The 142,606-nt window shown below is 54.8% G+C and overlaps 1 protein-coding gene across 1 annotated transcript; it reads right to left on the bottom strand.

Moving 5' to 3' along the window:
• Positions 1–16,455: 16,455 nt before the first annotated feature.
• Positions 16,456–67,261, bottom strand: TCERG1L (transcription elongation regulator 1 like). The gene is made up of 13 exons (XM_040072007.2): positions 67,007–67,261; positions 64,374–64,520; positions 63,003–63,183; positions 54,083–54,238; positions 38,845–38,970; positions 35,227–35,321; positions 34,019–34,107; positions 30,626–30,780; positions 26,467–26,536; positions 24,588–24,717; positions 20,700–20,789; positions 18,771–18,889; positions 16,456–17,347 (listed from the first exon to the last, which is right to left on the bottom strand). Exons 1-13 carry the CDS (start codon positions 67,259–67,261, stop codon positions 17,191–17,193), a joined length of 1,770 nt encoding a protein of 589 aa, XP_039927941.1. The 3' UTR covers positions 16,456–17,190.
• Between the last annotated feature and the right edge of the window lie 75,345 nt (positions 67,262–142,606).

Raw genomic sequence — 142,606 nt, forward strand, 5'->3', positions numbered from 1 at the left:
ACAGCCCTGGAGATGGATAACCCAAACCTCCCAGAGCCCAGCCCAGCCCCACAGCCCCGGAGATGCCCCAAATCCTCCCCAGAGCCCAGCCCGGCCCCACAGCCCTGGAGATGCCCCACAGCTCCCAGAGCCCAGCCCAGCCCCACAGCCCTGGAGATGCCCCACAGCTCCCAGAGCCCAGCCCGGCCCCACAGCCCTGGAGATGCCCCACAGCTCCCAGAGCCCAGCCCAGCCCCACAGCCCTGGAGATGCCCCACAGCTCCCAGAGCCCAGCCCGGCCCCACAGCCCTGGAGATGCCCCACAGCTCCCAGAGCCCAGCCCGGCCCCACAGCCCTGGAGATGCCCCACAGCTCCCAGAGCCCAGCCCGGCCCCACAGCCCTGGAGATGCCCCACAGCTCCCAGAGCCCAGCCCAGCCCCACAGCTCCCAGAGCCCAGCCCGGCCCCACAGCCCTGGAGATGCCCCACAGCTCCCAGAGCCCAGCCCGGCCCCACAGCCCTGGAGATGCCCCAAAGCTCTCTGAGCCCAGCCCGGCCCCACAGCCCTGGAGATGCCCCACAGCTCCCAGAGCCCAGCCCCACAGCCCTGGAGATGCCCCAAATGCTGCCCAGAGCCCAGCCCGGCCCCACAGCCCTGGAGATGCCCCAAATGCTGCCCAGAGCCCAGCCCCACAGCCCTGGAGATGGATAACCCAAAGCTCCCAGAGCCCAGCCCAGCCCCACAGCCCTGGAGATGGATGTCCCACAGCTCCCAGAGCCCAGCCCAGCCCCACAGCCCTGGAGATGCCCCACAGCTCCCAGAGCCCAGCCCGGCCCCACAGCCCTGGAGATGTCCCAAATGCTGCCCAGAGCCCAGCCCGGCCCCACAGCCCTGGAGATGCCCCACAGCTCCCGGAGCCCAGCCCCACAGCCCTGGAGATGCCCCACAGCTCCCAGAGCCCAGCCCCACAGCCCTGGAGATGCCCCACAGCTCCCGGAGCCCAGCCCCACAGCCCTGGAGATGCCCCACAGCTCCCAGAGCCCAGCCCCACAGCCCTGGAGATGCCCCACAGCTCCCAGAGCCCAGCCCGGCCCCACAGCCCTGGAGATGCCCCAAATGCTGCCCAGAGCCCAGCCCAGCCCCACAGCCCTGGAGATGCCCCACAGCTCCCAGAGCCCGGCCCCACAGCCCTGGAGATGCCCCACAGCTCCCAGAGCCCAGCCCTGGACAGCACACTGCAAACTGCTCCAGCTCTGCTGGGAGGTGGCTGGCATCGCAGCAGAGGCACCCCAGCACCCCAGGGCAGTTTGGGAAAAGCCCTCCGAGGTCACCCAGTCCAACCATCGCCCACGGCCAGCACCAAGCACGGCCCCCAGCGCCACGTCCACTCGTTCCCTGGGCACTTCCAGGGGGGCTCAGTGCCCCCTGAACTCTGAACCAAAGCCTGGCAATCCCATCCAGGAAAAATATTCCCTGGATTGCACAGGTTCCATTTAAAATATTCCCAGAATTGCACAGGTTGAATTTAAAATATTCCCTAGATTGAACAGGTTGAATTTAAAATATCCCCTGGATTGAACTGGCTCCATTTAAAATATTCCCTGGATTTAACAGGTTCCATTTAAAATATTCCCAGAATTGCACAGGTTGAATTTAAAATATCCCCTGGATTGAACTGGCTCCATTTAAAATATTCCCTGGATTGAACAGGTTCCATAAAAAATTTACCTGGACTGCACAGGTTCCATTTTAAATTCCCTGGATTGCACAAATTCCATTCACAATTGCACAGGTTCCACCAAAAATTTCTTGGATTGCACAGGTTCCGTTTCCAGTTTCCTGGGTTGCACAGGTTCCATTTAAAATATTCCCTGGATTGCACAGGTCCCATTTAAATATTCCCTGGATTGAACAGGTTGAATTTAAAATATTCCCTGGATTGAACAGGTTCCATTTAAAATACTCCCTGCATTGCACAGGTTCCATTTAAAATATTCCCTGAATTGCACGAGTTGAATTTAAAATATTCCCTGGATTGAACAGGTTCCATTTAAAATATTCCCTGAATTGCACGAGTTGAATTTAAAATATTCCCTGGATTGAACAGGTTCCATATAAAAATTTACCTGGACTGCACAGGTTCCATTTTAAATTCCCTGGATTGCACAAATTCCATTCACAATTGCACAGGTTCCACCAAAAATTTCTTGGATTGCACAGGTTCCATTTCCAGTTTCCTGGATTGCACAGGTTCCATTAAAAATTTCCCTGGATTGCACAGGTGGCATTCACAATTGCACAGGTTCCATTAAAAATTTCCCTGGATTGCACAGGTGGCATTCACAATTGCACAGGTTCCATTAAAAATTCCCTGAATCACACAGGCTCCATTTAAAATATTCCCTGGATTGCACAGGTTGCATTAACAATTTCCCTGGATTGCACAATTTCCATTCACAATTTCCGTGGAACAGTTAAGCAGCCAGGAATGTGGAGCTCTGGCGCCAGGAATTATCATATCCTCAATAAAAACTCAAAGATCTCCTCCTCCTCACTGAACCTGGGCATGCAGAGAGCCAAATCCTGATTTTTTGGAGGAGGGAGAATAGCTGGAATAACCTGAACATTTTAAACCCTTTTTTTCCTCTCCTAATAAAAGAAATACCATCACAGTATACAGATATATTTAAATTATATTTTTAAAAAAATTTAAATCCCACATTTAATTTAAGCAAACTGCTTTTCTTTGTTGCTGACTGCTCCGTATTTCCCGGCATAATTTTACCATATTTAACAATAATTATAAATCCCAGCAAAGGAGGAGCATTTGTTCATTGCAGAAGGATTCTCGTTACGTGGAGAGGAGAGATTCTGGCTCATTCCTCGGGGAAAGCTGGGTTTGGCTCATCCTTCTGAGCTGGAAAACTCAGCTTCCCAAAAAAATAAGATCAGAATCATGGAATCCTAGGGCTGGAAAAGACCAGCCGGACATGAGAGGTCCTCAGGGCTGTGGTGGTTTGATCCCGATTTCAATTAGGCTGGATCGGTTTTCGTTAGGAAGGAAATTGGCGCTGGACGGAGGGGATGGAACGGGGAGGGTGGGATTTCGTGAACAAAACCCAAATAATGCCATAGCAGGGATATTAATGAAGGATTTGGGACAGAATTGTTGTGTTAAATTCCTGCGCTGGCCCTGGTCCCCTCGGTGAATAAAAGCCTGGTGGTTGTTTTTCCTGAGCTGTCGGCACCTCGTTATTTAATGACTGCTGGAGCAGATCAAGTGAAAAGAGCTTTCTCTCACACTTATCTGTCACCATCAAGCTTTTATTTCCTTTGTCAGCTGTGATTTCGAAGTAGCAAGAGCTGTGGACACGATTTTTGATTTATTTATGGTTCAGAATTATTAGTTTTTTTATCAAAATGCAGCTGCTTTTCCAAAGCTATTCATTTCGTGGCTGCACCGCGGTATCTCGTATCTCACACACACAGAGAAAGGAAGGAGCTTCCTAATTACAAAAGCTGAGTGTGCTGTTCGGCGTCTCAGCTTTGATTAAAAGCCCTTTTTATCTCACAGGATCAGAGAATTCCAGAGTGGTTTGGGTGGGAAGGGATCCCAAATCCCACCCGGTGCCACCCCTGCCATGGCAGGGACACCTCCCACTGTCCCAGAGTGTGCAAACCCCAATGTCCAACCTGGCCTTGAATCCCAAATGGAAGAACCTAAAGAGATCCTTATGCAGGAGCAGCCTTTCCAGGGAAATGGCTGTTATCCCCAAGGCAATCCCAAAGTTATCCCCAAAGTCATCCCAAAAGGATTGCTGTGCCCACCGCGGGCTGGCAGCGGTGGCGGCGTGAGGGGACATCCACCAGTCACACACAGACAATCCAAGCGTCAGCGACGCCCCCCCAAAGGGACAGGGGTGGCACGGATCCCTTCCAACACCCTGGGAGAAATCCAGTCCTGCGCCTTTTGCGATTTCCTTTCGGAATTTCAGCGCACACAGGCGATGTCCGAGCTCAGCCGCCGCAGCCGGGCTCCAGCGGCACCCCCGGCGCAGGCAGCTCCGCTCCTGCTGCGCCCCTGGAGGGTCAGCTCCTGTGGGAACGGCTGAGGGAGCTGGGCAGGGGCTGAGCCGGGAGAAAAGGAGGCTCAGGGGAACCTTGTGTCCCTGCACAACCCCTGACAGGAGGATGTTGGGAAGGATGAAGCCAGAAAGCCCTATAAATATGATTGCTTGGATTCTGAGAATGTGAAACCTGTAAGTGAGATAGAATTGAGAGTAAGTTGTGATGTTTGAGATGTCCTAGCTGCTGGATGCCTGCGAAAACAACCCCCTGTGTATGATTCATCCCACACATGTAACCCCCCTGAAGTATCAGGTATCTGTGACCCCATTGGCACAAGGCTGTTACAGCCCACCTCGAGACCCCTTACCAGGGGCTGCAGAGTGGGCCTCCCTTCTGTTCCTTCTCTCCTCTTGTCTCTTTGTTCTCTTCTCCTTTGCTCCTCTCTCTTGCCTCTTGGAATTCCCTTATCTCTTTCTTCCCCCACCTTCCAAGGCCATGCCACAGCTGCGCCTGGCGGCTCCGAGCAAGGCCTCACGTCCCGTACAATAAACCTCTTCTTCTAAAGCCTAACTGCAGAGATCTCTCGTCTACATTCACCCACACCGTCCTGGAGTGCTCAGCAGTGAAGCAATTTCTACAGGAGGGGACAGCCAGGGGGGTCGGGCTCTGCTCCCAGGAACAGGGACAGGAGCAGAGGGAACGGCCCCAGCCTGGGCCAGGGGAGCTCAGGGGGGACAGCAGCAGGAATTTCCCCATGGAAAGGGAGCTCAGGGGGGACAGCAGCAGGAATTTCCCCATGGAAAGGGAGCTCAGGGGGGACAGCAGCAGGAATTTCCCCATGGAAAGGGAGCTCAGGGGGGACAGCAGCAGGAATTTCCCCGTGGAAAGGGAGCTCAGGGGGGACAGCAGCAGGAATTTCCCCATGGAAAGGGAGCTCAGGGGGGACAGCAGCAGGAATTTCCCCATGGAAAGGGAGCTCAGGGGGGACAGCAGCAGGAATTTCCCCATGGAAAGGGAGCTCAGGCACTGGCACTGCCCAGGGAGGTTTGGATCCCCGTCCCTGGAGGTGTCCCAGGAATCCCTGGAGGTGGCACTGAGGGCTCTGGGGACAGGGTGGGGATGGGCACAAGGGACTCCGTGGGCTGTTCAGGTCCAACCCTGCAGCTCCACAGCTCCTCGAGCACTCACCTGCTTCCCAAAGGAATGTCCAAACCCAGCTGGACACCGTCCCCACGCCAGGCTGAGCCCCCGTCCAGGAACACGAACAAAACTGAGCTGAAACCCCAAAAAAACGTTAACAGCTCTGCATTTTCCGCACAGAAGTGGTGGCAGAGTTGGGATCGCTGTCTCCACCTGGAAAAGCAAAGGGCTGAATAATGCATGGAGGAATTAAAGTTTTTGTCTTTGCAGCAGGGGACGGAGCTGCACTCCCTCATCCCTCCCTTCCCTCTCCATTATGTTCACACCCAGCCCCGCAGCAGCTCACGAACGCTGGACAAACGTGACAGTGAAATGCGTTGTAATTGAAGGACTGTTAATTACAGCTCAGCTCCCGTGCCACAGCTCCTGTGAGAGCAGCTGGGCAGAGCGGCTCTCCAAAGGCAGCCGCTCCTGCTCCATCCGGGCCGGAATTATCCCTGCCAGGAGCTGGGAGTCACCAATTCCCAGCGCTCAAACACTTCCAGACCGGGACCCTTCACCCTTTCAGGCATTATAAAGCTGTCCCTCCCTTAAAGCAGCAGGATTTGCCCTTTGGGTGGGCAGGAGCTGCGGATTGTGGTGGTTGTAACTCCCAACAATTACTGCAGGGAGCAGGGCACGGAAATCCCCGCCCCTGGATGGAGGGAGGAGCGGTGCATGAAACACTCCGCTGCCTTTTCCTGGTACTTTTTCCATCCAGCGCCTCAGCTTTTCCATGCCAGAGCCAATGCTCACTCCCTGCAGGTGAACCCCACTGGAAAACTGCTCCAGTGAATTTTCTCCGTCCATTTCCTCGTAAATACCTTTGTGAATCCTCCACAACCGTCCATCCACGCTCAGGAGCGGTTTCTTTCTTTCCCAGACCTGTAGCAGCTCAATTCTTAAGATCCCAACACTTCCACAACCTTATGGAAGCCAAACTCAAGCTGTTTAATTTTATAATAATTATAATAATTCTATCAGAAATAATTTAAATGTTTAAATTTGAAGCCTGCTGTCATTGGTCACAGGGAATTCATCCTGCTTTTGGGGATTGACACAGACATTTGTACTTCAGATACTTGCACCAGATATTTGTAATTTATATATTTGCACCAGATATTTGTGATTGATACATTTGCACCAGATATTTGTGCTTTTTTCAGTGGTTACCCATTAAAAAAAGAAAAAAAAAAAAAAAAAAAAAGGATGAAGAGTCATGGCTCTCAGCCTATCACCAAATTAATATAAGAATGGGTTGATGATGATATTAATCTCTATTAAATGCTGGAAATGCAGCTGGACTCCGAGTGCTCCAGGGCAGACACGGCTTCAGATCCCCCCACTCATCCCAGTTCAAACCTTTAGGAGAAAATGCGAAGGCTGGGATTAGATGGAGGAATCTGGAGAGAGCAGAGCTGGGGGAAATTCCCATCCCTGGGAGTGTCCAGGGCCAGGCTGGACGGGGCTTGGAGCGCCCTGGGGCAGTGGAAGGTGTCCTGGGGGGACTGGATGGGCTTTAAGGTGCTTCCCAACCCACACCATTCCAGGATTCCCGGAATTCTGAGGCCCGGTGAAGCACTCAGCACAAACCAAAAGCAATCTTTTCCCTCCCTCGTTTGGTCCCTCGTGTTGACGAACGCCCGTTTGCCAAGGAAAACATTGGACAGCTTTGTGCGGATCATAGCCAGAAATAAACAGAAATATCCCTTTTCCCTCGTTCCCAGAGGATTCCCAGGGTGTCACTCAGTCCAGATGGATGCTCCTTCGTTCTCCCAAACACAGATATTCCCTAATGATCATCAAACTAAATGAAATAAAAACGCCTCAGGTCCTCTTGACACCCGGGAGCGTTCCCCAAAGGGTTGGGATAAAGGAGGGTGAGGATTTCCTCCTGGATGTGAAGGGAAGCACAGAGGAGAAGGGAATAAAGGCAAAGACAAAACCATCTTTATGTGGGTGAGGAGCAAAATGTGCTCCAGGACCCCCCGGTGCCAAGACCTGACCTAAAATTCCGATTGTTCCCATTTCACCTCATCCCTGAGGGGTTTCCCAGGCACCTGATCCCAGAGGCACTCTCAGGACGTGGATTCGAAGTGCTGGGAATGTTGAATCCTCTGCTCTCAGTTTGTCTGAGCAGCCCTGAGGCAGAGGAGATGCTCCAGGACTTTGGGATTTGGCTCCTGGCAGAATCCTCAGGAGAGAACCGCTGGAAAAGCGACCTCCAATTAATTAACTCTCTGTCGGGGGAGACTGTCCTGAAAAAAACTGCCCTGCCCTGTCACCGAGACACACAGAGCAGTCACACGCAGACAAGAGATTTTCGCAGAGGTTCCTCTGATCCAGCTCCCAGCTGAAAGAGCTGAGAGAAGCAACCCCTTTGTTTATTCTTTTACTTTTATACATTTGTGGGTCCAGCAGAAGATTGGCTTTTTGGGGTTTCCACCCCTCAGCCTCAGTGGCCAGACCAATTGTCAGTTACAATTGTTTTCAGGTTAGAAATATGCAAACAAAGGACAGAGAATGAAAAACAAAGGATTTGTTTATATTACTTCTGTGGGAAAGGTAGAAAACTGCTCTAATATTCTGCAGTAACTAAAAGATCTGACTCCATTTATGAAAATCAAAAGGCTAATAAAAAACTCAGAAAAACCAGGGTAACACTACCCCGGACAAAATTCCTAATTTCAACACAAACCTCGTGGGAGTGGTCGGTAAATCACTGGTAAGCCGTCAGAATCTTTATTCTTGTCCCACACCCACTCCTGGCCGCCGTAAAAGCCGTTTAAACTGCGGTGACCCCCAACTCCGAGCGCCGGACTCGCGTTTGCTGCTGGGCAGTTGTGGGGTTTTCACCCCAGCAGTCCTTTCCTCGGGCGTTTCCCAGCGCTGCCCTGAGTTTCCAGGCACAGCGAATGGATTCCTGCGCTCGGCTCCTCCTCTGGATGAAGGCAGGACCGCGCCGGGAGCTCCGGCCGAGCTCCGGTCCGTGGAGAGCCCGCGGGCGGAGCAGCTCGCCCCGGGCTGGACTCCGCGGAAAAGCTCCTCCTTAAATCGGCCATTCCCTTTGATTTTGTCACCTCCTGGTCTTCCCTCTCCAGGGGAGAGCAGTGCGGAAATCCTGGGAAAATAGAAATATCCTGCCTTTTCCTTGAGCTGCCGTCCCGCTGCTCCCTGGGATGTGGGGTGCCTTGAAACGAGTAAAAACTCCCAAAGAAACAAATGCAACCCAAATTGTGCCCAAATAAACCCCAAATATAACCCAAATAAAACCCAAACACAACCCAAATTGTGCCCAAATAAACCCCAAATATAACCCAAATACAACCTAAATACATCCCAAATTGTGCACAAATAAAACCCAAATACAACCCAAACACAACCCAAATTGTGCCCAAATAAACCCCAAATAAAACCCAAACACAACCCAAATTGTGCACAAATAAACCCCAAATACAACCCAAATACATCCCAAATTGTGCCCAAATAAACCCCAAATATAACCCAAATAAAACCCAAATACAATCCAAATTGTGCACAAATAAACCCCAAATATAACCCAAATAAAACCCAAATACAACCCAAATTGTGCCCAAATAAACCCCAATATAACCCAAATACAACCTAAATACATCCCAAATTGTGCACAAATAAAACCCAAATACAATCCAAATTGTGCACAAATAAACCCCAAATACAACCCAAATACAATCCAAATTGTGCACAAATAAACCACAAATATAACCCAAATACATCCCAAATTGTGAGTAAAAACTCCCAAAGAAACAAATACAACCCAAATTGTGCACAAATAAACCCCAAATGTAACCCAAATACAACCCAAATACATCCCAAATTGTGCACAAATAAAACCCAAACACAACCCAAATTGTGCACAAATAAACCCCAAATATAACCCACATTGTGCCCAAATAAACCCTGAATATAACCCAAATAAAACCCAAATACATCCCAAATTGTGCCCAAATACAACCCAAATTGTACCAAATAAACCCCAAGTATAACACAAATATAACCCAAATTGTGCCCAAATAAACCCCAAATATAATCCAAATACAACCCAAACACAAACCAAATTGTGCACAAATAAACCCCAAATACAACCCAAATACAACCCAAATACATCCCAAATAAAACCCAAATAAAACCTGAATATAGCCCTAATACAATCCAAAATGTGTCTAAGTATAACCCAAATTTTACCCAAACCATGCCCAAACATAACTCAAATTGTGCCCAAATACAATCCAAATTGTGCCCAAATATAATCCAATTTGTATTCAAATATAACCCAAATTGTGCCAAAATATAACCCAAATTGTACCAAAAAAACCCCAAACTGTGCCCAAATATAACCCAAATTGTACCCAAATATAACCCAAATTGTGCCCAAATATAACCCAAATTGTACCAAATATAACCCAAATTGTGCCCAGATATAACCCAAATTGTACCAGATATAACCCAAATTGTACCCAAATATAACCCAAATTGTGCCCAAATATAACCCAAATTGTACCAAATATAACCCAAATTGTGCCCAGATATAACCCAAATTGTACCAGATATAACCCAAATTGTACCAGAGATAACCCAAATTGTACCAGATATAACCCAAACTGTACCCAGAGATAACCCAAATTGTACCAGATATACCCCAATTGTACCAGAGATAACCCAAATTGTGCCCAGATATAACCCAAATTGCACCCAATAAACCTCAAATTGTACCAGATATAACCCAAATTGTACCAAATAAACCTCAAATTGTACCAGATATAACCCAAATTGTACCAGATACACCCCAATTGTACCAGAGATAACCCAAATTGTGCCCAGATATAACCCAAATTGTACCAGAGATAACCCAAATTGTACCAATTGTGCCAGAGATAACCCAAATTGTACCCAGATATAACCCAAATTGTACCAAATATAACCCAAATTGTACCAGAGATAACCCAAATTGTACCAAATATAACCCAAATTTTGCCCAGAGATAACCCAAATTGTACCAGAGATAACCCAAATTGTACCCAATAAACCTCAAATTGTACCAGATATAACCCAAATTGTACCAAACATAACTCAAATTGTACCAGAGATAACCCAAATTGTACCAGATATAACCCAAATTGTACCAAATAAACCTCAAATTTTACCAGAGATAACCCAAATTGTACCAGATATACCCCAATTGTACCAAATAAACCTCAAATTGTACCAGATATAACCCAAATTGTACCAAATAAACCTCAAATTGTACCTGAGATAACCCAAATTGTGCCCAGATATAACCCAAATTGTACCAGATATAACCCAAATTGTACCAGAGATAACCCAAATTGTACCAGATATAACCCAAATTGTACCAGAGATAAGCCAAATTGTACCAGATAAAACCCAAATTGTGCCAGAGATAACCCAAATTGTACCAAATATAACCCAAATTGTACCAGATATAACCCAAATTGTACCAAATATAACCCAAATTGTACCAAATATAACCCAAATTGTACCAGATATAACCCAAATTGTACCAGAGATAACCCAAATTGTACCAGATATAACCCAAATTGTACCAGAGATAACCCAAATTGTACCAGATATAACCCAAATTGTACCAGAGATAACCCAAATCGTGCCCAAATATAACCCAAATTGTACCAAATATAACCCAAATTGTACCAGAGATAACCCAAATTGTGCCCAGATATAACCCAAATTGTACCAAATAAACCTCAAATTGTACCAGAGATAACCCAAATTGTACCAAATATAACCCAAATTGTGCCCAGATATAACCCAAATTGTACCAGAGATAACCCAAATTGTACCAGATATACCCCAATTGTACCAGAGATAACCCAAATTGTACCAGAGATAACCCAAATTGTACCAGATATAACCCAAATTGTATCAAACATAACTCAAATTGTACCAGATATAACCCAAATTGTACCAGAGATAACCCAAATTGTACCAGAGATAACCCAAATTGTGCCCAGATATAACCCAAATTGTACCAGATATAACCCAAATTGTACCAGATATAACCCAAATTGTCCCTCCATCCCTTGTCCCCAGCCCCTCTCCATCTTTCCCGTGGCTCCTTCAGGCCCTGCGGGGCCACAGTGGGGTCACCCCAAACTTCTCCTCTGCAGTGAACACCCCCAGCTCTCCCAGCAGAGCTGCTCCATCCTCCGATCCTTTGGTGCCTCCTCTGGATTCTCTCCAGCAGCTCCAGGTCCCTGCTGTGCTGGAAATCCCAGGGCTGGAGGCAGAATTCCAGGTGCTTCTCCAGCAGCTGTGCCAGCAGTGTTGGGAGGAGATGGCTCTGCGGAACAGCCAGGCAGGTTTGGAACAAAATCTGCCTTTTTTTAATCCCCCGAGCATAAATTATCAACTGTAACACATAATTGTGAGGCGGAGGGAAATGGTGGCGAGAGAGGCAGGAAAACAAAAGTTAAATGAGTTAAACTGCAGACACAAACAGGTTTTGAAAAAGATAAGTGTGAAGCAAATGAACCAAAACTGGCTTAAACACCGGGGAGAGTGGATAATCGAGTTCAGGAATTAGAGTGGAAAAAACAGGAGCCGCAGTTTCGAAGGACATCCACGGAGCAGAATACAAAGAGATCAGGAAAGTCGAGTCAAGGATGATCCCAGCCCGGCAGGATTTGTGCTCCGTGCTGGGCTCACACCGCAGCCAAGCCCCTGCGCCCACTGACCTCTTCTCCTGTGGCTGTGCTGCTGCGGTGCCTCCCTGCACTGGGATGGGTTTGGGATGAGCTGCGGGGTCACAGAGAGCCGCTGCGGGGTCAGGGCACAGCCCCACAGATGCTTTGGTGCTGTTGAGGAGCGTTCATCATCAGTTCATTGGTGCCTGGAGTTTGATCTTTGGTGTTATTTCATGTTCTGTGCTGCCCAGGTGCAGCTCTGAGCTCACACTCAGGGTCACTCAGAGCAGCGACACAAAACAAATCCTGCTCCTGCTGCACACCAAGGACAACTTTCAGCCCCAAAGCACAAACAGCGGTGGCTGGAGGGAGGGACAAGAAGGATGGGACCTCACAGCCTGGAGCTGGGATGGGACAATGAAACCCCAATGTGCAAATGGACCAGAACTGATCAAAGGGTGAGACCTCGTGACCAGTCAGACATTTTTGTGTCCATTTTGTGCCCACTTTGTGTCCATTTTGTGTCCATTTTGTGCCCATTCTGTGCCCATTTTGGGTCCATTTTGGGTGTGTCCCTGGCCAGGTTCTTGCCCTGCCCAAGGTGGATCCTAGACATTTTAATAAGTCTCTGCTCTACCCTCCAGCTGTGCCCACGCTCTGTTCCAGCTCAGCCTCACGGCATCAGTCCCAGCCCGGGGATGGGCGCTGCTCCCTCCACTCCCCGTGCAGTTCCCCCCTCTGGGAATCTCCCTCAGCTCTGCAGGAAGAAGATTCCCCCTGTGCTTGTAACATCTCAGCTACACTGGATATTTTAGGGAATACAGGAGCAGCTTTTGTTCCACAATAAAATCATAAAAACACACGGCTGCGATTTGTGAGATCTGTGCAGAAGATCCAGACACATCAACCTCCAGCTGACTGTGTCTGAATTATTAAATCAATATTTTATTCTTCTAGGAGGAAAAAAACATCACATCTGAGGGGGAAATTATTTTTAATACAAACAAAACACAGGCCTTGAAAGTCTCAGCCTACCGTGCCTATAATCACAGCCCCCTCAGATGGAGAAGGTCTTTATTAAAAATGCTCTTTAGAGTTAAATATATTCGTGTTTTGCAGTCAGTGCCTGTTCCAAGCAGAAGCTTTGCTGTGATTCCAGGGAAAGGCTTTTCTCTTCAAAGGAGAAAAATGAGAAATGTATTAAAAAAAAAAAAAAAAAAAAAAAAAAAAAAAAAAAGAGAGAGAGAGAGAGAAAAAACCCAGATATTTTGTTTCATGGGGTAGAGCCTGATCTAAGACCTGACTGGTTTGGGTTGGAGGGAGCTCAAATCCCACCCAGTGCCACCCCTGCCATGGCAGGGACACCTCCCACTGTCCCAGGCTGCTCCTTGGGCGCTGCCAGGGATCCAGGGGCAGCCACAGCTGCTCTGGGAATTTCGATGGTTAATCCCCAGCTGGTTCAAAACCAACGGTGGGCAAATTGATTCCAACAGGTAAATGTGGAAAAATTCTTTTGGGAAGATTTCAGTGAGTCCTTCCAGCTCAGAAACTTCCCAGAAGAGCTGGAGACTCCAGCGTCCTTGGAAAGCTGCCTGGAAGGTGCACCTCAAACAAGCAGGACAATTTACGAGGACAGGGTTTTTTTCTCTCTAAATAAATAACAAGCTGAGAAAGAAGAGTGTCCAGAGAATGTTCAGTAAATTGGGAAAGATTTCTTTGCCTTTTTCTATCAGACCTTTCATTTTTATCAGCAGCTAACTGAAATGATCAGCTGCGGAAGGCACTGGGGGGAAGGAGATGATCTTTAAGATCCCTCCCAAGCCAGACTGTTCAATGATTTACCTTGAAAATTATCCTCAGAGTTAGATGTTGGCAAATTATTCGCTTATATCAAAGAAGGAGAAGGAAGAGGGGTGGGGCTGTGCTCTGCAGTGAAGGTGAGAGGACGGGATCAGCTCTGCAAAAAAAATAGAACAAAAACGAAAGCCTTGATTCTCTCCCAAAGCCAAACCCTGGGTGCTGAGCACCGGGATAGGGCAATACAAGGGGTCGAAAAGCAGCTGTGGGCTCCTCCCTCCCTCACAGGAGAGGAGGAGAAAAAAGTTCAATTCAGAGCAATTTTGACAAAAGTGAAGCATCCAGTCAGGGCTGAACCCCATTCACTGTCTGAGAGGAACTGCTCACAAACTCCTGAAAGGCTCCAAGGTCTCTGCACAAAGGGGAAAAGAGTACTCCTTCCCTTTTCCAAGGAAAAACATAATTTCTGCATTCCCAGTTTCCCTTTCCAGCCTGGAGACTTTAAGCACAACAACTTCAAGACGAGCAAATGGAAGAAACCCAGGGAAAAGTGCCTGGAGCCAAGAGAGCGCCGAGAAAAGTGAATCCAGTGGGAAGAGCCAGGGGAGAGGCAACAGCTCCCAGAGTCACCTGCACTGCCAAGGAAAGGAGGTGCGTGGATATTCCATGGACACTTGGAGCATAAATCAGGTGAAATTGCTCACAGGAGCAAACGCAAACATCTCGCTGCGAATCCAGGAGAGCGAACCCGGGCCCTCCTGGGAACTTTGCCATCGTTTGTTTTCATTTCTCTGACTTCCCTTCATTTCTGCTCGGGATTAGCTCTCCCCGCAATGATCACAGCAACAGGGAAACCTGCTCCCAGGGCAGGGGGATGAAAGCAATATTTACCAAGGTAATGCCAAGTGAAGAAATCAAAACACTGAGAACTAATTTTAAAAAAAAAAAAAAAAAAAAAAAAAAACAGTCAAAAAGTACTTCAAAAAGAGAACCAAAATGCCTTTAACTCTTGCTCAACCACTGAGAAGTCTGTAGCCTTGCCTGGAGGCTGAAAAGCAGAGACCAAAACCATCCCAAACTCACCAAAACCTCCCCAAATCATCCTTTGCACATCTTCACGTTGCCCGCTTTGTGCGCAGTTTGTTCCCTAAGGATTTTGCATTCTGCCTAAATAAAGAAAAGCCACATAACAATATCACCTTTGATTTTTCCTGCTATTTGTCTTGGGTTCAGACCAATATAATCCAGCCAAGGCTGTCAGCGCACAAATTGCTCCTCACATTATCCCAGCAAAGACATTATTAGCATTTCCTTGGCACGGGAAGCCGAAATGAAAAAGCTCGAGCCCTTGGCAGCCCATTCCACCTTAATTTAGCTTTTAATTACAACTTCCCTAATTCCCAGTGTCTTGTCCTGGGGGAGGAAAACCCTGAACTCCATCTGGGTTCGTTCTCCTCCCCAGTGATCCAACCAACTCCAAATGAAGCTGCTCTCCATGTCCCGGCCTGGGTGTTTGGGGAGTGTCCAGGGCTGTCTCTGAATGCCCTCGGTTGAACTGAAAACCATTAAAAATTATTAAAAACCATGAAAAAGTCCTTGAAATGTTTTTCCACCTAGAAAATTGGAAAAAATAATAAAAAATGCAGCTTATCCAAAAGCCCCAGGGCACTTACCTGAGCAGGAGCACATCCAGGAGATCCATCAGAGATGTGGAACCATGGAGCACCTGATGGCAACCACAGAGCAGCTGGAGATTCCAGCGGGAGCAGGGAAAGCAGCCCCTGAATGTGGCCTGTGGCAGGGGGCAAGGCCTGGATCAGCCCTTTTCCTTGTCCCTCCCCACCCCCACGGCCAGGAATTCCTTCCCAATATCCCACTGACTCTGCCCTCTGGCACTGGAAGCCATTCCTCCTCGTTCTGGCACTCTGAGTTATTCCCAGCTCATTTTCCCAAGGCAGCAGAAAGTTCCTTTATCTCCTTGATTATCAAAATACCCAGCACACACCCAAATAAAAAATTACTGTGAGTTAGGGAAAGTATTCCCCTCGCTCCAAGCAAACAAAAATCCATGGATTTAAGGAGCAATAACTCAAAATTTAGGTCTCCTGAGGGAAAAAAAAATGACAATCAGAGCATCTTTGGAGCAGCACAAAGGCAGAGATGTCCTGAGGCTCCTCCAGCCACGATACCTTTGTAGCCAGAGCGACTCTTTTGTTCCCAAATTTCCGATGGATCCCGCTGGAATTTGCACACTAATCACGACTGGCAGGAGGTCCCTCTGGTTTTCCATCTCTCCAGTAAAAATCACCAGCCCTGTGTTGTTTTCCCCATTATTTCCTGGAGTCCCAGAGTATCCTGAGATGGAAGGGACCCACAAGGATCCAGTCCAACACCTGGCCCTGCACAGACCCCCAACAACCCCCATCCCATGGATCCCATCCCATCCCATCCCATCCCATCCCATCCCATCCCATCCCATCCCATCCCTGACAGCATTTTCCATTTGAGTTCTGGAAAACAAACAAACAAACAAAAACAAAAACAAAAAACCAAAACAAACAAAAAAACCCCCCACACAAAACAACAACAAAAAACAAAACAAAACACCAAAAAAAAGGGAAAAAAAAAACCAAAAAAAAACCTTGCAAAAGTTTCACCCCTGAAATCCCCCTGAAAACAGGCTTGAAATGCTTTTTAATTACAAAAGTTAAATATTTATTTATACAAATACGGTGAGAAAAATCTCATGCAGACTCTTCACACACAGGAACAGAACCCAAATCCGACTGGGATGGCTTCACCACAGAACTGGGGCTGGAAGGCTGAGGGGGACCCCGGCCACGGGGGCTTCTGGATCGGAGAGCTCTCCTATGGAACATGTGCCAAGATTTTCACACTCTTCACCAAGATTAACAATTAATAGCTGATTACTACTACTCAGAGGACTGGACAGAGACGGATGAGCGGCGGGAGCGGATCCTGCAGACCACCGGACCCCACGCGCTTGGTGGAAATGCAGAGTTGCCGAAAGATTGCTGGAGATAATTCCCCTAAAATGATGGAAATGCCTTGAGATCGCTCTGGATGGCATCTGCTTCTGCTTAATTATAAATCTGCATTGGAGTCATAACTTGTGTATATTACAAGTAATTTGCATAATTAAAACAATTAAGGGATCGACACATCATGGCAATTAGAAATGCATCAAACTCGGGATGTCGTACAAAAGAGAGCTTCAATATGAAACATTAATTCTTCGAGAACAAAATATCCTTCTTCCCATTCCTGCAGAACAGCCTTCCCAAATCCACTGGGCGCTCCACAAACTCCGCTCGGAGGCAGTTTTCCCTCGGGACCTCCCGCTCCCGGTGGTGCTGCTGGACCCCGAGCGTTTCGCCCTTCCTTGGAATCCCTTCCCGCGGCCACGGCCTGGGCGCCTGTCCTCCTTGCCAGGCTCAGCTGCTTTTATCTCATTTTCCGTAGCCTTATCCTGTTTTCTTTGTCCCTCTTTTTCAGAATAAGGATGAACTGGTTGAAAAAATGCTCCTGGTCCTTCTTCTTCTGGACGAGGCGGAAGCGCTGGTCTCGGCCGTACTTCTCTGCGAATTCCTTGAAGGTTGTCCTGTGGAAAACGAGACAAGGAGGAGCTGGGGCTGTGCCAAGACCACCTGGAGCCACGCCGCAAGCCAGGGGATCTGGGAATGTTAGACAGGAACGGGATGGAAATCTGGGATGAGGGAAGCCCCACCCTAGGGCTTTGGCCAGCTGGGGCAGCCTGCAATGAGCGAGGATTAACTCTGGGATTTGAAAGCGGATTGTTGGTAGGCAGGAGGCTGCTGAACCATTAGCACAACGTTCACCACCAGTGAGGAGGAGTTTTTATTTGAACTCCCGCACGTTTTGTATTTCCGAGGCGAGTGCTCTCCTGGCAGCGTTTTCTACCTTCATTGCCTTCCAGGCTGCACGCCCAGCTCCTTTCCCCAAGGTGACTCTTTGCTTTTTATTGGAAATGTTTGGGATTTATTTCTCTCATCGTGTGCCTAAATCAAGGCAGGGAAAGGAGCTTCCTCAGCTCCCAAAACGCTTCAGGGGTGAAACGCTCCTGGCCTCGGGGCCAGCACAGCTTTTCCCTTGGGGATTGGGAATATCAGTGCTGGAAGCAGAGTTTGGGTGGGACATCAGCCCAGAATATTCTTAGTTTTGTCGTAAAATGTTTCATGTAATTACAATTATTACAGCCCTACGTGCCGTTTGGATCCGTGTGCCCACACAGGTCGTGCTGAATAATTATCCGCATATTTTGTCAGAGAAAACAGTCATTTCTTTGTTCCAGCAATTTAACAATATTTATGACACAAGCCCCCTTATTTTCCTGTAATTTTCAAATGAGAAAGCACTGCCCTAAGCACTGCCACTGTGTGAGCCTGGATCCGTCACTTGGAAAACAAAGCGAAACATAAATTGTGCCTCGCACGCTGTATTTTAATTTAATCACAGAATTGTAGAGTCACAGAAGGGTTTGGGTCGGGAGAAACCTCACAGATCATCTTCCTCCAACCCCCTGCCACAGGCAGGGAGACATTCCATGAATTTAATGGTGTGGCATTAACAGGAACTTGGTGAAATTGAATTTCTCTTCCACCAAACGCCAAGACTAAATACGATTTCTGAGTAATTACACCTGCATGTGTAATACAGATGAGACTGAGCACTGAGGTACTGATTTTCCGTAAGTAATGCGTGTTCTATAATCACGGCATATAGAGGGATAGAAAATAGATGTGCAGTGCAAAGCATTGCACCTTCTGAGAGAAGGAGGGAGAGGGGAAGGGACAGAGAGAGGGAGAGATGGAGGGAGAGATGGAGGGAGAGATGGAATATTTCCTCTCCCAGGTATACAACAAGAAAACACGGGAAATATCATGGAAGAAATGTCATCCCAGCATTGGAACAGGATCTTCCACTGGCTGTGAAGAATCCTGGGCTGAAAACTCAGCCCAAATGACAAAGCCGAGCTTCCCAACCCTTCCTAAGGCAATGCCCACCTTGGGGATAACTTGGATTCCTCCAGAAGCTTCTTGAATTCTTCCTTGGCCAACAGCAACTTGTTCTTCTTCTCTTTGTACTCCTCCCTCACCCGGGTCTTGACAAACTGCTCGAAAATCTGGCCAAGGAAGGGACACAGGACCAGGAGTTATTGACAAAGCCTCTGGGGGATTTCTGCAGCCCCGGGGCCTGCAGTCCTCATCTGCCCTCCCCACGTGTCCAGGAGTTTTTATTCCATCACTTCCAAGGACTGGCCCTCTGTCCCGGCTGTAACTGGGCGTTTATTTAAAGAGAAGCGGTGTTTGTATTAATCCCAGAAGCCCAGACTGGTTTGGGTTGGAGGGACCTTAAAGCCCAGCCAGTCCCACCCCTGCCCTGGCCCACGGGCCCAGGCTGCTCCGAGGCTGAGAAAATGATTCCACGATTCCGAGGAATGTGTCTTGATTGACTCCTCAAGGTCCAGGTGCTGCCCTTGCCCGTGCCCTGAAATAAATCCCAAACTCCCTGCTCAGGCTCTTCAGCAGCACTTTCCATCCTGGCAGCTCCTCATACATTTTCATTCCTGTATTTCCTTATCATTGTGTTTCACTTTTTTTTCCTTAGGAAGGGAAGTATTGGAAAGGGAGTAAATGAAGATGTATGTGCCCAGTCCTCTGGTAAATACCTACAGGAAGCTCTCTGGAGAGCCAGGGCACAATATGGAATAAGTTCATTTTTCATCCTGTTTATTTAAAAAACGGACAATTCCATATTCAAGATTATTCCTTCTGCAGGGCGGCAAAAGTCTTCTGAGGGAGAGAAATAACCACGGAACAGCAGCGTTCACCTTCTCTGCAAGACCCCCGCACCTCTCCTGCAGACTTTGGGGCACCTGGTGAAAATTAGCACCCAAATTACGGAGGCAGCAGAACTCCACATGCCTGTGGAGCTCCCCAGGAAAAGCCAGCCCTGCAGAGAGCCCCCGGCCAGGCCCCAGTGCCCTGCCCAGTGGGGTCAGCCCCAGATCCTGCCAGACTCCTGGGAAACGTCCCAAAGAGTGAAAATCCAGCCGTGTCTCCACAGTACCCCAATAATCCAGGGTGGAATTACGGCCATTCCCCTCCCTGCAGCCAGGCTTGCCAGGCCCAGGAGCTGTTCCTGCATCCCAAGGGACGGGAGCCTGTCCCGGGGATCAACCCTTGTGGCACTTGCTCGTCCAAGGAGACAGCACTGGGAACCACAGGAGATCCAGAGCGGGAAGGGACCGACTCCCAGAGCCCCCAGACCCCTCCCTGTGCCCGGTGAGCATCACCCCCGGCGGGCTGAGCCACACCTGGGAGCCTCCACAGGGAAACCCTGATCCGCTGGAACCCTTTGTTCCCGCCAGGAACACTGCCCCGGGATCCTGGCTGATTTGGGAGGTGTCTGCAGCCGGGGCCGGCCTGGGGGCACAGGTCACCCCCCACACTCACAGGTGTCCCCGTGCTAGGAAAGAGTTTCAGCTTTATCCTTGAACTTACAAGGAAAAAGATCCAGAGATTTCGATGCTCTTCTTACCATGACTGGCCCAGTGCCAGCACAAAGGCAGCTGCTGGACCCTTGGAATTTAACTCAGGATCTGTAGCTGTTTTCTACGGGGCAGCAGCCAAAAACCCCTCCTGGATCATTGAATACTTCAGAGAGAGCAGGGAGATTCTCAGGATATTTTCAGGGTGTCTTAGGAGGTGTAAGGAACCTCCCTGCACTGTGCACGGCTTTTATTCTTTTGTTCTGTATAGTTTATTTTGGCTTTAATTCAAACCTTTTTGTTTTTCCAAACACCTCCGATCTCGCTGCCTGGCTGGTTTTTCATGAGCCATTTCTGAGAGGTTGCTGTTCAGCCCTCAGAGCGTGATCCACCTTCGTGGGGCCGATAACGCGCTGTCCTGAGGCAGAGAACACCGGCTCACCTGCTTCCTCTCGTCGGGGTTGAGCAGGAGGTAGCGCGGGTCAAACACGATCTTGTGCAGCTCCTTCTCCCACGTGGAGAACGCCGACACCTGCGGGCACAGCCTTTCGTGAGGATGGGAAGGAGGCGGTGTTCCCAGGAGTTGGGGGAGCTGAGGGACCCTGGGCAGGGTTCTTGGGGCGGCTGAAGGTGGGTTTGGGTCTCCGGCGGGGCTCTGGCGGCCACCACAGCAGCAGGAGTGAGGGGCTCCTCAGCGAGGCTCGGGGAGACGCTCGCTCCCCGCCCGTGGTGGAAGGGATCTGCAGCAGGCAGGAAATGCCAGTCTGTGGTGCTGCTCGTGCAGCAGCGGCACCAGTTCCCACGACAGGGACAATCCTAACTCCAGAGCTGGAATTGTGACCCCAGGCACACAGGGAAAGCTGGCAGGGAACACCCTGGAAGCACCACATTCCCACGGCCACTGGGATGGGAACGTCACGCCCTGCAGGGCTGCGTCCAGCCTCGTGGAGTCATGGAATTGATGCCTGGAGTTTTATCCTTAATGTATTTCATGTTCTGTGCTGCCCTGGTGCAGCTCTGAGCTCACACTCAGGGTCACTCAGAGCAGGGACACAAAACAAATCCTGCTCCTGCTGCACACCAAGGACAACTTTCAGCCCCAAAGCACAAACAGCGGTGGCTGGAGGGAGGAACGAGAAGGATGGGACCTCACAGCCTGGAGCTGGGATGGGACAATGAAACCCCAATGTGCAAATGGACCAGAACTGATCAAAGGGTGAGACCTCGTGACCATTTGTCCATTTTGTGACTATTTTGTGACCATTTTGTGATCATTCTCTGTCCATTTTGTGTCCATTTTGTGTCCATTTTGTGCCCACCTTGGGTGTACCCCTGGCCAGGCTCTTGTCCTGCCCAAGTTGTACCCTAAAGTCCTTTCAATAAATCTCTGCTTTATTCTCCAGCTCTGCCCAGTCTCTGTTCCAGCTCAGCCTTCCCAGGGCATCAGAATCATGGAGCACTTAGGGTTGAAAAGGATCTCAAAGACCTCCCAGATCCATCCCCTGCCTGGGCAGGGACAATTCCCACTACTTCAAAACCTTCTAAACATCCCGGGTAATTTGTTGGCTACAGAAAAATCTGAAGGAAATAAAATATTCTAATCACTCCAACTAATTACAATAGAGTGAATTCACTGAAAAAACACAAGGATGTGAAGTATAATTAAACAGTAATTAACACTCCAGCAGGAAAACTCTGATGAAGCAAAGTGGCTTTAAGTGGACTGATTTTCCTCTCAGAGTGGTTTGAGATTGGAAAATACAAAGCTCAGGCTGCCTTTAGGGATCTGAAGCCATTGGAAAATCCAAAGTTCCCCAAATGCCTTTGGGGATCTGAGGCCATTGGAAAATCCAAGGCTCAGGCTGTCTTTGGGGATCTGAGGCCATTGGAAAATCCAAGGCTCAGGCTGTCTTTGGGGATCTGAGGCCATTGGAAAATCCAAGGTTCAGGCTGCCTTTGGGGATCTGAGGCCATTGGAAAATCCAAGGCTCAGGCTGTCTTTGGGGATCTGAGGCCATTGGAAAATCCAAGACTCAGGCTGCCTTTGGGGATCTGAGGCCATTGGAAAATCCAAGGCTCAGGCTGTCTTTGGGGATCTGAGGCCATTGGAAAATCCAAGGCTCAGGCTGTCTTTGGGGATCTGAGGCCATTGGAAAATCCAAGGTTCAGGCTGCCTTTGGGGATCTGAGGCCATTGGAAAATCCAAGGCTCAGGCTGTCTTTGGGGATCTGAGGCCATTGGAAAATCCAAGGCTCAGGCTGTCTTTGGGGATCTGAGGCCATTGGAAAATCCAAGGCTCAGGCTGCCTTTGGGGATCTGAGGTCATGTCCCCCCAACATCCCCTTCCCACAGCCCAAGGTCCCCTCCCTGTTCCCCTGTGTCCTGAGCTCCAGGGTTTCCAGGAATCCTCTTTTCCCGGTGCCTTGGACATTCTCCTGGACATCAGCGTTGTTCCCAGCACAGAGCGCACTCTGAGCTCAAAGCTAATTAAGCTCAGGCTAACTCATCATGTAATCATTCAGCAATTACTACATCGCACATTTGGCACGCGTCACCTAAAATAACGTGGTATTCCTGATTTAATTCCAGTTACACTCACACACAAATCCCCCTCTCTCCCTGGGATTAAGAAAGGGAAACCCTGAGGAAAAAAAACATGCCGTGGGATCCTTTCAGAAGTCTTGGGAGCAGCCCAGCAGGGAGAGGGCTTTCCTGGAAATGCTGGCTTAGAGCGTGGATATTTTGATGCTGGGGGGGAGAGGGAGCCAGGAAGAACCTTACATTTTCCTCTTCCTCTCAGAATTCTGTGGAAACTCTGAAACTTCTAGAGGAATATCCAGGTTACACCCCAGACTTCAGAATAAAGAGTGGCAGTGTCTTGGAGCTCCCTCAAACCCCCTCTATTTTTAAAATGTTACAATAAATATTCTCCTGTTGACATCATTTCTGTAGGAAGCTGCAGAACTCCACTGGCAAACTCCGCCTGCTCCGAGCTCTTTGTGATTCCATCCGGCAGCTCCTTGAGGAGGAAAGGGCAGGGGATGGTCACTGAATAATCAGATTTAAATGGCATTAATGGCCTCCCTGTGCTTCAGCCATGCCAAGCAGCCGCTGCTGAGCTGGACAGTTCAAAAATGTTCAGGGTAAAAGCAAAGTAACCTCTTCTCTCCCCCTTTTTAAACTTTAGCAAATCCAAACTGTGAATATCCCAAAGTTCTTAATTTTAGGAGCATATCTTACACAGAAGCACCTGAGAATCCTGTTCCAGAACACCCCTAATCCTTCCAAATATTGACTTATTGCCCCCTGAGTTCCAATCTGCCAGCGAAGTCTTCACCCAGGGCTCGTTCGTGGCCCTTCTGCATTTCTGCAGCATAAATAACAAGCTGCATGAATAAAGCAGCTCTGGCATGGGGATAATTCACTGCTAAGCTGCTGAAGCTCTAATTATCCCCCTTTAAAGCCTGCTGATTACTGGGATAAATTTTACAGGCTTTAGTGCCTGACAACAGCCACCTTGGGCTGTATTTCCCGCAGGAATGACATTTCCTTTATGGGATACACGTGGCAGCGTGGGGGGAGACAGAAAATCTGCGCCCACTGCTCATTTCACACCTCCCTGTCCCCAGTGAGCCCAAACCCGGAGCACTCCCTGCTCCTGCAGCTCCAGCACAGCTGGAACCATCTCCAGAACATCCTTTTCCAGGGATCTGGACAAGCATTAATGGCTTTATGCTGGCAGAGGGCAGGGATGGATGGGAGATTGGGAATCAGGAATTGTTCCCTGGAGGGTGTTGAGGCCCTGGCACAGGGTGCCCAGAGCAGCTGTGGCTGCCCCTGGATCCCTGGCAGTGCCCAAGGCCAGGTTGGACACTGGGGCTGGAGCAGCCTGGGGCAGTGGGAGGTGTCCCTGCCATGGCAGGGGTGGCTCTGGGTGGGATTTGGGATCCCTCCCAACCCAAACCATTCCATGATTCCATGATTTTGGATGGCCAGTAAGTGAAATTGGCTCCGCAGCGCTGGAAGTTTTGGTGATGGACCCTCAGGAGCTCACCAGGACAGCTCCTGGGGTGTGAGTGCTGGCCGGGACGTGTCCTTTGCCCTTTGGGATTCCTGGAGCCCTGGGATGGCTGTGCCCACTGCCCCACATCCTGCTGAGGCACCGACCCTGCTGCAAGAGCCCCTGGATATCCCTGGCTGTGTCTCTGGGGATTTGTGTGGAGAGGGCTCCCAGCTCCCAGGGGGGCAGGGGGGAAATGCCACCATGGGTGTCCCCAGCCCCAGGGCTGCTCCAGGAGCGCGCTGTGCCCCGGGAAGGGCCCTTCCTTACCCCCCTCTCCAGCAGCATGTCCCTGAAGTGGGTGATCCTCTCCTCCAGGGGCGGCGAGATCGGGCTGGCAGAGCCTTCCTCCCGTCCCTGCTCCTCCTCAGCGCCGCCCGCAGCCTGGCACTCCTCTGTCCTTGACAGGGCGAGACAGACAGGGGTCAGCAATGCTGGGGGATTCAACCCTTTACATCCTTTTAATCCTCCCTGGGACGCGCCAGGACAACACGACAGGAGCGTGGACAATTCCATATTCAAGATTATTCCTTCTGCAGGGCGGCAAAAGGCTTCTGAGGGAGAGAAACAACCACGGAACAGCAGCGTTCGCCTTCTCTGCAAGACCCCCGCACCTCTCCTGCAGACTTTGGGGCACCTAGTGAAAATTAGCACCCAAATTACGGAGGCAGCAGAACTCCACATGCCTGTGGAGCTCCCCAGGAAAAGCCAGCCCTGCAGAGAGCCCCCGGCCAGGCCCCAGTGCCCTGCCCAGTGGGGTCAGCCCCAGATCCTGCCAGACTCCTGGGAAACGCCCCAAAGAGTGAAAATCCAGCCCTGTCTCCACAGTACCCCAGTAATTCAATTATTAATTAATTGGATCCTACCACAACTGGTAGAATGATGGTGGCCTGGTGTTGGAGTCCAGGGCATTCCTTTAGTTGCCCTGGAGGGTCGGGGACCTGGGCAGGGGGGTCTGGGACCCCAGCCCAGAGCCCAGAGGGACACTGGCTTTGATCTCAGTCCATGGGAAAGGCTTCTTGCACTGCAGGAAGCATTGCAGGCCACAAGAGTGTAAAAATAGTAGTTTGGTATATCACAGGGTGAAAAAACAGTATATTTAGGTTTATAGCATTGAAGTGAATGGGGGTAAGATGGAGAATTTGGGGCGTTGTCTCTTTCTTCTTCATTTCTCCTTCCCTCACTCCATTTCTGCAGTGACGTTGGCACAAAGTAGTTAGTGAGGATTGGGTCAGAGTAAAGATGACCTTTTTAGTATTAGTGATAGACATTGGTAAGAAATAGTAAATAAGAAATACGTAGCAATTAGTATAAAAGATAAGGACAGCCCAGTCCGGGAGGAGTCGTCAGAAGTCCAAGCCGTGGCAAACATCTGTTGGACACTGAGAAAATTGTAAGATAAGAAACAATAAACAAAACATGCAACCTTGAAAAATCTAAACCTGAAGACTCCGTCTCTTCCTTCCGTTTGGCACAGAGCTGTGCAGAGGGCCAGGACTCTAAAACCACCTGAATGCCGGGGAATTAAACCCGACAGCCTGGAGCCGCTGGGCGCTCACAGCTGGGGAGCTCCCCCAGAGCTGCAGCTGGGGCCAGACCTGGGGCTGTGAGCCAGGATGGTCACCTGGGGCCAGCAGAGGCATCTGGCACCCAAACTCGAGGTGCAGGGAGAGGGGGCCCTAAAGGGGTCTTTTATTCATGCCAAAAATCACAATATTCAGTTCAGCACACCTGTGACAATGCACCACAAACACGGACCTGGGAAGTGTGCACCCCTCAGACCCCCTTTTCCTGTCCTGGCTGCAGGAGAATGAGAGGCACACGTGGTGATGAAGGTCAGTACCAGCAGCGCCTGGGGCTGGTTCTGAGCCTGCAACCCCCAGAGCACGAGAATCTGCTGCACCTCAGTGAGGGGAAGCTTTTATCCAATGCCTTTGGAATAACCCTGGCATTCCATAAAGGAAGAGCTCCCCAGACAAAAATGGATTGGGAACAGGGGCTGCAGAGAATCCTGGCTCTGGTGAGGACTGGACACCTGGAGAATGGCTCCCGTCCTTCACCCACCCAGAACAAAAACTCATTTGAATTGCCCTTCTTTGTACCAGCCCTTCCCACCATGAAATACAGAGACGTAAACTCCAGGACTTACTTATTCCTCTTAGTTTTGATGCTCAGATCATCATTTTCATCCCCTGGACAAGAGCTAACACACTTGTCTGCTGAAAAGAAATGAGTTCTTATCAGATTTGAACGAGATGAATGGGAATACAAATTCCTCAGATTGGCTTCCTTTCCCTCATCTTTGCTGCTCAGGTATTTCCTGGCTTTCACCCCCCACAGAGGGTGTTAAAAATAACAAGTATTTTATAAAATCTGCGGAATTGCCTTCATCCAAGTGGAAGCAACAGCGGTAAAGTGGCCATTTCCAGTCAGCAAAATTCCTCATTTCTCATTCATGACGTGACTGCTTTAAATCTCATTATTGCTCCACCCGATCCTCCCTCCTCCCTTCCCTTCAAAATGCAACTAACGACATTCCTGCAAAACCACTTCCGTGCTGACAGCCTGAAGGACTCGCTGGGGTAACTCCCCCCAGAGCTTCCTCCTTCCCCACCTCTCCTGGGCTCAGCCCATCTCAGGGCGCTTTCCCAGGAATTCCAGCAGCACCTGGCAGGGCTGGGAGATCCAACACCCCCCACCCTGCTGAGGCTGCAGCGCCAGGCCACCCCCTGCCCTGCACACGGGTCCCTGAGGGACCCAGAGCTTGGGGTTTCAGCCACAGACAGAAACGGGGGGAACAAATCCTGAATTCTGGAACACTTTCCCTTCACCTCTGCAGCTCTCACCGAACCCCCAAAGGACACAGCACCAGCGGTCACATCCTGCACTGGAGGGTCCCCAGCACAGCACACGGGCTGGGAATGCTCATGTGCTCCCAGGGATGGGCTTCAGGCCCTTGTCTGGGTGCCAGAGGGTCCAAATCACCGGTGGGAATCCATCAGTCACATCATCCCTGCTTTCCAGCAGGAATTCTACCAGCGGTGTCCAGGGCCTGGACACTGGGGCTGGAGCAGCCTGGGACAGCGGGAGGTGTCCCTGCCATGGCAGGGGTGGGATTGGAGCTCCCTCCCACCCCAGCCGCTCCATGGTTTGATGACCCCATGATGTCCATTTTCTATCAATGAGCTGGGAAATCTTCCTCAGCCTGAGCAGCCAGAGAGACCCTGGGGCAGGGAAGGAGGAGATGGAAGCAGGGAAACGATGGCTCTTGGCCCCGGGAGGAGCTGTCCCTGCTGTCCGACCCCATGGATGGCCTGATGGGAACCCTCTGGGGAAGAGCCACTTCCATCTCCTGGAACAAGCACTTGGTGGAGGAGGAGTAATTGAGGAATGAGCCATTTTTCATTGATGCCCGAATTTAAAAAGCACTCTATCCTTCAGCAGAGCCAACCCAGAGCATCCCGTGGATAACTCTGCTTGACATCTTTTTTTTGTTTGTTTGTTTGTTTTATTTTGAGATGATTGATTTGAAAGTTCTAATTAAAACTCAGCAGCAGCCACTCATCTAAATAAGTGTGGGAAGCATTGTTGGGAACACTCAGCTGGTTTGTGTTATTTATTGACTGGAGATTACAAGCTAAGAGAAGAGGTAACAAATAATCCCCCTCACCTCGGAGCTAATCTACACTAATTACAAACTGCTCCGACACTGAGCAGCCACAAGGCCCAATTACAGCAGGGAAGATTAAGACTGTTTAACAACAACGAGAGTCACAGCCATAAAAAAAACAAACAAAACAGGAGAATGAATCAAATCTTTGTGGTAGAGAGAATAAATGAAAAGGATTGAAGATAGCAAAAAATAGATTTTTCAAGTGACACCTATCAGCCCTGACTTTAGACTCTTTTGTTAATTAATTACAGGGCAGGAACAATGATAGAGACCACGCACAATGACCCTGGGCTTGGTCTCTGGCCACCCCTTGGCAGGAATTCACTCAGCTTTCAATGCATTCTGCAATTAAAAGCTCCGTTTTCCTCCTGCAGAACGAATTTCAGCAGAGAGGCTTTGGAGGATCCGCAGCTAAAGTCCTTCAAATTATACAGGAATAAACACACAAGCACCTGCTGTGGAAATTCATGGAGGAAAATGTAATTACAGGCGGTGGTGATAAAGGGGGGCGCAGGCAGAGAGCCCTCCCCGGAGCTGCCTTTCTGCTGGCACAAAACTGATAATGCCTCACTTTCATCTCCCTGCAGGCACCGGGCTGTGGCTGCTTGGGGGTTTGCAGGGGTTAATTAGGGGTTTGCAGGGGTTAATTAGGGGTTTGCAGTGGTTATTTGGGGTTTGTGGGGGTTAATTAGGGGGTTTGTGGGTGTATTTTTGAGGGTTGCGGTGGTTACTTGGGGTTTGCAGTGGTTACTTGGGGGCTGCAGTTGTTAATTAGGGGTTTGCAGGGGTTAATTAAGCGGTTTGCAGTGGTTATTTTGGGTTTGTGGGGGTTACTTGGGGGTTTGCGGGTGTATTTTTGAGGGTTGTGGTGGTTATTTGGGGTTTGCAGTGGCTCATTGGAGTTTGTAGGGGTTATTTGGGGGCTTGCAGTGGTTAATTTGGGTTTTGCAGGGGTTACTTGCGGGTTGCAGTGGTTAATTTGGGGTTTGCAGTGGTTAATTTGGGGTTTGCAGTGGTTATTAGGGGTTTGCAGTGGTTAATTTGGGTTTTGCGGGGGTTATTAGGGGTTTGCAGTGGTTATTAGGGGTTTGCAGTGGTTATTAGGGGGTTGCAGTGGTTAATTTGGGGTTGCAGTGGTTATTAGGGGTTTGCAGTGGTTAATTTGGGGTTTTCAGTGGTTAATTTGGGGTTTGCAGTGGTTATTAGGGGTTTGCAGTGGTTAATTTGGGTTTTGCAGGGTTAATTTGGGGTCGCAGGGGCTCACTGGCAGCTGTCCCCGTGGATCAAAGGCCGTGCCCATCCCTGCTGGCCCGGGGGCACGGGGCAGGTCCTGCAGCAGCCTGGCAGTGCCAGCACCCCGAGCCAGCCATAAAACAGCTCCTGGAGCAATCCCAAAAGTGTCCCTTCCTTCCCCTGGGCTCTCCCCGCTCCCCACGGAGGAGCCAGCAGCAGCTGAGGGACGGTGGCTGCTCTTCCACGCCCAGAACCAGAGCGGTCAGGAGCTGCGAGCAGCCAAGGCCAGGAGCAGTTCCCGTGGCCGGTGTCCCCGGTAAGGGACAGCACTCCCTGTAAAGCCGCGGGAGCGCTGCCAGGGGACACAGCAGCTCCCAGGAGCAGGGAGCCTTTGCCCCGAACCTCTCAGTGCCCCTGGAGGGTCACTGCTGGGATCCCCCCTCCTTGGCTGGGTGATCATCAGCCGTGGAGTGCCGGGAGCAGCCCAGCGACGCAACAGCGCGCTCCCAACGCGCGCCTTGGCCTCGGGCAACCAAACAGCCTGTGCTTTGAAACGTGACTTTAAAGAGTTAAGATTTTAGCTAAGGGTTAGAAGCAATTCATATTGACCAAAATGTAAGTTAGATTAGTAAGTGGTAGGTTAATGATTATTAGATGCCCCAGCTAGAGCTAACTGTTCTATTATGAGCTTGTTTATAGAAAAAGTGGAGTAAGTGAACTGTCATAAGAACAGACTGAAACCACTAAGAACAATGGCCAGCACCTGGACTTGGTATCAATCAATCACGAAGCAGAGGACCTTGGACAGTGCCAGAGGGTCACAGAGACCTGATGAAGACTCTCCTGACTTCATCCTTTGAGACCACTGACCCAATTTGAGACCACCGACCCAATTCAGAGAAGAACTGCGCACACGTGAAGGACTGATAGCCTCATTTTAATACAGAGCGGGGATGGGAGGTGCTGGGGTTATGCGTATGTATTGTAGGTAAGGTCTTGGAAAATAAATAGAGAGCAAAGAGCCTTGTTCGGGGCGGCCACGCCTTTCGGAGATGACTCCCGTGCCGCCCATGGTGAACAAATACACCACTGTCTAACTTTAATTAGTTAGAGGGTCTTTGTCCGTGACTATATCGGTTTTCAATGACTCAGCTTCTGAGAGGGGTTTGTCCCTCTCCTGCGGGAAGCCACCTGCTCCTGCACTGCCAGGAAGGAGGAGGCTCAATCCCCCAGCTCAGCCCTCCAGTGACAACCGGGACTTTGCCACCAACGCCGAATTTTCCTCGGCCGCGGATCTCCCCGCTCTAACCCCGCGCCTCCAACCTCCCCCGGGCACACCCAGCTCCAGTTCCAGCGGCTGCCGGAGGTCAGGGAGAGGGGGACAAGGCCAGGCTTTGGTTACTTGCTGCGGCCTCCAGCTTGCGCTTGTGCGGGGGGTCCTCGAGCAGCCGCTTGATGTCCCCGCGGTGCCTCAGGTCCAGCGGCCGCTCCCACACTGACAGCTGCATGGTGGGGTTGAAGAAGAACACCCGGTCATCTCCGGTCCAGACTACACACCTGCTCCAAGCGACAAAGCAGCCTCAGAGCCTGGCCAGCCACCGGGCACTGCAGCCCCGAGGGACACCCGGGGACACCGAGGGACAGCGAGGGACACCCCGGGACACTGAGGGACACCTGACACCAAGGGACACCTGGGGACACCCTGGGACACCGAGGGACACCTGGGGACACCCTGGGACACTGAGGGACACCCCGGGGACACCAAGGGACACCTGACACCAAGGGACACCCGGGGACACTGAGGGACAGCGAGGGACACCTGGGGACACTGAGGGACACCAAGGGACACCCTGGGACACTGAGGGACACCCGGGGACACTGAGGGACAGCGAGGGACACCCGGGGACACCAAGGGACACCTGACACCAAGGGACACCTGGGGACACTGAGGGACACCCGGGGACACTGAGGGACAGCGAGGGACACCCGGGGACACCAAGGGACACCTGACACCAAGGGACACCTGGGGACACTGAGGGACAGCGAGGGACACCCCGGGGACACCGAGGGACACCTGACACCAAGGGACACCTGGGGACACCGAGGGACAGCGAGGGACACCTGGGGACACCCTGGGACACTGAGGGACACCCCGGGGACACCAAGGGACACCTGTCACCAAGGGACACTTGGGGACACTGAGGGACACCCTGGGACACTGAGGGACACCTTGGGGACACCACAGGGACACTGAGGGACACCTTGGGGACACCACGGGGACCCCAGCCCTGCCCTGCCCTGGACAGGGAACTCTGTCCTCCCCCCACACACGGCCTCACCTGCCGTGCTGGTGGGGAAAGGGGCAACCACAGCATCCCTGTGCCATCCCTACGGCATCCCTGTGCCATTCCTACGGCATCCCTGTGCCATCCCCAGGGCATCCCTGTGCCATCCCCAGGGCATCCCTGTGCCATCCCCATGGCATCCCTGTGCCATTCCCACAGCATCCCTGTGCCATCCCCATGGCATCCCTGTGCCATCCCTATGGCATCCCTGTGCCATCCCCAGGGCAATCCCAATGACATCCCTGTGCCATCCCCACGGCATCCCTGTGCCATTCCTACGGCATCCCTGTGCCATCCCCAGGGCAATCCCAATGACATCCCTGTGCCATTCCCAGGACAATCCCAATGATGTCCTTGGGCTATCCCATGGCATCCCTGTGCCATCCCCACGGCATCCCTGTGCCATCCCCAGGGCAATCCCAATGACATCCCTGTGCCATCCCCATGGCATTCCCAATGACATTCCTGTGCCATCCCCATGGCATTCCCAATGACATTCCTGTGCCATTCCCAGGACAATCCCAGTGATGTCCTTGGGCTATCCCCATGGCATCCCTGTGCCATTCCCACAGCATCCCTGTGCCATCCCCATGGCATTCCCAATGACATTCCTCTGCCATCCCCATGGCATCCCTCTGCCATCCCTGTGCCTTCCCCATATCATCCCAAATGCCATCCCAATGCCATCCCCGTGCCATCTCCGTGGCATCCCAAAGGCATCCCTTTGCCATCCCCGTGCCATCCCCATGCCATTCCAACAGTATCATCATGACATGCCCATGGCATCCTAGTGGCATTCCCAATGACATTCCCGTGCCGTCCCCACGGCTTCCCTGTGCCACCCCCCACCTCCTGCCAGGTGACTCCAGCCCAGCGCCCTGTCCCACGTCTTTGGGATGGAATTCGGGCTGTTTGGGATGTGCCACACGTGACCAAGCCCTGCAGCACCAGGCGCAGCCCCTGGGCTCGGCCAGGGAAAACATGCAGGGCAGCGGTTCTTGTCCTGACATTAGTTCGGAATCGGCCAAAATAATACGAAAATAACTACTGCACCATCCTTAACAGGCGTTCAAAAACCTGGAGATGTACGTCCCTAAATTTATATGTAAATAAAAAACCAGGATTTCCATCTCAGGCCGGCGCCTCCTGAATCCCAATGAGAGCTGAACCCTCTCTGACTGAGACACACACACACACACACACACAGGCTGCTGGGAGGAAAATGTTGCTCTCTGAAGCAAAAATACCTGGAAGGAACAAATCTTGTAATTACAAGCTCTGGTGCTTAATTGTTATTAAAAGCAGGGAGTAAAGCTGGGTTTAAAAGGGTCCAGTACAGGGATGGAAACAGGAAAAGCGCTCCCTCACTGCAGGGTGCTGCCATAAAATGACCCCACACGCCCTGTGTAGGACAGGTAAGGTCCCATAAAACCAGCTGTACAAACCCATGGAAGTTTGGGCATCCTGGATTCGGTGATGTGCAGATGATAAATGTCTTTAATAAACTTCCCAACTCATTACCTATGTAACTCTAGTTAATGCACAGTACACATACTGCAAATACTTCATGAATACTTCATGTTTCTTTTTGTGCACAGTGGTTTGGACCACAAACCACTGGATCTCTCACGTGAGAGGTTCCTGCTCTGAACTGGAATGACTTGGAAGAGTTATGGGACTGTGGGAAGCTCTGTTCTCCCAGAGGCCCCGACCCCTCCTGGAGAGCGCCAGGGCACGGGCAGGAACAGTCCCAAAGGAGGCTCCAGAAATACCACAGCTCCTCCAGAAGGAAGGGGAAAATGCGGGCATGAGGCTTGGCTGGCAGGGTTAGACGGGATCCTGGAGGTGTCCAAGGCCAGGCTGGACGGGGCTTGGAGCAAAGATCCCGTGGGTGTCAGCCCCTAGTACAAACTGATTGTTACAGGGGGAAAGGAGAGAAAAATCCTCCTGCCAGCCACTCAGGCCAGAAAGTGCAGAAAGGTTTCTCTATTTCAAACTGCCACAAGAGCTTGACCCAGCTGCTGTTGTCACCTGCCTGGGAACGTGCTCAGGGCACGAGGACCAGGAGCCGCAGGCGGTGTCAGACCCACCCAGAGCGGCTCTGCGAGGCGGGCAGAGCCGCCGGAGGAACCGGGACAGGCAGGAGGTGGCCCTGCAAAGCAGCACCATTTCCTGCACACGCTGCTTCTCCTCTCTGCCCGAGGCGGGCACCACGGGCGCTGAGACACGGCGAGGCAGAGCCCACCCTGCAGACCCCGGGGCTCTGCCTCTGCTCCTGGCTCCCTCCCACCTTCTCCATCAGGCCAGGACCGACGAGGAGAAGCTGTGCCAGGAGCTGCAGCAGGACCCAGCCGTGCTGCTGAGCCCCTGGCGGCGCTCCCCCCGTGTCCCAGCCCAGGAAGGCACTTGGGGAGGGGGTGGCACCGGGGAAGGGCTCCTCAGCTCCTCACCACGGGGATCCTGGCACTGGGGTGGACGCCACGGGCTTGTTCCCGCTGGAAGCGCTGTCAGCCTCGCTCATGAGCTTGAAGGAGTGATCCTGGAGAGAGAACGGAGTCAGCAAATAAAGCACAGAGCTGTTCCGGGTGTACAGACCCCCCCCCTGAGCCTGGAGGGGGTCACCCTGTGCCAGCATTCCAGGAGAGGCTTCATGGACAGCCAGCCCCCTCTGGAACAGCCCAGGTGAATGGGAATTATAACCACGGGAATTATAAAAATGCCTCCCCACCTAGAGCAGCGTAAATGAAAAAGCTGCCAACACATTCTGGCCACACCCCGTGCTCCCGTGGGAGAGTGGGATCAGGGATAAATCCACGTGTGGCACCAGCCAGGGGAGGAGGGAGCGTGGGAGCAGCGGGTGCTCCCCGGGCCCAGGGGGGCCCTGGGTCAGCTCTGCTCCTTGCAGCAGCTCCTCGGGGACTGCCCAGGGACATCCCCACTGCCAGAGCGACTGACTGTGCCCCAGCCGCTCCTCTGTCCCCGTCACACACCAGAAATGTTTGGAGCTGCTGCAGAGTCTGGAGGAGGCACCAAATGGTCCCAGGGCTGGAGCCCCTCTGGAGCCAGGCTGGGACACGTGGGGGTGCTCAGCTGGAGAGGAGAAGGATCCAGGATCCAGGGAGAGCTCAGAGCCCCTGGCAGGGCCCGAAGGGGCTCCAGGAGAGCTGGAGAGGGGCTGGGGACAAGGGCTGGAGGGACAGGACACAGGGAATGGCTCCCACTGCCAGGGGCAGGGCTGGATGGGAGATTGGGAATCAGGAATTGTTCCCTGAGGGTGTTGAGGCCCTGGCACAGGGTGCCCAGAGCAGCTGTGGCTGTGATCCCTGGCAGTGCCCAAGGCCAGGTTGGACATTGGGACACTGGGAGGTGTCCCTGCCAGGGCAGGGGTGGCACCGGGTGGGATTTGGGATCCTTTCCCACCCGAAGTGCTCTGGGATTCCACAGGGAGCAAACCAGCCCTGAGTGTCCCCCCAGTCCTCTGACAGCACCAGAGCTCCTGCACAGCTCCAAGATCAATTAAATCCGTGGCTCCATAAAATCCGGGGCAGGGAAGGATCCCGGGTGCCCAGCACGGCTCCTGCCAGCCCTGCCCCGGCCCTTGCCCTGGCTTTGTGTGCTCAGAGGTTCCGAGGGGCTCTGAGGGGGCTCCAGGACACACCTTGTCACTGCCACTGCCCGTGGGGACACTCTTCCTCTCCGTGTGCAGAATCAGCGTCGGGGGGCAGGAGGCTCTGCTCGATTCCTTGCCACGGTCTGTGAGGGGAAAGCAGCTCTTTTAATGCGAAGCCAACAAACTCACGACAAGCCAAAAGTGCTGGAGGAAACCCAAAGTGCTGCTCTGAGCCTCCTCCTGCCACCTCCTCCTTTATTCACTCCGGGTACAGAGCAGGCCCCCGTTTGACTCTGCTTCCCTCGCAATATCTCCGAATAATAAAACGTTAAATCCGTGGCATTTCGCTCACAGGATGGCTTCGTGGGGAGCAAAGGAAAGAAGATTTACAAATTCATTTCCACATTAAAGCAGCCAGGAGCAGGGAGCTGCTGACACACATCAAAAGGGGCTCTAAATTCATCTTCCTTCCCTGGATAACACCTGATAATTTGGGGATCAAAGCTTTCCCAGGCCCTTTGGTCCTCTGGACACAGGGAGGTCAGAGTGGGCAGTGCCCACCTGGATCTCCTGCAGCCTGGCTGCGGGAAGGGAAGGAGATCCCTGGCACCGAGGGGCGGCACAGGGCTGGCAGCAGTGCCCCAGGGAGAGCCGAGGGCACGGCAATGGCCACGGGTGGTGTCGGCGCTCTCAGGGTCACCGCTGGCTGCTGATGTGAGAAGCAGCCGCGTATTTCATCCGTGTACGGGCACAGGCACGTGGGCCTGAGAGACAGGAAAACATTCCCCGGCTCTGGGAGCGTTCATACAAATCCTGGGACGCGTTGGCTTGGAAGGGACACTAAAGCTCACCCGGTGCCACCCCTGCCGTGGCAGGGACACCTCCCACTGTGCCAGGCTGCTCCCGCCTGGCCTTGGGCAGCCACAGCTCCCTGGGTGACAAAGAGCAATCCCCGGGGAGAAGGTCAGGCAGGTTGTGTCTGGATTCCCCAGGAATTCCTGATGAACGCCTCCTTTTCCCCAGACGGGGCTGGGAAGGTGCCCACAGGTGCCCCAAGGGTGACGGGGGCGGCAGCCCCTCCCTGGCTGGGTGTGCCCAGGGCAGGTGAGGAAGCACCAGCTCCAGCCCACCAGGACGGGGATCCTCAGGGATGCAGGACAGGGATCCTCAGGGGTGCAGGACAGGGATCCTCAGGGATCCTCAGGATGGGGATCCTGAGGGGTGCAGGACAGGGATCCTCAGGGGTGCAGGACAGGGATCCTCAGGGATGCAGGACAGGGATCCTCAGGGGTGCAGGACAGGGATCCTCAGGGATCCTCAGGATGGGGATCCTCAGGGATGGAGGTCGGGGATCCTCAGGGGTGCAGGTCAGGGATCCTCAGGGATCCTCAGGGATGCAGGTCAGGGATCCTCAGGGATCCTCAGGACAGGGATCCTCAGGGATCCTCAGGGGTGCAGGACAGGGATCCTCAGGGATGCAGGACAGGGATCCTCAGGGATCCTCAGGATGGGGATCCTCAGGGATGCAGGACAGGGATCCTCAGGGGTGCAGGATGGGGAACCTCAGGGATGCAGGACAGGGAGCAGAGCCTGGCTGGAGGGACAGGCACACACCCAGCCCTGGCACGAGCACCCACAGCTCCCACAGCTCCCACAGCACCCACAGCTCCCACAGCTCCCACAGCACCCACAGCACCCACAGCACCCACAGCTCCCACAGCACCCACAGCTCCCACAGCACCCACAGCTCCCACAGCTCCCACAGCCCCTCACAGCACCCACAGCACCCACAGCTCCCACAGCTCCCACAGCTCCCATAGCACCCACAGCACCCACAGCACACACAGCACACACAGCACCCACAGCACCCACAGCACCCACAGCTCCCATAGCACCCACAGCTCCCACAGCACACACAGCACACACAGCACCCACAGCACACACAGCACCCACAGCACCCACAGCACCCACAGCACCCACAGCTCCCACAGCTCCCACAGCACCCACAGCTCCCACAGCTCCCACAGCACCCACAGCTCCCACAGCACCCACTGCACCCACAGCTCCCACAGCACCCACAGCACCCACAGCAGTCACAGCACCCACAGCACCCACAGCTCCCACAGCTCCCACAGCTCCCACAGCACCCACAGCTCCCACAGCTCCCACAGCTCCCACAGCTCCCACAGCTCCCACAGCACCCACAGCTCCCACAGCACCCACAGCTCCCACAGCTCCCACAGCTCCCACAGCACCCACAGCACCCACAGCACCCACAGCTCCCACAGCTCCCACAGCTCCCACAGCACCCACAGCTCCCACAGCTCCCACAGCTCCCACAGCTCCCACAGCTCCCACAGCACCCACAGCTCCCACAGCACCCACAGCTCCCACAGCTCCCACAGCTCCCACAGCACCCACAGCACCCACAGCACCCACAGCTCCCACAGCTCCCACAGCACCCACAGCTCCCACAGCTCCCACAGCTCCCACAGCTCCCACAGCTCCCACAGCACACACAGCACCCACAGCACCCACAGCTCCCACAGCTCCCACAGCTCCCACAGCACACACAGCACCCACAGCTCCCACAGCACCCACAGCTCCCACAGCACCCACAGCACCCACAGCACCCACAGCACCCACAGACCCACAGCACCCACAGCTCCCACAGCACCCACAGCACCCACAGACCCACAGCACACACAGCACCCACAGCTCCCACAGCACCCACAGACACACAGCTCCCACAGCTCCCACAGCTCCCACAGCTCCCACAGCTCCCACAGCACACACAGCACCCACAGCTCCCACAGCACCCACAGCTCCCACAGCACCCACAGCACCCACAGCACCCACAGCTCCCACAGCACCCACAGCTCCCACAGCACCCACAGCTCCCACAGCTCCCACAGCTCCCATAGCACCCACAGCACCCACAGCACCCACAGCACCCACAGCTCACACAGCACCCACAGCTCCCACAGCACCCACAGCTCCCACAGCTCCCACAGCTCCCATAGCACCCACAGCTCCCACAGCACCCACAGCTCCCACAGCACCCACAGCTCCCACAGCTCCCACAGCTCCCATAGCACCCACAGCTCCCACAGCTCCCACAGCACACACAGCTCCCACAGCACCCACAGCTCCCACAGCACCCACAGCACCCACAGCACCCACAGCACCCACAGCACACACAGCACCCACAGCTCCCACAGCTCCCACAGCACCCACAGCTCCCACAGCTCTGGTACATCACCCACAGCACCCACAGCACCCACAGCACCCACAGCACCCACAGCACCCACAGCACCCACAGCTCCCACAGCACCCACAGCTCCCACAGCTCCCACAGCACCCACAGCTCCCACAGCTCTGGTACATCACCCACAGCACCCACAGCACCCACAGCACCCACAGCACCCACAGCACCCACAGCTCCCACAGCTCCCACAGCACACACAGCACCCACAGCATCTACAGCACCCACAGCACCCACAGCTCCCACAGCTCCCACAGCACACACAGCACCCACAGCATCTACAGCACCCACAGCACCCACAGCCCCTCACAGCACCCACAGCACCCACAGCACACACAGCACCCACAGCACCCACAGCCCCTCACAGCACCCACAGCACCCACAGCTCCCACAGCTCCCACCTGCTCGTGCCTGCTCCATCAGGTTGGTGGCCACGAGGGTGACGGTGGGAGCGGCCACGGCGGTGACACGGGTGACCTGTGCCGGCACCAAGGGACCCACGGCGGGGTCCAGCCTGGAGGCGGAACCTGCGAGCAAACCGCAAGGGAAGAGTGGGATTTTCCCCTAGGAAATTAAAAATTCCCTTTAAAAGGCTCAGATTTTTTTTCCCAGCTCACGGTCAGCGCTGGCAGCTGCACCTGGGGAGCTCAGGGAGCTCTTCCAGCCTCAGTGGTTCGGTGAGTCCATCTGCTGAGCGCACCTCCTGCCCCTGCTGCAGGGTTAAAACAAGGTTTGTGCTCAGCTCAGCTCCTGGCAACAGTCCCCGTGGATCCTCGGCCAGCAAACAGCGCCAGAAATTTAAAATTAATGAAAACACGGCCCTCAAAGTAAGGAATTTGCCAGGATAGATCAGTGCTCTGCCAGCAGGGCACAGCAAGATCAGTGTTCTCATTTTAAATTACACTCCTCTGGTTTTCACTGTTACCCGTCACAACTCCTTTGTGTCCCACTCCATCCACGGGAATTTGTTTTGCCAGCGCTTTAAAAGTGCAGCTTTATCCAGGGATTCCCATTCTGCTGGGACAGGGCCCAAACCAGGAGCTCTCGGATTTGCCCATGAGCATTATTCCTGAGCCATCAGCGGCCCAGGGCTGCTGCTAGAGCCAGCCCAGTTACACCGGGCTGCCCCTTCCTGCAGAATTCCTGCGGCCAAACCCGGAGCCTTCACTTCCAGTTAACCGGGGACAAGATTTCCAGAAGCTGAGCCACACAAGCCACCCTTTATCCTGCCAGGGTAAATCCAGGTGTCCCAGCAGCTGTCCCCACGTCCCATTTACAAGCCACCATTGCCAAAGTGGACAGACACCTCCCTGCTTTCAGGCAGACTGGGAATAACTCAATTCCCAGCTCATCCCAAGCCGCAGGATTTCCTGCCCCTTCCTCTCCCCAGCTGCTCATGGGCTGTCCAACAGTCCCCATCCCGACTTCTCCACGTTCTGGAACAACATGGATCATTCCTGAAACCTCCAGGCTGTCACAGGAGGCACTCACACGCTCGGAGCGCTCTCACGGGCCCGTGTCCCTGCAATTCCAGGTGCCACAGCGCAGTATCCCACCACGGAGCTCGGAATCCAGCATGGGCGGGGGCTCAGAGCCCACGCAGTGCCCCGCTGCCAGGGCAGGGACACCTTCCCCTGCCCCAGGCTGCTCCCAGCCCTGTCCCCGGGTTCTGTGGATTCCCTGCACCCCGAACTGGAATCATTTCCACAACCTGCGTAACTCTGCGGTGCGATGGCAGCCCGCCCTCGGGACGGGCTCTGCTCTCTCCCCACCCCGGCTTCTGCCTCCTGCTCAGACCTGGCTCGCCATTAGATCATTTCAGCTGCTCCCTTATGTTGATTTATTGCCCAATCCAGGAACAATATCAGCGCATCTTTTGATGTGATGGAAGCAATTATCCCACGGCTCCCACCCGCACCAGAGCCGAGGATATATAAATATATATTTATACACACGTATATACACGTTTCATACACGCAGATGGGGTTCAACTGCTTATTTTAATTATAACTGCTGCTCACCAAATCAGCTGGAATGATTTAAGGCAATCTTAACCTTTAAGGAATAAATATTTATGCTTTGGAGCTCTTTGTGCTTATGAAGAGCGGTCTTTGCAATGGATGGCTTTGGAATACAAATAAAGCCTGGATGGAGCCGAATGTCACGATGCAATATCAGCCTCTGGGCTGAACTGAACGTAACCTGGGCTGGAATTACACCTGAACGTGAACCCACGCTCCGAGGGCTTCGTGATTAAATTTAGGCCAATTGTACCCCGAAACAACCCTGAGGAGGGGGAGGGAGGAGGAAAGGGCTCTTCCCTGTGAAGTTTTGGGTGGTTGCAGAGCCAGGGAGGCCTGATGGTGCCTCTGGAGAACATCTGCACGTTCTGGAGATTATTTCAGCCATTTCCCAGCATTTTCCAAACACAGAGCCACCCCCACTGCCACTGACTGCAACGGGGACAGAGGAGCCAAAGGTGGAAGGGGAAGGGCAAGAAATCACAGAAACACAGAATCAGACAATCACAGGATCACAGGATCACACAATCAGAGAATCACAGAATCACACAATCACAGAATCAGACAATCACACAATCACACAATCACACAATCACAGGATCACAGAATCATGGAATCACAGGATCACACAATCACACGATCATAGAATCACAGAATCACACAATCACAGAATCAGAGAATCACAGAATCAGAGAATCAGAGAATCACAGAAACACACAAGCACAAGATCACAGAATCACAGAATCAGACAATCACACAATCACAGAATAACAGAATCACAGAATAACAGAATCACAGAATCAGAGCAGGGACAGAAGGGTACAGGGAAGGGTAACAGTGACAGAGGTGAGCAGGTACAGGGAAAGGTGACAGGGACAGGGAAAGGTGACAGGGACAGGGGTGAGCAGGGACAGGGAGAGCAGGGACAGGAGAAGGTGGCATGGACAGGAGAAGGTGACAAGGACAGGGAAAGGTGACAAGGACAGGAGGAGGTGACAAGGACAGGGAAAGGTGACAGGGGTGAGCAGGGACAGGAGGAGGTGACAAGGACAGGTGACAAGGACAGGGACAGGTGACAAGGACAGGAGGAGGTGACAAGGACAAGGACAGGTGACAAGGACAGGTGACACATCGAGTCCAAGCAGCACCACCACCACGGTCACCACCATTCCATGTCCCCAGAGCCACGTTCTCAGCGCCCTGAAATCCCTGGGGATGGGGATTCCACCACTCCCTGTCCCAAAACACGAACAGAGCTCCCCCAACACCAGATCCAAACCTGCCCCGCTGCCCTGCCCCTGAGAGGAGCCCCCAGCGCTCATCCTGGGGCGAGCAAAGTGTCCCCGGGCACGGGGAGTTTGTGACCTCCGGGGACAGAAACGAGCAGTCTAACGGGCCGGAGCAGAGAAATCAGAAATTGCAGCCACTGTGTCCAACAGCAGGCCCAGAAACGCCCCCAGACATTTTTATTATTGCTGCTGTCACCTCCTGACCCCAAGGTTCTGGAGATCAGAGCCCAGGGACTTGCTCCATCTAGAAGCACAGTCCATCCTGATGAGATAATTTGGGGCAGTCCTGCCTGTCTGCAAGGGACGAGAGAAGTCTCTTTGTATGAAAAAAAAAAAAAAAAAAAGGAAAGAATTGAGCAGCAATTAAATAAAAATCGACTTTTCAGCAAGCAGGCAGCCTCCTCCATCTCCGTCCAGCCCCTCAGCTCTGCTCCTCAAGGACACAGCACGCTGCCCCTCGAGGCAATCCTCGCTGGGTGACCGCGGGGCTGCCCAGGAGCCAGCCCTGAGACACCTCCCTCCCTCCCTCCGCTCCTCTGCGAGGCCCAGGCACGTCCGTTAAAGATACCCAGCCCTTTCTGAATGCCATTCCGCCCTTCCCCGTGCCCCAGAGCTGGGCACGTGTGCTGCTTCCTGAGCAGCGCTGCCCGTGGCTGCCGGCACGGCTGGCACAGCTGGCACGGCTGGCACAGCTTCTGCAGGGCTCAGCACAGCTGGCACAGCTGGCACGGCTGCTGCTGGGCTCAGCACAGCTGGCACAGCTGGCACGGCTGGCACGGCTGGCACAGCTGGCACGGCTGGCACAGCTGCTGCAGGGCTCAGCACAGCCGCCCTGCCCTCACTGCCGCCCCAAATGCAGCCCCAGGGAGCGCTGGAGCTCAGCTGGGGGATGCAGAGGGAGCCCCTGCAGGGCTTTGGGACGCTCCAGCACAAACCCACCCAGCCAGGGCTGGGAATGGCAACCCGGGGATGCCCTGGGGGGGCTGGGCTGGAACAGAGAGCGGGCACAGCTGGAGAATAAAGCAGGAATTGAAATTATTGCAAGGGCTTTAGGAGACACCTTGGGCAGGGCAAGAGCCTGGCCAGGGCTACAGCCAAGGTGGACACAAAATGGGCACAAAATGGTCACAAAAGGGGCACAAAATGGGCACAAAATGGACCCAAAATGGACCCAAAATAGTCACAAAATGGGCACAAAATGGACACAAAATGGACAAAGGGTCACCAGGTCTCACCCTTTGATCAGTTCTGGTCCATTTGCACACTGGGGTTTCATTGTCCCATCCCAGCTCCAGGCTGTCAGGTCCCATCCTTCTTGTTCCTCCCTCCAGCCACCGCTGTTTGTGCTTTGGGGCTGAAAGTTGTCCTTGGTGTGCAGCAGGAGCAGGATTTGTTTTGTGTCGCTGCTCTGAGTGACCCTGAGTGTGAGCTCAGAGCTGCACCTGGGCAGCACAGAACATGAAACACAGCAAAGATCAAACTCCAGGCGTCTCCTGCCTGCTCCTTCTCCAGGGCTCCAGCCCAGGGCAGCAGGGAGGGGTGGGCTCGGCTCTGTCCCACCTGGGCTGCTCGGAGAGCGCACACCGGACACACACAGCACTGCGTGTGCACAGAATCCCAGAGTCCCACACTGCCGGGGGTTGGAGGGACCCTAAATCCCACCCAGTGCCTCGGCAGGGACACCTTCCCCACCCCAGGGTGCTCCAAGCCCTGTCCAGCCTGGCCTGGGACACCTGCAGGGATGGGGAGTCCCCGCAGAGCCCATGGGCCGCTTCAAAAAGAAGGAGGAGAAATTTATAATTTCTCCTAAAATTTTTTATCCCCCGCTGCCCAAACAGAAACAACCCTGGAACTTTAGGCAGCATGGATGGTTTGGGCAGAATCACCCCCGCTGCTTCGCCCTCCTTCATCCATCCTTCCTGTGCCTCCCCTTTGTTTGGGGTTCCCCATTTTTAAACTGAGAAGGGGATATGGGAATTTCTGCTGAAGAACTCAGAACTCCTTCCCTGCTGCACTGGGAAGTGGCAGAAATACTCCATCCATGGCCCAGGGTGGAGCAGGGAAGGACGGAGAGCTGGAAGGGGAGGGTGGCACCAGCAGGGAGCTCTGTCCCTGCAAAGGCAGAGCTCTCAGCAGGGGTGGCACGGCCTGGCACTGCCACAGGGCACTCGAGGCCACCGCAGGCACCGGGAGAAGCAGGAGCTCCTTCTGGATTTTGGCACAGAAATGTTTTTGGTTTTTTTTTTTTTAACTTCAAAATTGATGGTGTACAAGCCAAGTCACCCCACTGGATCCCATCAGTGGGTAAATCGCCCTGGAAGGAGGTCAGAAAATTAGTGAAGGGTCTTTGGTGAAATGAAGAGGAAAGGCATGAGGCACAGAACTCGAGCTGGAGAGAGATTCGTGCCCAGATAAATCAGGGAACAGCGGGACAGAAGCACGGACAGACACCATCAGTGTTCCATGGGGCACTTCCCCCCCTGGCAGCGCCCCAGGGCAGGCTTGGAGCAGCCTGGGACAGCGGCAGTGTCCCTGCCACGGCCCTGGATGGGATTTAAGGTCATCCCAGCCCACTCCATGACCCTGGAAATGTCTCCAGCAGATCCCAAGTGCTGCTGGTCCCAGCCCGAGCGGGTCTGTTTCTGCACTTTTGTTTCTGCAGGATCGTTTGGGGCTTTCATTTCAATATGCAGCGCCACAACCGCGTCAGGAACTGGTGGATGCCGGAGTAAATTGCTTATTGGAGCGGGAAGGGAAGACAGAGATGGGAAGTCAGCAAGAATTCCTGCAAATCTGCAGAGTCAGGGCGAAGTGACAATGAGCACCTTCTGCAACGAGCTGTGCTGGGGGGAACTTCCCTCTCTGCTTCGTCTCCTCCTAACAGCCCGGCTTTCTGCAATTCCCACCAAACCAGCCGCGGAACAAGGGAGGCTCGGGGCTTCAAGAGCAAAGTGAAACCAAAACAAACCAACCCCCCGGAAAAAAACAACCTAAAGCTGGACTGGCACGTCCAGCCATGATTTACAGTTCTGTCCTGGGGATGCTTGAGACATCTCCTGCTAAAACCAGCCAGGGAAGCGCTCCCTGCCCCGGGGAGGGGCACATGGCAGGGCTGGCACAGGATGACCTTCAAAGGTCCCCTCCAAAACCAATTCTCCAGTGATTCCATGACAGTGGGAGCACCAGCAGAGCCCCACGCCCCCGGCCTGCAGGGCTCAGGGGGAATGAAATATCCCCCAAGAGCCTGGGAGGAGTCCTGCCCCTCTGTGCCACCAGACAGGGACGGTCCTGGGCAGGCACAGCCCCTCGAAGCCCTGCTGCTGCCTTTGGGGAGCCTGCAGAGCCCCAGTTTAAACATTTCTCAGGGGAATTCATTTAGACAGGGTTTAGCATCCCCGTTTCTTCCCTTTCAGGGAGAATGGTTGTTCAAGCCCCTGTGCCCAGCCCCAACCTCCTCTGGGGCTGCCCTTGTGAATTCCCCACCTTGTGCCAAATCCCAATATCGGCCTCAGTGGGAAAAGAAAGAAGTTCGAGCTGGAAGAGGAGCTGTGTGAGCAGCAGAAGCTAACAGAAAGCATTTCCCAGGCTCTGATGAGATTTCCCAGCACAAGGGCTGACAGAGCAGGACTCACCATGACGGGATTGCACCCGACACATCTGATAACAGAAAGAGCAGGATTATCAAACCCCATCCACGCCTCGCCGAGAAAAGGAAATGATGCAAATCCTCGCAGGCTCAGCTCGTGTCCCAGGTGCCTGCTGAGCCCTGAGCCCACAGCTCCAGACCCTGCTGAGCTCAGATCCCAGCTCCAGACCCTGCTGAGCTCAGATCCCACAGCTCCAGACCCTGCTGAGCCCTGATCCCACAGCTCCAGACCCTGCTGAGCCCTGATCCCACAGCTCCAGACCCTGCTGAGCCCTGATCCCACAGCTCCAGACCCTGCTGAGCTCAGATCCCACAGCTCCAGACCCTGCTGAGCCCTGATCCCACAGCTCCAGACCCTGCTGAGCTCAGATCCCAGCTCCAGACCCTGCTGAGCTCAGATCCCACAGCTCCAGACCCTGCTGAGCCCTGATCCCACAGCTCCAGACCCTGCTGAGCCCTGATCCCACAGCTCCAGACCCTGCTGAGCTCAGATCCCAGCTCCAGACCCTGCTGAGCCCTGATCCCACAGCTCCAGACCCTGCTGAGCCCTGATCCCACAGCTCCAGACCCTGCTGAGCCCTGATCCCACAGCTCCAGACCCTGCTGAGCTCAGATCCCACAGCTCCAGACCCTGCTGAGCCCTGATCCCACAGCTCCAGACCCTGCTGAGCTCAGATCCCAGCTCCAGACCCTGCTGAGCCCTGATCCCACAGCTCCAGACCCTGCTGAGCTCAGATCCCACAGCTCCAGACCCTGCTGAGCTCAGATCCCACAGCTCCAGACCCTGCTGAGCTCAGATCCCACAGCTCCAGACCCTGCTGAGCCCTGATCCCAGCTCCAGACCCTGCTGAGCCCTGATCCCAGCTCCAGACCCTGCTGAGCCCTGATCCCACAGCTCCAGACCCTGCTGAGCTCAGATCCCACAGCTCCAGACCCTGCTGAGCTCAGATCCCAGCTCCAGACCCTGCTGAGCTCAGATCCCACAGCTCCAGACCCTGCTGAGCTCAGATCCCACAGCTCCAGACCCTGCTGAGCCCTGACCCCACAGCTCCAGACCCTGCTGAGCCCTGATCCCACAGCTCCAGACCCTGCTGAGCCCTGATCCCAGCTCCAGACCCTGCTGAGCCCTGATCCCACAGCTCCAGACCCTGCTGAGCCCTGATCCCACAGCTCCAGACCCTGCTGAGCCCTGATCCCAGCTCCAGACCCTGCTGAGCCCTGATCCCACAGCTCCAGACCCTGCTGAGCTCAGATCCCACAGCTCCAGACCCTGCTGAGCCCTGATCCCACAGCTCCAGACCCTGCTGAGCCCTGATCCCACAGCTCCAGACCCTGCTGAGCTCAGATCCCAGCTCCAGACCCTGCTGAGCTCAGATCCCAGCTCCAGACCCTGTTGAGCCCTGATCCCAGCTCCAGCTGCAAACACATCCCTGCTGGAGCATCTCTCCCTCCTTCACTCTCATGGTGAGCAGGGAATGTTTGGGCAGGACTCCCGGGCATGGGGCACTGCTGAGGAGCCTGTGGTCCCAGCCTGCAGATCCAGGGGATGTCCAGGCTCTTCCCACTCCTGCTGACCCCTCGGGGATGTGATGGGCTCTGTCCTGCCCTGGGATCACTCAGGCTCACAGCAAGGTCCCTGCCTCGCTCCCTCAGTTCCCTCCACAGATGTGTTCCATCCACAGGATGGGATGGGATCACCAGCAGGTAATAATTAATGAGACAACTCATTAATTCCCTGGGAGCCCTGCAGGGGAGATGTTCACAGTGACCGCCCCCAAGCCAAAGGTCAGGGAGCTCTGTCCTTCCCAAAGGCTCTGCAGCCTCCCAGAGCCCAGCAGGGCTGGGCACAAAACACGGAGCGAATTCAGAGACAGCAAACCAAACCTGCTGCTCCTGATTCCTTCAGTTTGATCTTTGCTGTGTTCCATGTCCTGTGCTGCCCAGGTGCAGCTCTGAGCTCACACTCAGGGTCACTCAGAGCAGGGACACAAAACAAATCCTGCTCCTGCTGCACACCAAGGACAACTTTCAGCCCCAAAGCACAAACAGCGGTGGCTGGAGGGAGGAACAAGAAGGATGGGAGCTCACAGCCTGGAGCTGGGATGGGACAATGAAACCCCAATGTGCAAATGGACCAGAACTGATCAAAGGGTGAGACCTCGTGACCCTTTGTCCATTTTGTGACCATTTTGGGTCTATTTTGTGTCCATTTTGGTTCCACCATGGGTGCAGCCCTGGCCAGGCTCTTGTGCTGCCCAAGCTGTACCCTAAATGCCTTTCAATAAATCTCTATTTTATTCTCCAGCTCTGCCCAGCCTCTGTTCCAGCTCAGGCTCCCCAGGGCAGCAGTTCAGAGGATCCCTGCCCGCTCCATTGCCAGGCCCAGCTGTGGGATTCCCTCTGCAGTAAATCCCAAACAGGGCACAGCCCAGCGCTCCCAGCACTGACTGCAGAGTTTTGCAGCCGTGGTTCCCGAGTGTGCAAAACTCCGCTGGGATCTCCCCAGGCGCTGTGGGAAATGGACCCAGCAGAAAGCTCTCACTGCAGTGCGGGTGCAGGTTTAAAGTTAAAAGATGCCAGAAGGAGGACACGGAACAACAAGGCTGTGCTTGTGCTGTGCGGAGCCAGGCCTTAGCAAGTGGAAAAATATGTTAGGCAGGAGAACAGAGAAGTTTAAAATGAGGCTCCACTACAAAAATGTAAACAATCAGAAGGCTGAAAAGGCTGTGGCAGCAGGGTAAGAGCCCCAGGCTGCACGCCTGATGGGGAAAACCCACCCCTGGCAGGGTTTGAGCAGAGGAACCGGGAGTGAAACCCGACTTGAACACTGCCCAGCATTCTACCCAGCACTTACAGACACAGTCAATTAACTCCGACTCCCGTGGCATTTACCGAGAGCTGGGCACGACGGAGAGGATTTGGGTTGTTTGTCTTTTGTAGCTGCCACCGGAGTATCGATGTTCTCCCTTTTGTCAATACCTCGCTCTTACATCCCAGGCACCGAGAGCCTCTTCTGGAGCACGCCAGGGGAGCAGCTGCTTAACCTGAGCCTGGCCTCAACAGGGCTGGGCTGCGAGCTGCTCCTGGTGCCCAGCCTGACCCTCGGCTCCTGCCCCTGCTCCCCAGACACCCCAAAGCCTCGGGAACGCCCGCTGGGATCCACGGATCCAGGCTGGTCCATGCAGCTGTCTGCATCGATGAGCTCCCCGTGGTGCCTCGCCTTTCAGCACGGACGGTGCAGAGATGTGCAACATCCCAGAGCTGTGCCCTGTGCCCCAGCTGGCCCTGCCGTCTGTTGCCCGCGTTTTTCTGAGTTTTTCTGAGCCTTTTGATTTCCTTAAATGGAGTCAGATCTTTTTAGTTATTGTACAATATTAAGAGCAGTTTTCTACCTTTCTCACAGATGTAACATAAACAAATCCCTTGTTTTTCATTCTCTGTCCTTTGTTTGCATATTTCTAACCTGAAAACAATTGTAACTGACAATTGGTCTGGCCACTGAGGCTGAGGGGTGGAAACCCCAAAAAGCCAATCTTCTGCTAGACCCACAAATGTATAAAAAGTAAAAATAAACAAAGGGCTCTCTTCTCTCGGGTCTCTCAGCTGTGAGCTGGGATCGGAAGGACCTCTGCGAAAATCTCTTGTCTTCATGTGACTGCTTTGTGTGTCTCAGTGACACCCGTCCTCCTCCCGCACTGTGCCTCGGCGAGCCGAAAAAGCTGGATTTTCCCGCTCCAAGGGCATCATCCCGTTTCTTCCAGGGGCTTTATTGGCACTCCCAGCTCCCAGCAGGGACTCACTGTGCAGGGGGCAGGGAACTGGTGCCATTTCAATGGGGCTGGGCATTCTCGGTGCCCCTGTACCAGCTCACCTTCCCTCCGATGTGCCGGCACAGACAGGGAACCAAAACGGGATTTTGCGCTCGATATCAGCCAGGGTAGGAAGTTATCACTCTAATAACTATAAACATTCATTTACTTGCTTCGTTACCCAGCATTAGAGCCGGGCAGGTCGTTCACAACGAGCTCGTTTAGAGCCACTCAGCCTTCCCAGCCCGGCCTGGGGAGCTTCCTCAGGAGAGGAACATCTCATTCCTCTTGGAATACTGCCTGTTCTCCCAGCACTCTAAGTCCCAGGACCCTGATGCTGCTTCCCTGCCATCCGCTCATTCCATCATCACAAGTTTTTCCGAGTGTTTCTGGGCTGGGCACGGCGACAGAGCAGTGCCCGGGAGCAGCAGCGACTGCAGAGAAAGCTGCAGCAGGCAGCGCCTCCCACCCCCGTGTGCTCAGCCCCGCTCCCAGGGATCCGGCTGCCATCCTTCGCAGCATCCTGCAGGGAAGGGCTGCGCCCGGCTTTCGGCTCCCCGAGCATCCTCTGCTCCCTCACAGCTTCTGGTTTTCCTAAATTGTCAGGGCTTTGCTGACCCAATACCTTGGAATTCTGGGGCAGGGAAGGGCTGGGGTGAGAAGTACACAAGGGGAATTGCCACGGAGAGGGTCCCTAAAGGAGGGGAGGGAGCCCAGCAGGAGCCACCCCAGCGCCCAGAGCTGCAGGAGCTCCCCCAGCATTCACTCCCTGGGCTGCAGCCGGTAATTAATCTCATTAAGAGAAGGAAGGAAGGAGTTTGGAGTTTGCACAGAGGCTGGATGAATTTCTCAGCCCAGCCTTTCCAGTAGTGAACTGGGAGGGAAGAGGTTGGCCAGGAGCCACCTGGGAAACGCTGGAACATCGAGGCCAGGTTGGACACTGGGGCTGGAGCAGCCTGGGGCAGTGGGAGGTGTCCCTGCCACGGCAGGGGCGGCACTGGGTGGAATTTGGGATCCTTCCCAACCGATCCACGCTGGGGTTCTGTGATTCCCTGAGGATCTTAGGCTGAGCTCAAGGGTTCCATGGAGCAACTCCAGGGCCCCGTCACCCTCCCAAGTTCTGTGGCCCCTCTGGGACAGTCTCTGCCTCTTTGCCGGGAGAGGAGGAGCTGTTTCCCCCCAGCCCCGCCCTGAACCGTCACTAATTGTGCTCTGGACTCAATCAGCAGCCCCCGCTAACGAGGGACCCACAGACACGGAGAGAGCTCGGACACAAACCTGGCACAAAGCTGGGCTTGGCGCACAGCATTGAGGTGCTGAGAGGAAAAAAGGCTCAGTCACTTCCCAGCTGTTCCATGGCAACCTAAAGCACCGTGTTTAAACCCTTAAATAATGCTGAGAGCTGGGGAACAGGTGGCAAATGGATTATATGGCAGATGGTGCCTTTTTTAATATTTGTGCTGGCTGCTAATTTACAGAGTCCAGAACCACAGACTCATCTCTTACCTCCTTCGCTCCTGCCACTAAAAACCTGCACGTGAGGGAAATAAATACCCACTCCTCGACGGGGCAGAGGGGTGCTGGGGGTTACCACACACCCCGTTCCTTCACTGCCGCAGGTCAGCGCCCGTGTTTGCGAGGTTTAACGCCTTTAGGGTTTCCTTGAGGCGGATTTCAGAGCCTTGGCGTGGCACTGCTGGGAAATGCAGGTTCCTCCCCCAGCAGAGCGCAGGAGGATGCAGCACAGCGAGGAGCTGCATCTCCACAAGCTCCTGCTCGGTCTTTATGTTAAACCTGGCACAGAATCCACACCGCCAGCCAGGCTGCCATGAAATATTTAAGGGAACATTTGCCTGGGAGATGCACGAGCAGCACCACCGGTAGATGCAAGAGGAAGAAAGGCAATAAAAGCAACACCGACCCGAAAAACGGGGCTGCAATTGCACTGCTGGGACCTCCTCCGTTCCCCTCACTGCTGGGGGAGCACGGAGCACAGAAACGTGGGGCCAAGGCTCCTCTCACTGCACAGAGCCGCAGCTGGAGCCTTTCCAGCCACGGATCACTCCGTGGACGGGTTCCTCAAGCTCCAACCTTTTATTCCACATAAAACAGCGTTTTATGTAGCAATTAAACCCAGGACTTTGGTGCTGCTTCTCTCCCGTACGTTCATTTCACCGTCACAAGCGTTTCTGGGCTGGGCACGGCGACAGAGCAATGCCCGGGAGCAGCAGCGACTGCAGAGAAAGCTGCAGCAGGCAGCGCCTCCCACCCCCGTGTGCTCAGCCCCGCTCCCAGGGATCCGGCTGTGATCCTTCGCAGCATCCTGCAGGGAAGGGCTGCGCCCGGCTTTCGGCCCCCCGAGCGTCCTCTGCTCCCTCACAGCTCCGCTTCTGGTTCTCCCTCACAAAGCGTAAAATGAATTGTATTAAAAAGGAATTTTCAGAAGTGCCCGCTGCCCTGTGCGCACTCTCGGTTCCCCTAAATTCCTGGTGATTTGTTTCAAGGGAATTCCAAGGAATCTCCTCTGTGAGGATGGAAAAGCAGCAGAGCCTGGATCCTCACCTGCCCCGTGCCCTTCCCACCTTGTGTTATTCCCAAAGGCACTAATTAGGCTGCCAGGAATTAACTGTAAGGCTGCAAAACTAACCATAATCAAAGGTCTAAAACAATAAATATTCACTCCTGGGGCTATTGATTGAGCAAATCCCTGACAGGAGACACAGCACTGCACAAGGAAGGAACAGGACACTGAGCTCTAGGAGAATCAATTAACAGGGGATAATCAATTAACTGGGCTAATCACACACACCCACAATCTTCAGCCTCCCAGGCACCAATAAACACAGAGACCAAGGCTGGAAATAACTTAATTTGGGGGGTTTAAGTTAATTGCTACTGTGGGCCCGTGGCCTTTGATAAACTTTAGACAAGGGGAATCTGGAGAAGGTCATTAACCCCAAAATCCCAGGACATTAACCCCAAGGTCCCAGGTCATTAACCCCTGGGTCCCAGGTCATTAACCTCAGGGGTTCCAGGTCATTAACCCCAGGCTACAGGTCATTAACCCCAGGGTCATTAACCCCAAAGTCACAGCTCATTAGATCCAGGGGTTCCAGGTCATTAACCCCAGGGGTTCGAGGTCATTAACCCCAAAGCCCCAGGTCATTAACCCCAGGGTACAGGTCATTAACCCCAGGGGTTCCAGGTCATTAACCCCAGGGTACAGGTCATTAACCCCAGGGGTTCCAGGTCATTAACCCCAGGGTACAGGTCATTAACCCCAGAGCCCCAGGTCATTAAACCCAAGGTCATTAACCCCAAAGTCACAGCTCATTAACCCCAAAGTCCCAGGTCATTAAACCCAAGGTCATTAACCCCAAAGTCACAGCTCATTAACCCCAAAGTCCCAGGTCATTAACCCCAGGGGTTCCAGGTCATTAACCCCAAAGTCCCAGGTCATTAACCCCAAAGTCCCAGGTTCATTAACCCCAGGGTACAGGTCATTAACATCAAGGTCACAGGTCATTAACCCCAAAGTCCCAGGTTCATTAACCCCAGGGCCCCAGGTTCATTAACCTCAAGGTCATAGGTCATTAACCCCAGGGTCCCGGGTCATTAAGGGGATGCTAATGAGTGCTGAGCCATTCAGAGTGTGCTGTTTGATCACACACGCACCCGGGCAGAGCACGGGGACGGATCAGGGACAATTCTGGCACTCCAACCCTCCCTGGGCAGTGCCAGTGCCTGAGCTCCCTTTCCATGGGGAAATTCCTGCTGCTGTCCCCCCTGAGCTCCCTTTCCATGGGGAAATTCCTGCTGCTGTCCCCCCTGAGCTCCCTTTCCATGGGGAAATTCCTGCTGCTGTCCCCCCTGAGCTCCCTTTCCATAGGGAAATTCCTGCTGCTGTCCCCCCTGAGCTCCCTTTCCATGGGGAAATTCCTGCTGCTGTCCCCCCTGAGCTCCCTTTCCATGGGGAAATTCCTGCTGCTGTCCCCCCTGAGCTCCCCTGGCCCAGGCTGGGGCCGTTCCCTCTGCTCCTGTCCCTGTTCCTGGGAGCAGAGCCCGACCCCCCGGCTGTCCCCTCCTGTCAGGAGCTGTGCAGGGACACAAGGTTCCACTGAGCTTCCTTTTCCTGCCCTGGTCCCCAGCCCAGCTCTCACCCCGGGGGTTTCTCAGTGCCTGCACTCACAGCTGGGCAGGCTCCAGAACCCCTGGGGTCAGTTCCTCATCAGAGCTCTCCCACGAACGCCCGACCAGAACTGCACCTTCTGCAGAATTCCACCCCCCTGTGCCTTGCTGTGCTACACTTCAATTACCAAAAAGGTGCAAAACGCGCCCTCGTTTGCATTCTAACTTAATTGGCAGGTAACTGTGCTAAAAATAGCCCCAAGCATGAACATTGCTCTAAAGATTCCCAATCAGCCAGAGCTGCCCAGCAGGGCAGGGACGCCCCAGCGCCTCCTCAGCTGCCACCTTCAGAAAGCTTTCACTCCACACCCAGAAAAGAGAGGTTGTTTCCATTTTTCCAGGCAGCAGCCACACCTCAGGCGCTGGGAAAAGACCCAGGCTGTGCCCTGTCGCTACAAACACCCGGAGGTTCTGCTCGGGGCTCCACCAGCCAGTGCCCCACGCTGGGCTGACTCCCCGTGAGCGCCCGTTTCAGCCGGGGCTGTGCCGCTGGGCTCACAGGATTCCCCACAGAACCCCCGGAGGGGAGCGAGGAGTTCATGGGGCGCCCCGAAACGTCACCGGGACAGAGCTCTGAAGGCGCTCCTGGCACACGGAACGCCCAGATTCCAGCCCAGCAGTGCCCCAGCATCCCCCAGCATCCCCACACGGCCCCGAGCTGCTCCCGGGACGCAGCAGGGACTCACCTGGGAAGGGCGAGGCCAGGAGCGGGACCTTGATGGGGGACAGGGTGAGGAGGTGGCAGGGCTGCAGGCTGGGCCCCGGGGGCGCCTCGGGCTCCAGGGACACCAGTGCCAGGCTCTGGGTGCCACCCACGGCTTTAAGGCTGTTCTGGCATCCGCCTGTGGGAGAGAGAGACCAGCGTGAGCTGCCGGGGAGGGCAGGGGCCCTGGGGGGAGCGTGTGCCCAGCGCCCTGAATCGTGACAGCAGATGGAACAGGAGGGTCCCCGCTGGCCCCACGTGTCCCCCGAGGGACGCCGGAGCCCGGGCAGGGCTTACGTGGGGTTACAATCTGCTTATTGTGCTCAGTTCTGGTCTCCAGAGCTCAGCAATCACGGGATCATTTACAGTGGGAAGGAGCTGCAGGGTCACCCAGACGAAATCCTGGAAAACCCACCCTGTCCCCAGAGCTCTGAGTGCCACCCCCAGGAATTCCTGGGATGGGGATCCAAACCTCCCTGGGCACTTCCAGTGCCTGAGCTCCCTTTCCATGGGGAAATTCCTGCTGCTGTCCCCCCTGAGCTCCCTTTCCATGGGGAAATTCCTGCTGCTGTCCCCCCTGAGCTCCCCTGGGCATCCTGAGGCCGTTCCCTCTGCTCCTGTCCCCGTTCCCTGGGAGCAGAGCAAAGGAAGAAAGCCAAGGAGCCACTGGAGAGGGTCCAGCAGAGGCCACAGGGGTCACTTTGGGACTGGAGCATCCCTGGGATGAGGAGAGCCTGTGGGAGCTGGGCCTGCTCAGTCTGGAGAAGGGAAGGCTGAGAGGGGATCCCATCGATCCATACCAATCCCATCGATCCATACCAATCTCCCCAAGGGCTGGCACAGGACGGTGCCAGACTCTGCTCAGCGGTGCCAGAGCCAGGACAGGGAGCAATGGCCAGGAACGAAACCCCAGCAAGTTCCAGCCCAAGGTGAGAAAGAACTTCTGTCCACGGAGGGGCAGAGCCCTGGAACGGCTGCCCAGGGAGGGGCTGGGCTCTCCCCCTCAGACATTCCAAACCCTCCTGGACACGCTCCCGTGCCACCTGCTGCAGGTGACCCTGCCCGGGCAGGGGCCTGAACTGGATCATCTCCAGAGGTCCCCTCCAGCCCCAGCTGTTCTGTGACTGAGGTGTTTCCACAGCACTCCCAGAGCCCCTCTGCTGACGGTGATTCCAAGGCCCCAGCTCGTGGCTGGAGCGTTTTCAGCCATGAAACCCCACGGATGTGAACTTCCCACATCACCAGAACCCGGAGGGACCAGGCAGCAGTGACTCACACACAAACTGTGCAGAGTTATTAAATTTAAATGAAAAAAAACTTCATAAAAAAGTCAAATAGTTGAACACACGGAACACAGTTATTCTCAGCTTCCCTAAGTGCCACTGTCTGATGCCAAATCTGAATTTATTCCTTGTTATATTAAGCACCCACTGCTCCCTCACCTGCCTGGCTGCTCTCCTGTGTCCTGCACACAAATCCCCGCGTTTGACAAGCTCTGCATCCCATCTCCTTCATCCCAAAATCTCAGCAGGACACTTCGTGGAATCCCTGAGGCTGGAAAATCCCTCCCAGCCCATGGAGGCCAGCCTGTGCCCATCCCCAGCCCAGAGCTCCGAGTGCCACCCCCAGGAATTCCTGGGACACCTCCAGGGATGGGGATCCAAACCTCCTTGGGCACTTCCAGGGCCGATGGAATGTCCCAAAGCAAAGCTCAGGCTCCCTCCAGCCCCTGCTCCAGCCGCTCCCCAGCCTGACAGCGGCAGGGAAGACCTTCAGCGCTCAACCTCGGCTAATTACGTTAAATAAACAACAACGGGAGCCATAAAGCTCTTGAGGAGCGAAGCAAATCCGACAAACAGCAGCTGTTCCTCCCTCCACGCTGAGCTCGGGATTCAAAAATTAAGCAATCATCAGCTTATTACGGCATCCAGCGAAGCTCTCACATCCTGCAGGCGGTGGGAGACAGCCGAGGCTCCAAAATCCCCCTCTGATCCCACTCCTCACTCCAGCCTTTGCCACTCTGAGCTTTCTCCTTGCCTGCATCCCGGCAGGGAAGACAGGGAATGGCTGTTTGGGAAGGGGGAGGCAGCCCCCTGCCGCAGCTCCAGGCAGGAGAATCACAGCAGGGCCTTGGATAAGAGATCAGGATCAGGGAGTGGGCTCCCAGCTTTGTCCCAGCCCTTTACAAACAATTATTTCCCAACAAAACAAGCCCGGCATTAGCAAAACACAAGTTCAACATTTTCAGCCCGTTATCTCTACAGTCATTATCCCTCCGTGCCAAGGAACACCTGCCCTAAGTAAGAGGCACACAGGCCAAAAAACCTCACAAATATTGATGTTTTGATCACTCAGCAATGGAGAAATGAAAACAGATTTTTTTTTTTCCCTGCCAGAGCAACAATGGAAATTTAAAAAAAAAGGAAAATAAAAAAAAGCATCAGTGTTCAACCAACCCGATGTTAACTGCGAGCTCATTGTTCATTCGCCTGGGAAGTCAAACAAGCCTTCAGCGAGGTCAAACACCTGCCCTCCAAGAGCCTGTGCTCGTTCCCAATTCCAGCTGTCTGCTGCCGGGAAAAACCCCCGGAACCTCTCCCGCAGCTGCTGTGGAAGCTGCTGCCGTCTGCAAGCGCCCCGGCTCCGTGGCTTCCCGCAGGGCACGGCAGCGGAAGGGTTCTTTACTTCTCGCTGATTCCCTTCTCCTGGAGAGGAGGAGGCGATGTCCCCGAGGAGCGCAGGACAACGGGATGATAACGCGAGCCTGCGCCCAGCGCCGCGCCCGGAGCCGGGCGTCCTTGGCAAACCTTCACCGCTGGGCTCAAAGAGAGCTTTGGGTGGTTTCCCCTGCTCTGGTGAAGCTCTCTGTCCTTCCCTCCTGCTGAACAATTCCACGGAGGAAGGGCCATCCCTGCGGTGTCAGCGCCGGGGAGGGAGCACAGGCAGCGGCCAGCGGGGTCCCGCGCTGTCCCGGCTCAACAACACCGCACAGTTCATCCCCCAAACGCTGCACAACACTGCCCAGGATCCCCCGGAGCTGGGGGCTTCCAGCTGGCTCCTTCTCCTCCCAAACAAACCAGATCTGGATGAGAGCTCTTCTCAAACGGGCCTCGGAAGGGTTTGGAGTTGGCACAATCACCCCGCATTTACAGCGGGGGTTTCAAAAGCCCAACGCCGTGAAAAGAGGAGTGAAATGCCATCACTGATATCCCAGTGACGGGGAAGTGCAGGGGCTTCTCGGTGTTTTCCCCAGATGTGTCTGTGCCAGGTCATGGCACACCCTGGCAGGGAGGTGAAAACTTTTCCTCTAAATCCTCTGGAAAAGCCCTCCAGGAGCACCAAACCCTGCACCCCATCCCCACCCTGTCCCCAGAGCGCTGAGTGCCACCCCCAGGAATTCCTGGGACACCTCCAGGGATGGGGATCCAAACCTCCCTGGGCACGTCCTGTCCCGAAACCCATCATCATCATCATCATCATCATCACCACCACCACCTGGCACTGGTCCTGCTGTGACAGGAGCTCCCAAAATCTCCTGTGGGAGGGAACTCTGTGCCTGCATCCAGCCCCTCAGAGCCCCCCAGCCCAGCTGATGGCTTTAAGCAGAATTTTCTGTATTTTCTGTATTTTTTAAGAGGGATTCTCTGCACCTTTAAGCTCTGAAGTCTTCAAGTAGAATTTTCAGTATTTTGAAGTCGGATTCTCTTCATCTTTAAGCTCTGATGCCTTTAGGCAGAATTTTCACTGTTTTTAAGAGGGATCCTCCACCTTTTTGAGCTCAGGTGGGACTGAGCCTTTTTGGGACTTCAGGCGCAATTCGCTGTCCCTTCCTTTGACCTCGGTGGCAGAGGGAGCCCGAGGGTGCCGCTGTCACCCACAGCAGATGTTCCCAGATGTGCCAAACAGCCGCTGCTCCGTGGTTACCGGGAGCTTTGTGCCTCACAACCCCTTGGCCATGGTCTGGCACCGACCTGGGCTCTGTCAGCCTGAGCTGATCCTGGCTCACATCCGAGGGAACACCTCCCCAGAGACCCCAGAGACCCCCGAAGGGCCCGGGCAGGATTCTGCAGGAGGGAGGGGGTGCGGTGACGTGTACGAGACACGGGTGTGCGCGGATTTCAGTGGGGAAATGCGGATTTGTGGAGAGCTTTCGCCCCGTGTGCAGTAAAGGTCTCCTTTCTCAACCTGGGCCTTTGTCTGCGTTTAGAATTCCTGAAAAACTCTGAAAACCTCGATATACTGCAAAGGGAAACAGGGATATCCCACAAAGGGAAACAGAGGGATATCCCACTGTAAGGGGAAATAAACAGGAATATCCCACAAAGGGAAACACAGAGATATCCCACAAAGGGAAATAAACAGGGATAACCCACAAAGGGAAATAAACACACCAATAGCCCTGGAAAGGGAAACACACACAGGGATGTCCTTGCTCTCCTGACATCCCTGCTCCCCTGAAATCCCTGCTCCTCTCACACCCCTGCTCCCCTCGCATCCCTGCTCCCCTCACATCCCTGCTCCCCTGAAATCCCTGCTCCTCTCGCATCCCTGCTCCCCTCACGTCCCTGCTCGCAAACAGACCGGAGCCTCTGGAGAAACAGAACCGTGAAAGGGGCACTGGAGCAGGAGCCACGAGGGGTCGGTTTGGATTATTGGCTTTAAGGCATCCACGGCACCGTGTGGCAAAAGCTGAGAGGCCAAGAATGCTGATAATGGGTTGTGATTAGGAAACAGTTTGGGTTCTGAGTGTGACGGCGTGAATTGTAACATCTGCACCGTCTCACCCTTCTCATGAGACTGAGAATGGAATAAATGTCTTTAAACACCTCATGGTTGTCCCATCTGTGGGTCAGTAAAGGGCATCATCCCACACAAGATGAGCTGTAAGGCCCATCCCAACCCCAGCCATCCCACAATTCCATGAAAACCTTCCCAAATGCAGGCATGAGGACACCCCCTTGGCCAGGGAGCACTGGTGGCATGTTCCTGAGAGCCAGGAGTGCCAAAGTGCCCCAGCACAGCTCCAAATTACACCAGCCACTGTCCTGTGCCACAGGGCTCCAGCTTCCACTGAGGGATCCACCACGGGTCCTGCCAGGGTTCCCTCACCCCGTCCAGCTCACAGGGACACGCAGGACACTCCCAGCTGGATGAAAGCCTGACTCCTACCTCGTTTTAATCTCAGATGTGAAGATCTTGGTTTTGTTCTCTGGCTACGCTGTGCATTTCTCCAGCTGAGCTCTTTGGTTTGTCCTTACACTTCCTGTATGAGTGGATCCACTGCTGTTCATTAATTCTCAAGTAGTTTTTTAGGATTCCAGGTAAAGAGGAATCTCAGCTTCGTTGGCAGCTTCCTATGAACTGATAACCTTGTGACTCCTCCCAGTCGGCATCTTCATCCTAAGAGAAACCTCGGAGAAAAGGAAGAAAAGGAGCGTCTGCAAGTGTTCTAGGGGTCTGCTCAGGTGCTAAGGGCTGCTCAGTGGCACGGGTCGCTCAGCCGGCAAGGGTTCTTCAGGTGACACGGATTGCTCAGGTGACAAGGGTTGCTCAGGTGACAAGGGTCACTCCGGTGGCACGGGTCTCTCAGATGACAGGGGTTGCTCCAGTGACAAGGGTCTCTCAGATGGCACAGGTCGTTCAGGTGACACAGGTCACTCAGGCGACAAAGAGTGCTCAGGTGGCACGGGTCTCTCAGATGGCACAGGTCGCTCAGGTGACAAGGGTCACTCCGGTGGCACGGGTCTCTCAGATGGCACAGGTCGCTCAGGTGACAAGGGTCACTCCGGTGGCACGGGTCTCTCAGATGACACAGGTCGCTCAGGTGACACAGGTTGCCAAGGTGGCACGGATTTCTCAGGTGGCACGGGTTGCTCAGATGACAGGGGTCTCTCAGATGGCACAGGTCGCTCAGGTGACAAGGGTCACTCAGGAGGCACAGGTCGCTCAGGTGGCACAGGTCGCTCAGGAGGCACGGGTCTCTCAGGTGGCACAAGGTCACTCAGGTGACACAGGTTGTCCAGGTGGCACAGGTCGCTCAGGTGACAAGGATTGCTCAGGCAGCATGGGTTGCTTAGTGGCACGGGTCACTGAGATGGCAAGGGTTGCTCAGCTGACACGGGTTGCTCAGGTGGCAAGCGTTGTTTGGTGGCACAGGTTGTTCAGGTGGCACGGGCTGCTCAGATGACACAGGCTGTTCAGGTGGCACCGGTCACTCAGGTGACAAGGATTGCTCAGGTGGCACGGGTTGCTCAGATGGCACAGGTCGCTCAGGTGACACAGGTCGCCAAGGTGGCATGGATTTCTCAGGTGGCACAGATTTCTCAGGTGGCACGGGTTGCTCAGATGACAGGGGTCTCTCAGATGGCACAGGTCGCTCAGGTGACAAGGGTCACTCCGGTGGCACGGGTCTCTCAGGTGCCACAGGTCGCTCAGGTGACACATGTCGCCAAGGTGGCACGGATTTCTCAGGTGGCACAGGTTGCTCAGATGACAGGGGTTGCTCAGGTGACAAGGGTCACTCTGGTGGCACGGGTCTCTCACCTGTCACGGGTCGCTCACCTGGCACGGGGCACCTCGTCCTGAGCCCCCCACAGCGCCAGGAGCACAGCCCTGCTGATCCCTCCCTCCCAGAAGCACCGGCGCCCTGCAGACCCATGGCGATCCGCTCCCCCGGGCAGCAGGCAGGGACCGCTGCCAGGGCAGGGACCGCTGCCAGGGCAGGGACCACCCGTCCCTCAGGAGCACGGGAGCCCAGGCGCTGCATTCCTGAGGACGGGAGCTGCTGCTTGTCGCAGTGACCCCTCGGAGAGCTGAGGCTGTGACATGGTGCGCACTGGCCTCGGCCAGCCCCCGGGTCACTGCTCTGGCTGGGGAAGGCTGCAGCTCCGTTGAGAAAACAATTATATCGTTACTGATAACCGGGGAAGGCAGAGCGGCTCCCGGAATGAACCCCGCACAGAAACCTGATTAACTTCCCCTTTATCCCACTTAGCCGAGCAATTTGCTCCCGGGATTTTTATTACTCTTCACATTAAGTGCAGATATTACACAGGAACGCTTCCAGCGCTGCCATAACACCTGGAGAAGCAGCTCCCGGTCCTGGCTGCAGGACAGGGATGGGGTCACCCCGCAGGAATGTCCCTCGGGAGCTCTGGAGTCCCCACACGGCCTGGAGTGGCATGGATTGGCACCGGCCACAGCAACACCTCCAGGATGGGGAGGAATTCTTGTCTGGCCCTGGCACAGGGTGCCCAGAGCAGCTGTGATCCCTGGCAGTGCCCAAGGCCAGGCTGGACACTGGGGCTGGCACACTCTGGGACAGCGGGAGGTGTCCCTGCCACGGCAGGGGTGGCACTGGGTGGGATTTGGGATCCCTCCCCCCCAAAACCATTCCAGGATTCAGTGACCCCGTTATTTACAGAGGTGGTTGGGGGTTTGAGCTCCTCCCTGCGCTTCTCCCACCCCCAGGGAGCTCAGCTGGCAGCCAGCCCTGAGGCTGGAGGCAGAGCAGGCTCCAGTCCTGAGCAAGCAGCCATGGCACGTGCGCTGTCCTGGGGCAGGAACCCTTCCCCTCCCTCCCGGGGCTCCCTGCAGCCCACAGAGGTGGCACCAGGCTGGCAGTGTCCCTGTCCTGCCTGGCACTGCCCCTGAGCTGCTCCCAGGAGCGCTCTTGCCTCGTATCTGCCATTTCACACGTGATAAAATACGCTTGAGCACGTTCAAAACACGGAAATGTTTTAAAACACTGACTCCTTCTAAAGGTGCAGAACCCCCGAGCAGCGCGCCCACCCTGTGACTGCCCAGGCATGCAGCTGCCTTTCTGCGTAATAAATACCAATAAACCCTCTAATAAACAGAAATGAATTAATGCCAGGCTTTCCCCACAGCAGCGGCTCCTCCAGCTGAGCCCCGGGCAGTGCTGGCAGGAGGAGAGGACAGCTGAGCCACAGCCCTGCCGAAACACCCAAACACAGACCCAGCTTGAAGGGGCCAGCGTGCGCCAGGACAGGCCCTGCTAATTAATCGGGCTGGCAAACGAGGCCAGCACAGTCTGAACCTCAGCACCGATGCACACACCACGTCCTGGGCGCTGCACAGCTCGGAAATGCAAACTGCTCCCGGGGAGAGCTCTGCTCTCAGCCCCGGGGGCAGCTCCCTGAGGAGGCAGGAACAACTGGCAGCAAGGCAGGAACTCCAATTCCAGTTTGAGAGCGCATTTAGGGGCTGAAACACCAGTGGCACTTCTCACCCCCCTGTATAGAACTGCTGCGTGAATTGACCCCTGCAGCAGCAAACCAGAGATGCAGCCCTGCTGGAACGCTTGGTCTGCTCTTGTCCAAGGGTAAATGCTCTTTTCCAGGTATAAATCCTAGCTACCCAAAGCATCACAAAATATTTACACTGTTAATATTTATAACTTCTGGTTCTTCTGTTCAGTTGTGCAGATTAATGGAATTGATTTCACAAATGACTGAGCCTTAATGAGATGACGGATGCACCGCTCCTCTCTCCTGCTGCCTGTCTACACAGAGCCCACCAAAGCCTGGAAACGAGCAGCCAGCAGCATCCTGCACGGGCCGTGCCACAGGACCGGGGAATCACTGAGGCTGCCAGCAACTCCTTGTGGGAAGAATAAACTCACTGGGTGGGGAGTGCTTGGTCCCCTCCTCGCAGAGGTCCCCAGGCAGCTACAGAACAATCTGCTGTAATTCCACACGGCCTTTTCTCCCTCCCAGAGTCACTCAGAGGCTGAACTGCCCTTGGCCGTCGAGGCTCTGCTCAGGGGAGGGATCTGGGAGCCAGCCTTTGCTTTAGGGAGCAGCTCTGCCTCTCTGGGGGATGCATTCAGGGAAAGCCACCGAGAAACAGGCAAGCAGTTAGTAATTGATGCAGTCCTTTACCTGGGATCAGCTGAGGGGCCAGGACCAGCGTGGGCAGGGGCCTGGAGGCAGCAGCTGGCCTGGCTACGGCCACGGCCACTGGATTGCTCAGCAGCAGAGGCTTCTCAGCGCCCTGCGCCAGCCTGGGCTCCTCAGAGTGCAGCCAGGCCGAATCCAGGGCAAAGGCATTGTTCAAGTAGATCTGTCCAACAGAAAGAAGGAAAAACGTTACAGCGTGGGGTCCAAAATTCCGAAATGCGAGCGGGAGCGAAGCGTCTTTGGCTCGGTATCTCAACAGGTGGAGCCTCAGCCGGGCACAGGCTTCCCAGACCAGGCCGGAGTGAAGTGACCACGTAAAAATCCACCGGCTTTGACTTCAGCTGCTGCAGCAGCACGGGAGGCAAGGAATCCTTGAGGCGGCACTGACCTGGCACAGCCACCCCCAGGGACCCGTGGGCACCGGGGACCGCGCCACCCCAAAAACAGGGACATGGGGCTGAGGGACAGGGGGGACAAAGGCAGCTGAGGGACAGGGGGGACAAAGGCAGCTGAGGGACAGGGGGGACAAAGGCAGCTCAGGGACAGGGGGGACAAAGGCAGCTCAGGGACAGGGGGGACAAAGCCAGCTGAGGGACAGGGGGGACAAATTCAGCTGAGGGACAGGATAGGACAAATCCAGCTGAGGGACAGGGGGGACAAAGCCAGCTGAGGGACAGGGTGGGACAAAGCCAGCTGAGGGACAGGGGGGACAAAGCCAGCTGAGGGACAGGCAGGATAAATCCAGCTGAGGGACAGGGTGGGACAAAGCCAGCTGAGGGACAGGAGGGAAAAATCCAGCTGAGGGACAGGGGGGACTAAGCCAGCTGAGGGACAGAGGGGACAAAGGCAGCTGAGGGACAGGGTGGGACAAAGCCAGCTGAGGGACAGGAGGGAACAGAGGCACAAATTTGTCTGAGGGACAGCAGCACAAGCCCAGGTGTTCAGCGCTCAGCTGGCAAAGGGGCAGATGTGGGAACAGAGCTGGGATGGGGACACGGGGCCCCGAGGGCCACCCTGGCACCGGGGATGTGACAGCACCCAGCGCTGGGCTGGGGCACCCCTTTGAGACAAACGGTGGGAAAACCAGGGAGAAAGGGAAGATGGAAACCCCCCACAACCGCATCTCGTAGGAAAACGAAGGCATTCTACTCAAAGGAATGAATATTAAAGACGTTTTAACGTTGTTAAAACTTGGGAACAGCGAAGCCGTACGTGCTGCCCCCATCGCCTGCCCCTCCCAACATTCCTCCTCGGCGGGGTTTTCCCGACAAACACCGAGCCCTGTGCCCACAGCACTTCACCCGGAGCGCCCGATGTGCCCCAGCCCCTCCGGCACGCCAGGATCGCGCTCACCTTGCAGCTGGGCAGCCGTTTGTCCGTCCAGCCCTTGCCGGCGTGAGGCGGCACCGTGGCTGCATACACGGGCGGCAGCACAGGAACGAACTCCACGCTGGAGGAAGGGGGAAATCCCACCACCGGGGAATGAGCTCCAAACATCCACTTCGGAGGGGGGGAAAAAGGAAAAACACGAGAGGAGGAGTTAACAAGGGGGTTTCTCGCTGAGCAAGCGACGCTTCCCGCGGTTTCCAGACGGGCAGGGCTGATGTCAGGAGCGTCCCAAGGGTTCGCGCTCCCCTGGGCACGGCAGGGCCGGGAGCAGGGTCCGGGCAGCTCACAGCGGGGCGCGGAGCAGCACCGGCGGTGGCTGCAGCGTGCCTTTCCTTCGCTGCTCCTCGCTGAACCTCGCAGCGCCAGCGGCTGCCTTCAGATGCGCCCGGGGAACCGAAGGAAGAGGCAGGAATGCTGCTGGTTTTTTTTGTTTTTTTTTTTCCTCTCTCTCTCTCCTCAACTTAAATTCTCCCGGAGAACGGGTTCCCACGGCAAAACCACCTCTTGCAGGCTGGCTCGTCGAGCGCTCTCCGGCTGGGGAATCATTGATGCTCCCGTTTCCTTAGAGCAGCGCCGACTGTTTTCTCCCGAGCCGCAAGAGACGCTCGAGCTCGGCGAGGCTGGGAATCATCACACGGAATCGAGCGGACGCCGCAGCGCTCGCGGCTCGCCTTCATTTTCACTTCTTTCTGCCCAAAAAAAGCACAGAGCCCAGGCAAAACTGCGCGCACGGCTCCGAGCCCTCGGCCGTGAGGGGCGAGCGCCCGGCTGAAGGCTCCGCTGCTGCCAGCAGCCTCGCGGCGGCAATTAACGATCGAAATATTCATCGGGGAGAGCGCTGGCGCGACGCGCCGGTTCCGGTGACACGGCTCAAAACTTTGGTCTTTATAAAATATTCACAGAACGCTCAGCGGCCGTGCTGCCCCGGCTCCCGGAGCGTCGCTCCCGTTCCGGCCGCGGGAAGCGCATCCCGCATCCAGCGGGGAGCCCGGCCCCGCCGGAGGGACCCCCAGCTCCCGGGGCAGCCCCTCTGCTCCCGCAGGAACCCCCGCTGCACCCCTCCAGAGCCGCTGGAAGCGCCGAGCTCCGACACGCGCGGGGCAGCCACCGAGCCCGCGGGGTGCAGAGCATCGGGAATGGGGAGAGAGCATCGGGAATGTGGGGCAGGACATCGGGAATGGGGGGCAGGACATCGGGAATGGGGAGAGAGCATCGGGAATGGGGATAGAGCATCGGGAATGGGGGGCAGAGCATCGGGAATGGGGGGCAGGACATCGGGAATGGGGGGCAGGACATCGGGAATGGGGAGAGAGCATCGGGAATGGGGATAGAGCATCGGGAATGGGGGGCAGAGCATCGGGAATGTGGGGGAGAGCATCGGGAGTGGGGATAGAGCATCGGGAATGGGGGGCAGAGCATCGGGAATGGGGATAGAGCATCGGGAATGTGGGGGAGAGCATCGGGAATGGGGAGAGAGCATCGGGAATGGGGAGAGAGCATCGGGAATGGGGGACAGAGCATCGGGAATGGGGGGCAGGACATCGGGAATGGGGGGCAGGACATCGGGAATGGGGGGCAGGACATCGGAAATGGGGATAGAGCATCGGGAATGGGGATAGAGCATCGGGAATGGGGGGCAGAGCATCGGGAATGGGGGACAGAGCATCGGGAATGCGGGGCAGGACATCGGGAATGTGGGGCAGGACATCGGGAATGGGGGACAGGACATCGGGAATGGGGGACAGGACATCGGGAATGGGGGGCAGAGCATCGGGAATGGGGATAGAGCATCGGGAATGGGGGGCAGAGCATCGGGAATGGGGAGAGAGCATCGGGAATGGGGGGCAGAGCATCGGGAATGGGGATAGAGCATCGGGAATGCGGGGCAGAGCATAGGGAATGGGGGGCAGGACATCGGGAATGGGGGGCAGAGCATCGGGAATGGGGGGCAGGACATCGGGAATGGGGCGCAGAGCATCGGGAATGGGGCGCAGAGCATCGGGAATGCGGGGCAGGGCATCGGGAATGGGGGGCAGAGGTTGGAAAAGGGGTACAGAGCATCGGGAATGGGGGACAGAGCATCGGGAAAAGGGGGTGCAGGGCTCGGGAAGGGGATGAAGAGCATCGGGAATGGGTGCAGAGCAGAGGGAAAGGGGGTGCAGAGCATCTGGAATGGGAAGCAGAGCATCGGGGATGAGAGGCAGAGCATCGGGAAAAGGGGATGCAGAACATCGGGAAGGGGAAGGCAGAGCTCGGAAAGGGGGGATGCAGCGCCCCGAGGGAGAGGGATGCAGAGCCCAGGGAAGGGAGATGTAGAACCTGGGGAGGAGGAGATGCAGAGCTTGGGAAGCGGGGTGGCGCAGAGCCCGGGGAAGGGAGATATAGAACCCGGGAAAAGAGGGATGCAGCGCCCAGGGAAGAGGAGATGCAGAGCTAGGGAAAGGGAGGATGCCGAGCTCGGAAAAGAACGATGCCGAGCTCGGCGATCCCCCGCGGGGGGGGTCTGTCCCACCGCCGCGTCCCCCGCGGGCCGGGGTCTCGGTGCCGGGCAGCGGCTCCGGGAAAGTTGTGTCCCCGCACGGCGGCTCCGCCCTTACCTGTCCGTGCAGGAGCGGCTCCGCGGGCAGCAGCGGCAGCAGCGGGGGCTCTGCGGGGCCGCCCCAGCCCGGCCCGGCCCGCAGCAGCGCGGGGGGCGGCAGCAGCAGCGGCGGCGGCGGAGGAGGCGGCGGAGGGGGGGCCCCGGCGGCGGCGGCGCCGGCCCGGAGCAGCACCCAGGCCCAGGGGGGAGCGGGGGGCTCGGCGGGCGGCGGCCACAGCAGCGGCGGAGGGCGCGGGGCGGCGGCCGGCAGCATCCTGCATGGCCCGGGCCGGGCCCGGGGCCGGGAGCGCCGCGCTCCGCTCGCCTCCGCCGCCCGGCGCGACTCGGAGCCCGCGGCACCGCGGACAGGCTCCGCCCGGCGCGGGGGAGCGGGGCGGGGCGGAGGGAGGGATGCGGGACGGACGGACGGACGGACGGACGGACGGAGGGAGGGAGGCAGGGGGCGCCGGTGCAGCCCCCGCTGGGAGCGCGGCTCCGCCGGGGTTCCGCAGGAGCAGGGGGATGTTGGGTGTCCCCTCGGCGGCCGAGGGTGCGGGAGGGAGACCTTGCCCACGGGGGGTGGCAGAGATGGCTGCACCGGTACCGCCGACACCCCCAGGTTCCCTGAGCGCCCCTCAGCACTAAAATCCCCCAACCTCCTCGCCGTCCGCCAGAAGCCTGAGCCCCCAAACCTTCCCGAGCCCCCCCGATCCCCCTTCCCCGGGCCGTGCGAGTGCCACGGCATCAGAGCAGCAGCGAGTTCAGGTATCCCACGCTGGGATAAAATGGATTTAAACCGCCAGAGGACAGGGTTAGGTGGGATATTGGGAAGGGAATTCTTGCTGTGAGCAGAGGGACCCCTGGCACAGGGTGCCCAGAGCAGCTGTGGCTGCCCCTGGATCCCTGGCAGTGCCCAAGGCCAGGTTGGACACTGGGGCTGGAGCAGCCTGGGGCAGTGGGAGGTGTCCCTGCCATGGCAGGGGTGGCTCTGGGTGGGATTTAAGGTCCCTTACAACCCAGACCAGTCTGGGATCCTATGACTTTCCCGGCAGACAAGAGGAGAGCTGCTCCTGAGAGCAGCTGCCTTTCCAGCCCAGCCCAGGGCCCCCCACGGCCATCAGTGTTCCCTCACAACCCCTGGGTTTATCCCCTATAACCTCTGGTTTTATCCTGTACAACCTGTGGGTTTATCCCTCACAACCCCTGCGTTTATCCCCTATAACCCGTGGGTTTATCCCTCACAACCCCTGCGTTTATCCCCTATAACCTGTGGGTTTATTCCCTATAACCTGTGGGTTTATCCCGTACAACCCCTGCGTTTATCCCCTATAACCTGTGGGTTTATCCCCTATAACCTGTGGGTTTATCCCTCACAACCCCTGCGTTTATCCCCTATAACCTGTGGGTTTATCCCCTATAACCCGTGGGTTTATCCCTCACAACCCCTGCGTTTATCCCCTATAACCTGTGGTTTTATCCCCTATAACCTGTGGGTTTATCCCCTATAACCTGTGGGTTTATCCCCTATAACCCGTGGGTTTATCCCTCACAACCCCTGCATTTATCCCCTATAACCTGTGGGTTTATCCCTCACAACCCCTGCGTTTATCCCCTATAACCCCTGGGTTTATCCCCTATAACCTGTGGGTTTATCCCTCACAACCCCTGCGTTTATCCCCTATAACCCCTGGGTTTATCCCTCACAACCCCTGCGTTTATCCCGTACAACCTGTGGGTTTGTTTCTCCTGCCGTCTCCTCCCCACTGTGAGATGAAGGAGCTGAGCAAGCCTCTGCTGACGGCATCACAGCTTCCAGCAGCTCCAGCAAGAAATTAAAGGAATGAATAACGCCAAAATGGGCCAAGCCTGAATTCACAGAACGCACAAACGTTTCAGCTCCACAGTTTAAAATCGTTGCAGAGGAGTTTGATTCCCCTGGCAGCAAATAACCTTAGTAAAGGTAATACCCGAGAAGTTTTGGAATCGAATGACGATGATCTGTGGCTAAACACGGGATCAGGGAAATACACAGCTTATAATTACCCCGAGAGACGCCGGGAAATGGAGAGCGGAGTAATGCACACGGCGACAGGAGCCAGACGAACGGAGGATCGCTGCTGAACGCTTTAGCGCGCGGCTGTTGGGAAAACTCAAAACCACATCCTGGTAATTGGGACTGAGCAGAGGCACAGAAACACAACGACAAAACCGACAGCAGAAAAACAGCAGAGAGGAGAAGGGCTGTGTCCTATGAAAGGCAGTGGTGCTCGAGGAGCTGGGTTTGAATGCAGCGGGGGGAAAAGGCACCGGAGGGTTCATCGGTGCCACCTCCTGTGCACACCTTGGCCCTTGAGAACTGCAGAGAGCACTTCAGGCAGCCAAAAAGCCAATTTAGCCCTGAAATAAACGGTTTAGACCCGTCATCTCCATTTTTAAGTCTGAAAAATGAGTCTGAGCGCTCCAAAGAGACATCCCTTCTGTTAATATCTGCCTTATGGATTTCTCTCCCTGGGGAGATTCTTAACCACTTTTCCTCATGCCGGGGTTGTCTGCTGAGACAACACCGGGTAATGACCAAACTCTCTGGTGCTGGTGCACTGAGTGGCTCGGGGAAGGGGCGCTGCAGGTCTGCAGCCATCCAGAGGATCCATTTAATTTGGAGCGGTGCCTGCAGGCAGCCCAGATCCCGCAGCACGCTCCAAAGGCCTCCCGTGGAACGCCCTCAGCTCACCCGCGGCACGTTCGAGCCTCTGAAGGGACCAACACCGCCCGGGATCCTGGCACGATCCCCGGGGATGAATCCCCGCCTGCCCGAGCTCCGGGGACGGGGAACGTGCTCCGCCGGCGCTGCGGGACAGAGGAAGGGTGGCCGCGTCCGAATTCCGCCCCGGAGGCACCGGCCCGACCCCATCCCCGGGGCGGGGCAGCATCCGGAGCTCCCGTTCTGCCGGGCAGGGCTGGCGCAGCTCCCGGCCGGGCAAAGGACCCTGCCGGGGCACCGAGGGCATGGCTCCGGGGAGATCGCCCGGCCCGACGGGCTGTGCCGGGTTAATCCCCCTCCCCGCCGCATCCTCGGATCCCGGCAGCGCCGAGGAGCCGAGATTCCAGAAGGGACCAAACAAACAAAGCCGCACTGAGCCACGGCATCCAGGGAAATGAGCTCCGGGAGGGCTCCGAGCCGGGGAATTCCCTGTCCCAGCACAGGGGCTGCTTTACTCTCCTGCCTGTGAGAAATTCCCTCTTTTTGCTTTTGGGATTAACCCCCGAATCCCAGACCACAGCAGGTTCCCATGGGGTTTCGGGGTTCCCATGGGGTTTTGGGGATCCCACTGGGTTTCGGGGCTCCCGTGGGGTTCCCTGGCTGCTGAGGGTGTCCGTGGCGGGGGGCTGCAGCTGCCCCCGCCGCTGCTCCGAGCACAGGTCGCGCCTCGGCCGAGCAGAGCCCCGGGCAAACACCGCGAACCGAGGACTGACACGAGCTGACCCCGTGTTTCGGCTCCTGGCACGGGAAACGCCCGCTCCCTGATGCGGTTCTTGCTGAATTCCATGGGTTGCCGCGAGCCTTGTTACAAGCCCATTAGGAGATATCAAAAAAAAAAAAAAGAGGAGGTAAATGAGGAGTAGCTTCAGTGCAGAAGGAATCACGGCAGGAATTCCCGCGTGAGGCAGGACTGCAGGCTCCGGGATGTGGGGATTGCCGCGGGCTCCTCGGGAGGCTCTCCCAGCCCTCTGCCAGGAGGTGACCTCTGGGTGGAGAGAAGGAGGGAGCAGCATTCCTCCTGTCAAATTTCGCTCTGTAGAATATCCATTTCCTTTCTACTGGACTCAATCAATTTGTTTCCTGGTATTTATGCAATATTCACAAGCTGGGTTTTTTCCAAACTCGGAGTTATTGATACCAAAACTTCAAACTCTGGTAATTTAGGAAGGAAAAACAAGCAAGGGTCCTTCAGTCCCTGGTCAGCTGAAAGCAGAACCAGAGGCAAATAGAGAATCCCAGCCTGGTCTGGGTGGAAGGGACCCCAAATCCCACCCAGTGCCACCCCTGCCATGGCAGGGACACCTCCCGCTGCCCCAGGCTGCTCCAACCTGGCCTTGGGCACTGCCAGGGATCCAGGGGCAGCCACAGCTGCTCTGGGTAATGTTTGAATTCACTCACTCAAATCCTGAATTTCTCCTAATCCCGGTGGAAGCAGAATTCAGAGACACTTTTCTCCTTTAAAACCAGCCCAGGTGCAGGGTAAGGCTTGGCAGGGTTTGCACACAGAAAGATCACTTCAGGTAGCTGCGAGAAGAAACAGAAAACATTCAAACCAAGAAAAATAAAAATAAAATAAAATAAAATAAAATAAAATAAAAAAACCTGCATCTTTTGTGTGCACTTGAGAGAGAGATGGAGAGGCTGGAAACATTCTCTTTGTGAATTGGAGAATAAAGAGCACAGTCAATCCGGGGAGGGTTTGCTTTGTACCAGCTCCTCGGAATCCACCTCCAGTGCAGGGATTTAACCCTTCTGGGAGCCAGCCCCGGTGCCACTGCACAGCAGCAGCAAGATAAAAGGGAACCAGGATAAAGATATCTGCCTCTGCCCCCTTTGTGCCAGAGCTCTCCTGAGAGCACACACGGCTCTCTTGGACCCAGGCATCCTGTTTAAAAGCCTCCAAAAAGAGTTTCCATGCTCAGCTGGGGGTGAGCAATCGCTAGACGCAGCAACTCAGCTCCCCTCTGCAGCCAGGGGAAAGGGGAGGATGGCTGAACCCTCCCTCCGTGGAATTCCAGCCCACCTGGAATTCACAGGACACTCCGGTGGTGCCGGGCAGGTGGGACCTCCTCAAACTCGGGCGCTGCTGGTGCCAGCGACCCTGCTGTGGCTGCTCCTGGATCCCTGGCAGTGCCCAGGGCCAGGCTGGACACAGCCTGGGACATGGGAGGTGTCCCTGCCATGGCACCGGGTGGCTCTGAGGTCCCTCCCAGCCCAAACCAGCCTGGGGCTCCCTCATTCCACGGCTCTGCTGCCCTGGGGCTGCTGCAGTGCTCCAGAAGGGCCCCGCTTCTCCTTCCCTCGGGAGACACTCGTGGCAGGCACTGCTGGCCACAGGAGAAAGAGACAAATCCCCTCCTCCCCTCCCACCTCTCCAGAGGCAGCAGATTGTCGGGAGGACTCTGTGGATCTCCAAGGAGACACTGCAGAAACACGGCGTTCTCAGACTTGCACCTCCGAGCCCTCCAAACAGCCAGACACAAGGGTGGCATCGAGGGTTTGAGGAGAGGCTTTGCAGCTGCTCCAGCCCCGGCTCTTTCCAGGGGTGCTTCCCTCATTTACATTCCTCAGCCATCCCTGAAAGCCTGGAGATCTGGTCCTCTGCACCACCACTCCTCTCATAAGCATTCCAGGAACCTCAGGGAGCTAAGGAAGAAATTCTGAGCATTGCAGCTTCTCAGTGGAGTCAGATCAATGAGTTCACTCCAAATGACTTGTCTGGAAATTAACTCTTTCATGAGCTCCAGACCTCCTGCTGTTCCCAGCATGGACAGGAACTGCTGAGGGATGATCATGTTATCACCGTTCTGGAAGCCCTGAGGCTGGAAAAGCCCTCCAGGATCAAATCCCAGCTGTGCCCCATCCCCACCCTGTCCCCAGAGCTCTGAGTGCCACCTCCAGGGATTCCTGGGACACCTCCAGGGATGGGGATCCAAACCTCCCTGGGCAGTGCCAGTGCCTGAGCTCCCTTTCCATGGGGAAATTCCTGCTGCTGTCCCCCCTGAGCTCCCTTTCCACGGGGAAATTCCTGCTGCTGTCCCCCCTGAGCTCCCTTTCCATGGGGAAATTCCTGCTGCTGTCCCCCCTGAGCTCCCTTTCCATGGGGAAATTCCTGCTGCTGTCCCCCCTGAGCTCCCTTTCCATGGGGAAATTCCTGCTGCTGTCCCCCCTGAGCTCCCTTTCCATGGGGAAATTCCTGCTGCTGTCCCCCCTGAGCTCCCTTTCCATGGGGAAATTCCTGCTGCTGTCCCCCCTGAGCTCCCTTTCCATGGGGAAATTCCTGCTGCTGTCCCCCCTGAGCTCCCTTTCCATGGGGAAATTCCTGCTGCTGTCCCCCCTGAGCTCCCTTTCCATGGGGAAATTCCTGCTGCTGTCCCCCCTGAGCTCCCCTGGCCCAGGCTGAGGCCGTTCCCTCTGCTCCTGTCCCTGCAGAGCCACAAAGTTCCCTGAGCCTCCTTTTCTCCAGGCTCAGCCCCTTCCCAGCTCCCTCAGGAACTCTCCAGCCCCTTCCCAGCTCTGTTCCCTGCCCTGGACATGCTCCAGCCCCTCCAGGGCTCTCCAGAGCTGCCCCAGGATCCCAGCCCCAGGCTCAGGAGTGAAATCCAGGAGTGGAGGGAGAGGATTCATGGGGCACAGGTGTCTCACAGTGGGAAACCCTCACCACTCCTGCATTCCCACCGTTATCCCGAGGTAAAGCACACGGCTTTTGGCTCCTTAATTAGGTGTTTTTACCTCCCCACATTAACGCCATTGTGTCAAAGCTGATCGCAAGTTTTAAACTTCACTTTATCAGCCGAGCAATTACAGTTTTATGGGCTTTATCCTCTTTGCTGTAACTTTAATACACTTTTGCTTCCCTAATTATTTCCCTTCCCAGATTATTGCTCTTAAGTAACATCGGCCTTGCTGCGGGCTGGGCGCTGCAGGCAGGGTCCCAAACCACACACCAGAGCCACCACGGCCACCCAGCGTGCCAACAGCCGTGCCAGGCTGCAAAAACTGGTACCAAGGCACCTTTTTAGGTACTAATTACAGGTAATTAGTGCATCTGGAGCCCTTCCCATTTCATCTCCCGGGCACTAAAGGCTGGAATGGCTGCACAGGGCTCTGCCCTGTTCCCAGCGTGGAGTTCCCAGCACGGAGCTGCCCTGCCTCTCCTCACTGCAGCCCCTTCTCCTCCGCACCTGATCCCCCGCTGCCGGGATGATTTCCCGGAGCGCTGGGCTCTGGCTCAGCCCCTTAATCCCAGCCCACGCCCTTCTCCTGCAATCCGGGCTCAGCAAAGCCTGGAGCGGGGCTGCAGCCTGCGACCGGCCTCGGATCCAGGCTCTCCTGGTCCTGGAGGGGCGGCGGGACACGGGGTGGGCTGGGGGACGCGGGGACATGGGGATATGGGAACACAGGGATATGGGGACACCGGGACATGGGGACACCGGGAGACAGGGATATGGGAACACAGGGACATGGGGACACCGGGACACGGGGACACCGGGAGACAGGGATATGGGAACACAGGGACATGGGAACACAGGGACATGGGAACACAGGGACACAGGGATATGGGAACACAAGGACATGGGGACACAGGGATATGGGAACACAAGGACATGGGGACACAGGGATATGGGAACACAGGGACACCGGGACACAGGGATATGGGAACACAGGGACACCGGGGATATGGGGACACAGGGATATGGGGACACCGGGACACAGGGATATGGGAACACAGGGACACCGGGACACAGGGATATGGGGACACAGGGACATGGGGACACAGGGACACCGGGATATGGGGACACAGGGACACAGCCCCAGCCCAGGGAAGTGCTCAGCCATCCATGGAGGAAGGACTCAAAGATCTCCTGCAAACAAACACATCAAAATCCCAGCTCCCGGCCGTTGTGGGGCTGGGCAGAGGCAGGAGGGCACAGCTGAGCTGAGCTGTGGAAACGTGGGCACGGAGCGTGGCCGAGGGAGAAGGGACTCAGCCTGCAGGGGAGAAGCTCCAGGGAGAGCTCAGAGCCCCTCCAGGGCCTGAAGGGGCTCCAGGAGAGCTGCAGAGGGGCTGGGGACAAGGGATGGAGGGACAGGACACAGGGAATGGCTCCCAGTGCCAGAGGGCAGGGCTGGATGGGAGATTGGGAATCAGGAATTGTTCCCTGCGAGGGTGCTGAGGCCCTGGCACAGGGTGCCCAGAGCAGCTGTAGCTGCCCCTGGATCCCTGGCAGTGCCCAAGGGCAGGTTGGACACTGGGGCTGGAATGAGAAGATGTTTAAGGCCCATTCCAAGCCAAACAATCCTCTGATTCTGTGATTAATAAATAAATAAAATCACTGCTTTTATTTTTTTTTTGTTTCTTTTTTGAGGAAATTCCCTTAAAGCCACTAAAAAAGTCACTACTACTGCTCAGCAAAGGCTCATGATCGACATCAAGCATTGGATTCCCTAGACCTGAACACTGCAAATTTAAGACAGAAGATTTTCAACAAAAAAAGCCAAACCAAAAAAAAAAAAAAAAAAAAAAAAAAAAAAAAAAAAAAAAAAAAAGAAAAAGAAAAAGAAAAAACCACACCCCAACCCCACACCTGGTGTGACAGAATTGTTCCTTCCCTGTCAAATGCAGCATCTGGGATGGGGAATGCTGCCTGCTTTGGGCTTTAAGGGGGACTAATAATGACTGAAATTCTCCCTTCCTACCAGAAAATTCCTCTGCTCTGTTTAATTTAAAAATACCCTGAGCAACTGCTGGTAGTGCCATTCTACCAGAGAGGGAAAAAAAAAAAACAAACCCAGCTCCGTTTCTTTTTAGGGTATTTTTGAGCAGATGAAAATTGAAAGAGAAAAAAAGAAGTGTTTCAATGCAGGCAAAGCTCAATCGAAAAGCAAAGTCCTAAAGGGAAAAGGGGATCAGTTCCAGAGGGTCCTGCTGGCAGATGACAGTTCCATCTGCCACGGGAATTCTTCTGGGTAATGAAGCTCCGTGTCCCTTGCTGTGACCCTCGAGAAGGTGGAGGGGAAGGTCCCTGAGGTATCACAGCTTTTGTGGGCTCTTCGGGGCTTGGGCTTTTTTTCTTGGTTTCTTTAAGGTTCTTCATGGGTTTTTTTTCAGAGAAAACTCAATATAAAAAATGCCCCAACATTTAACCACAGCGGGGTTTGGTTCCAAAAATCCCTCAGGTGTCACTGTGAGGGGCGGTTCCTGTCACCCAGATCCCTCAGGTGTCACCGTGAGGGGCGGTTCCTGTCACCCAGATCCCGCAGGTGTCACTGTGAGGGGCGGTTCCTGTCCCCCAGATCCCTCAGGTGTCACCCAGATCCCTCAGGTGTCACTGTGAGGGGCGGTTCCTGTCACCCAGATCCCTCAGGTGTCACTGTGAGGGGCGGTTCCTGTCACCCAGATCCCTCAGGTGTCACCCAGATCCCTCAGGTGTCACTGTGAGGGGCAGTTCCTGTCACCCAGATCCCTCAGGTGTCACTGTGAGGGGCGGTTCCTGTCACCCAGATCCCTCAGGTGTCACCGTGAGGGACGGTTCCTGTCCCCCAGATCCCTCAGGGGTCCCCACCAGGGGCGGTTCCTGTCCCCCAGATCCCTCAGGTGTCACCGGGGTGGGCAGTTCCTGTCCCCCAGATCCCTCAGGTGTCACCGGGGTGGGCAGTTCCTGTCCCCCAGATCCCTCAGGTGTCACCACCAGGGGCGGTTCCTGTCCCCCAGATCCCTCAGGGGTCCCCACCAGGGGCAGTTCCTGTCCCCCAGATCCCTCAGGTGTCACCCAGATCCCTCAGGTGTCCCCACCAGGGGCAGTTCCTGTCCCCCAGATCCCTCAGGGGTCCCCACCAGGGGCGGTTCCTGTCCCCCAGATCCCTCAGGTGTCCCCACCAGGGGCGGTTCCTGTCCCCCAGACCCCTCAGGGGTCCCCACCAGGGGCGGTTCCTGGACCTGCCCGGGCTGAGGGCGCAGCTCAGCCGGCCCCAAGCAGGAGCAGGGCACCAGGAGATGCTGCTGCCCTGCTGGGAACGTGCAGGGCTTTGTGCCGGGGCCCAGAGTTGTGGCCAGACACAGGAGAAGAAAGCCCCAACACATCAAACGACAGGAGAACAGCCCCAGTGCTCCTGTGACAGGGAAATGTGGCATTTCAGGCAGCTCCTCTTCAAGCCGGTGCCATTAGTGCGTTATCAAGCTCTCCACTTTGCTCAGGTTCTGTAGCACAAACCGCCAGGAGCACAGAACATTTCACGCTTTCATCTCCCAGAAATAATTTGACAGTACTTGAGGATTTGATCGCTCTGATTACATTATTATTGTTTGTTGAATGCCAATAAAAGCTTAAAAAAAACCAAAAACCCCACGTCTCACTGCCTGCTGCAGCAGCAGATGTGACACGATGGGCCGTGAGCAGGAGGAGTTCCCACCAGCTCCGTGAGCCCCCAGTGCTCCACCGCTGGTCCTGGTGGGGCCGGGCTGTCCCTGGAGCAGCTGATCCCGATGGATCCCGTGGTGGAGCATCCCAGACAGCCTGGGGCTTCACAGCTGCTCCCTCTGCTCCTCCAGACTGACAGAATCATGGAATGGGCTGTGCTGGAAACCTCAGATCCCACCCAGTGCCACCCCTGCCATGGCAGGGACACCTCCCACTGCCCCAGGCTGCTCCAGCCCCAGTGTCCAACCTGGCCTTGGGCACTGCCAGGGATCCAGGGGCAGCCACAGCTGCTCTGGGCACCCTGTGCCAGGGCCTCAACACCCTCCAGGGAACAATTCCTGATTCCCAATCTCCCACCCAGCCCTGCCCTCTGGCAGTGGGAGCCATTCCCTGTGTCCTGTCCCTCCATCCCTTGTCCCCAGCCCCTCTCCAGCTCTCCTGGAGCCCCTTCAGGCCCTCTGAGCTCTCCCTGGAGCTTCTCCTCCTCAGGCTGAGCCCCACTCTGGATCAGCACACAGAGCTGGGACCAGCTGGAGCCAAGCACCATGGAAATCGTGTCCAGCACTGCTGTCCCCAAACACAGAGCGGCGCTGGGCGAGCCCCAGGCAGAGACTCCTGCCCTGAAGAGAAGCGCTGAAAACCCCACAGGAGTTCAGAAGGCTTTACCAGACACCCCGTGCCTCCCCGCTGGTTTGTGCCAGCCTGCAGGAGCCAGCCCAGCCCGGCACAGGATCCAGGAGCCGTTCACCCGAGCGCAGCCAGGGCCCAGCCGTGCCCCTGGTGCCCACCAAAGCCACCCCTGGTGCCCACCAAAGGCACCCCTGCCCCGTGCCAGGAGCTGCAGGTGGAGGCACCCGCCGCGGCATCGCGCCCGTTATTTCCTCCCTGGTAGCGCTCCTTCCGCTGCCTAATCCGAGCGGGGCTCTGCGCCGTTATTAAAGCGGTTTTGATCCGATCCAGCACAAACAGCACGGATCAAAGGAGGCCCCAGAGGCGCGGGAGCGCTCGGGTGAAGTTCGGCGCAGCAAACGCCGAGGCCGCTCCTGCTCACACGGCCGGCCCAAGGTGGGGCTCCGCAGGACGCGTGTGTCCCCTTCTCCCCCGTGTCCCCACGTCATCCGTGCCATTAGAGCGCCTGGCTAATCACCAGGGAGCGCCTCCCAATTAATTTAATTAGCAGGCAATAACATTACATCACGCTATGAGAAGGCTGTAATGCGATTTCGGATGAAATCCTGAGTTGCTGTGGAGCACAGCCAGTCCTGGATGGAATCAAAGGGAAAGCTGCTCCTCCCCCTTTCCTTCTGAGCAGGAACGGGCTGGAAATCAGAATTCACCAGGTGAATTTATGGATTCCGTGAAATCCAGAGGTGCTGATTGATCCAAGACTGGGCTTCTTGAATCACTGAGTGCTGATACCGGTGCCTGGAGTTGGACACGGGGGTCCTCTCCAGGCCTGGATATGAGCTTGGCCCTCCCCGGTTCATCCATCCTGCACAGATGATCAGACCCGCTCCAAGCCCCAAAGGGTGACCAAACCCCCGGCAGCTGGCCACCATTCCTGACACCACTCCAGCACTTCAGCTCTTTTCCCACCCAAGGAATTTATCTGGAGCCCATCGCTGAGCCCCCAGCTCTCAGAGGGAACTGGGAACATCCTCCCAGCTCTCAGCGAGGTGCCCACAGCCAAGCCAGACCTTCCCTCCCTGTCACACTGGTGCCTTAAAACCCCACTCTGCTCCACTGGAAAAACCCAAAGCTCCCTTTCAGGCCAGCCACGCTGCCCCGGGAAAGAGCCCGTGGTGCTCTGGGAGACAATTCCCTGTCAGCCCCACTCCTCGGGAATGCAGTGAGGGATCAGCCTGGGCCAGGTCCTGCGGAAAGGGCAGGGGGACCCAGCCACGGGATGCGGGCAGGACAGGGACAGGACACGACATGAGGCAGGACAGCAGCAGGAGGCTGGGAAAACGCTGTTCTGCCATTCCACTGGAGCTTTCCCAGTGCTCCTCATCCTTCTGTGGGGGTCTGCGCCTGCACAGCCCGTCCTGAGCCCGGGCACCCAGCAGGGCTGAGCTCCTGTCCCCAGCCCTGCAGACCCCAGCACACCCTGTGTCCTGCTGGGACAGCTCCAGTCCCAGCTAAACCCCCCCAGAGAGAGCCCCGATGAGCTCCCGAGCCCAGGAGCATCCCCACACGCGCTGGGCACGCCAGGGCTTCGGAGTGCCTGAGGCACAGCGCACACTGCGCTCCCAGGAGGCTTTTCCTACCGCCTTCATTAACTGGATCCACTGATGAGACACTGAGGGAAGTGTCCCCTGTGAGGGTGGGGAGGACCTGGCACAGAGTGCCTAGAGAAGCTGTGGCTGCCCCTGGGTGTTGCAGCGTTCACCCACTTGTTAGAGGGTAAAAATGAGCCAAGGCACAGACTTCTTGTTTACCACAGCATGGAAAGGGTCCTGGTCCATTCCTCTGTACAGCTCAGCCATCCTGACTCCAACCATTCCCCGACTCTGGCTGCAGCAAGATCCTGCTGGAGGTCTCCCTTGCAGCCCCTGACCACAAGGATTAGTGTGCAGAGTGTGACCACAAGGATTAGCGTGCAGAGTGTGACCACAAGGATTAGCGTGCAGAGTGTGACCACAAGGATTAGCGTGCAGAGTGTGACCACAAGGATTAGCGTGCAGAGTGTGAGCACAAGGATTAGCGTGCAGAGTGTGAGCACAAGGATTAGCGTGCAGAGTGTGAGCACAAGGATTAGCGTGCAGAGTGTGACCACAAGGATTAGCGTGCAGAGTGTGACCACAAGGATTAGTGTGCAGAGTGTGAGCACAAGGATTAGCGTGCAGAGTGTGAGCACAAGGATTAGCGTGCAGAGTGTGACCACAAGGATTAGCGTGCAGAGTGTGACCACAAGGATTAGCGTGCAGAGTGTGACCACAAGGATTAGCGTGCAGAGTGTGACCACAAGGATTAGTGTGCAGAGTGTGAGCACAAGGATTAGCGTGCAGAGTGTGAGCACAAGGATTAGTGTGCAGAGTGTGAGCACAAGGATTAGTGTGCAGAGTGTGACCACAAGGATTAGTGTGCAGAGTGTGACCACAAGGATTAGTGTGCAGAGTGTGACCACAAGGATTAGCGTGCAGAGTGTGACCACAAGGGTTAGCGTGCAGAGTGTGACCACAAGGATTAGTGTGCAGAGTGTGACCACAAGGATTAGCGTGCAGAGTGTGACCACAAGGGTTAGCGTGCAGAGTGTGACTGCAGGGGTCGGGGCGCAGACTGTGACCGCAGGTTCCACCAACAGGCTCCAACTGCAGACCCACACTGACCTCACAGCAGGGATTCTCTCTGCCCAGGGTCCTTCCCCTTCCTGATCCTCCTCCCCAGCTCTCCCACTCCCTTTTATCACACTCATCCTTCTTGGATCCCGCTGTGACTCATCCGGGCGAGGCTGTACTGGGTAATGAACACGGCTGACACTGATCGGGGTGAGCTCACCTGTATTCCCTTCTCCTACACCCGGGTTCCTGGCAGCGTCCGGGGCCAGGTTGGACACTGGGGCTGGAGCAGCCTGGGATGGTGGGAGGTGTCCCTGCCCTTCCACTGTGCGGGGTTTGAGGTCCCTTCCCACCCAAACCAGTCCATAACGCTACAAGCCCCCAGCCCCGGTGGGGCAGCAGAGGAGGGAAGTGTTCATTACCCACCCTGGATAATCCACAGCTTCCTCACTTTAAAAAGTTGAGCTTAAAGCGAAATTCAACCTTCTTCCCTTTGAATTTTCCTTCTGATCTCCGTGTAAGAATATTTCAGGGGTTGCACTGCACCAACTGGAAAGTAATCAGATAAAGCTCCTGTCAGAATTTCTTAGTGCTCCAGCTAATGAAAGGACAAATAAAATACCAGCATTATTGCCAACCTTTGAAAGTTGCCTTTCTGAGGAGTCCTTTTAAAGTGCTAATTAATCAAATCAGTGATATTTTTCCAGGGTCAGTGACTCATTACTGCTGCACTCGCTGGAAGTGAAGAAGGCTGAAATATTAAACTAAATAGATCATAATTCTTCCATAGATGGTCAAGCTGTGTTTGAGGCAGGAGCAGCATTCTCTGGAGTCAAACCCATTCTGAATCACTTTTTTCTCCCTCTCTCCCTCCTTTTGAGGGCACTACAGAAGCAGGAGATGACATTAGGAGAAATTATTCCATCAACATCCGACCACCACCTGGACTGGTGCAGAGCAGCACCAGGGCCACCCTTCCCTGCTTCCAGCCCCATGGGGGCCCGGTGGGAGGAAAGCCACCACACTGCCGCCAAGGCTCACCTCTGAATTCAAACCTGGGGGGGACTGCAGGGCTGTGGAAGGCACAGCTGCATTCGAGGCTGGCAGCAGAAATTTGCTTTTTGCTCTGATGGAAAACAGGGAATGGGTGAAACCTCATTCCAAGGACTTCCCTCCACCCTGGCACCTTCCCAGCTTCTCAATTTGTGTATCCAGAAAGGAGAGCTGGAAAATGGGTGTCAAGAGGAAATGCAGAGACAGCAATGATAGGAAAAGGCAGAGAGAGGGGAGTGATGGAAGATCCCAGAATGGGTTGGGTTTGAAGGGATCCCAAATCCCACCCAGTGCCACCCCTGCCATGGCAGGGACACCTCCCACTGCCCCAGGCTGCTCCAGCCCCAGTGTCCAACCTGGCCTTGGGCACTGCCAGGGATCCAGGGCAAGATTTCCTCCTAAAACCCAATCTTGTCCCATCCTCTGTCACTTAAAGCAATTCCTCTGTGCCCTGTTCTGTCATCAAGAAGGATAAGAAACAAAGATGGGTAAATATGATCCCAAAATATCTCCCCAAAGATGGAGACAGACAGATTGACATATAAAACTTGTGAGAAGAGGTGGTGGAAAGAAAATAATGAAACAATGAGAACAAGAAAACTCAATTAAAAGAAAAACATGTTTTAAAAACACAAATGAACATTTCTTACACGAGGAAACCCAGGCTGGACAGAAGTGAAAAGTTCCAGAGGAATTTTCCACGTCTGCTGAAGCTCAGCAGAGGAGAGCTAAATCACAGAACAGCTGAGCGTGAAGAGACCCACAGGATGGAGTCCAACTCCTGGGCCAAGGCAGGTCTGGAAAAGCTCCAAACCCCCGGCTGAACTCAGAGAAGGAGGAGCAGCAGCAGAGGCGATGGCACAGCACAGCAAATACAGAACACATTTACAGGTAGATGGGTCTGTTTGTGAGCCCAGAACCTCACCCTGATCAGCTGCACACGTCTGCCCGGCACCAGCCCATTTAATTTATCATCATATTCCAGGGGAAGCACGCTCAGACATTAACCTAACGCAACTGAGCACGGGGAGGATTTGTCTTCATCAACACAATGCAATATTCAAGGTCTCCCAGAGCCTCTGTTGGAAGAAAACCTTTGTGTAATCTCAATGCCAATCTCAATGCCACAGAAACACAATTTAGGGCTTGACATTATGAGTTATTACAGGCTATTAGAGGGGGGTTTTTTTTCATTTCTTTTGTTAACTAATGCCTGTTCTCAGAATCAAAATTATATGCAGCAATATCTCTGCACAATTGCATGGGGATGATCTAGAGATTGGAACAAAAGAAGTTGGTGGAGTTCTCAGGGCAGCAAACGCTGCTCAAAACCTCCAGCTTCAACAACCTTTGTGGCATTTCAGATTTGCCAGAGACTCCTTCACACCACAGGGAACACAATGGGATAATCACAGGATCCCAGAGGGGTTTGGGTTGGAATGACCCCAAATCCCACCCGGTGCCACCCCTGCCATGGCAGCGACACCTCCCACTGTCCCAGGCTGCTCCAGCCTGGCCTTGGGCACTGCCAGGGGTCCAGGGGAATCCACAATCCCTCAGAAATGGTGTTGTTAGTCAAAGCTACAGCCCAAACGATCAAGGCTTTGTTGTTTCTCCTCCTCAGGGCAGAACGATGTGCTGGAATTTCCTCCTGATAAGGAAAGGTCCAAAATGCCAAACCCATGCATTTTTATGCCCTGGGGCTCCCGTTATCCCCCTTTCTCGCCCCATGGGAAATGGCTGAGCGCCTCTGGCTGACTGTGCCGATTTCCCCTCTCCTTCCCCCGCTGCTCTGCGCAATCAGCTTTCGGGCAGGGTCAGCCTGGAACAACAGCGTGGGGCTCGGGGCTGCGGGGCAGCAGGAACAGGGCAGTGCTCACACCTTCGGTTATCAGGGGAAAAGGAGCCCCAAGTCATCACACGCGGTATTTGTTAGAGGAAATTTGGTGTCCCAGGCCCAGGAGATGCTTTGTTTGCCCATCCGATGGAGCTGTGCCGCAGCAAGCCACCCGTGAAATCTGCTGGGGCTTAGGGGGGCTTATCTTAAATATATACTTAATTAAGAACACATAAATATATATAAAACACACAAAGATATAAAAATACATATTAAATATTTATATATTATCCAAAAATGTTTATATATATTATATAAATAAAGATATAGTTTGTGGATCAGTCCCTCCATTTCCCACCCTGTACCTGGCCTCAGCAGCGCCTCACTCCCAGCTGCTGAGGAGTGTCCCAGTCTGCCCCGGGTGATGGGTGCAGCATCCTCCCATGGAAACAGGAATTGAAGGGGTTTTCCTTGGCCAGGGACAGTTGAGGAATGACACCCAGCTTGTGTGTGGCTGAGGGGTGTCTGGTTTTAAGAAATAAACCTTTAAAATCTGTATAAGAAATCAGGTGAGCCAAGTGAAAACAAGAAGGGTTTTTTTGTTGGGGTTTTTTTTTTTCAGGAGGGAACACATAAAAGTTTGCTTTTAGTGGAGAAAAAATATTGGCAATGCTAAAGGCTCTGTAAACCCCCCTGTGTGGAAGGCAGATTTGATAGGATTGTTAAAATTAAAAGCAGAATGTACATATCCCCACTGCTTCTGTAATGATGATTCAAAGCCCTGGAATTGTTCTTTCTGGGTTTATTTCTCCCCAAGTCTGTTTGGAGCAGGTTTGGCTGCAGGCACTGAGACATTCCCTCAGCCCCCCATCCAGACAGCGTGAATATTTCCCTCCATGGGCACAAATCTCCTCCAGGCTCTGCTACACTCATGACTGGTAATTAAAAGACTCAGAAAACCTCCAGGACTACACCCACACACCCGAGAGCCACATGGCAACCTGCTGCTGCTGAGCCCTGATAATGGCCTAATTAATTTTCTGTAAGAGAACAAAGTTGAAAAATCACCTCCACAAACCAACTCCTTCTTTGCTGCCTCCCAACATTCCCATGGCTGCTCTCAGGGAGGATGGACGAGCCCAGGCCAGGACAGACGGGCAGGACTGGGCTCCAGGGGTTGGGTTTGCACAGAGTTTATGGAACTGTGACCTGTTCTTTCTTCAGGGCCAGCACCAGCATCATCCAAGGTCAATCTTGGAATGGTTTGGGGGGGGGAAGGGATCCCAAATCCCACCCAGTGCCACCCCTGCCGTGGCAGGGACACCTCCCACTGCCCCAGGCTGCTCCAGCCCCAGTGTCCAACCTGGCCTTGGGCACTGCCAGGGATCCAGGGCCTGCCCACGCTCCAGGGAGGAATAACGAGGATAAAGTTCTAACCCTCTGGAAAGAGGGATTGACCCTGAACCTGCTGCTCACGCCCAGGTTCCCAGGGGACACTCCCAACACTCCTCTGGACACGTGGCACCCCCAGCATGTGGCATCCCGAGGCTCCGGGCCGGTGGCACCAAGGGCTGGGCACCTCACCAAGAGCGCTGGGAAGAGCTCAGGTCTAAATTAACGCAAAGTGGGGAAAGAAAAACCAAACTGAAGTGTTGGAATAACTTTTCCCAACCCTTACAAATGGCCCTTATCTCCTCTCCCATCTGCAGAGCAGAGCCAGGGAAGGGATGAGAGCTCAGCTGAGCACTTTAGGGTAATGTTATTCATAAGCAAGGCTTATCTCCCTCCGTACAGCTTGCATATTTTTTATAAATAGCTGAATTCCTTAAACCACTCACGGTTTGGGAGGCGAGAGATTCGTGTCTCACCTCGTTTCCCAGAGGAAATGGATTTATGGCCACTGTACAGCTGCCTCCTAATTAGCGCGAGGTTTCCAGGCGGCTGGGTTTGATGGGCCCTCCTCAATATCGACTCTCCAGGTGTGAGAGGAGCAGAGCCAGGCTCTGACACTCCCTGGAAATCCCAGGCAGCACTGGGAGAGGAGGGAATGTGCTGACACAGCAGCTTGCTGCTCCGTGCTCGCCCAAGGAAAAACCTCTCTCCATCCCGGGATCAGACCCTGCAGGTGGAACCCGGAGCATTTCCTTCCCTACACAATAAAGGGGTGAGCCCCAGCAATCCTGGAGGCACTCCTAGAGCCAGGCACGCCAACAGCTTTCAAACCTACACCCACAAAGAGGGCAGCTTTTAATTCACTCAAAATGGCAGATTAAAGTTGGCCACTGTCACCGTGACTTTGTCTACTTCAAGATTTTTCACGGCGTGAAGTAGCAATTTATTGTTTTGTACTGAGAGTTTCAGAAAAGTCAAGCTGAGAGTGGTTCCCAGGGAATAAATCATCTCACTGCGATAAACATTTCCCTTAAAATTGCTTTTTCCACAGTTTATTAGACCTTTTATTTTGAAGGAGGCAGTTTCACAAATTTTCCTCCGCAGTTTTAGTGATTGATAATTAAGCTCATGTGGTTTGACTATTTCTGTGATTCCAAAGGCAAAACTTCATCTCGCCCACCCAACGCTCACCTACAGCAACGTGTCCTATTGCAAAATAAGAGAACAATGGAAACAGGGTAAGAAGGGGAAAAGATTCCTCATGGGCAGGGCTGCCCAGGGCAGGGCTGGAGTCCTGGAGGTGCCCAGGGCCAGGTTGGACAGGGTGGGGAGCACCCTGGGACAGTGGGAGGTGGTCCTGAAGGTCCCTTCTAACACAAACCATTCCAGCTTTTATTTCATTTTTTCACTTATCTGAGCTGACTTTGATTAAACTTGGCCAGCTTTCTGGTATTAACAGCATCACGCCAACAGAACTTCCTCCCCTGAGTGAGTTCTCCCACACTCGTGCAGAAAGGGCAGGCGTGCCCGAGAATTCACATCCAGAAAGGATTTCTCAAACAAAATAGGGAATGACATCCTTAGCTTATCGTACGGGGAACTGAGGGTGGCTGCAAGTCTTGCCCTGGCAAAGGCAGGGTATCTCAGATCCAAAAATCTCAACTCAGACGTCCTTAGCCCTCACTTTATGAAGCTGCTTTGCCAGCTCCTGCTTTGTGTTCTTCACTCCCTGGTAGCACTGCGGCCTTTTCATTCTTAGAAAAGGCCCATAACCACGGTAATCCAAATAAATCCATCTCACCTTTCAATAGAAACAATAAAAAGATAGATAAGGAACAAAAGCTAAGGGTTCTTTGTCACATGTTCATAAATGACTAAACGTACATGATGGAAAACTCTGAAACAACATCCAATCACTGGTGATACTTATAAGAGACACATCACTAATGGTTCATTTAACTTTGCAATATCTTAAACTCCCTCGTTTTGTGAAGCTGGAATTATTTATGAGACAGTTTATTATGAGCAGATTAATATTCATTGGACAGTTGGCAGAAGATGTATGCTCCCATCTCGGGCTGTTTTGCAGGAGAACAGAGCCGTCACTTTGGGAGCTGCGGACAGAGAGCTGATTGCAATCAGGATTATGCAGGAGTTCATTAGCCACCAGGATGTCTGTGAGGAAAGGCATCCCTCTGACAATCAGTGCCTGCCCGTGGGGCAGGAGCAGCGCTCTGAGCCCCTGGTTTGTGGGCTGCACTGCGCTGGGAGATGTTCACAGACTGATAGGAGAGAGCTTATCAGTGCTGAGAGCTCTGCCCCAGCAGAGCCAGCTCCTGAGGTACCTGGAAACACTGGTACCTGGAAACTGTCGCAGCAACCCTCTTGTTAGAGGGTAGAAATGAGCCAAGGCACAGACTCCTTGTTCATCACAGCATGAAAAAGGCCCTGGTTTATTCTTCTGTACAGCTCAGCCATCCTGACTCCAGCCATTCCCTGACTGACTCCAGCCATTCCCTGACTGACTCCAGCCATTCCCTGACTCTGGCTGCAGCAGCTCCTGCTGGAGGTTTCCCCTGCAGCCCCTGACTGCAGGGATCAGTGTGCAGAGTGTGACCGCAGGCTTTTACCCAGCTAGACCGTGCCCGCAGGTTCCCCCAACAGGCTCCAACTGCAGACCCAGACTGACCTCACAGCAGGGATTCTCTCTGCCCAGGGCCCTGCTTCCTCATGATCCTCTCGTGCCCTGCTCCTCAAGGTTCCTCCTCCATGATGATCCTCACCAGCTCACCTCCTCTTTTCCCTCACTCACCCTTATTGGATACCACTGTGACTCATCAGGGGCGAGGCCGTACTGGGTAATTAACACAGCTGTCACTGATCAGGGGTGAGCTCACCTGTATTCCCTTCGCCTACAGTTCCAAGCTTGGCAGAACCCAGTGTAGGTGCACAGCCTGCCAGGCTCCCCAAACCTCACCTTCCTTTGGGATAATTGCAATTATTTACTGCGAGGCATCGGCCTCCAGAGGACTCCTGCAAGTTCAGTCCCTGCCTCTGCTCTGTCTCTCCAGTCACCAAAATCCCAGGCAGCAGAGCAAACACCACCGGGAATCTCCCAGCCTGGGACGCCCCAGGGCTGCGGCTCGGGGGATCCCTGCAGATCCCGACCGTGCCCGTTGAACTCACAGCGAGACACCCGGGCAAAACCAGCAGGAGATTCCCAAATCAGACACAGCACGGCCAAGGGGTAAACACACACAGAGCGCTTTGTTTGTGGGGTGACAAAGGGGAATGGGAGGGACTGAGAGCCGACCTCCAGCAGCCACCACAGCTCCCTGTGCCCCATCCCACAGGAGCCCATCCCACCCTCTGGCTCCATCCTGCCCTGCCTGAGTCCAGGGGTTGCTGTCCTTACCCAAGGAAAGAGTTTTTAGGATCCCTCTCAACATGAACCCATCAATAGCTGTTGTTTATTGCCTGCTGCTAAACAGAACGGGTGCAGATGCCAAGCAGGATGCCCATCCCCGCATGGTTCCAGCGGATCTCGGCAATCACATGGAAGATAAGAGAACCCCAGTTCCACTGCCTGTCCCCACCACCTGAGAGCCATCAGGGTTTGACGGCAGGAGGAGCAGACACGAAACTGTCACATCCAAACAGACACTGCAGCCAGCAGGCGTGAGTGAAAGGGGATCGATAGGAAAACAATTTGCGCTTCTGGAAGCGGTGCGATTCCGGAGTCTCACAGTGACAGAGGTTTCCTCACGCACACCGCAGCTGCTGCCACCTTTTGTCACTCATGGGTGCTTTGTCCAAGCCTTCCGCTCCCTTCTGTCAGCCCGGCAGCACCAGGAGGCTCCTAACAAGCCTCTGCTGTCCATGGGGCTCACCCACAATGAGGATGGAGCATTCTCCAAACCAGACACCCAGCGCCCCCGGACACACCTGTGCGGGGAATTGATTTCCCTGGGACTCCCAGCAAAGCTCTCCTTGAGCTCTCCTCTCAGCGCTGCATTTCCTGCATCGTTCCACGGCCAGCTGCACAAATCACTCTGTGGATAATTGCCTGATGACACCTAATTAGCGATGGCAGCAGCAAACGAGGGCACCTCGGAGCTTTGCACAGGGCCTCACGCGGAGAAATCAAACCCGGCTGTGGCTCCATGTCCCTGCAGCCCCCCAGGCACGGCTGCAGCTCCTCAGCAGCACAGCCAGGCAAGGGGGTGCTCAGGAGGAAAACTCATGGCAGTTCTTGAAATGGCGAATTTAAAGATTCCTGTCCAGTTCCAGCACTGGGCATCTTTAGGAAATGTGTGAGCCATGATCTAAACTGCTGCTGCCTTCCTTCACACACTGCTGTGGGCTGGGAGGGATCCCAAATCCCACCCCTGCCACCAGAGGCAGGGACACCTCCCACTGTCCCAGGCTGCTCCAAGCCCAGTGTCCAACCTGGCCTTGGGCACTGCCAGGGATCCAGGTTCATCTCCTGTACCCTTGAGCACAGACCCCAGGCTAACTTCTCACTGTATTTTGACCTTTTTTTGCTTCTCCCGACTCTGCCAGGTCCAGGGTGGACCTGACCAGGGCAGCCATGGGCTTCCCCAGCCTTGTGTCAATAAAATCCCGACCATCCTTGTGTTGTTCCTCCAAACAACAGCACTTTTAGTGGCCAGGAGCGAGGCCGAGAACTCCCCTGGCTCATCCTGCCCTTCCCTGTTCTCCTGCCAGCCCTGCTCCTCCTCACACATGCAGCAGAAAAGGAATTTCACCAGTTCTTCACTGTTTCATGTAAAATCAGTACACTGAGGTCAATGCTTCACCTGGAGCAGTGCAAAGATCATTCTCATCTGGAGCTTTTTTTTTTCCATTAAGCTTAAACACCCAGCTTGAGAAAAGACCCTCTCACCCCCCCCTCCCAAAGCCAGAGGGGTTTGGAGAGTCAGGACAAGGCACAGAGCTACAGGAAATGAAAAACCCATTGCATGGTCAAATTACCCTCGAATTTCTTATGTTAACAACATTGAAAAAATTGGGGTTCTTCCACCACTACCACCATCACTTGTGACCCCAAGTCTAAGCCCAGCCATGGCATTATTCCCTGGGAACCCTTGAAAGCAGACAAGTTAATGTGTGCACAGGAAAAATCAACGCACCTCTGAATCTCCTGATGAGCCCAGAGCTTTTGTAATAAGCCTATTTTTGGTCTGGGTATTTATAACGATCCCACCCGAAATCAAAAAGAAGGAGCAGTTCATAAATTGATCCAGTATTTGCATAAAATATGTGGCTGGAGCTAATGAGCTCCTGAGAGCATTGTACCCAAAAGGAAAAGGAAACAGCACTCACTGAGCGGCCAAAATTCCCACTCAGCCCGAATTTGAGGAGTGGTTTCCTCCAGCACAAAGCAAAGCAGGGACAGGTGTCATTGTTGAGGTGGTCACAGCACTCAAGAGTGCTGCTTTAAAAACTTCAGGGGGCTCCAAGTATCAGCACCTTGTTATGTAAAAGCCTTTCATACCTTTTCTATGCCGCAGTCCCTCGAGCAGCTCCACACAGCTCTGGCTCTTTCTCTCCTCCTCTCTTCCTTCTGCATTTCCAGCTTGCTGTTTCCTGTCCCTTGGACAGCATCTGACCCTGTCTGTCCCTCACACAACCTCCTGTCCCTTCCTCCTCACAGCACAGCCAGCAGACTCCAACTGACCCTGGCCCAGCTAATTCCTTCTTTTATCACACCCAGAGCTGTGAGGGCAAGGCTGTTCCCACTCTGGGTAATTAACACAGCTCAATCAATGGGGGGCAAGATTGCCTTCAGCACTGTCTCTGTCTGTGCTCGCAGAGACAGGGAGCACTCCAAGGCCCCTGACCCAGCACAGAGCTCCAGGGACACATTTCAGACTGCCCTGAGCCGGAACTGATCCCAAATCCCCTCCACAAGAGCGGCAGACACAGGCAGGGCACTGGGAACAGAGGAGATCCCTCAGCAGGCACCAGGAGGGGCTGAGAGCACCCAGGCACCCCAAAGAGGGGGCATCCAGACATCCAGCCGGGGCAGCAGCCGGGCCCCGAGCAGGGAGGGGCAGGATGGGCAGCATGGATGGGGCAGGATGGAAGGGGCAGGATGAGCAGGATGGAAGGGGCAGGATGAGCAGGATGGATGGGGCAGGATGAGCAGGATGGATGGGGCAGGATGGGATGGGTGGGGCAGGATGAGCAGGATGGATGGGGCAGGATGGGATGGATGAGCAGGGTGGATGGGGCAGGATGAGCAGGGTGGATGGGGCACGATGGGATGGATGAGCAGGATGGATGGGGCAGGATGAGCAGGATGGATGGGGCAGGGTGGATGGGGCAGGATGAGCAGGATGGATGAGGCAGGATGGATGGGGCAGGATGGGATGGATGGGGCAGGATGGGATGGATGGGACAGGATGAGCAGGATGGATGGGGCAGGATGGATGGGGCAGGGTGGCACCAAGCCCCAAAGAGCAGGGAAATGGGAACCAGGGGCACCAAGGACAAGCAGCCCCTGAAGGCACCACGAAACCCCCTCAGAGCCACTCAGGACAGCAGCGAGGATCCTCGCCCTGCAGACAGCCCTTCCCACCCCTCCCACCCCCTCTGGCTGTGCCTGCTCCCTGCCAGGGCTGGATGTGTCCCCAGGTGTGGGCAGGGAGGGCAGTGCCTCCCCTTCTGCTGCCCATGGCTGTACCAGCGACAGCCCGTCCTGCCCTGGAATCCCAGCCTGGATTGGGTGGGCAGGGAGCTCAGAGCCCGTCCAGTGCCACCCCTGCCATGGCAGGGACACCTTCCCCTGCCCCAGGCTGCTCCAAGCTGGCCTTGGGCACTGCCAGGGCTGTAGGATCAGCCACAGCCTGGCTGCAGCGCCGGTCCCTGCAGGAGCAGAGGCACAGAACTCTTTGTTCTCGCCAAAGTTCAATAAAGCTGGATTTACCTGGTGGGTGTTTTGTACCCCAAACCTGCCACAATCCCGTGGTGGCGCGGGACGGGGAGGAAAGAAAGTGGAAGGACCAGAGAAGCTGTGAAAGGCAGCTCGAGGGCCTTCAGAGGAGCCCTTTAAGGGGACCCTGTCCCCATTCCTGTGCGCAGGAGCTCCCCTCTGCCCAGCCCACACACCCTTGGTGCTCTGCCCTGCTCCGAAGCAGAGCTGGCACTGTGCTCTCTCCCGTGACAGTGTTGTTTGCCATTTCGTTTCTTTTCCTCTGAACTCTGGTTTAAAGCCACAATGGGAATTGTATTTCTCTCCCCTCCGCCCCAAGCAGCTGTGAGCTCTTCGCTTTCCCATTTCATATTTCCCGTTTTCCTCTTTTCCCACCTTGCAAACTCACCAAGTTTAAACCCAGAGAACTCCCCAGAACGTCCCTGCACAAGACCTGGCTGCGGTTTGTGCAGGAGCACAGAGAGGGAACCCTGTACCCGTTACTAACTCTAATAGATGACAGCTCTCAGCCCCTCCATCCTCTGCTCTACCCAGAGACTTTTCTGCTTTGTCTTAATTACCTGCAGCGGCTCTGGGCGCCGAGAACCAGCTCAGCACCAGGTTTATTGTGCTAGAAGCTGCACCTTCCACCCTGAGGGGTGGCACTGCAAACTCCGGGGCTGGGGCTGTCCCCAGGGGCTCTCCACCCCAGAGAGGTGACGGCAGCAGGAGCAGCACATTCCCGACACTCCTGCCAGGGAAGGGTCCAGGCCAGGCTGGGCAGGGCTGGAGCAGCCTGGCACAGGGGGAGGTGTCCCTGCCACGGCAGGGGTGGCACTGGCTGGGATTTGGGGTCTCTCCAGCCCAGAGCACCCCGGGATTGTGTGGTTCCGTGAAGCCCTCGTGCCCCGTGGCACAGTGAGAGCTCTGCTGTGCCCACACCCCGTCCCTCTGGTGTAAACCCCTGGCTCTGAGCACGGAGGGAAGTGTTGTGCTGACAGCTGCACCCAGATGCAGTCGAGGCACCTGGAGGAAACCCCAAAATCCTGCCAATGTGAGTTACGCTTCTCGGCTCCTGGAGCAGGGGAGTGTCACGGAGACACACAGAGCAGTCACACGCAGACAAGAGATTTTCACAAGGCAGAGGTCCTTCTGATCCCACCTCACAGCTGAGAGAGCGGAGAGAAGGAAGAGACCCCTTTTTTATTTTTTAACTTTTTATACATTTGTGGGTCTAGCAGAAGATTGGCTTTTTGGGGTTTCCACCCCTCAGCCTCAGTGGCCAGACCAATTGTCAGTTACAATTGTTTTCAGGTTAGAAATATGCAAACAAAGGACAGAGAATGAAAGACAAAGGATTTGTTTATGTTACATTTGTGAGAAAGGTAGAAAACTGCTCTAATATTGTACAGTAACGCAAAGATCTGACTCCATTTATGAAAATCAAAAGGCTAATAAAGAAACTCAGAAAAACCAGGGTAACAGGGGAGGGATCTGAATTGCCTGAGCTGAGGAGCTGACAGAGAAGAAAACCTCCGAAGCGATCCCGTTCCTGTTTGCAGTGGGTTTGGAAGTGGCAGAGTCGTTTGGCTTCTCCCTCACACGGTGTGACAGCTGTCAGCATCTGGCAGAGGCGAGGGCCCGGGTGCAAGGCAGGGTGACGCTGCTCCCCGTGGCTCCAGGGCACAGCAGGACACCGGGCTGCGCTCCTGTCTGCCGGATTTGTCCCTCCAAAGCTCCAATTTCAAGGTTTCTCAGCTGTTGGCTGCTCCTTGTGATTCCAACCACCCACACATTTCTCTGAGCCTGAATTCCGAGCAGCTCTGAGCGTCCCAGGGGTAGGGGAGAGCTCTCGTGGGGGCCTGACCTCGAAAGAGTCATTCTGCAGGGCTGAGATGTTGAAAACCTTTAGCTGCTCCCAGAATTAACCCTGGAGCCCCCCCAGGTCCCCCAGGCCTGTGCAGCTCCATCTCCTTCTCCCTCCCCCTGAGCTGCTGCTCAGATTTTCTGCCTTCTCTTCATTCAGCAGCACCACCGCTGTTAATCTCTGCAAAATATTTATATTTTGAATTAAAATTGTCATTTGGATGGAAGTTGTGATTTGTATAGACATTGAAATTTGTATAAAAACAAATTTCCTCCAGCAAATACTTTGCTTGGCTTTTATGTTTTCTGGGTTTGGAACACAATGAGCAGACCTGCTGTTTTCTTCTCAATTCTTAAAAGGCAGAAAAATGGTTAAGGATTTGTAAACTCTTCCCCTGTATTTTCAGAAGTGGAAAACAAATGAAGTGAGTCTCATTTCAGGAGAGTTTGGTTGTTTGTGGGTTGTTTTTTTTTCAAATCTTCTCCAGGGCGAAATTTTGATGCAGCAACAGCAGAGTCAGGTTGTCTGAGGCATGAACAGCATCTTATATATAAATATATGTATAAGTAGATATCTCTGAGGTCTCAGCATTTGAAATGGTGCCAGCAATGGCCTCTGTTTGCTCTGTTGCATTAATTCCGGCTGCACAGGGGCCGTGCCCGCCGGGGCAGGAGCGTGGATGGGCAATTCCCTCTCTCCCTGCTGCATTCCCAAAGCCTGGCGGGATGTAACCCGGCCCTCCTGCGCTGGGTGCCGTTCATTATCGCTGCCATTAATTGTGAATGAACCAGCAGCTGCTCGGTGCTAATGAGGCACAGCACCGAGAATTCTCTGCGAGGCTGCAGCCCCGGGCTTGGCAGCGTGCCTGCAGCTCCTGGAATGGGAGAGAACTCCTGGAATGGGAGAGGACACACGGAATGGGAGAGAACTCACGGAATGGGAGAGAACTCCTGGAATGGGAGAGAACACATGGAATGGGAGAGAACTCCTGGGATGGGAGAGAACTCCTGGAATGGGAGAGAACTCCTGGAATGGGAGAGAACACACGGAATGGGAGAGAACTCACGGAATGGGAGAGAACTCCTGGAATGGGAGAGAACTCCTGGGATGGGAGAGAACTCCTGGAATGGGAGAGAACACACGGAATGGGAGAGAACTCCTGGAATGGGAGAGAACTCCTGGAATGGGAGAGAACACATGGAATGGGAGAGAACACACAGAATGGGAGAGAACTCCTGGGATGGGAGAGAACACACAGAATGGGAGAGAACACAGGGAATGGGAGAGAACTCACGGAATGGGAGAGAACACAGGGAATGGGAGAGAACTGGAATGGGAGAGAACACACGGAATGGCAGAGAACTCCTGGAATGGGAGAGAACACACGGAATGGGAGAGAACACACGGAATGGGAGAGAACTCCTGGAATGGGAGAGAACTCCTGGAATGGGAGAGAACACACGGAATGGGAGAGAACTCCTGGAATGGGAGAGAACACACGGAATGGGAGAGAACACACGGAATGGGAGAGAACTCACGGAATGGGAGAGAACACACGGAATGGGAGAGAACTGGAATGGGAGAGAACACACGGAATGGGAGAGAACACACGGAATGGGAGAGGACACACGGAATGGGAGAGAACTCCTGGAATGGGAGAGAACACAGGGAATGGGAGAGAACTCACGGAATGGGAGAGAACACAGGGAATGGGAGAGAACTCACGGAATGGGAGAGAACACATGGAATGGGAGAGAACACACAGAATGGGAGAGAACTCACGGAATGGGAGAGAACTCCTGGAATGGGAGAGAACTCCTGGAATGGGAGAGAACTGGAATGGGAGAGAACTCCTGGAATGGGAGAGAACTGGAATGGGAGAGAACTCCTGGAATGGGAGAGAACACACGGAATGGGAGAGAACACACGGAATGGGAGAGAACACACGGAATGGGAGAGAACTCCTGGAATGGGAGAGAACTCCTGGAATGGGAGAGAACACACGGAATGGGAGAGAACACAGGGAATGGGAGAGAACTCCTGGAATGGGAGAGAACACACGGAATGGGAGAGAACTCACGGAATGGGAGAGAACACACGGAATGGGAGAGAACACACGGAATGGGAGAGAACACACGGAATGGGAGAGAACACACGGAATGGGAGAGAACTCCTGGAATGGGAGAGAACTCCTGGAATGGGAGAGAACACATGGAATGGCAGAGAACTCCTGGAATGCAGAGAACTCACGGAATGGCAGAGAACTCACGGAATGGCAGAGAACACATGGAATGCAGAGAACTCCTGGAATGCAGAGAACTCACGGAATGGCAGAGAGCTCCTGGAATCACAGCCTGCCTGCCTGGCGAGGGACCTCAACCCCATCCCGTCCCTGCCACCAGACCGGGTTGCTCCCAGCCCTGTCCAACCCAGCCTGAGGAGCTCTTGAAGGAACGTGGCTCAGCAGGGTCTAAGCTGGGTTTGGCTCTTTCTGGAGTTATGGCAACAATCCATGCACTGACTGTGTGTTTTTAAACCGCAAAAGCAGGGATACTCATTCATTCCAAGTACATTCCCTGCTTTTGGAGTTAACTGCAGTGCTCCATCAGACTGAGAGTAGATTTAGATGGGATTTTGGGCAGGGATTGTTCCCTGGAGGGTGTTGAGGCCCTGGCACAGGGTGCCCAGAGCAGCTGTGGCTGCCCCTGGATCCCTGGCAGTGCCCAAGGCCAGGTTGGACATTGGGGCTGGAGCAGCCTGGGACAGTGGGAGGTGTCCCTGCCACGGCAGGGGTGGCACTGGGTGGGATTTGGGGTCCCACCCAATCCATTCCACGGTTCCAAGTGCCCGTGTCACAATGCCTGCGGGCCTCAGAATCATCCCCATGTCCCTGGGACTGCCAGAACACAACAGAGCCCTGGGAGATGAAGACAACAAAGGGATTTATGGCTTGGAGACGGCGTGGAGCAGGGCAGGGAGCCCAGCTGGGCAGCACTGCCGGTGCCATCGCGTGTCCCTGTGAGCTGGGGACCCGGCAGGGTCCCTGCCTGGCACCGGGGCGGTGCTGGGGCCGGGCGCTGCCCTCCTGCTCCGGCAGAGCCCAGCCAGGGACAGCTCTGAGCCCTGGAGCTCCCCCAGGTTTGTCTGGGCTGCTCCTAACTCCCACTGGGGATCATCGGGGGAGCGCATCCCCGAGGGACCCCGAAGGCCCCCGGCAGACCCAGGTGCTCTCCTGGAAATGGCATTTTGGGGCAGGTGAGGGGACACTGAGCGCGGCAGGAAGCCCCTGGAGTCATTGACCAGCTCAGACACTCCACTGCAAACGATGGAGAGATCAGTGCAATTAATTAATGAGAAAAGAGCCGCCGGCTCCCATTTAACGTCTGTTTATGCGTACACATACTTAAAAACATATATATATATTGTGTGTGTATATATAGAGAGATGTGTATGTATGTGTCTATGTATGTTCTATCTATATGGTATATATATTTATGGTATCTGTATTTATGGTATATAAATGTGTTACATATGTATAGTGTATATATATGTCATATATATGGTATATCTATTTGTTATAAATCTATATAGTATATTTATTAAATACGGTATATATAACTGTTACATATATCATAGATATATTTGTTCTGTAGAGAGAGTATATTTCTATTTGTTATACATATATGTATATCATATATATTTGTTATACAGAGTACACCTGGCTACATGCAGCACCCACAGGGGGTTGGGGGTTAAGAACTGGGCTCAGAGGTCTCAGAGGGCTCCTCCAGCCTAAACGAGCCCAAGGGTCTGTGGTTGGAAAGGTTTTCCTCTGGAATTGTGGCCACAGGCCCCTTACAGCACATAAATAAACGCCCGTAGACAAGTACACGCTCAGGTTCTATTTAGCCAGGTGTCCTGGCAGGCTCCCTGCGCCCAGCTGCCAAACCCAGCAGCAGCTCCCCGGGAAATCTGCCTGTCTCCAGCAGCTGAAGATGCCAAGTGAAGCTGAGAAATTCCCGCTGCTGCACAGGAGTTTCATTCCTGACGGGCTGTCACGATTTCAGACCGACGGGGAGCGGGCTTGGGTGGGCTTTTGGGGAGGAGCTGTGCTCTGGGAGGGTGGGGAGGGGCTGGGATGGAATTCCCAGGGAAGCTGTCCAAGGCCAGGCTGCACGGGGCTTGGAGCAGCCTGGGGTGGTGGAAGGTGTCCCTGCCCACGGGTGTGGTTTGAGATCCTTCCAGCCCAATTCCGTAATTTCATCATTTACAGTGGCTTTTCAACAGCTAAAGATCCGGGCCTCCAGTTCACTTTTTGTTTGCATCAAATCTCTTTGCTGACCTCACTGAACAGGAGATCCAAGTGAGGAGTTTTTTTGGGTACAGGATAAGAATGTGGTGAAATAAATATTTTGACAATAAACAAAATTCTAAATCGGGATGTATTGGTTCCTGTGTTGAAAAAGGGCTTTTGTTTTCTGGGGGGTTTTTTGGTGGTTTTTGTTGTTGTTGTTGTTGTTTTGTTCTTTTAATTAGAAGGTCATCAAATCTGCCAGATAACGCTGAAATGCAAAGTGCAGCTTTTTGGGGAAATAAAGCATCGTGGAATCACTTTCTCCCATGTAAATACCATGGGGCAATGAGAGCTGCTGCACTCAGAATGCAAAGTAGGGAAACACTTAGATTAGTACAATTAGTGCAAAAAACAGCTGCATCCCTTGTTAACCATAGGGACCATCCAGCAAAAGTGATTTTTTTTTTTTTTTTAATGTTAATTGGAATTCATTGAAATAACTTTGCTTCAAAGTAAACATTAAAGCCATTTCTGAGCTTTTTATGTCCATGTTTACCTCGTCATCTTCCATCTGGTTCGGGCTCTCCTGAACAGCAGCGGCTTGGAGGGAGAGCCTGGGCTTTAAAGGAATTCTTGCGGCGGCTGAGAGGCTCCAGCTGCTCCCGGATCCAGCGCTGCCTGCTCCCGGTCACTGCTGCCTGTTGCAGCAGCTCTCTTGTTAGAGGGTGGGAAGGAGCTGAGGCACAGACTCTTTGTTCATCACAGCACGAAAAGGGCCCTGGTTCATTCCGCACCCATCCTGACTCCAGCCACTCCCTGACTGCCTGCAGCAGCTCCTGCTGGATGTTTCCCCTGCAGGGTCGGGGGGGTCACACGGAGCCCCTTCCTCCTGAGGCACTGCACGTGCATTGTTTTGGAAGGAATTGCTCCCTGAGGGTGTTGAGGCCCTGGTACGGGGTGCCCAGAGCAGCTGTGGCTGCCCCTGGATCCCTGGCAGTGCCCAAGGCCAGGTTGGACACTGGGGCTGGAGCAGCCTGGGACAGTGGGAGGTGTCCCTGCCATGGCAGGGGTGGCTCTGGGTGGGATTTGGGATCCTTTCTCTCCCAGACCATTCTGGACTCTCTCGCTTTTCTCCCCCTCTGCTCGCTGGGACAGGAGGGGCAGCAGGGACAGGAGAGCCCTTCGTGATGACAGAATAGGACACAGAGGAATTGCTTTAGTACAGAGGATGGGACAAGATTGGATTTTAGGAGGAAATCTTGCCCTGGATCCCTGGCAGTGCCCAAGGCCAGGTTGGACCCTGGGGCTGGAGCAGCCTGGGACAGTGGGAGGTGTCCCTGCCGTGGTGGCACTGGGTGGGATCTGGGGTCTCTCCTAACCCAATCCAGTCTGGGATTCTCTGATTCTGCAAAGAATTGCGATCCCACCAAGCCCCCGCCCTGCTGTGCCTCCCAATGCCGGGATGGGATCAGCCCCGAGGGGTGCCAGGGAGGGCAGCCAGGCTGTGGGCAACGAACCTGGGGCGTTGTGTTCCTGATCCCGGGAGCGCAACCAGCCTGTGGAAATCATCCCCGCACGCCGATTCCCAGCCGCAGCCTGAAGGGAGCAGCGAGGGAGGGATCAAAGCGAGAGCTCCAGCCCCCTTCTGCACCCCGGCACATCCCCGTGCCCTGAGCAATGTCCTGGCGGGGCCGCTGACCGCTGTGCCCGCAGAAAGGGTGAGAGAGAAAAGCAGAGACGGAGAACATCAAAGCCAAAACCCTCCTTTAACACCCATGAGCTGCCTGCAGCCCCCTGTTTGTGACAACAAAAACAGCCGGAGCGTCGCCCTGGGCATTCCCCCGGAGCTGTCGGGGTGAGCAGCCCCATTCCAGAGGGTCGGACCCTCCCTCCTTCCCTCCCTGGGGCTCTCCCTCATCCCCACCGGAGCATCCTCCTGCTCCTCATCCCCACCCGGAACACCCTCCCGCTCCTCATCCCCACCGGAGCATCCTCCTGCTCCTCATCCCCACCCGGAGCATCCTCCTGCTCCTCATCTCCACCCGGAGCATCCTCCTGCCCCATCCTGAGCTCCTCCCGCTCCTCATCCCCACCCGAGCATCCTCCTGCCCCTTCCCGACCTCCTCCTGCCCCATCCCGATCTCCTCCTGCCCCATCCCGACCTCCTACGGCCCCATCCCGATCTCCTCCTGCCCCATCCCGATCTCCTCCCGCCCCATCCCGATCTCCTCCTGCCCCATCCCGATCCCCTCCTGCCCCATCCCGATTTCCTCCTGCCCCATCCCGACCTCCGCCTGCCCCATCCCGATCTCCTCCGGCCCCATCCCGATCTCCTCCTGCCCCTTCCCGATCTCCTCCTGCCCCATCCCAATCTCCTCCCGCCCCATCCCGATCTCCTCCTGCCCCATCCCGATCTCCTCCCGCCCCATCCCGATCTCCTCCTGCCCCATCCCGATCTCCTCCCGCCTCCCCTCACAGGGAGCTGGTTTTCCCCCACTCTCAGGGTGAGGATGCACTTCCAGGAATCCTTTCCCAGGCTGGCTCGGGGATGAGAGCCCGCGGTATTCCATGCCCTGCGATATTCCCTGCCCTGCGATATTCCATCCCTGCGATATTCCCTGCCCTGCGATATTCCATCCCTGCGATATTCCCTGCCCTGCGATATTCCCTGCCCTGCGATATTCCCTGCCCTGCGATATTCCCTGCCCTGCGATATTCCCTGCCCTGCGATATTCCCTGCCCTGCGATATTCCCTGCCCTGCGATATTCCCGGCCCTGCGACATTCCCTGCCCTGCGATATTCCCTACCCTGCGATATTCCCTGCCCTGCGATATTCCCTGCCCTGCGATATTCCCTGCCCTGCGATATTCCCTGCCCTGCGATATTCCCTGCCCTGCGATATTCCATCCCTGCGATATTCCCTGCCCTGCGATATTCCCTACCCTGCGATATTCCCTGCCCTGCGATATTCCCTGCCCTGCGATATTCCCTGCCCTGCGATATTCCCGGCCCTGCGACATTCCCTGCCCTGCGATATTCCCTACCCTGCGATATTCCCTGCCCTGCGATATTCCCTGCCCTGCGATATTCCATGCCCTGCGATATTCTCCCCCTGCGATATTCCCTGCCCTGCGATATTCCATACCCTGCGATATTCCCTGCCCTGCGATATTCCCTGCCCTGCGATATCCCTGCCCTGCGATATTCCCTGCCCTGCGATATTCCATACCCTGCGATATCCCTGCCCTGCGATATTCCCTGCCCTGCGATATTCCCTGCCCTGCGATATTCCCTGCGCTGTGATATTCCATGCCCTGCGATATTCCATGCCCTGCGATATTCCCTGCCCTGCGATATTCCCTGCCCTGCGATATTCCATACCCTGCGATATTCCCTGCCCTGCGATATCCCTGCCCTGCGATATTCCATACCCTGCGATATTCCCTGCCCTGCGATATTCCCTGCCCTGCAATATTCCCTGCCCTGCGATATTCCATGCCCTGCGATATTCCCTGCCCTGCGATATTCCATGCCCTGCGATATTCCCTGCCCTGCGATATTCCCTGCCCTGCGATATTCCATGCCCTGCGATATTCCATACCCTGCGATATTCCATACCCTGCGATATTCCATGCCCTGCGATATTCCCTGCCCTGCGATATTCCCTGCCCTGCACTATTCCCTGCCCTGCGATATTCCATACCCTGCGATATTCCATACCCTGCGATATTCCCTGCCCTGCGATATTCCCTGCCCTGCGATATTCCCTGCCCTGCGATATTCCATACCCTGCGATATTCCATACCCTGCGATATTCCATGCCCTGCGATATTCCCTGCCCTGCGATATTCCCTGCCCTGTGATATCCCATCCCTGCGATATTCCATGCCCTGCGATATTCCCTGCCCTGCGATATTCCATCCCTGCGATATTCCCTGCCCTGCGATAGTCTCCCCCTGCGATATTCCCTGACATGCGATATTCCATGCCCTGCGATATTCCCTGCCCTGCGATATTCCATGCCCGGCGATATTCCATACCCTGCGATATTCCCTGCCCTGCGATATTCCTGCAATGCGATATTCCCTGTCCTGCGATATTCCCTGCGCTGCGATATCCCATCCCTGCGATATTCCCTGCCCTGCGATATTCCCTGCGCTGCGATATCCCATCCCTGCGATATTCCCTGCCCTGCGATATTCCCTGCCCTGCGATATCCCATCCCTGCGATATTCCCTGCCCTGCGATATTCCGCCAGCGCGGAGCTCCCCCGCCCAGCCGCGCTCGCAGAACGTGCTGAGAAGTGACAACCCCGAGCTCTCGTTCCCTCCAGGGTGACGCGCTATTGCAGGGGTATGAGCTGAGGTGTCCAATGTTCCCGGTGCCCCCGATTCAGGAAACCAGTGTAAGGATTTCCAGGCGCTGCGTGTGAATAATTTACCCCGGCTCGATTCAGCTCTGGAAGTCTTCCCTCTTCTGCCGGGATCAAGCAAACGCCACATCGCACCGCAATGATAAGTGAGTGAATTTCTAGTTAAAAGACATTTTGAGACAGGTGAATCTCTAAATGCGGGTGGGCAGCGGTGACCCCCGGGTCCGTGTGGGGCGGAAACTTCCCGTGGCTGGCGGGGACTGGATGCCAGGGGTGGGAGCTGTCCCACCGCCGCTGCTTTGGGCTGAGGATCCATGGGACCGGGCGCTGGGAACATCAGAAGTTTCACTGGGAGTTCAGCACAGGTTTAGAGCCCACTTTTCCTGCGGGAATGAGGGGTTTGGAATGGAAATGAGGGCACTTCCCAGCAGGACCCTGCAGCCCGGGAGCAGCCCTGAGGGCAGGAGCAGGGGGAATGGAGATATTTGCTCGCACAGAGGCATTTTAGCGACACTTTCTCCTGGGAACGAGGGCTGGAAGGGAATTCCCACCAAGCAGGCCGGCAGGGCTCGTCTGGGATCCCAGGCTGGGTCCGGCTGGAAGGGACCCCAGGGGACACCTGCTCCAGCGGGGCCACCCCGGAGCTCAGGGCACAGGACTGTGTCCAGAGGGGTCTGGAGTGTCCCAGGCAGGAGACTCCAGCCCCCTCTGGGCTCTGCTCAGGGCTGGGCCCTCCCAGTGCTGCCCATTCCTTCCCAACATCCCGGGAGAGCTTTGATCCCTCTGCCCCGGGAGCAGCGAGGTCACCGACATTGGGAGAGGCAGAATCGCCTTTTCTGTTCCAGCAGAGCTTGTCTGGGGTGATGACCGAGCGCTTCCCAGAGCAGCTCTGCCCGCTGGAAGGCTCCAGGGTGGAATTAGCCGTGCTTCATTAGAGGGCTCTGATTCAGGGGGAGAGGAGACAGCTGAAACATCACCTTGGGCTTGCACCTGGCTGTTACGGCTCGAGCTCCGAGACAGCGAGGCTCCCAGGAAATGTGCCTGGGGAGAGGTCTGGGAGCGCAGCTGTGGCTGGAAGCAGCAAGCCCAGACACTTCCAGGCCGGAGCTGCATTCTCCAGTGCCTCCTACCTGGCGTTCATTTCACAGTAGCAGGAAATGTGGAAGCAAAGCCCTTGCTTTCAGATTAATGCTCGGGAGCTCGGTGCTGAGGATCATTTACCCGTAAATAAAATTCCCCTGAAGTCGCTCAGTCTGCAGTGATGCACAGCAGAACCTTCCCTGCAGCTGGAACGGGATCCTGCTGGAGCACTCCCACCGTGGGCTGCCCGTCCCTTCCAAAGCTCCTTCCAAAGGCTCCTTCCTGCCCCTTCCAAAGGCTTCCTGCCCCTCCAAAGGCTGTCTACCCCTTCCAAAGCTCCTTCCAAAGGCTCCTTCCTGCCCCTTCCAAAGGCTTCCTGCCCCTTCCAAAGGCTTCCTGCCCCTTCCAAAACTCCTTCCAAAGCCTTCCTGCCCCTTCCAAAGGCTTCCTGGCCCTTCCAAAGCTCCTTCCAAAGCCTTCCTGCCCCTTCCAAAGGCTTCGTGGCCCTTCCAAAGGCTGTCTACCCCTTCCAAAGCTCCTTCCAAAGGCTCCTTCCTGCCCCTTCCAAAGACTGCCTGCCCCTTCCAAAGGCTTCCTGCCCCTTCCAAAGGCTCCTTCCTGCCCCTCCAAAGGCTGTCTACCCCCTCCGAATGCTGTCTACCCCTTCCAAAAGCTCCTTGCAAAGGCTTCCTGCCCCTTCCAAAACTCCTTCCAAAGGCTTCCTGCCCCTTCCAAAGACTGCCTGCCCCTCCGAAGGCTGTCTACCCCTTCCAAAAGCTCCTTCCAAAGGCTTCCTGCCCCTTCCAAAGGCTCCTTCCAGCCCTCCCAAAGGCTGCCTGGGAAGCACAGACACATTTGGCTGAGAGAGTCAGTTGTGAATGGTTATTTCCCAGAAAAGGGTGGGAAATCCGGGTTGTTTTGGATGGAGGGGTGTCCCGTGCCCCCAGTCCCACCTGTGGGTGTCAGCTCCCTGACAGGGGGTGCAGCCAGGTGGGGTCAGGCTCAGCTCCCAGGGCACGGAGCAGACACGGGAGGTTCAGATTGGAGACTGGGAGAATTCGGGTGCTCAGGCATTGGCACAGCCCAGCCAGGGAGCCCCCAGCCCCGGAGGGATTTAACAGAGCGTGGCTGTGGCACGTGGGGACACGGAAACCGTGGGTTCTTTGATTTCAAGCACACACACCTTCATTCTTTGATATCCTAAAGCCACTCACCCAGAGCTTCCCAGCCCAGATTTCCCTCTAGGGCTGAGGATTCTCTGTTCACTCCAGTTCCTGGGAATCGAGGGATTCTGGGAGCTGACCACAGCTCCCTGAGTGAAACCGCTCTAATTTGCCCTTTGTACTTAAACTCCTTCGCTTCAATATTTTTGCGAGTCTGAAATTTGTTTTGGAATAATAAGCCGAATACATCTGCAGCTGAGAATGTTTGGCTGCCAACGCTTACCCAGACTATTAAAGGAAGTTTTTTAAAATAACAGCTTTTTCTGACTTCAGCAGCATAATTAAACATATGCTCTTAGCAGAGCTCACCTGCAGTGGCACCTGCTTGCAGCAGATTAAAGCTCTCAACCATGCATTTGAGAGAAAAGCCAACCTAGCGGGGGGAATGAGCCCTCCCGCTGGAGCCAAGGGCATAAAACTGCTTTTCAGGGAACAGGAGAGGGGCCTGGGGCGGGGAGAGGAGCAGGCACGTGCCTGAGGAAACGCTGGCAGAGCCACCACCAAGGTGTCTGGAGAGGAGTGACCAGGGATCAGACTGAGACGGGATTTGGGCAGGAATTGTTCCCTGGCAGGGTGGGCAGGGGCTGGGATGGAATTCCCAGAGCAGCTGTGGCTGCCCCTGGATCCCTGGCCGTGCCCAAGGCCAGGTTGGACACCGGGGCTGGAGCAGCCTGGGGCAGTGGGAGGTGTCCCTGCCATGGCAGGGGTGGGATGGGTGGGATTTGGGATCCTTCCCACCCAACCATTCCGTGCCTCCAGGGGATCAAGGCTCAGCCTCTCCCCTCCTTCCCAGGACCCTGCCTGCCTGTGATCATCCTCGAGGTCTTTTCCAAGCTCCCCGATCCCACAGTTCTATTTTTCCCCGCAGAGACACACACGAGCCGAGGAGGCTGTGCCAGAACCCGCTGCCTTCTGCTGTGATTTAGTTGTGCAACAGCCCCAGGAGGAGCGAGAGAAATCCTCCCACCGCATTCCGAGGGTTCAGAGCAGAGACATGACAACGAGGATAAACAGGTATTCACGGGGAAAAATAGAACCTCATCCTCCTTATCTCCCTTGCAAGTGGCAGCAGGAACAGAAGAAGTGAAAGGATGTGAAAGGATGCCCTTTAGAGCGAGCACAGCCCTTTCCCTGCTCTGTAACTGAGCGAGCAGCTGCCCTGACAACCAGGGGAGAATAATGGGCTGGAAACCGTAACGAGGAGGGTTTTTTGCCATTTGTTCATTTGAGGAATGAAAAGAGGTGGATGAAGAATTCTCGTCCCAGCGTGTTTAAAAGCTCTGCTCACCCCCTCAGCAGTTAACTCCTCTCTGTTCCAGTGCGGGGAGGATGCCTCCTTCTCGAGAGCCCCGGGAGCACTGGGAATATCTCTTCCGAGGGAATCTGTAGATAATGTCGTCATTGCTTTCTTTCCCCTGAAAGGTTCAAATTTTCCAGCCAATTCTCGCTGTGTTTTTCTTGGCTGTGACATTTGGGTTTCTGAAGGCAGCTGAGACCGGAGATGTTGACAAACCTCCCCACTCATCGCTTTGTACAAACGCTTTAACAGGACCCAAGGTGGTTTAAAAGCTCCTTACAGGAAAACGCCCAAATCCTTGTTTGTCCTGAATCCCCAGCTGCAGCTTTCCTTCCCCTTCGGATGGAAAAGGCCCAGGATGCTGAGGTGTCCCGGCTTGGCATCAGGTGTAACCCCTTCTCCTGAAGGGACTGAACGTGGCAGATTCAAGGACAGTATTGGAGATTTTGCCACTCCCCGGGCAGGAGCTCCCCCAGCGCCCCCCGTGCCACCCAGAGCTGTTACCAGGCTGTTAGGGGCAGCGTCACGGGGATGATGGATTATCCCCAGGGAAAGCCCAGCTGGCTGCACACACTCATTCAGGCTCTGGAAAACGGTGCTGAGGAGCTGGAATTATGGAGAGCAAGGCTGGAGTGAGATGGCTCCCACAGGGGCCCCTCTCCAGGCACTCCCAGGTTCAGCCCAGAGCTGCTCCAAAGCCTCTTCCCAAGCCCTCCTGGGGTTCTCTGGAAGCTGCAGCGCTGAAATCCCGGCACAGCCCAAGGCTCCCTCACCCGGGGAGGGTCAGTGCTGGGCTGGGACCCCCGGGCAGCACTCTGGGGTGGGATCAGCCCGTGGAAGGGCTCCCAAGGCTGGTCCAGCCCCGGCCAGCCAGGCACACAGGACCCAAATGTCCCCTCTGCCTCAGCCAGGGGCCCTGGCACTCGCGTCCCGCTGCTAGACCGGGTTCTCAGGAGTGGGTGAAAAAGGGAGAAGGTTGAGGATGGGCACTGAAGCTCCTGGGCCCCGGGCTCCGAGCAGACACCCCGGAGCTGCTCTGCAAGCGCTGTCCTGCCCCTCGCCACCCGCAGCTGCCCCTCCCAGCGCTCCTGGCTCATTTCTTGTCTCCAGGCTCTGCCTGGCCCCCAGGCAAGGACAGATTTATCCCAAGCCCTGCTGAAACAAATGGTGACGCTCTTTCAACTCCACATCTGCTCCCCCCATCATTCCTGGGATGCTGCTGCAGCGGGAGCAGTAAATCCCTGTTAGCTGGGACTTGCTGGAGCTGTGAAGTTCATAAATCAGGCAGGCACAGCCCCGTGCTGCATTATTAAAGATCTGTTATTACACCGCGTTTCTGAGCTCAGATAAACCCCACCGAGCAGCTGGGGCCTGTTTGCCTGGCGTTAGACTCTCTGATAAGCAAAGAAAAAGCGATATTAAAAGATCCTGCTAAGAAATTCCTTGTAATAAGAAGATGGAGTAGCAGATAACAGAGGGGCCCATAAAACATTTTCTTTGCATGGCTTTGGAAGGAACTGATAAAGTCGCTGATAGGTGAATCCCACCCTCCCCTGTGCTGCTTCTCCCTTTGGAGCCTCAGGAGAGATCCAAGGAGGAGGCTGCAAAGTGCAGAGCAATCTCCCCAAGGAATCCTTCAGCTCTGCTGAGCATCCTCAGCACGAACCCTGCGAGCTCATTGATGCAGTATTGCCATCAAATTTCATTTAGCAGAAGTCACACGGAAAAGATTCTGCATCTCTTCAGGCTGGGCTGCAGAGCAGAAGGAACAGAGCCAGAGCATGGCTTGGGTTGGAAGAGATCCTTTAAGGATCCTTTAAGGTCACCTGCTGCCTGCCATGGGCAGGGACGCCCTCCTGTCCCTCCATCCCTTGTCCCCAGTCCCTCTCCAGCTCTGAGCTCTCCCTGGGAGTGAAGCTGCACAGCCCCAGGACAGGGAATTCACACCTGAACAAGCCCTTGTTTGTTTTGCCAACAGCAGCTCTTGTTATCCCGAGGAGAACTGGAGAGCAGAGGGGGAAAAACCAGCTCTGCTTCCCTGAGTGCTTCCCTATCGTTCCTGCAGCCCGTGTTCCTCTCCTGCCCCCTCCTCTCCCAGCGCGGCTCCTGCAGCAGGAAAACCCCCGGAGCTGTCAGCACGGGCTTGTACAGCCACAGAGCCTGGCAGCGCGACAAAGGGACCGGCCCCGGGCTCGCATCCACACCAGCTCCTTGGGAAAGTGTGAAAGGAACGGCAGGCACCCGGCCAAGCTCTGCCTGGAAATGGGCTTCCCTGGGGAGATCAGGGAACGGTGGTGGGGCTGCTGGCACCACCCCACTGCCCCAAACTGGGGCTGCTGGCACCACCCCACTGCCCCAAACTGGGGCTGCTGGCACCACCCCACTGCCCCAAACTGGGGCTGGTAGCACCCATCCCACTGCCCCAAACTGGGGCTGCTGGCACCCACCCCACTGCTCCAAACTGGGACTGCTGGCACCCATCCCACTGCCCCAAACTGGGGCTGGTAGCACCACCCCACTGCCCCAAACTGGGGCTGGTAGCACCCACCCCACTGCCCCAAACTGGGGCTGGTAGCACCCACCCCACTGCCCCAAACTGGGGCTGGTAGCACCCACCCCACTGCCCCAAACTGGGGCTGGTAGCACCCACCCCACTGCCCCAAACTGGGGCTGCTGGCACCACCCCACTGCCCCAAACTGGGAATGCTGGCACCCATCCCACTGCCCCAAACTGGGGCTGGTAGCACCACCCCACTGCCCCAAACTGGGGCTGCTGGCACCACCCCACTGCCCCAAACTGGGGCTGCTGGCACCACCCCACTGCCCCAAACTGGGGCTGCTGGCACCACCCCACTGCTCCAAACTGGGGCTGCTGGCACCCACCCCACTGCTCCAAACTGGGACTGCTGGCACCACCCCACTGCCCCAAACTGGGGCTGCTGGCACCCACCCCACTGCCCCAAACTGGGGCTGGTAGCACCCATCCCACTGCCCCAAACTGGGGCTGCTGGCACCCACCCCACTGCCCCAAACTGGGGCTGCTGGCATCACCCCACTGCCCCAAACTGGGGCTGCTGGCACCCATCCCACTGCCCCAAACTGGGGTTGGTAGCACCCACCCCACTGCCCCAAACTGGGAATGCTGGCACCACCCCACTGCCCCAAACTGGGGCTGGTAGCACCACCCCACTGCCCCAAACTGGGGCTGCTGGCACCACCCCACTGCCCCAAACTGGGGCTGGTAGCACCCATCCCACTGCCCCAAACTGGGGCTGGTAGCACCACCCCACTGCCCCAAACTGGGGCACCCATCCCACTGCCCCAAACTGGGACTGATGGCACCCACCCCACTGCCCCAAACTGGGAATGCTGGCACCATCCCACTGCCCCAAACTGGGGCTGCTGGCACCCATCCCACTGCCCCAAACTGGGAATGCTGGCACCATCCCACTGCCCCAAACTGGGGCACCCACCCCACTGCCCCAGCCCCCTCCCCAGCACCCCCAGGCCTAGGAAGGTCAGGGCAATGTTCCCTGCAATGCGCTCAGGAAGGCAGCACTCGCCATCCCCGGTGCCAGCAACGTTCCCTGCAATGCTCTCAGGAAGGCAGCACTCGCCATCCCCGGTGCCCAGGGTGCCCAGGGCGCAGGACAGCTGGGGAGGGGGTTCCAGAGCGGGCGCTCCCTCCACGGCAGGGTTTGATGCGGTGAGAGATGGAGCTCCCTGCTCTCACACCCGCAGCCGGGGCTGGATTTGGGATCACTGCGTGGCACAGGGCTGCTGAGCTGCTCACCCCGTGTCACTGTCCCCTCGTACCCCGTGTCACTGTCCCCTCGTACCCTGTGTCTCTGTCCCCTCATACTCCGTGTCACTGTCCCCTCGTACCCCGTGTCACTGTCCCCTCATACCCCGTGTCACTGTCCCCTCGTACCCCGTCTCACTGTCCCCTCGTACCCTGTCTCACTGTCCCCTCGTACCCTGTGTCTCTGTCCCCTCATACTCCGTGTCACTGTCCCCTCATACTCCGTGTCACTGTCCCCTCGTACCCTGTGTCACTGTCCCCTCGTACCCCGAGTCACTGTCCCCTCGTACCCTGTGTCACTGTCCCCTCGTACTCCGTGTCACTGCGCCCTCGTACCCCGTGTCACTGTCCCCTCGTACCCTGTGTCACTGTCCCCTTGTACCCCGTGTCACTGTCCTCTCGTACCCTGTGTCACTGTCCCCTCGTACCCTGTGTCACTGTCCACTCATACCCCGTGTCACTGTCCCCTCGTACCCCGTGTCACTGTCCCCTCGTACCCCGTGTCACTGTCCCCTCGTACCCTGTGTCACTGTCCCCTCGTACCCCGTGTCACTGTCCCCTCATACCCCATGTCACTGTCCTCTCATACTCCGTGTCACTGTCCCCTCGTACCCTGTGTCACTGTCCCCTCGTACTCCGTGTCACTGTCCCCTCGTACCCCGTGTCACTGTCCCCTTGTACCCCGTGTCACTGTCCTCTCATACTCCGTGTCACTGTCCCCTCGTACTCCGTGTCACTGTCCCCTTGTACCCCGTGTCACTGTCCCCTCATACCCCATGTCACTGTCCTCTCATACTCCATGTCACTGTCCCCTCGTACTCTGTGTCTCTGTCCCCTCGTACCCCGTGTCACTGTCCCCTCGTACCCCGTGTCACTGTCCCCTCGTACCCCCTGTCACTGCCCCCTCGTACCCCGTGTCACTGTCCCCTCGTACCCCGTGTCACTGTCCTTTCATACCCCGTGTCACTGTCCCCTCGTGGGCTGTGACGGCGGTGGCGGTGCCACGTGCGGGGACAGCGCCCAGCAGCAGCCAGAGCAGCTCTGTCCGTGCCCGGATGGCCGAAGATCTGCTCCCAGCCGGCTCTGAGCCGCTGGTGGCTGTTCTCCCCGGTGCAGGTGCCTTATTGATCCGGATTCTCTCCGTGGCTTCGCGGCAGGAAATGCTTCTCTTCCTTGTGCTGCTCGTTCACGGCTCTCCCCGGCACGAGAAGGCGCTGCCTATTGCCTTAAATGACTGATTTTTAAACAGGTTCCAGTCCAGCTGGAACAAAACTAACTTCAAAAGGCTCGATCAGCTTGGAGTTTTCTCCCCTCCCCGTCTCAGGACATCCCTTGCTCGTTGTCAGCCGAGGGTGATCCCGAGGTTTTCTCCCGTGAAGCTGAGGGTCAGGCACTGGAACTGCCGACATTTGCACGAGGCCATCTCTGCCCTGCTCCAAGCAAAAGACACAATATTTAGATTTAAGCTCCAGTCTCATTATCTCCGAGAATTTCCTCCTCCTGGAGCCAATAAAGATGCTGCTGCTGAAGGGAGAGCAAAGTCCAGAGGAGATGGCCATAAGTCTTTTAATCTTCTTAACTTTTCTTTCCCTAACTCTGATGTATCAAAATGAACTCAAACCTTTGGTGTCCCACAAAGGAGAGCCTGGCTGCGTCCTCCAAAGGAGCTTTTTCCCCGTAATGAGGGGCACAGAACAGCCAACCGCCAGCAGAACCCAGCCCCATTAAAATCCAAGAGAGGAAGAGAAGACTGCCGGCGCTTTATTAAGAACAAGATATCCTCACCTCCGAAGTGCCGGGGCTGGTGCATCGGGGCAGCCAGGCACAGGAGATACCCGGGGAGCTGCTCAGACAAACAAACCGGGTGAGAGCCCGCAGGGAGCTCACACGGAGAGCACACAGGGAGCTCACACAGAGCCCGCAGGGAGAGCACACAGAGAGCACACACAGAGAGCACACAGAGCCCACAGGGAGAGCACACAGAGCCCGCAGGGAGCCCCCGGGCTGGGGGTTCAGGGCAGCAGAGCCTGCCTGGCCTCAGGAGCACAGGGACCCCGCTGGCCATGGTCTGAGGGGTTCACAGAAAGCACTCGAGGAACATCCCCCCTCTGCAGCCCCCGAGGGCACACCAGAGCACTCCTGATTTGCTCCTGATGTACACCAGCATCAAGAAAGAGCCTAAACACCATTACAAGGTGGCTGGGTTTTGGTGGTTTGGTTTGGTTTGGTTTTTTGTGTTTTTCTTTCCCAATAAATATATTTTCAGGAACGTTTTATCCACTCTCAGGGGAGATTAACTTTCCTTTAGACACTCGTGTCTCAAAAATAGCAAATTCAGCATCACCCTTAGCACAGAACGAAGTGAGAACAAAGCCTTATGGAAAGACAAATGGCAGCACGGGGGAAGAGCCCTGCCGAGCTGCTCTGCACATTTCCCGTCCTCACCGAGCCCTGCTCGGCTCCCCGCGCTGGTCCCCGGCTCTGTCACACGCACCTTCAGCTCCTGGTTCAGAATCCGCGGCCACACCAGCCCCCAGCAGCTTTCCTGTACAAAGGCAAACCGGCCACAGACCACACAAAGTGAGACTAATTTATTTTCCCTTCATTAATCACCTTCATTTCCTCCCTGCTTCGGCTGAGCCAGTGAGGTGTAAATTGCCGGGGCAGGTGCACTTTCCGGGCTGAATTCCAAAGTAAATGTTCTTTCAGAAAGCGAGGAGGCGCTTAGCACCTCGCACGGACTCCGCCTCGTCCCGGAGGCTTTTTGCCCGAATTCTTTCTCATCTGACGAGGGCAGATTTGGTTCCCTCAGAGCAGAGTCCTGAGCTCAGCAAAGAGCTGATGGGCCACAGCACTCCGTCCTGGGGTTTCCATCGTCCCAAGGTGCTCCAAGCCCTGCCCAGCCTGGCCTGGGACATTCCAGGGATGGGGCAGCCCCGGCTGCTCTGTGCCAGGGCCTCCCACCCTCACAGGGAGGGCTTTTTGCTGGTACAGACTCTAAACACCCCTGCAGCTCCAGGCTGTCCCCCCTTGCCCCATCCCCAGGTGGCTCTGTGCCCTCCCACGCCCCAGGGAGAAATCTGTGGGGTTTTACTGCACAGAGCCCTTCCCTAGAGAGCTGAGCGCTTCCAAGCACACGCTCCTTCATTCCCAGGACTGTGTCTGCAGCCGGGATCCCCGGGGGTGCAAAGCGGGGTCTCGGCGTTCCGCCACGCAGAGGAACCGCAGGAGCGCGCATGGGCGCAGCACCGGGACGGAGACGTGGCCCCAAGGGACCTGGCGTGGATGGCACGGCTTCATGGCGGGCACTGGCTTCCAACGGCAGCCCTCGCGCCCAGGGAGGCCATAGATCGCCATTAATTGCAGAAAAACAGGCTTGGGGAGCGTGGAGTCAGGCAAACGCCGGCAGCCCGAGGCTTTCCGAGAGGCCCGTGGTGCTGGAAGCTCCATTATAGTCAGCACAGCCCAGATCGATGCCGTATATTTGAATTAAACGTGCATTAATACCCCTATAAAGGACTGGGGCCATCCAGTCAATTTTTGGATTGTAAACACAGCTTTTGTTAATCTAGTAAAAAACCCCATTTCTCTGTCAGCCCGAACTCTGACGGTGAAACCTGCATCAAGCACGGCTCTTTAGTCGCTCCCATCCTGTAATTATTCATCAAGCTGACAGGATAAAGATCCTTTTTATCCATCTTCTATTTCATCTAGAAACATTCCAGTGGTTTGTGAGCAGCAGCCTCACGCAGGCTCAGGACACTGCTGATGATATTGGCAATAAATAAACACTGGCAATTCTGGCTGCAGGGGAAGGCAGCGCCTGTGCCTGAGCTATACATTACCCACTTCTCCTCATAGGGAGAGGGGCTGTTAATATTAAATAATTCATCTTTTAAATGGATTCCCCGGCCTTACAAACGATACAGGTGACATCCTCGCACTCTACAGTGTTTTACTTTTACCCAACTCTTTCTCAGTGAGAGTTCTTCTCTCTCTGGCCGAGTTTTCAGAGTTAGGGCAGGGTTTAACCAGTCCCAGCCAAGATGTGCCGAGCCAAACTGCGCTGGGCCAAGCCCAGACTGGGCTGGAGCTGCATCAGGGAACAGCAGAGCACGGGAGTGAGGGATGGAGCTTCCCCCACAGGGTCTGGGTTGCTGAATTGAGGACAGGGGATCCCTGGAGATCTTGGCTCTGCTCCCTGGCAGCTGAGCTGTGTCCTTGCCCTGGGGAAGGGCAGCAGCCTGGCCTGGGGCCTTGCCCTGCTGAACTCAGCCACGGGTTCAGAGTGGAACTCAGTGTTCTTCCTGGGAAAGCTGGGGACAGAGAGAGTCAGGGAATCATGGAAGGGTTTGGGTGGAAAAGGACCCCAAATCCCACCCAGTGCCACCCTGCCATGGCAGGGACACCTCCCACTGTCCCAGGCTGCTCCAGCCCCAGTGTCCAACCTGGCCTTGGGCACTGCCAGGGATCCAGGGGCAGCCACAGCTGCTCTGGGCACCCTGTGCCAGGTCAGGGGGTTGTGGGACAGCCACGGGCTCCAAAGGAAAACGCCATGTGGGACGCGGGCCAGGCTGGGTGACAGTGACAGCCTGTCCTTCAGACAGCCCTGCTGAGCCCGGGGAAGCTGAGCCCAGCTGGGAAGGAGGGAGCTCTGGAGTTCCCCGTCCTCCAGGGGCAGGAGCTGTGCAGGACCTGCCGTGGCAGCTGCCGGTGCAGGAAGAAAAGAGCCAGCTCAGGCCTCAGCATCCATCATCCCCAGCCTTCGTTTCCCAGCCCAGCCCTTCTCCACAAACCCATCCATCTCAGTAATTACCAATCCCATTAAAAACAAGCAGGGGCTGCCACCTAACACGGGTGTTCCTTTTATTTTACCTGCGTTAGAACGCCAAATTCAAATTACCTTCATTTGAATTGCAACGGGATGAGCGCGGCTGGTCTGCAGCCAGCAGCAGGGATGTGTGGCTGCGGGATAATTATTGTAATCGCTGCTCGGGGGAAGCTTGATGAACTTGAGGCATTCGGATGTAGGGGGGCTGGACAGACCCCCAGCTAAAGCTTTTCTGACTCATTTGTCTGACCCAGCTTGTCCAGCCTCAGCCCCAGCGTGCAATTCCCACGGTTCCCGCGGGAGCATTATCCCAGCCCTCTCCTCTCACTGGAAGTGCTTTCCTGGCCTCCAGAGGTTTTAAGAGCAGCTGCAAATTTCTGTTCCACCATTTACCAGGCCCTGAACAGACTTTAGCAGCATTATTTCCCGCACAGGTGCCGCTGACACGGGGACACCTCGGAAGCAGCTCTGCTCCCACAAACCTGGTGCGTTTTAAGGGCTCTGTGGTACCACGGCCGTGAGCCCTCCTTGCTGTGATTGTCAGATGGCAGCAAATGTGTTCACCTGAAATCAGCGCCCCAAACCTCCCAATTAAACCCTGATATTCCGCTCAGATACCACGGGATTAAATAACAGAAAGCCTCTTTCAGAACTGCCCGAGTAAGTGTTTCATGTTATAGAGGAAACCCAGAAATAATTGCTCTAGACCGGCTTTAAATGTCAGTACTAAGCCAAGCACAAAAATTCTGCAAGATCTCCCAGAAAAGGTGTTGGGCAGCTTGTAGAGCAGCTTTGTGTCGGATCACCTGGGCTGGAAATAACCTAAAAACCAAGACCTCCTTCACCTTATTGACTGCCACAGGCCTGGGGATTTACAAATGTCATCACCTGGATTTATCCCTCTGCACTGATATTTCCTTTATACAATTTAGGGCAAGGAGAAACAAATTTCCTAATTGAAAAACCATTCCTCTAAGCAGAGGACACTTCTGCTGAAACATTTCAGTTCCCAATGTAACCGTTCAGTGCAGCACAATTATTTATTTGGCTGGAAAATTCAATGTTGGCGTGGTTTCTGCACCCTGAGCTGCCGTTGTTGGGGTGGGGAGCAAACCCTGAGTGTGTGAGGATGGAGCAGGGAAATCCTGCCCGGTGACACATTCCCACCGGGATGGAGCAGGGAAATCCTGCCCGGTGACACATTCCCACCGGGATGGAGCAGGGAAATCCTGCCCGATGACACTGCCATTCCCACCGGGATGGAGCAGGGAAATCCTGCCCGGTGACACATTCCCACCGGGATGGAGCAGGGAAATCCTGCCTGGTGACACATTCCCACCGGGATGGAGCAGGGAAATCCTGCCCAGTGACACATTCCCACCGGGATGGAGCAGGGAAATCCTGCCCAGTGACACTGCCATTCCCACCGGGATGGAGCAGGGAAATCCTGCCCGGTGACACATTCCCAATGGGATGGAGCAGGGAAATCCTGCCCGGTGACACATTCCCACCGGGATGGAGCAGGGAAATCCTGCCCGGTGACACTGCCATTCCCAATGGGATGGAGCAGGGAAATCCTGCCCGGTGACACATTCCCACCGGGATGGAGCAGGGAAATCCTGCCCGGTGACACTGCCATTCCCACCGGGATGGAGCAGGGAAATCCTGCCCGGTGACACATTCCCACCGGGATGGAGCAGGGAAATCCTGCCCGGTGACACATTCCCACTGGGATGGAGCAGGGAAATCCTGCCCGGTGACACATTCCCACCGGGATGGAGCAGGGAAATCCTGCCCGGTGACACATTCCCACCGGGATGGAGCAGGGAAATCCTGCCCAGTGACACATTCCCACCGGGATGGAGCAGGGAAATCCTGCCCGGTGCCACTGCCATTCCCACCGGGATGGAGCAGGGAAATCCTGCCCGGTGACACTGCCATTCCCAATGGGATGGAGCAGGGAAATCCTGCCCGGTGACACTGCCATTCCCACCGGGATGGAGCAGGGAAATCCTGCCCGGTGACACATTCCCACCGGGATGGAGCAGGGAAATCCTGCCCAGTGACACTGCCATTCCCACCGGGATGGAGCAGCTTGTTCCCCGAGCAGCTCTCCCAGGTCCTGATCCCGGCTCTCCCAGGTCCTGATCCCGGCTCTCCCAGGTCCTGATCCCAGCTCTCCAAGGTCCTGATCCCGGCTCTCCCAGGTCCTAATCCCGGCTCTCCCAGGTCCTGATCCCTCTCCATCACCGCTGCTCTGGGGTGCCCCGAGCAGGAGCTGGGCTCCAGGAGCTGTGACTTCCAGCACAGGTCACTGCCGGGGACTGCGGGTAAGAATGATAATAAAAATATTGATCAATATCAGGCTAAAGGCAACGAACACCCCGGAGAGCTGGGCTTTGGAAATATTGTGTAGCTCGAGCCTCAAATTAATCCCCACACAAAATTGCAGTGCTGGCTTAGGCTGAGTGTGGAACAAATGCTCTGGCTCCTGGAAAATCTCCCTATGAACAGATATTACCAATATTGATCAGCACAGCCACAGTGGTGGATATCAAATTAAAGCCACACAGATTATTGAGCTCAGGCTTAGGAGAAAGAAGCCAAGGAAGAGTGAGATCTCCATCAGATCTTGGAGCTGTGGAGCTGTGGAGCTCCTGGCCTGGCATCAAAACCCCAAAGGGATCCAGGGGCAGCCACAGCTGCTCTGGGCACCCTGTGCCAGGGCCTCAACACTCCCCAGGGAACAATTCCTGCCCAATCTCCCATCCATCCCTGCCCTCTGGCACTGGGAGCCATTCCCTGTGTCCTGTCCCTCCACGATTTATGAAAAACCTCCGTTATATAAACTTGGGCAGATACACCTGAGACAACACCCGTGTTCTGGGAAGAGAGCTCCCAGTGCCCCATTCCCGCTGTGGGGAATCACAGCTTCTCCTCTCCCTCTCCCTTCCCAGCCCTGGGAGGGACATCTGCACCAGACAGCTGGGGAGTTGCAGCCCAATTACCTCGGCACGCACAAAGGGGCAGCTGTCATTAATGCATTGATTAATTGTGTTTAAAGTATTCCGAGTGACATTGAAACCTCCAACGGCTTTGTCACCAGCACAAACGAAAAACAAACTCCAGCCCCTCCCAAATGCCCCCATGCCTGTTCTGAGCCTGCTCTGCAGACTTCGGACTGAAAGCACTGGAGGTTTTTCTTTTTTATTGGAGTGCTGTTTTGATGTTGGGTGTGGTGCTGAATTTGAGACAGAGCTCCACATTCCAAATCTCAGCCCCACGGAGGGGTGGGGTTCCTCCCTGCCTTTGCTGAGGCTCTGCCCTCCGTGTGGCACAGGGACAGGGTGAAACTCTGCCCCAGCACACCCAGCCCTGCCTTAATGGGGGCACAAACACCCCCAGCCCCTCTCACCTTCTCCTAGGCCCACAGAATCCCAGATGGTTTGGTGGGAAGGGACCCCAAATCCCACCCAGTGCCACCCTGCCATGGCAGGGACACCTCCCACTGCTCCAGGCTGCTCCAGCCCCAGTGTCCAACCTGGCCTTGGGCACTGCCAGGGATCCAGGGGCAGCCACCAACACCCCCAAAAAGTGTCGGTGTTTGGATAAAAAATGAACTTTTGGGGCTTGGCACAGAGCTGTGCTTTGTAAAGCGCTGCTGTGCTGTGCTGAGGAACAGTTCCCTGCAAAAATCTGCAGCTCAGGGAAACTCTTCCAGTGCATCCTTCCAGGAAATGCTTTATTCCTGAGATCCAAGCTCCTAGTTTGGATAAGTCACTTAAGGCAGGAGAGCTTAAAGCTGCTGGCAGCAGTTTTGCTTAATGGCCCGTTGGGCAATGTCAGCTTAGCCCGTGCCATTCATTGTTAATGAACTGTCAGCTCCAGCTACCTCTGCCTTAAACATCCTCGGGGTGAGCTCGCTGAAATCTTTCCCTAAAAGCCGGCATGAGAGAGCTCAGCTTCATCTTCCCAGAAACTTGGAGTGGTTTCAGTTGGAAAAGCCCTCCCAGACCACGGATCCAAGCGTTCCCCCAGCACCGCCAAGGCAGCGCTTGTTGCACCAGCAGGATTAGCTCATTCCAAATGCGGGGCCTCGGGGAATTCCATGCATTCCTAACTTCCAAACCAAAGTGAACGAGTCCTTCAGAGCACAGCTTCCAATCAGCACAATGCCACTCCTAATTAAACTGATCCGTGGCAAACAAATCCCAGGATCACAATTCCCTTAAATGCCACTTGTCACATATCAGGTTTCTCTGGTTCTCGGTGGGGTTGGAGCGCTCGGGCAGGCAGGAACAGCCCTTCAGGTGGCATTAAATCCATCTGGACATCGCTCAGCACCAAATATCCTTGAGCAACTGGTGCAGCCCCATCGCTCAGGCCAGTGTGGTTCACGCCTCGGGAGACAGCTGGAAATAAACCCGGGCTTTTTGGCCAGGAGGTGAAAGTCGAAGCTTTCCGACGAACCTGTTGTGTCTCTGAGGAGATGGTGCGTCCGTGGTGTGTTTGGGTGCTCGGGAATACCTTTTATCAGCAATCCCAGCCAGAACTGCAGCGAAGGGAGTCTGTGCTGGCTCTGGGCACTGCAGGTCTGAGGTCAGAAGTGGCAAATCCACGCGGTGTCGACCCCAAAGCTGGGAGCTCTGGGAGCCAGCAGCAGGAGGAGGGAGCAGGGCCAGCTCCACGCCGTCCTGAGGCTGGACAGTCCCTCCTGGGAACAACCAGGACACTGGAGCACAGGGAGACAGCCTGGAGAGCTCAGCCCAGCCCCGGCAGCTCCAGAGAGATCAGCCAGGGTTCAGCCCTGAGCCCCGTTTCCCCACGGTGCTGTTACTCACCCTGGGCACGCAGACGCTGCCAAAGGCTCTCCAGGGCAGCGACAGAAATCAGGCAGGGCTGAGCCCAGCAGGAGAGGCTCTTCCCAAGGCAGTTTGCCATCAGGACAGGGAGCAGGGAGGAGCAGAAAATCGTGAGGCAGACTCTGTTCCCATGGCATTTTCAGCTCAAGAGGTTCAGAGCGTGTGGACACCTTGGTGAGCCTTGTGGGTCCCGCGTGGAAAACAACCCAAGGCTGTGGGGAGCAGGAGCTTGAGGCACAGTCCCGAAGCCGTTCCTGATGGAAACAGGCCTGGCTCCAGGGTCCTGACGTTCCCTCAGCGTCGGCACAGCTGGGGTGGGTCCAGCCCTGACCAGGGGCCACGGAGCCCCCCCAGCTGCCCCAACACCCGCCAGCAGCTGCTCCTGCAGCAGAGCAGAGTTCAGGGCGCTGCTCACTGACAGCAGGAGCTGCGTTTCAGAGAACTACAGAGGGACTTCACGGACTGAAAAGCAGAGGGAAGGAATATGGGGAGCCATCAGCACCGCAGCTGAAAGCTGGTGATGGCAGCAGAGCAAGGCTGGGAGGAGCAGGGAATCACAGAATTCCTGCATGAAAACGGTTGGAAAAGTTCTCTGAGATAACCCAGTCCCAGCTGTGCCCCATGCCCACCCTGTCCCCAGCCCGGAGCACTCAGTGCCACCTCCAGGCACCCCTGGGACACCTCCAGGGATGGGCATTCCACCAGCAGGCAAGGAGAGGGGTGTCAGAGCTGTCCAAGGGAGCCACAGGTCTGAACCTCTGCACCTCGATGGAATACAGAATCCCGGCCTGGTTTGGGCTGGAAAGGACATTGGAGCTCATCCAGTGCCACCCCTGCCATGGGCAGGGACCTTCCACTGTCCCAGGCTGCTCCGAGCCCTGTCCAGCCTGGCCTTGGGCACTTCCAAAGGTCCCTCCCAGCCCACACCAGGTGGGGATTGTGTCCTCCTCTCCCCAGGAGTGTGTGGGACACGGTCCCAGCTCCGTGAGGAAGAAATCCTGGGGGGTCTGAGGTCCATGGGCTGACTCACGTAAAAGGTGAGTCATTTCCCTCTCAGGTAGGAGTTATTTTTAGCAGAATTACTCACTCAAAGTGTTGATGGTTTGTGTGAAACAGTTGGACTTTTAAGATCAGAACAAAATATTGTAGAAACCTCGCACAAATGCCGTGTTTTCCTACTTTTAAGGCAATTGTCGGAAATTAATTCACATGTGCTCAAAATCCGTAAGCAGGGCTTGACAGTTACAAGAATTTAAAGCTAAATTTGAGGGCAACATTAACCAAATCAGGGAACAGGGAGCATCCATGGGAATTTCCAGGCTATGAAAGTGATTTAATAAATGTGGCTCAAGAGGGCAGCTCTAGGGCCTCCTGCCCTCCCACTCCCCCCAGGGTTCTGCTCACTCAAGGATTACAATCTCCTCTTTTAGCTGCAGCAGCTTCCCTAAGTTTTCACAGCAGGAGCTGTAGGATCTGATTCCCATCACTTGGAGACAGAGAGGGAGTGCCCCAGCCCTGGCCTTGAAACACCCTGAAAATGCCTTGAAAATATCCTAGAACGCACTGAAATACCCTAATAAATGCTTTGAAATGCCCTGGTAAATGCATTATTCACGCCCGGCTCTCCAGAAAAAAAGCAGCCGCCTCAAAAGTAATCTTTCTCAGGAAATAAAGCAACAACACAGAGGATTACCTGGGTGAAGTTTCCCACATCAGCACATCCATTCCCAAATGCCAGTGCCCGTCCCAGAGCCTGGCTCCAGCAGCTCCATCTTCCCCCTTCCAGCCAAGGAAAAGGGGGCTGGATGAACCCTTCTGCAGCTGGAGGGTTGGGGGTTGTGCTCCTTTGAGCATCCAGCAGACTGAAACACACAAGTGATTGATTTCAAAGTGGGAAGAGGGCAAAAGAAGGAGCCCAGGTTCTGGAACAACTTCTGAGCAGATAGGAAGTACCAAGCAGGAGAAGTCAGGTAGGAAATCCTGGCATTCTGTGCCTTAAAATGAACGACTCAATGATTTCAAACCTTTTTATCGATAATAAACTCGGGAGTTAATGAGTTGGTTGGCCTCTTCTCCCAGATCTAACAAAATGAGAACAGGAAATGCCTCCAGTTGCCCCAGGGGAGGTTCAGGCTGGATATCGGGGGCATTTCTCCCCTGAGCAGTGCTCAGGGACTGGCACAGCTCCCAGGGCACTGCGGGAGCCCCTGGCCTGGGGGCGTTCAAGAACCAAGCAGACGTGGTGGAACTCTGGGACGGGCACGGTGGGATGTGGGTGAAGCTTGGGACTGATGGTCTGGGATGTCTCCCCCACCCCAGTGGTGCCGTGGATCCATGAAATCCCCCCTGTTCAGGTCTGGGGACGGTGCTGGGGCAGCTCCAGGTGAGGGCAGAGCTGGCTCAGCTCCTGGGAAGCAGCTCAGCTCCTCAGGGACACCCAGGACAGGTTTAGAGCTGGCTGAGGGCGCCTCTGCCAGGCTGGGGGGAGCAGGGTGCAGAAAACCACCCCCAGCTTTGCACAGGTCCCTGTGGCAGGGCTGGGCGAGGACAGAGAGAAGCAGCTGGAGGACAAAAGCCGGGCCAGAGAATGTCCCTGCCTTGAAAAGCCCCCGCACATCCCACACCTTCATTAGGGCTGCTGCTAATGGGACCTGAGGCCCCACTTCGACTTTCAACCGTTTCAGACACAAATAATAGAAAATTTCTACCTCAAAAGGATAATCTCCTGTCAGAACGAGAACAGCAGGCACGGTGAGCACTTTAAAAGCTTTGGAGATATAAAGATTTATTGTATTTTCCAACAAGCCAGAAGCTTTGATTAAAGGTTAAAAATAGAAAATAGGGATAGAATTAAGTTGTAAAAGATCCCCCTCAAAAATATTTTTTATACTGTTGCCATGGTTCAAAACGTTTTCACTCTAAGTCTCATTTCTCCTTTTAAGATTGATCAGAATTCATTTTCTTAATGGACTCATTTAGAATTATTTTCTAGATTCAAGACAGAATTTGCAAAAGAAACCGGGAAGGTTTTGCAATATGACACAAACCCACAAAATAACAGAATGGCCTGGATGGGAAGGGGCCTTAAACTCATCCACGCCCTGCCATGGGCAGGGACACTTCCACAGCCCAGGCTGCTCCAAGCCCTGTCCAGCCTGGAGGTTTAGGAAAAGGCCCCCCTGAGAGGAGGTGTATGGACCCTTCCTGCTCAGGAGTGATCCCACAAGCACAGCACCTCCATTTCCACCCCTTTTCCCCACACACCTTCTTCCCCAGAGCGGGCTGGCTGCCAGCTCCCGGGGATCCGCAGTTCTGCAGTAGCTGGAATTGGCACCCCGGGAACGATCAGGTTTCCAATCCGCAATGCACGGTCCTTGCCCGGGCACACCCGAGCACAGACCGTGCTCCCGGGACGGGGGATCCAACCCCAGAGCGCTGCTGCTGTTCTCCAGGAGAGCTGGGCAGTTCTCCTCGCTCACAGAGCGTCCGGCGCCGTCCTGGAACAACGCGGTGGCAGGAGAGGCTGCCTGGAACAGAGGCTGGACAGGGTCAAAGGAATGGAGCAGGGATTCATTGAAAGGCTTCCAAAGGATGCGCCTTGGGCAGTGCCAGAGCCTGGCCAGGGCTACACCCAGGATGGACTGTGGGTCAGGAGCCTTCACACTTCTGTAAGTTTTGTTCCCTTTCCATGTTGGGGTCAATTGTCCAGTTACAGCTCCAGGCGATGCTGCAGTCCCACCCTCCCAGCGTGCCCTCCTCAATTCGCTGTGATTTGCATTTTCTGGGCCTGAGGATGCAGAGGTGTCCCGGGGCTGGAAAAGGATTGTTTTGTGTGGCTGAGCTGTGAGGAGAGCTGGCTGACACTTGATATCCAGTTCAGAGTTATGTACCAGCGCAGAATCTGGAAAACACGAAAGCTGGAACTGAGGGCATCACGAGAGGAGAGAGGGGAAACAACAGAGGAGAGAGGGGAGGGGAGGGGGAAACGGCCTCAGGTGCCTCAGGGGAGGTCCAGGAGGTTCAGGCTGGAAATGAGGAAAGATTTCTCCGCTGAAGGGGGGTCAGGCCGTGGAAGGAGCCGCCAGTCCCCATCCCTGGAGGTGCTCAAAATGATCACACCTGGGACTCTGTGATACGGGTCAGTGGGCACGGTGGGATTTGATCGAAGGTTGAATTTGGTGACCTTGGAGGCTTTTTCCAAGCTTGACACTTCCATGATCCTGTGAATCTGCCTGCCCAGCCTTTCCTGAGGGTTTGGGGCCCTTCAGCGGGCGCTCAAACCCAGTGCGTGTGCACAGCTCAGTACAGGCCCTTACTGTGCACACCTCACACGGGCAGGAGCTCATTGCCCTGGGATCCCTGCAGAAAAAATGGGAATAAAAACCTGTGTGTGGCCCCTGAGGGCAGCGCTGCGGCGAGGAGCTGGGGCCCGTGTGCTCGCGGAGAACGTCGCTCACCAAAGCTGCTAACGCAGCCTGTTTTCTGCTCAGGCGAGCGAGATATCCTCACAGGAGAGCTGGGCTAGCTTGGAAACTGCAAATTTTTATGCAGGATGTAATTCACTGGAAGCTTCACCGAGCTGGAAGTGCCTGACCTTTTGATCTTTGGCAAATAAACGAAGAGCCCCGAGGGAGCTCAGGAGTTCTGTGCCCTCAGTGCAGGACAGGACACCTGAAGGGCTGAGGAGTTAAAGCTTTTTTTTTTTTTCATTATTTTCACCTTAAGGAACCAAGACTTGGGGGGAAAAAACAGGTAAGAACATATATTTAAGTGTTGGTCACAGAACCCCTTGCAGATACATTCGCCCAAAGGTTCAAAGAGGTGTCTTGGCAGGGTGGGAAATTCCGTACGAGCTTTGTTCAGCTGTTAATTAGGACTGGAGAGGGGGGGAGAGAGGTTTTTTTCAGCCATCACATCTGCTTTCATCAGCCATCTAAGAAAGGTAATTCTGCTTTCAGAGTGATGCTGCGGGAGGATCTCTCTTGTTCCCAGGAGATTTCCTCAGAAAAGATGTGTAAGTGCTCCTGCCTCCCCTCCAGCTTATTTCAAGCTTCTAATCTGACATCTGCAACTGATTGGTCCCTCTTTCCTTCTCATGCATCTGAATTTGTTCCAGATATAAAAGGAAATTAAAAAAAAAAAAAGAAAAAAAAAGAGTATGGTTCTGTCTAGTCAGTCTTAGGAGGTACCTGAAGCATAACCCTGGTTGTGTCTGCAGGACTGAGGGCTGGATTTGAAGTGGGAAGTGTTGGGAAAGCCATTATCCCAAACCCAAACCCTACCCAGTGGGATCACCCCCTCCTGTCCCACTGGCGCTGGCAAACCGACTAAAACCTGGAACAGGAATTCCGCCTTAGAGCCTAGGAAAGGAATTAAAGCTGTCAGAAACTCCCAGGGAGCAGCTCAGCCTCAAACAAAGAACAAATCTCAGCTCCCCTCCCAGCCAGGGCTCGGTGGATGGAAGCCACCCAAGAGCGAAGGGAATGGCCCAAAGCCGTGCAGGGATGGTGCCCAGGTCAGCAGAGGAGCTGTGGGGGACACGGGCTCCACACCAGCTCTGGAGAACACCAGACAATCACCAGGCTCCCTCGCAGGTCCTGCTCGGCGTGGAAAATCCAAGTTACGGAGGGGGCTCCACCCCCTCAGTTTAAAAGGAAGAGCAAGAATGGGAATGTGAGGTCCTCTTTAGTGCTGCTGTCCCACCACGGCTCTGGAACACCAAACCTGGGGAAAGAACTCCCTCCAGAACGGGGATGGGCCACAAAAAGGAGGGGTGGAGGGGAAAGAAACAGATCTGAGACAATAGGAGATGAAATCACAGGGACAGCAAATAGAAATGAGAATTCTGCCAAATAGAAATGATCATCCTCCCTTCCCCCTCGCCTCAGGAATGCACACGGAGCATTTAAACACCAGCCAATGGTGATTATTACTGAGCTCTTCTTATGGTTATTTAAGTTACAAACAGGGCTACAGATTCTAAACCTGAAGCGCTAAAATTATTCCAAGTGTGCATGTCCAGCTCTGAAATCCTGAAGTTAATTTTAACCATCGCTCTCAGAAATAGGCTGCCTTGTCCTGACAAATCTCTGTGGGCCATATTGTGAGGAGAACTATCAATATTGGAATAAATTTTACATGCGAGCAAACTAAAATTACCTTTACATCGATTCAGCGGCAACTGCTCCAGAAGGGGCTGGATGGAATGGCCGATAAATTGACAAATCTACAAACGAGAACGGGAGAAACATCAAGGAAAGGGCAGCTGGCCGTTCCCTGCCATCCCCACGTCCTGTTTAACGCACTTGGCTCTCCCTGAGCAGGAGGAGCCGTGCTTCTCCGCAGCCCCTGGGCTCAGCCCGGCCCTGGCGCCAGGCTCAGCCCAGCCCCACGGATCTCTAGAAAGATCCTCCAGAAAAGCTCTGCTGGGGAAGAATCCTCCCCCCAGCCCTGCCGCTCCCCAGGCACCTGGGCAGGAGCACTGAGCTGGGATATATTCAAATATTCCATGGTTTCCCTCCCAGCTGGGAGCATCCCGTGTTTTCTGTCTGAGCTGGGAGCATCCCGTGTCTCCTGTCTAAGCCTGAAACACCTCATGTTTTCGCTCCCTGCTGGGAACATCCCATATTTTCATCCCATGTTTTCTCCCTAAGCCAGGAACACTCCATGCTTTCTCTCCCGGCCGAGAACATTCCGTATTTTCTCCCTGAGCCGGGAAATCCCATGTTTTCTGTCTGAGCCTGAAACATCCCATGTTTTCATCCCATGTTTTCTCCCTAAGCCAGGAACACTCCATGCTTTCTCTCCCGGCCGAGAACATTCCGTATTTTCTCCCTGAGCCGGGAACTTCCCGTGTTTTCTGTCTGAGCCTGAAACACCCCGTGTTCCTGCCCCACGTTCCCTCTCCAGGCAGCGGCACCTCCCTCGGAGGGGATGTCACCCTCACAGCCTGCGCAGCTGCAGGGAAGGAACAAGGCAGATCCCCATGGATGCTCAGGGTGCGACTGGGATTGCTCCAGGCTTTGGCCCTGCACGGTTCCGTGGGGGCCGGAGCTGGAGATGGCCCAGCAGAGCCCTTCCCTGCTGCTCCTCACAGCCCCTGCTCCCACGGCCTCTCCTCCTCCCCTGCCACGGAAAGAGGCGCTGAAATCCCCTTGGCTCCAGCGCCCAGGGCCCAGCAGGGTCTCGGGGAGGGTTTGGGGGTGCCCATGGTCCTGCCATCCCCAGCTGGTGGACGTGAGCCAGGGGGAAGGATGAGGGCAGCTCCCACCCGAGCTCACAGCCGGGGCTGCTCCTCTCCAGCTCCTCAGCTTCCAGTGCCAGGCACAGAAATGTCGTGGATGAATTTCCTCTTACATCGAACAGTTCCGTTCTGCCTTTAAGATGCCATTATTTGGTGGAAGGTGTGAGGGTGAGCCCAGGACCCCCAGCCCTGCCCCGGAGTGTGCACAGATGGGGAAAGGATCCACAACCCCGAAAATCCCCTGTTAAACAGCAATCCTCTGACTCTGCATCAGAGCCCACCAGATCCCAGCCTGGTTTGGTGGGAAGGGATCCCAAATCCTACCCAGTGCCACCCCTGCCATGGCAGGGACACCTCCCACTGCCCCAGGCTGCTCCAGCCCCAGTGTCCAACCTGGCCTTGGGCACTGCCAGGGATCCAGGGGCAGCCACAGCTGCTCTGGGCACCCTGTGCCAGGGCCTCAGCACCCTCCAGGGAACAATTCCTGATTCCCAATCTCCCACCCAGCCCTGCCCTCTGGCAGTGGGAGCCATTCCCTGTGTCCTGTCCCTCCAGCCCTTGCCCCCAGCCCCTCTCCAGCTCTCCTGGAGCCCCCTCAGGCCCTGGAATGTGCTGGAAGCTCTCTCTGGAGCTTCTCCTCTCCAGCTGAGCACCCCCAGCCCCTTGACGCCCCGAGTTTGGGCTCCCCTGGGGCAGCTCCAGGATTTTATAACCTCCAGGAGCAATGGCAGAGGCCAAGCTCTGGGCACACCCTGGGTGAGCTGAGATGCCCCAACTAGGACGCTTCATTCTGTTTTTTATTTTTTCACACAGCCCAACATTTCTAAATATCTGATTAAAACGTACCTTTGGCAAACAGATCTTTCCGTCTTAATAGCCTTTAAAATATCCCAGGATCCCTAAAATCCGAGCTTCAGGGAGAACAAACAGCACTGCTACAACCTGCAAAAAGTTAATTTTTTCACGCTGCTGCCTCTTCCGTTTTCCAGCCCTGTTTCTATTTCTAATTAAGCAAACTTGAGAGTGATCCAGAAATACAAAGAGGAGCAGATGAATTTGGAGACATTAAGAGAATTTTAAATGTCTTGCTCTTAAGCCTCAAAACTGAATTCAGGTAAAATTCAAGTAAGTAAAATATATTTTTTTTTTCACCCTCCCCATACCCCTCTATTAACCACAATTACAACACTTCAAAGCACATTAATTTCCTGCTTTTAAGCTGTCTATAGCAACAGTTTGTTGAAAGAGTTTGATTTCATTATATTATGCCAATACTACCCCGGTAGAAATTTCAATCTTTTAAGGAGAAAGAAGTGCAAAAAAAAAATTACATTAACAACGAGCATAAAGAGATAGAAACTCTCAATGCCTCTAATTTATGCCATTTTCCTCTGGGGGTTTTTATAAACCTCTTTTTTCCTCTCCCAGCCTGGTGCCGCCTCTCGGATGTAGTTTGCATTTCACGGGGGAGCGGCTGAAGGGAGGCAAGGGAGATCCAGGAGGAGCGGCAGCTCGGCTCCCACCCCTGCCCCAGCAGCACACGGAGCCTGCAGGGGAGAGCAGGGACGGGAAAATGCTCCAGACACAGCTGGGTGATGGATCCACAGCTCCCAGACACAGCTGGGTGATGGATCCAGGGCTCCAGACACAGCTGGGTGTGGATCCAGGGCTCCAGACACAGCTGGGTGTGGATCCACAGCTCCCAGACACAGCTGGGTGATGGATCCAGGGCTCCCAGACACAGCTGGGTGTGGATCCAGGGCTCCAGACACAGCTGGGTGCAGATCCAGGGCTCCCATCTGCTCAGGGCTTTAACCAGCCCCTGGACACCTCTCTGCTGGTTCTGTATCCAGCCCTGGGTCCCCAAACTCCTCTGGAGAGAGTCCAGAGGAGGCCCCAGATATGGCCCAGGGGCTGGAGCCCCACTGGAGCCAGGCTGGGAGAGCTGGGGGTTCTCACCTGCAGAGGAGAAGCTCCAGGGAGAGCTCAGAGCCCTGCCAGGGCCTGAGGGGGCTCCAGGAGAGCTGGAGAGGGGCTGGGGACAAGGGATGGAGGGACAGGACACAGGGAATGGCTTCCACTGCCAGAGGCAGGGATGGATGGGAGATTGGGAATCAGGAATTGTTCCCTAGGAGGGTGTTGAGGCCCTGGCACAGGGTGCCCAGAGCAGCTGTGGCTGCCCCTGGATCCCTGGCAGTGCCCAAGGCCAGGTTGGACACTGGGGCTGGAGCAGCCTGGGACAGTGGGAGGTGTCCCTGCCGTGGCAGGGGTGGCACTGGGTGGGATCTGGGGTCCTTTCTCTCCCGGACCATTCTGGACTCTCTCGCTTTTCTCCCCCTCTGCAGGTGCTCGCTGGGACAGGGGAGCCCTGAGCACCCAGGGCACCCACAAAGCCCCGCAGCGCTCGTGCCACCCCGACCCGGCAGATTAATTGGCAATGAGTTCTGCTTAACCACTTCTCCTAAGACAAGTTGGAAAAAGAATTCAATAAAACTTGCGCTAAGCTGATTCCACGCTGCAGTACAAACAAAGTGCGGAGCAGCCTAATCCTCTTACACCAGGGAACAGGCTCCTAAAGTCATTATTTAATGAGATTAAATACTGCAGGTCATAAAAATTAATTTATACAGCTGCCATGGTTTAAAGACTACATGTCTGCAGCGTGGGACAGGTTTCTTTGCTGTGGAGAGGAGAAGCTGGGCACGAGGTGGGGCTGCCCAAGGCCAGGCTGGACACGGAGGCTCCCTGGGACAGTGACGGTGACCCTGCCACGGCAGAGCACTGGGACCTCCTCTCTGAATGCGAACATCCACTTCAAATTGTTTTAAAACTCTTTTAAAAAATCCCTTTCAGGCACAGAGTCCCTGAACTCCCTCGCAGCCGTACTGATTTCACCAAAAATGAGGAAACGGAAGCCTTGGACCTCAGGAAGTCTTTTCTCTGCTTTACCCAAACCTTGCTTAAATTTTTTATTCCTTGCCCCAGTTTATCAAGTTTTGCTCATGAGACCTAAAAGAGGGGGGAAAGGGAAGGTAAAGGCACCATCAGCAATCTCCTGCTCACTCGTGCAACTTCAGATACTGTGTTAGAGCCTCTGAATACAGAAAGGAAAAAAGTGTTTCTTACGTTAAAAAAAGGAAGAAATACAAACACATATAAAGATATAAATATACAATAAATACATTGTTATTACATATATAATATATTTTTTATATATTATATATTATATATATTATATATATTATAATATATATGTATAAATAAATATTTATATATTTATTTTTAAAGAATAGATAAAGCCCTGCTTACAATACAATGCTGATGTTTGCATTTGGAGACACTAATCCCAGCCCCTGAAATCCTAACCCTAACCCAGGCTGTTACCTGGGGGAACAACCCCACCCCACAAGCAGTGCCTTGGCTCCCGCTGTGTCCCACGTCTTGGAATCAGGAATTGTGAGGTTGGAAATGCCTCTCCCACCATCAACTCCAACCATTCCCAGCAGGGCCAAGGCCACTGTTGGATTTTCCCTTTTTTCTGACCCACAGACGGGGCTCCTGAGAGGTGTTTTAGAGACTTTTGTTCCATTCTCAGTCTCATGAGAAGGGTGAGACGGTGCAGATGTTACAATTCACGCCGTCACAATCAGAACCCAAACTGTTTCCTAATCACAACCCATTATCAGCATTCTTGGCCTCTCAGCTTTTGCCACACGGTGCCGTTGATGCCTTAAAGCCAATAATCCAAACCGACCCCTCGTGGCTCCTGCTCCAGTGCCCCTCTCACGGTTCTGTTTCTCCAGAGGCTCCGGTCTGTTTGCGAGGCCGTGGTTTAAACTTGTTCCCAGTTCCATTTCTCTCCCAGCAGTGTCTGTCCTGTCCCGGGGCCTTTCTCGCCCAGCACAGCTCATCTCAGAGTTTGCACACCCGTGCACAGACTGTGTCAGCCTCCTGCCAGGCTTGGGCAATTCCCCACAAACACATTTCCCACCACTGCCCGTGTCCCCACATGCCACATCCACAAGGCTGTGAAATCCCCCCAGGGATGGGATCTCCAGCTGGGAGCGCTTCCCATGGAGAAATAACCCCAAAGACCAATCCAGACCCCTCCTGGTCCAGCTTGAGGCCGTGCCCACGCTCTAACCCACCCCAAAGAGAAAGGCAGCAACCTCCCCAATTAAAAGGATCCATCATTGTTTGGGCACTGTCCACGGAAGAGCAGGAGCTGCAGACACAGAAAGGATTCTCACCACTGGCATTTTCTGAAGCAATATTTCAACAAAAGGAAAAACCCTTCCATCACCTCCTGGAAATGCCAGCTTGCAGAGAAATAAATATCTCTTTTGTATCAAAGCGATTCCCAATCCCTTTGATAAATCTTACCACTGTGCAGTTGAAACAACCCCACGAAAGGCTGGAAGAATCATCCAAATGCATCTGAACAACTCTGTTTGTTTTGTATGCCGGAGCACATCGTGCCAGCCCGCAGAGCTCCTCCATTAGTCTTTAAAAATAGTATTATAGGACATTTCTGTCTATTTAAATTATGCCCATTTTCATTTAAATGAGTTGCTAAATAACAAGCTCCACGCCAGCGTTATGCTGGAGTGTGTGACTGCGAGAAACACACTTCAAACAAAACAAATTCGGGAACCTGGAAATCGCTACAGCAGAGCAAGGACATATTTTTGGGCAAAAGCAAACAGAGAACAACGGCAAGTCATCAAAAATATGATAATGAACCCCCCGTGCGCGGTGCTCGAGGAACGGCACACACGGAGCGGCTCATTGCACTCCTGCGCGCGCTCCATTTATAAAACAACGCACAGACCTGGCAGATCCCTCCCCGAGCCGGAGAGGGACTGACGGCCCTCCTCTGGCAGGTCGCTGGGAATTCCGAGCTCGGGAATGCAAAACCAGGGCTCGGACTGGCACAGCAGAGCTCCCCTGGGATCCTCAGGGACAGCACGGACAGCTCTGAGAGCTCTCCAGCTCTGGGATTTGCAGGAGCTCAGCGGAACAAAACGGAAACAACAAACCCAAAGGAACGTTGGCATTAAGGCTGCGACTCCCAGAGTTCACCTCCTGTGCTGCCACCACGTGCTTTGCTCCAGCTGGTAAAAAATATTGGGATTGACCCCTGTAGGACTCAGATCTCGTGGGAATAAAGTCTGGCTCTACTGGCTTAGGATCAGATTTATGGAACCACAGAATTACGGAACCCCAGCCTGGTTTGGGTGGGAAGATTTGACCCCAAATCCCACCCAGAGACACCTCTGTCATGGCAGGGACACCTCCCACTGTCCCAGGCTGCTCCAGCCCCAATGTCCAACCTGGCCTTGGGCACTGCCAGGGATCCAGGGCCTGCCCACCCTTCCAGGGAGGAATTCCTTCACTTCCCAAAGTTAAAGAACTATCAAAGTTTGCCGTAAACTGAAAACCCCCTTCCATTACACGCCAGGCATTTGTACGTTGTCAAACACACCGAGGGCACGTTAGAGGAGAAATGCTTCATGTGAGGCACGGTTAATCAAACAGCGGCACCGGGATCCTCACTCGTGGGGAAACGTGCCTGGAATTCAAAGATTCCAGAGCAAGTTGGGCACATCCACCCCCAGCGCCAGGAGACCCTGACCGTTGGCTACCACTGACACTCGGGTTTTTAATCACTGCCAAATGCCTACAGCTCCTCGTGTTTCGCAGCAACTCGAGGCCAGGGTCTTATTCAGCCACCTACCATGTGTTGCTTGGATATGGATTATTATTTCCCGAGCAGGATGTGGAATATTTTATTTTTGTACCAACGGATCTTGCTCACACGCAATCATTTGCATTCTTAAGAAGCCAACCCAGTCTGCTTTGTAACTCCTGTAAGCCCAGAAAAAGCATCCCCCCACTCCCTCTGTCTTGGGAACGGAATTTTCACAGCACACTAAGTATCTCCTGATTAGAATTTTGGGGGGTTTTATAAAAATGCCGCTCTGACATGCCAAGGCACATTAGGCAAGACAAGGAACAAAGTCACACGGTAACAACGAACGTCATAAATAATTAATAAATATAAATACACGGGCTGAGAGCGGGGATCAGAGCGCTTGCGAGCGTTTGGGCTCAGTACGACGTGGAAAGTAACTCACACACAAAACCACCCTCTGCCACGGCTGTAAAGCTGCCCCTCTCCCCTGGCACTCCGGAATGGTTTCTGAAAGCTGCAAAGATTTGGGTCTCTTTGCTGATGTATTTCCAAAGGAATAAATCCATCTTCTGCGAACGGAAAGTGTAGGAAGTTTCCTCAATATAGGTAATTTGCATGCATATTTACCCTCCAGAATATCGCCAGCTCCATGGCAATGGAGATGTAAAGGAATAATTCAATGTATACATTCGGTGCTCAAGCCATGCCACAAATCATGTGCACTTAATTCAACAGGGCCATAAAGCCCAGAACTAGAGGAGCAATCAAGAACCTACTTAACCTTTCTCCAGCAACGCTGCTAAAAGTTAGTGTGAAATATGTGACAATCCCCTAAAATTATAACGAAAGGGCAGCGAGCAAGGTGGGTTGTAAAACACAATCGGCACGAGGGCAAGGAAAAACTGGGAAAATAGAAGAAGAGTTAGTTCTGGAGTCCCACTCGGTAATAGGTGATGTATGCTCACAATAAAAGGAGACGCAGAATGCAAAACTCCTCGGAAATAAAAGCACAATTTCAACAGTGCTCAGGCAGCAGGTCCAAGAGTTACAGAATTCTGGTGGGTTGGAGGAAAAAAGGAATGAAACTACAGCAGAGAATCCCAGAACACTTAATGCTGGAAGAGCCCCCCAAGGTCATCGAGTCCCAGCTGTGCCCCATCCCCAGCCCAGAGCTCCGAGTGCCACCTCCAGGAATTCCTGGGACACCTCCAGGGATGGGCGCTCCAAACCTCCCTGGGCAGTGCCAAGCCCTGACCAACCCTTCCAGGAAAAAAATTCCTCCTAAATCACACAAAGGTTTTTCGAACCCAAGGCCGCAAAAAAATTCCGAACGAAGGCTCGGGTACATTCCGTTAGATTGATGGAATTGCAAGACGGAGAGAGGAAACCCAGGGCAACTGGAAGAGTTTTCCTGCAGAGCCCACCTTGGTTCAGTCAGATATGGAAGCTCAGATAGGCACAGCTGTATTTCAATAACTTATACATATATTTATAATGCCTCTATATCTGGATTCTTGCAGAAAGCTTGGAAGTTTTAATTCCTCCAAGATAACCCGGAGCCAAGTGCAGACTTTCCCCACACAAAGTCCTGAAGGCTTTCACCAGCAGTGTGCTACTGTCCCTGCATGTGCTTTTAAAATAAAGAAATAATGTAATATTTAAAACTTCAGCTCCTCAAAGTCAGACCTCGAATCTGCACTTGGAAAATTAAATAGTTTGCCTGATCACAGAAGTCCCAAATGGTGAATAATTTCTGTCAGCCCACATGTCTCTTTTGTAGAAGGGGAGAATTAAAACATTCATAGGTATTTGTAAAGTGAAATACAGATTTACATCAAGAAAATCCGTGGCACAGCGTGGTTGGAGGTGACACTTGGAGGTAATTACTGTAATTTCTGCTACATTTTCACAGCCAGGTCAGGGAACCTGTGCGTTATTTGGTACATTTAATGAGGGAGATGTGTCCTGCTCTCAGAGCTGCGGGCTCTCGGGACAATCCTGCAGTGGAGCCCAGGGCTGAGATCCCAGAGCACCCCAGGGCATCCCAGCCCCACTGCCAGGACCAGAGCCCTGTGCCACGGGAAGTGTGGGATGGGAAAAGCCACCCTCAGGACAGCACCTGCCCGTGAGGTTTTGCTTCCCAAGCACTAAATCATGGAATCAGAGGATGTCCTGAGCTGGATGGAGCCACAGGGATCATCCAGGGCAGCTCCTGTCAGTTATTCTGAGCCAATTCACCCTGACGTGCCCTGAAAGGCTTAACCTGGAACGGACAATGACAGAAAACAGTTCAAAAAAAGAAATAACTCAGTCTGGTGTTCGTGCCTCGTCTTTGAGATACTTCTCTTCTGAGAAGTCTTTTAATTTCCCAGCCTTTCAAATTTTATCTCTGCAAATCTCTTCCAAACCTTGAACGGCAACAATTAAAGTCTACTTGTTAGAAGTAATGTTAGCTACAAAAAGAAACAGGAAAGGTCAGGGACGAGGAACACGTGCAGACTCCCCCAGAGCAGGTAAGGAGGTGTTTTGACAGGAGGCTTCATTTGAACTAAATAACACGTTCATTTCTTGAGTTGGGTACAAATGGAAGCGTGTAGAGCTCGGAGTGTGGAGGTGGGTGGCTTTGGGCTGTAATTTTAATTAAGTGCTCGTCCCCGTATGCAGTACTTGGTATTTCTCGGCTGTTTGGAGGCAGATTTGGGGTGGTTTTGCTGCCATGCCAACCCCGCTGATGGGAAGCACCGAGCTGGGCTGAACAGAACACCAGCCAGGAAAACCTGGAAAGCAGCACTGACCTCCTGTGCTCCGTAATCCAAGGATATCACAGGAGAACCTGGAATCAGCACTGACCTCCCATGCTCTGTAATCCCAGGATATCACAGGAAAACCTGGAAAGCAGCACTGACCTCCCGTGCTCTGTAATCCCAGGATATCACAGGAAAACCTGGAATCAGCACTGACCTCCCGTGCTCTGCAGTCCCAGGATATCACAGGAGAACCTGGAAAGCAGCACTGACCTCCTGTGCTCCGTTAGCCAAGGATATCACAGGAAAACCTGGAAAGCAGCACTGACCTCCCGTGCTCTGTAATCCCAGGATATCACAGGAAAACCTGGAAAGCAGCACTGACCTCCCGTGCTCTGTAATCCCAGGATATCACAGGAGAACCTGGAAAACAGCACTGACCCCTCGTGCTCTGTAATCCCAGGATATCACAGGAGAACCTGGAATCAGCACTGACCTCCCGTGCTCTGTAATCCCAGGATATCACAGGAGAACCTGGAAAGCAGCACTGACCTCCTGTGTTCTGCAGTCCCAGGACATTATAGGAAAACCTGGAATGCAGCACTGACCTCCCGTGCTCTGCAGTCCCAGGGCACCACTGTGGGGTGGAATTCCCTCAGAGCTCACAGCCTGTGGCATTCAGCCCCAGTGGCACCAGCACCTCCAGCTTCATCCCATCCCATCCCAACCCATCGTGGGGATCCAGGGGATCCAGCCAAGAGCCAGGGCAGAGGGAGGCTTGGCCTCCCGTGGGTTCCTCCAGCAGCACCCCCATGGTTTGTGGTGTCCCCAAATGCAGGAGGAACCCCCACACCCGGTCAGGGCTGGGAACAACCTCAGCCTTCCCAAAGAGCCAGAACCTGGCCTGGGCAAGGTCTTACCCAGCACCCATCCGCTGCCATTCCTCAATTAAAAAGGGATCCTGAGTGCAAGCCATTCCTCTCCAAAATATCCTCTTTCCCAGGGCCAAACCCTCTCGTGGGCAGAGCAGGGCAGAGGGAGCCTGGCTGGGGCTCGTGGCCGTGACACAGCCGGGGCTCAGGGCACTGTGCCCGCCTGCAGCAGCACGGGGGGCGTGCAGGGAAAGGTTTTGGCTCTTAAATCGCAGTTTCTAGCACTGCAACAAGGTCACACCCCGTGCCAGGGCCGAAGGCAGGCTCGCTGTCTGTGCAGGCACACCGCCAGCAGAGGCACAGCCTGCTGAGTTCTGCCCCTCTGACCCAGCGAGCTTTCCATGGATGGCAGCAGCGGGGAGCAGCGCTCTCGGATTGGTGCCTGGAGTTTGATCTTTGGTGTTATTTCATGTCCTGTGCTGCCCAGGTGCAGCTCTGAGCTCACACTCAGGGTCACTCAGAGCAGTGACACAAAACAAATCCTGCTCCTGCTGCACACCAAGGACAACTTTCAGCCCCAAAGCACAAACAGCGGTGGCTGGAGGGAGGAACAAGAAGGATGGGACCTCACAGCCTGGAGCTGGGATGGGACAATGAAACCCCAATGTGCAAATGGACCAGAACTGATCAAAGGGTGAGACCTCGTGACCCTTTGTCCATTTTGTGTACATTTTGTGACCATTTTGTGTTCATTTTGTGGCTATTTTGTGGCCATTTTGTGTCCATTTTGGGTCCATTTTGTGTCCATTTTGGGTCCACCTTGGGTGTGGCCTCGGCCAGGCTCTTGTCCTGCCCAAGCTGTACCTTTAAGGCCTTTCAATAAATCTCTGCTTTATTCTCCAGCTCTGCCCAGTCTCTGCTCCAGCTCAGCCTCCCCAAGGTATCAGGATGGCAAAGCCACTCTCGGAGCGAGGGCAGAGCCAGGCTGGGCTCCCCAGTGATGCAATACATCACACTGACAGGAGAGCTGGAGACACCGTAAACAAACGGATTTTATCATCTCCTATCAGTCTCTTGTGGATAATATGGGCTATTTCAGGAATACCTTCTCAGGCATCGAGGATAATTCAGCGGGAAAATGTGCTGGAGCTGCTCAGAGCAAAGCAGAGCAGGAGCTGCACTTCCAGCCAGGAATGAATGGATCCAGGAGCTCCCTGTGCTTCAGCGAGGGGCAGCCCAGCCCCGTGCAATGAACTGTGACAGCAGAACAACACAAGTTATTTCTATAACGCACAAAGCCTTTCCCCTTCAAAGACAACCAGGAAAAAAAACCCCACAAAACCCCACTTTGTTTCTCTTCTCAGCAGAAGTCGCTCATTTTCCAGCTCCAGAGACATGAATATTCATGGATATTGTTTGCATGGGGCGCTGCCCTCCACTCCGTCCCAATTCCTGAAGTAAAATCTAAACTTCTGCTGGATTGCAGAGCTGCAGTGGACGCTTCGCTTTGAATTGCTCTCCGAAGTGCTCGCTGGCTGACACTGAGGGATGCATTCTTCAGCTGGGTGATGCATTTATTTACTCCGCTGTGCTTTTGGACTGTGCAGAATGTTTATAATTAGGCTGTGTAACCATGCGAGCCTTCAGCTGGTGTTTGCTGGGTTTGAAGCGGGTTTGCTCTGCGTTTCCAAAGCAGGAGAAGCCACAACGCACCGCGAGCGTTATGCGCTAACCTTTGAACTTCCAGGACAGGGAAAAGAAGAACCGCTTCAAAATTCCAGTGGCGGCGTTGGAAATGCGGCTGAGGTGCAGGCCAGGGAGGGGATTCCTGTCCCAGCCAGGGAGCCTGGGCCATTTGCAGGGCTGTGACCAGCAGTGGCACCGGAGCCTGGCCTGCAAAGCGCCCGGGAGCGCGCCCGGCAGCTCCAGCTCCTCCTGGGCTGGGACTGGAGCAGCTCTTCCCTGGGCATCAGGAGCAGGACCAGCGACACCTCGGGCTGAGGGAGGTGTCCCTGCCGTGGCCTTTAGAGTCCCCTCCAAGAGCAAACGTGCTGTGATCCCAAAGGGGAGCCTTTCCAAGGGGCAGAGCCCGGCTGTGACAGCGCTCCAGCACAGGGATGAGTCCCTCTCTGCTCCCACCTCCAAGGTCAGGCAAAGCCCAGACCAGGCATTTCACAAAGCTCTGCACCTTTCTGAGCCCTGGGAAAGCCGTTCCTGGCTGGTGTCCTGCCCTCGGGATCAGCCTGATACCCTCTGTGCAGCTCCTGGGGTCACAGCACTCCAAAAGAGACACATTCCTTCCAATTAGGTAATTTATAACCCAGGATTAAAGTATGGGGTGGTTCTCCTCATTATTTCAAGAACCCACGGGTTTTATATTGTTCTTGTTTGTTTCTGCACTAAGAAATTCACATTTGGTGTCAGGTTTAACCATCTGTTAACACACATGTGATTTTAAAATTCTCCCTCGTGTCATCCTGCAGCAGAGTCCCCACCCATATGTGATTATCTCCACCACACAAATGTTCACTTACATCTCCCCAACTCTCCGTGCAAATTTCCTGGTGAGTGCTCAGAAGCTGCACGATCTTCCCCTAGAATGCCTGCAGAAGTTTAACCCAGGCCACAGAAGATGAAAATGTAAAAGCTTTGCCACCTTCCCTTGCTGCTGGTACAGCCGGAGCCAAAGAGAGTTATGCAATACGTGACTTTCCTGCTCAGGAGCTCAAAAATTAATAAGGGAATACCATCTCCACTACGAATCAATCTCTTCTCATTTTTTTTCCCCCCAAAACAATCTCACAAACTCCCATTTTCTTTCCCATGAAGTTTCAGTCATTACCAAATCAACAGAAAATGCAGATTATGCGCTGCTGTCATTGCCCATGGAAGGGGGATTGGATCTAGAGGGGCTTTTCCAGCCCAGCCCAGGCTGTGATCCTGTGAACATTCCCCAAGGGAGAGTGGGCAAAGAGGGTCCCTCAACCCCCACCACAACCCAGCAGGGGCAGCTTTGCCCCTCCTGGGACAGAGCTTCTGCTTTGAGCATCCTCCTGTGAACGTCACAGTCCCAGAATCCCGGCCCGGTTTGGGTGGAAGGATCCCAAATCCCACCCAGAGCCACCCCTGCCATGGCAGGGACACCTCCCACTGCCCCAGGCTGCTCCAGCCCCAGTGTCCAACCTGGCCTTGGGCACTGCCAGGGATCCAGGGGCAGCCTCAGCTGCTCTGGGCACCCTGTGCCAGGGCCTCAACACCCTCCCAGGGAGCAATTCCTGATTCCCCAAATCCCCTCTGAATCCTTTCCTGCCCTATCCCACTGCATCTCCAACCCACCCTGAGACACAGCTGTGGAAATCTCCAGGATTTTCACCCTGAGCCAGCTGGCAGCAGGTGGAGGAGCTGTGCAGGTCCCAAGGGCTTTGGGATGGGGTTTGGCTCCTCAGAGCTCCCCGGGCAGGAGCGTGGTGAGTCCAGGGCTGAGGGGAGGTCTGGTCCCTGTGACAGCCCTGGGGCCTCAAGGGAACAGCCCCAGCCAGGAGCAATTCCTGCAAGTTCCAGGTGCAGGGAACGACACGACACACCATCACGTTCTTTCTCTCCTTCTGAGATTTAAATAGGTCAAGTCCCTCGCCCGGCGCAGCGCAGGAAATTGTACATCGCCACAATTGCCTTTCAGAACGGATAATGGGCCCGTTTAAGTGTTACCATTAGAGAAACGACAGCAAAATACAGCTGGGCCACTCCTCCCCCTTCCCCACGCACTGCGACGCCTCCAAGTTATTCCAGTCTTCATCTCTTCGCTTCCCATCGCTGCCTCTCAGACACGCAGAGCAGAGCTGGCGTTAAATGACGCGCTGACGAGAGCGCTCCGCTGGGGCAGCCGCGCTGAGCCCCGCCGCCGATGGGCTACACGTGCCCAGGTGAGCCTCCAGGGACCTGGGGAGAGGATTCACACCGCAGCAGCACCTCGGGGACCCCAGCAGGGCCCGGCAGCAGAAATAACCAGGGCGAGAAGGAAAGGAGACAGAAGAAAGGGAAGCAAAACCAAATCCACGCTTGTCCGGGGTGATGACACCCCCTTCTCAAATTCTGCATGGGTACCACCCGCCCCAGCGAGGTGCTCGCACGATTCTGTCACAGGTGCGGCAGGAAGGGGTGGAAGGTGATGTGAATGAGAGCTGAGAACACTTAACGAAACGTGTTAGAGGAGACAAAGGGCAGAGCTTTGTCGCCAAAGGGCAACGGGCTGAGAACGGAAAGTGCACGAGGGAAAGGAAAGAGCCCCAGCCACAGGATGGTCCCTAAAATCCCTTCCTGCCCAGCCATTCCATGGTTCTGTCACCTCATACAGGTGATCCAGGGGCAGCCACAGCTGCTCTGGGCACCCTGTGCCAGGGCCTCAGCACCCTCCAGGGAACAATTCCTGATTCCCAATCTCCCATCCATCCCTGCCCTCTGGCAGTGGGAGCCATTCCCTGTGTCCTGTCCCTCCATCCCTTGTCCCCAGCCCCTCTCCAGCTCTCCTGGAGCCCCTTCAGGCCCTGGAATGTGCTGGAAGCTCTCCCTGGAGCTTCTCCTCTCCAGCTGAGCACCCCCAGGTGTCCCAGCCTGAAGAACCAAGGTCAGCAGATCTCCAACCCCATGGAAAACACAAAACCCACAGGAGCAGGAGAGCTGAACTCAGAGCCCGCTGCTCCTCCCCCAGGTGATCCTGGCAGTGGGAACATCCCTGGGGAAGCTGGGAGCTCTGGGGCTCCCTCAGGGAGCGTGCCAGCCCAGGAGCTCATCCCTGTGTCAGTAGTGGGGCTGCGGGGAGCTGGCACTCGCCCCGCAGCCCTGCCCCTCAGCAGATGCACACAGAGCTGCAGTAAACTGTGAAATGAACTGTCAGTCAGCAGAGCTCAGCTTTGAATCACGTCTGCCTGATAATACCCGCTGCCATCAGCTCCCAAAAAAACAAAATCCTGCTCCAAATCAATAGGGCTTTGGGAAAATTTAATTGTGGAGCAGAGTTTGACAGCCGGGGATTTGACTTTGCCACTCCTTGCCAAAGAGAGGCGTCCGTGAGTGCTCAAGTCAAATCCTTTCCACTGATCCTAATGAAAAATGCTAAAAAAGGAGAAAATGAGAATGTTAAACCCTACTAAAAGGCTCCAGATGATTTACCACGCAATGGGGTTTATTCTTTAGTGACATTTTTCCTGACTGAATAAAATTAGGATGCTTAAGGGCTGCATCCCAGTGATCCTGATTAGCTGTGTGACTCGAGGGACGTCTGGAGGATTCAGATAACCAGCACTTGGGATTACATTTAATTTCTGGGTGAACTCTGGACTCAGGAGGAACGTGCGAATTCCAGACCCTCCACGGCGTGGATAAGGAGGCAGCACGCGTTCGAGGCTCGCCTACGCTAAGGAGCTGCCCGAGAGCCAATTCTGCCTTTTCTGCGTAGCACCAACAAAGCAGAGGAAGGGCGAGCGGGGAGCTCACAGCGCCGGAGAGCAGGCAGAGGAGCAGAGGAGCGCCTCTGATGAAGCGCGTTTTGCCTGCAGTTCCCAAGTGAGGAGCGCACTGAGCTGCTGGGTGAGAGCTCCCCAGCCCCTGAGGCACCCGGGCTCTGCAGCAGCAGGGATTCCACCCACGGCTGAGACAGCTGCACCCCGGATGGAAATCTGGAGGAGAGCCTTGTCCCGAGCCCTGCTCCTCATGGAAAGCACAGGCTGTGCACAGGGGAAGCCCAGCTGGACCCAGCACGTGGAGAATTTCAGCTCCATTGCTTCTCATGAGAGCCAGGAGAACGCTCTGCTGCCGGGCAAGACGGGCACAAACGTACTTTTGCATTATTTAGGGAGCAAAACTGAACGAGCACCAGGAAATCCGGGCAGAGGCGTGAGCAGTGCAGGGGGAGAGCTCAGCTAAGGAGAATTCCCAGCATCCTGCACACAGGACAGGGAATCTGCCACCATTTCGAGGGCCAGGGGAATACTGAACACAGACCTTTAGCACCTGGCCAACACCAAAACAAGCTGAACAAGTCAAGGGGCAGAGTCCTGGAGAGTGACAGAACTGCGTGGAAAAGCCTCTCAGAGCACCGAGTCCAACACTCCCGGCACTGCCCCGGCCACCGCTGCCCGTGTCCCCAGGTGCCACCTCCACAGGGACGGGCACAGGGGGGCACAGCCACGCTCCCCCACGCAGAACTCTTGCATTCATCACCATTTCCCCCAGCCTCAGCCAAGGAAAGGCTCCGCACGTAAAGGGAATTTCGGTCAGTCAGATGAATTCCTGTTACGACACAGATCGGTTTCCAAGAGCCAAAGTATAAATGAAATGCTTCAGGAAATATTATTTACACGCCGTGCTTTCAGAGAGCAGCAAAACACTGTTTTAAAATGGTGTTTCTAACCCCTTTTGATAAACTGGGTATACAAAGAATAAATTTAAAGTCAGGCCCGTGACGGCTGTCAAACCTACAGCATTTATTTACAGGAAAGAGGAACAATATTTTGACTTCTGCCGAGCAGCCTTTCAGGAAGGCGAGCTTTTTGTGACTCAAATGCACAAAGAAAAGCCACATCAGTCAAAGGTCTATTTCCCCACTACAGCAGGAGCATTATTTGGCAGTGACCTCCAAATGGCCTCTATCTGTCAGTGGGCTTGGACGAGGGCAGAGCTAAAGCCACCAGCAGCCCTCACAGTCCTGCCTAAAGAGCGTTTCAGAGGGGCTGGAAGATGAGAGGAGCTGGAAGATGAG

This window comes from Hirundo rustica, chromosome 8 (assembly GCF_015227805.2).
Source record: "Hirundo rustica isolate bHirRus1 chromosome 8, bHirRus1.pri.v3, whole genome shotgun sequence".
Classification (NCBI taxonomy): Eukaryota; Metazoa; Chordata; class Aves; order Passeriformes; family Hirundinidae; genus Hirundo; species Hirundo rustica.

Excerpts from the sequence above, each read along its gene's own strand:
- TCERG1L (XM_040072007.2), bottom strand. The coding sequence starts at position 67,261 with ATGCTGCCGGCCGCCGCCCCGCGCCCTCCGCCGCTGCTGTGGCCGCCG. Across the intron at positions 35,322-38,844 it reads GATGGAGCAGGCACGAGCAG|ACCGTGGCAAGGAATCGAGC; the intron begins GTGGGAGCTGTG and ends TTCCCCTCACAG. Across the intron at positions 34,108-35,226 it reads CGGGCAGTGGCAGTGACAAG|GATCACTCCTTCAAGCTCAT; the intron begins GTGTGTCCTGGA and ends TTCTCTCTCCAG.